Genomic DNA, 144,179 nt, shown 5'->3' with positions numbered 1-144,179 from the left:
TATATATATATATATATCAGGGATATATTGATATTTAATATTTTTCGGCGCTCCCTTCGGGCGCATTAAATTAATATATCAGAGATATATGTCAGAAATGTCTTGATGTCTGTAAATTGAAAGTCTGTTTTACAAAGTGTACTAATCATTATGAAATCTGCAGTTCATATGAAAAGCATGACAAGTTCCTGACTCCTTTCTGTTTCCTCTATGAGCATTCAGTATTTGAAAGCAACATGCACTAATATTTCACAATCACATTTTTCTTACAACTGTTCTGGACATTTGGTTATGCATAAAAAGAGTGTACATTCACAGCTCATTCAAAATACAGTGTTCAAACTTTAGAATTGACACTTTTAAGTTCCTATCTTACAACTGACACAACAACAATTTCATTGAAACAGAGAATGACTGAATGTTTAAAATATACCCCAAAATTATATACATATATATATATATATATATATATATATATATATATATATATATATATATATATATATATATATATATATATATATATATATATATATATATATATATATATATATATATATATATATATGAATTATTCAATTTGTATTCCACTTTATGCTTTACCTTTGTCGCACGCAAGGGGGTCACCCTGTTTTTGAAAGTTCGAAACATCGCTGCATTAAAAAAATTCTTTGAAGGAATATTGCAAAAAAAAATTGCCAGGATTCACAAGGGGAAAAAATACATCCAGTGGAACATGTGGAAAAAAAAATGCCCCCCCCCCAAATCTTCCAGACACTCCCCCCCCAGGATATCAAATGGTCCACCCCTTACCTCTATCCATGCTCGTAAATTACGTCAATGCTCTACCGATTGGTAAACAGCGACGTCGGCATCAATCATTCATTTTGAAGGACTTCAAAATTACCAGAACAAAAGCTTGTCGACAACCACGGTCCCTCCACAAAAATATTTTAGATTTTCCCCTAGTCTAATCGCGAAAGATGGGTGCATACAACTTCAATGTAGATTGAGTATCATTTTGTGCTGAATTTATAAAATCTATCTTCTTAGTCGCAAGGCACTACATGTACCTTGTGTCAGAGCCAAGTCCGATATTTGTTCTCAGCTGCGGTTCGCTGTCATGTTAGTGTTTACGTCACAGAGCACAGGTAGGCCTAATTACATGTAGCTGCATGGCCTAGGTGAGACGATACAGTCCCTCTCAACACACTCTTCAATTTCGCTTCAGTTTCTTGGGAAAACCGTGTCAGAGCATAATTATAAACCTGGCAAATACTCGCAATATGTCAACAGGATTAGTAGAGGCGGCAAACGGTTACGATAAATTGTATAATAACGTTAGGGCAAATTAAACATTGTAAATAACCCAGTGTGTGCCTGAGAACTCACTAATGCGAGAATCCGGGATTGAAAATTGCGTCTCCTTAAAGTAGTTCGCGCCTCGAAGTGAAAGACAATCTTTTGCTCAAACTTTCCTTGGGGAATCTTTAAACCATTCTCTTTCAAAATCAAGAATAAAAATCGGGGTTCACCGTGCAAATCTTTGTACTAGGGAAACAAAAAACTCGAGATTTGCCGATACTTAAAATTCAAAATGGCCGCCATCCCTGGAGGAAAATCAAATTTTCGAATTTCGAAAAACTAAGCCGGAGGAAAGTTTTCTTACACCAAGAGCTTTAAAATAAACCCCCACAAGTGGTATATCAGAAAAGTTTGAGAGTCCAAATTAGTGTCCCCGAGGCGCGTTCTACCTTAAACTCTCCTCCAGGACACTTGAAACCTTATTATAACGAAATAAAGAATAAAAATCAGGGGTCACCGTGGAAAAATTGGTACAAGAGAAATAAATTACTCAATATTTTTATCAACCTTGAAATTATAAGTGCCGCCATCCACGCGGGGAAATTTAAATTTTCGATTTTCATTAGTAGATCGATGAATATTTATTGACTTCATGAGCTTCAAAATGAGAGTGGTAGACTAAAAATGTATTGCTTAAGAGTAAAAAATCCGTCCAGAGGCGCATTCTAGACTTATCGAAATTGTAAAACCACCAGGTAATTTGTAAATTTTGCCGTAAGATACAGGGATCAGATGTTATGACGTCCGGTACAATTTGAATTCAAATGTTGTTGCAAAATCTCGCTTGCGTACACGTCTTCACAATCAATGATCATTTGAGCAGGGTGTTAAACACTGAGCAGCATAGCTACTACTCCAAATATATTGAATGTATCGAATACAAGGTCTTCGCTACTGGCTGCAAAGTTCTTGTCGGCGTCGGGAAGTGAACAAGACAGCAAATCATAAAATAGACACCATCTGTCTATTAGCTTTAAATTCTCAGTAAATTTTCTATGGCAAAAAAAGTTATCTTACTAATGACCAATTGCCAGAAGAAGAATTTTATCCACCATTTTATCCGCTATCCATGTGTCCGAGATCTAGGATTGAGTGACAGTGACGGAAGGTTGAGCAACTTCCATTGCTCAGAATTGGAATGAGGAAAGGATTATCATCTTTGAAGCCAGCATAAATTCTGCTTCGGAAATTCCAAAAGATAGGACTTATATCAAAAGATGAATTCTTATGGGAGACTATAAATAAACGAGAACTTTACCTTCTCAGAGTAATTCACGCTCTGTATCTTCAACAGCACCGTAAGTCACTTATTGTCCCGATTTGTCCCGAAATAGTCTGTATTTATAGATTTCATTGACTCTGAGTTCACACGTACAATGATATTTTCATTAGATTGCATTACGCAAAGCGTTAATATTCATTGTCCGACGTAATAACAAATCTTCGACTCATCCTCCGCTAACTGACACATTTTTACGGAGAAGCTTTGTGCTCGTAATTGTCTTTTTCCTTGGTGGTAGAGAATATCTCCGGGCCAGCTCACTGTCATCCGGTCCTCGTACCACAAGGGACGAAGAAGGAACTCGATTTGGACCGCGAGACAAACAAAAAAAAACTCGTGTCTTCCGGTGCGTGCAATTATTCATAATATAGGCCTAATTCCCGCTGACACATTAGCATCTTCAACATTCGTTTTCCACAGAAGAACATGGTAGCCAGAGTGACTCTTGCACGTGTGCCTGTCGCAGGAAAACATTCGCACAAAGTTATATCACTTACTAAGCTTCAAGAGATGCATCCGGAGCTTTCTTGCGCAGAAAAAGTGTTAGAATATATAGTGATCGCTAGCTCTACTCTGATTGGCCACACAAGAAAGTTTCGAGAGAAATTTTACATACTCCTTTAATCTACGTAATCAAGTGAATCAGGCATTTGACAAGAATATACAAAAATTACGTAAGAAAACAAAATAAAGTAATAGGAAAATGAAATAATGTATCAACAATTTAAGCATTGAAGAGATGGAACCAGACTCCATAACCTAATAGCTATTTTCTGGGTCCAAAATTGTCATTTTTGTACTTTTTTCATTTATGTAATTAACGCTAATAAAGAATCAAAGAACATAAATGGATAATTTTAACGTTGACAGGCGTCACCCAAAACCTCCTTATGAGCTTTGCCTTTACTTAATACTACAATTGCACAAGTCCTGGTAAGTTCTCTGACGACATATCAACCTCCTGCTTTATTTCCTCCTTTAGTCTTTCAAAGGAGTGGGCGTCAAGATATCTAATTAAGTGCTGTCATATATGTGGGTGTGCCGGTAAAGTTTGAAAATAAACCTTCGCGCCACTATCGGCCTGTGCGTTATGTGAACGCGAACTTGAATCTCGATCGACGACCGCATATTTCAAGGCTTTACGAATTGCCCATCGTGAACTAATGTAAAAGACCGTTCAACATTACACTTTTTGCGTTGCACAGGCAAAATGGGGAAAGATGTGGTGCCTTGTACTTCTTTTTCACTGGTTTATACCATGCGAAGGCGGATATTATAATGGTTATCTTAAGAATGTCTATGCATGATGATTAAGATTCCAAGACAAGAAATTGACCTTTTTAAGCCAACAATTTTCTAGTGGTTAATAAGCTCAGAACCCCCGTAAATTATATATTTTCGGAAAGCCTAGATATAGGGAAACATTTTGGTTACAATAGTGTGACCATTGTTTACATAACTATCACGTGACAGGTAATTTGCATAACCTTCAAAAATCAGTTTTCCCTATGTTCTGTTTCAATGCTTTGAGATATTTGGCTAAAATTTGTGTGAGTGCAAGCTGTTTTAAAGATCTTCCAAAGTTTGTCTCAGAATTTTTTTAAACCTTCTTAAACAATTTTTATGCCTGAAAAAATTCCAACCCTAGTCGATTTCTTTAAAATTGTGCTCAAATAAAAACTAAGCAAGAGACAGGTTTTTAAAGAGCGTTATGACAGCTTGCACTCCAGTAAGTTTGAGTCAGATATTTTGAAGTATTGAGACAAAACATAGGGAAAACCGATTTTTGAAAGGTTATGCAAATTACCTGTCACGTGATAGTTATGTAAACAATGGTGCCACTGTGATTACCAAAATCTTCCCCTATATCTAGGCTTTCAGAAAATGTATCATGTACGGGGATGCTGAGCTTATTAACCACCAGAGAATTGTTAGAATAAAGAGGTCCATTTCTTGTCTTGGAACCTGAAATGCTAATGCGCTGCAGAGGATTCAAAAGACCGGTCTTTCAACGGCGTTTGTGAGCACAAAGCAAAATGTATCTTTCTCATTCAGGCAGTAAAGCGTTTTTTTTTTCATAATGCTAGTATTTTCCCGTTTTTACCGAACAATATTTGACTACCTACTACGGCGCGCCAAATGTTTCAAAAATATTTATCGTCATAGAGTAAAAATAAACTGTCAAATTTTCTTTCTAAAAAAAGTCTTAAACGTGTATGAATAATAAAGAAAAAAGTTCTTTCGTCCATATCATTGCATTTTATTAATGTACCTTTTCATAAAAATAGATTCATTTGAAAATACGTGTCATTTATTTGAATGTGTCTGTGCAGATAAAGATGACGTGCAACCGTCTTTCTTGATTGAAATAAAAATTCGATGGAATTTCGGAAGAAAATAAACGAGAAAAGTATTATTGCAAAAAAGGGCAGAATATTATGTAATGCTTAATTGTAAAATATTCTTTAAACCGTAATGAGAAGATAAACTTTTCAAAAATTTGGAAATACCACATTCCCATACTTATTGACGTACACATACACGTGTATTTGAAATAACGGTGCAATGAATGCTGATTACAAGGGAAAAAAAGAAAAAAAAATCAAGCACACACACAAAAAATATTGAAATGATTAAAAACAAAACCACAAATAGTACTTGCACTATTACCAAAAAACAAAACGAACCACCATCAGGTCTGACAAAAAAAAGAAAGAGAATCACAATTGAAAAGTCGACCTAGATCGCGCCGGCGTTGAGGCTGTAAAGAAACCAAAACGAGGTCAGCTTGGAAAAAAAACCAAAGCGAGGTTACAAAAAAAAAAAAGAGGTTACAAAAAAAAAAAAAAAAGATAAAAAAAAAAAAAAAAAAAAAAAAAAAAAAAACTCAGTAGAAAAAAAAGAGGCCCGTTCGAGAAAAGAAAACAGAGTGGGACACCCCGCAGAAAAAGCCCAACATGAAAATTGAATAATTGTCAACGTCATGATTGTTACAGTTTAATGCCAGAGGGTTTTGGATTATCACACTCGGATGTTGGACAATATATTTGGGGTATTTCAGCGATAACTCTCATCTTCTAGTCTTCAATATCATCTCATGGACGTCCAAGTTACCGACACGTCCCATTCTATATTAAACAGTTACCAGTTTTGGTTAAAAGTGGACAAAACACTCGTGGTGGTTCGTCGGCTGCCAGCGGTCCTCTCGCTCCAATGTACACTCGAGATGGTAAGCCAGCGGCCGGCGGTCCCGTCGCTAGTACAGTAGGCCTACACGCAGGCAACCAGCGATCCCCTCGCTGTAAAGTGTAGGGCCGCCTCTCCCAAACCATAGACAGTCTGTGCCATAACCCCAACAAAACGATGGCTAGCCGCTAGCCCACGGTTACGTGTGGTTCGATACACAGCGGCCGCCGTGTGGGTATGCATAGTAAAATTGCATACAACGCAGCGCGCAGCGGCCTAGTTCTGCATGGCAGGGCTTTGTGTTACCGGCGTGACATGTCGACACGGCCTCCCGTATAACGCCGGTAACACACAGCCCTGCCATGCAGAGCTAGCAGCGGCCGCTATATATCGAACCACACACGTATCCCGTGGGTTTATCCTCTAAACGGAGTGTGGCAAAGGCAAAAATACTCGGGCTGAAACACTCCGTTTAAATTCGAGGCAACGTTTTCACTAGTACATGTAGAACGCGAACGCGCCCGACTTGACAAACACTGATAAAGCAGCCGCTATTTCTCTGTATACTGTAGCTCTGGGTGGCAGGGCTAGGCTGTGAGTTACCGGCGTTATACGGCCAGGCCGTATAACGCCGGTAACTCACAGCCCAGCCACCCAGAGCTATGTATAGGCTACTGCACAAATATTGTAGCTCCACATATTGGACTGTGTGGATATAAAGATTTCTGCAATGGGGATCGACATGTCGTGTATATGTGCCGGTCTAGCCCTGCGAGTATAGTGAGAGTGTCTGGCGTTGCGAAGGCCGGACACTCGCGCCATACTCGTAGTGTAAGGCTTGTACAGTTGCGTTGCTCGTCTTGTCGAACACGGAAAACGATGGACGTTCTCTCAACACGCGGCAGATTTCTTCAAAACTATTCAATTTATCATGATTTGGGTGATCTTTCAGGATAGACGAGGAATTACCAAACAACGAGGTGGTTTATTATCATGGTATTTGAACGCGATGTATCGAACCACACGTATAAAACTGTGTAGAAATGTAGGCCAAACGGCGATGACAGTGTGGCTCGGTGGAAGGCCTGCAGTGGGCTCCCATGCCATACCGCGCCTAAGGCATCGATATGTTCGCAGTGTTGCTATGAAGGGTCATGAGTTGTACGTCTCGCTCGTGATCTGACCTGTGGACTGCCTGAAATTGGCTCAGTTAACTTGACTCTCTGGAACTATTCACTGTTAACTTGGACGTTCTTTAGGTGATATTGCCCACTTCATTTCATCAAGTATGGTTTCAAGTAGAGCAGGGCCCAGCCAAACAGAGCTAGGTTTCAAGATGTCACGTTATCACTGAAATGCTCAATTAATATTTCGTCAAACATTGGAGTATGTGGTGATCGGATTCCCAGCTGTTGGGGATTCATCGATCGAAGGAAACGTGAGCCATGAGTTTTTGAATAAAATAATTGTAATTGCGGGCTTGTCGTTTTTTTTTCTGTGGCGAGTGCTCGTTTTTTTTCTTTTTTTCTTTTTTTTTTCTTTTTTTCTTTTTTCTTTTTTTCTTTTTGCTGTGGCGAGTCCTCATTTGTTTTTTCTTTCCACAGGCCCACGCGTTTTTTTATTGTATTTTGTTCATGGCGTTTTTTATTTTTTTCGTTTTTATTTTATTTTATTTTATTTTTTTGTAGATGAGATCCACTTTTGTCTAGAGCCATCACTGCCGAATTTTTTCTCCGATTTTCTCTCTTTACTGTCAAAGCGGCTGGTGATTCATATTATATTTTGATTATCTATAATACGTTTATTATGAGACGTAGTGCTTTTTAATTTTCTTAAGTACATAAATAATTTTATGTATGCATGACTTTTTTTGTCTGATTCTTTTATAATGATTTTCTGTATGTAGTTCACATTTTTATTTTTTGTACTATTTTTTCCGAGTGGTAGTAGTGATTTTTAGTGATTTTCTTGTGAATTTTGTGGACGTACCACTGTAAAACATATTTTTTTTTGTAAAATCAGCACTCATTGCACCTTTTACGCGAACTATTATACGTGTATGTATGTCGATAAGTATGGATATTTGACTTTTTCAAATCGTTGAAAATTGTTTATTTCCTAATTACGCTTAAAAGATTTTTTCTCAAGTTAAAATAAATGACATTTCTGTCTTTTGTTTTTTAATTATACTTTTCTTACTTATTTCCTTCCTAATGAGACCGAATTGACAGTTTATTTTTGCACTGAATCGATAAATATTTTTGAAACATTTGGCGCGCCGTAGTACGGCGCGCCAAATGTTTCAAAAATATTTATCGTCATAGAGTAAAAATAAACTGTCAAATTTTCTTTCTAAAAACAAGTCTTAAACGTGTATGAATAATAAAGAAAAAAGTTCTTTCGTCCATATCATTGCATTTTATTAATGTACCTTTTCATAAAAATAGCATTCATTTGAAAATACGTGTCATTAAATATTTGAATGTGCCTGTACAGATAAAGATGACGTGCAACCGTCTTTCTTGATTGAAATAAAAATTCGATGGAATTACGGAAGAAAATAAACGAGAAAAGTATTATTGCAAAAAAAGGGCAGAATGTTATGTAATGCTTAATTGTAAAATATTCTTTAAACCGTAATGAGAAGATAAACTTTTCAAAAATTTGGAAATACCACACTCCCATACTTATTGACGTACACATACACGTGTATTTGATATAAAGGTGCAATGAATGCTGATTATAAGGGAAAAAAGAAAAAAAATCAAGCACACACAAAAAATATTGAAATGATTAAAAACAAAACCACCAATAGTACTTGCACTACTACAATAAACAAAACGAACCACCATCAGGTCTGACTAAAAAAAGAAAGAGAATCACAATTGAAAAGTCGACCGAGATCGCGCCGGCGTTGAGGCTGTAAAGAAACCAAAACGAGGTCAGCTTGGGAAAAAAACCAAAGCGAGGTTACAAAAAAAAAAAAAAAAAAAAAAGAGGTTACCAAAAAAAAAAAAAAAAAAAACTCGGTAGAAAAAAAAGAGGCCCGTTCGAGAAAAGAAAACAGTGTGGGACACCCCGCAGAAAAAGCCCAATATGAAAATTGAATAATTGTCAACGTCATGATTGTTACAGTTTAATGCCAGAGGGTTTGGGATCATCACACTCGGATGTTGGACATGATATTTGGGGTATTTCAGCGATAACTCTGAGCTTCTAGTCTTCAATATCATCTCATGGACGTCCAAGTTACCGACACGTCCCATTCTATATTAAACAGTTACCAGTTTTGGTTAAAAGTGGACAAAACACTCATGGTGGTTCGTCGGCTGCCAGCGGTCCCCTCGCTCCAATGTACACTCGAGGTGGTAAGCCAGCGGCCGGCGGACCGCCCGTCGCTAGTACAGTAGGCCTACACGCCGGCAACCAGCGATCCCCTCGCTGTAAAGTGTAGGGCCGCCTCTCCCAAACCATAGACAGTCTGTGCCCAAACCCCAACAAAACGATGGCTTGCCGCTAGCCCACGGTTAAGTGTGGTTCGATACACAGCGGCCGCTGTGTGGGTATGCATAGTAAAATTGCATACCACGCAGCACGCTGCGGCCTAGTTCTGCATGGCAGGGCTGTGTGTTACCGGCGTGACACGGCCTCCTGTATAACGCCGGTAACACGTACACAGCCCTGCCATGCAAAGCTAGCAGCGGCCGCTATGTATCGAACCATGCACACGTATCACGTGGGTTTAGCCTCTAAACGGAGTGTGGCAAAGGCAAAAATACTCGGGCTGAAACACTCTGTTTAAATTCGAGGCAACGTTTTCACTAGTACCTGTAGAACGTGAACGCGCCCGACTTGACAAACACTGATCAAGCAGCCGCTATTTCTCTGTATACTGTAGCTCAACACAACCAGCAAAGGGAGAGGTAGGGCTACGGAACCGCAGCAAGGCCGGGCTGTGAGTTACCGGATACGGCCAGGCCGTATAACACCGGCGTTATACGGCCAGGCCGTATAACGCCGGTAACTCATAGCCCTGCCCTGCCACCAAGAGCTATGTATAGGCTACTGCACAAATATCGTAGCTCCATATATTGGACTGTGTGGATATAAAGATTTCTGCAATGGGGATCGACATGTCGTGTTTGTGCCTGTCTAGCCCTGCGAGTATAGTGAGAGTGTCTGGCGTTGCGAAGGCCGGACACTCTCGCCATACTCGTAGTCGTAAGGTAAGGCTTGTACAGTTGCGTCGCTTGTCTTGTCGAACACAGAAAGCGATGGACGTTCTCTCAACACGCGGCAGATTTCTTCAAAACTATTCATTTTATCATGATTTGGGTGATCTTTGAGGATAGACGAGGAATTAGCAAACAACGAGGTGGTTTATTATCATGGTATTTGAACCCGATGTATCGAACCATATGTATAAAACTATGTAGAAATCATGTCGGCCAAACGACGATGACAGTGCGGCTTGGTGGAAGGCCTGCAGTGGGCTCCCAGCCATACCGCGCCTAAGGCATCGATATGTTCGCAGTGTTGCTATGAAGGGTCATGGGTTGTACGTCTCGCTCGTGATCTGACCTGTGGACTGCCTGAAATTGGCTCAGTTAACTTGACTCTCTGGAACTATTCACTGTTAACTTGGACGTTCTTTAGGTGATATTGCCCACTTCATTTCATCAAGTATGGTTTCAAGTAGAGCAGGGCCCAGCCAAACAGAGCTAGGTTTCAAGATGTCACGTTATCACTGAAATGCTCGATTAATATTTCGTCAAACATTGGAGTATGTGGTGATCGGATTCCCCGCTGTTGGGGATTCATCGATCGAAGGAACCGTGAACCATGAGTTTTTTGAATAAAATAATTGTAATTTCGGGCTTGTTTTTTTTCTGTGGCGAGTGCTTGTTTTTTTCTTGTTTTTTCTTTTTTCTTTTTTTTTTTGCTGTGGCGAGTCCTCATTTATTTTTTTCTTTCCACAGGCCTACGCGGATTTTTTTTTGTATCTCTGTTCATGCAATTTTTTTATTTTTTCCGTTTTTATTTTATTTTATTTTATTTTTTTGTAGATGAGATCCACTTTTGTCTAGAGCCATCACTGCCGAATTTTTTCTCTGATTTTTTCTCTTTACTGTCAAAGCGGCTGGTGATTCATATTATATTTTTGATTATCTATAATACGTTTATTATGAGACGTAGTGCTTTTTAATTTTCTGAAGTACATAAATAATTTTATGTGTGCATGGCTTTTTTGTCTGATTCTTTTACAATTATTTTCTGTATGTGGTTCACGTTTTTATTTTTGTACTATTTTTCCGAGTGGTAGTAGTGGTTTTTAGTGATTTTCTTGTGAATTTTTTGGACGTATCACTGTATAACATATTTTTCTTTTTTCTTTTTGTAAAATCAGCACTCATTGCACCTTTTTCGCGAACTATTTTACGTGTATTTATGTCGATAAGTATGGATGTATGACTTTTTCAAATCGTTGAAAATTGTTTATTTCCTAATTACGCTTAAAAGATTTTTTCTCAAGTTAAAATGAAGTATTAAATGGCATTTCTGTCTTTTATTTTTTAATTATACTTTTCTTACTTATTTCCTTCCTAATGAGACCGAATTTTTATTTCAATTGAGAAAAACAGTTTATTTTTGCACTGAATCGATAAATATTTTTGAAACATTTGGCGCGCCGTAGTGAGCCAGTACCATTGAGTAAATTGAAACCACATTTACAGATTGATTGCAATGTACTGTAGTTTTTTCCTTCCGATATGGATTGTTACACATTAAATTATTAACGCTTACGGTCGTAGTATATATGAATCTCAAAGTTTACCCATGGGAACAGTACGCTCACGAGATGAGTATATTTTATTTTATCTTATTTAATCTCGAACCAACAGGTTGCCCCAATAAACGTCAAAAAAAACGTCGATTCAGCCGCACGCAGGAGATTGTGTTGATCATGAAAATCGTTTTTCCTGTGTTAACTTTTCCTGCTTAGTGACTCCCATTGCCCTAAGCATAGCATAGAGATTTACATTTTACACCCTGGTATACATCAAAAGGGACATAATAAACAGAGCTTCTTTCATCGCTATTCTCGGAGAGCCTGTCCTTTTAAGTATGGTGATTTAATTTGACGCTTGCCTAGATCACCTTTTGTTCTGTACACATATTATTCATCACGCACTGTCATAACGTACAAAAATGTTTTGTAAAATATAGATTGCATGTCTGTCAGAATCAGAATGCGTTAAGATCGATGCTTGACAAAAATTACACGTTGAAAAGTTTAATATATGTAATCCACGTCGAGCTGCAAAAAAGAACAAACACAAGCGGTGGACCACACTATTTTAAAGTTCTTGAGAGTCAGAATATCTCTCCCCGGTGCGCATTCTATGGATAAAACCTGCGTGAGGTCGGTAACCTTCAAGCAACAACTAATTTAAGATGGAAAAAAGTTGTCGATGTGGAAAACCATATTGTATCTTCTTTTTCATTTGAATCTCAAAATCTTACCCTCTTACACTCTGAGCGACATTGTTACTGTCACTATCTTCTACGCCAGGATTATTATTCGATTTGCCTCATCATTTCAAAATTGTGACTAAATCCTGTTTAGCCCCGGCATCCTTTTCCGCCATCGATCGCCTAAACTTCCTCATTTGATAGGCACTATATTCTCTTCTACCTTTTGCGCATGCGCCTCTTCCTCCGAGTTAACTTTTTATAAAACATTAATGCAGCTGACATTTTAATGTATCAAAGGTACTATAGATACACTTTAATGCTGACAGCTCTTCATCTTGGTATTTAAATCCTACCAGGTCGTTCATCATTTACTTTTTTCTATTGTAGTTTGTACGGTTTTCAATTTCCGATTCCATATGGATAGGTGTCAGCGGTACCTATTTATAGTAACACGTATTGTTGATCGCTGATTAACGAAGAGTGCGATAAACAATCACCAGGGTGAATGAAAACTTTTAGGTGCAAAAAAAAGACGTGGTTGTAGTGTACCTTTGATTGTATGTATGTATGTATGTATGTATGTATGTATGTATGTATGTATGTATGTATGATGTATGTATGTATGTATGTATGTATGTATGTATGTATGTATGTATGTATGTATGTATGCATGTATGTATGCATGTATGCATGTAATTTCAAGACTTTACTCCTGATACACAAGGCTCTGAACGGTTCTGCGTCTGAATACCTGACTTCACTCATCAAACGCAATAACTTTCTCCGTTCAGGAGATGGATTACCTCTCAAATTCCAGGGACAAGGCTCACGTTCTATGGTGATCGTTCATTTTCATACGCTGCCGCTACACTGTGGAATGAGTTGCCAAGTCACATTCATTCTACATCAACTACTGAGGTATCCAAATCATAACTAAACACCAACCTTTTGGAGAGAGCGTACCAATTTGGCATTGTGTAAAGCGCCAATGAACATTTAAATGGATAGCAGGCGTTATATATAAATTTTACATCGTATCGTATCGGTATCCTATCTTATGTACATCTGCCAATATCAAAAACTTGAAAACCGCAGCACTAGTATTATGGTCAAGTGCTCCTAACGGTGCATATGTAAATAAGGTAAACAAGGTAAACTCAGTCAAAATGGTGAAATTCGGGAATCTTATTTATAAGAGCTATAAAATATTGCTGTTTTTTTATCAAGCACGTTAATTTATTTCAAAAAAAGAGATTTCCATTTGCCAATGTTTCACTTACGAACCCAGAATTTATAAGTGATAATAATGGTACCAAGCGGCGATAAATATGTCTCAATTACAGAGTGCGCTCAAGGAACTACTGCAATGAAACAACTTCAATAAATTACAACAATTTGATGAGCTATCTGAGTTGATCCCCGAATGTCGAAACGGGAAAACTTGTTCTGGTCTCTTAAAATTCCCTGTATTGCTGCCGATTACCAATCGTACAGTGCCCTACGAAGTGACTGCTGACAGAGATCCGTACTCCAAACTATAAGAATTTACCAGAAAAGACGAAAACAAATAAAAACTGTCCGTGTCAATCGCGTGAATGCGTGAAAGAACTTGAGTAGCAGACATCCCATAAAACTTTATGTAAATCTGCACAAACATTGATTCCGAAACAAAGCATCTGCATATAGCGTATATACCTTAAGTATGTATGTATGTATGTATGTATGTATGTATGTATGTATGTATGTATGTATGTATTGTATGTCCATACGTACGTTTGTTTGTTCGGGTCTACGAATATAGAAGACACACACACACACACACACACACACACACACACACACACACACAGCACAACACACACACACACCATGAATAATAGAATGAACCTGCTCACGAGAATGTGTCAACTACAAATTCTGAAAAGCGTCATTACAAAAAAAAAAAGCAAGCAAATTAAAATTAAATAATAAACTTTATCCATGTGTTCTGGGTTTTTTATTCGATAATCTATCGTTATTTGGGGGGGGGTGAGAATTTTTGAACACGTTGATTGCAAATACTTCCTGAGGGACTAAACCTGCAGAGGTCTACAAACACTTCATGTGGGTCCGAACTGGAAGTGCTCGCTCCTGAGAAGAAGTCAACTTTTTTGTAACAACAATGAACTCACCATGAACTCCAAAAGTGCCAAACAAAAACTTTGATAATGTGACCGTATGCAAGACAGTGGTAGATTGAAACCCGAATAAGCAGATTTTTCCAAGCGCAAACTGCAGCAAGGTATATCGTGTTCTCATCGTCTGTCATGATGAAGAAATAGTTTGCCAAGCTTCAAATTTTATCCTTCCAGTTACAGCTTCTTGTAATGTGCTTCTCAAGTGAATTCTTTCATTTTCCCGGTTACTTCACAAGGAACCAGAAGAGTTTATTATCTATCAGAGCATGGACTTAAAATAAATCTGAGGTCCATCCATGGTTGGCATAACCGCTATCGGAGTTTCATCCTATATCACTCCTCTTTACCAATTTGTAGAGAAGCTTCTCTGACGTATTTTATATTCAAAACCTTGATCTCGTTTTTCTTCCAAATTTTTACTTGTAAACAACCGCTAACAACCTGGTAATAACGAGCACACGAAAACATCTTTGTTGCACGGTCTCTATATTACTTCTTTGCTTCATTCTACCTTGAGATTTTGTATTCCTGAAATACTACACTGTTCAATGCTTTGTGCTGCGAAGTACAAGTCTATGTAGTTAAATGTGCATGCAACATTGTGTCGTTATACTGGCTGAGGTACCAACACATTGCTGATAACATGACCTTTTAACACAACATTAAAAAATAAAATTAAAAGAGCCGCTATAGATTGTTGCTGATCTGAATATAACACGTCAAACGATTTTGCGATATGTCCGAGCAAGGAACAACAAAACTGGTTGGCAAAAAGATACCTACGCTCGTAAATATGGGGAAAGTAGAACTCCAATTAAGTTGAAACAATCATAGAAGGAAAAGAAACATGGAATTTGTAGGTTGAGGAAATTCACGTATACGTGATCTTGCTAGTGACTTTTTGGGAATGCCTCTTAAAATGCACTGTGAAGAAAAGTCGACCCAGATAGTGTTGCGAATTAGCCATCAGTAGCCTAGGGGGTCGTTAGAGATAGAGATCACTTGGAACTAAACACCCTAGCCCTCCCTAGAAAGCCCTCTGAGTCTTAATCTAGCTAGATCAGAAGCACTACGGACCTATATCATCGGTCACTTACAGTGGGTAATCGGCAGCGATACAGTGAATTTTATGGAACAAGGGCATTTTGTTCCCGTTTCGACATCGGAGATAACTCTTAAAGCTCTAAAAGTTGTCATATTTTTATTTACAATTTTTTTTCATCACACTTGTTCCATGAACGCACCAGCACGATTGGAACTAATTACGAATAATTGGATGGTGACGTTATATCTGTTTAATCTATACAATTGTTTTTCTGAGTAATTTGTAATATTACAACACTCAGCTATATTGCACCTAACATTTTTGAGAAATCCACTTATCCCAAATTAGTTCTAATGGCGTTTCACTGTAATTGAGACCTATGTATCCTTTGGGTCATTATCATGACTTGTCAATTCTGGGTTCGTAGAAAACATAGGTAAAGGAAATCTGTTTGAGAAAATGTAATTGAGTGCTTGATAAAAAAACCAGAGCGCTTTACAAACAGAACTAATATTTCATAGATTTTATAAATAATGCCTATTCTATCATTGATCATAAAAGCTGGTGCCGATTCCATAAGTAATAGCTGTACCGAATTTCAAGGTTCTTGGTCAAGCAGTTCTGCAGTTTATTTTTGACCGAAAATGATAAAAATATTCTTGAAAAACGAAAATGTTATTCCACCAAATGATTAAATTGGCATAGAGTTGGCACAAGATATCAACGACAAAACTTTTGGCCAAATCTGTGCAACAATTCTAGAGTTTCAATTTTGATTAAATTTGCATTTTTCATACTTTATTTGGATACCAACATATTTAAGGTAATATGCGCCTCGAAAGTGAAAGACTTTATCTTTTGCTCAACCTTTCCTCAATAACCCTTTCAACTATTCGTTTTCAAAATCAAAAATAAGAATCGGAGGTCACTTTGCGAATATTGGTAAGTAGAGAAACAAATAACCCAAGATTTTCCGATATTTGAAATTCAAAATGGCCGCCATCCCCGTGGTAACTCTATGCAGAAAAGTAAAATTTTCTATTTAGAAAGACTGAGACAGTGAAAAGTTGTTCTTACACTAGCCTATGAGCCCCACAAGCGGTAGCTCAGAAAAGCATCGTGAAAGTCTAACAAAGCTTCCGCTAGGATTTTCAAACCTGCGTAAGGCTGTGAGCAAATGGTTTTTTTTATGCGTAAAATGTATCAAAAACGCGTACAACTACATACCTATACATTAGCTATAAATCCTCTGTCGACGGTATTCACTTCTTTACTTTTCAAGTCTACTACTTCCGACGATGTTTTTGCTTCCTGAACTCTATCATCGCTGCTATGAAGTCAAATTTGCCAAATCTTGGCCCTTCCATTGTTATCACCATCAGATCATTTATGATATCTTCAATCAGACAATTACGTTTCAATGCTTTAATCCTGTTTTGGATACTGAACGTTCACATTGGACAGATAAGACTGGAATCACTGCTGCAATTATAGCTAATTTTGTCGCGATACATGGGAACTCGCTGCTAATCGATGGCTGGCTACCGTCGATGGTTTGCTTGCTTGACATCTTTTCTTCTTCCACTTCTTTTGATGGGGCAAAGAAAATGTCGATGGTCTTACGTTTTGACATACTTTGGAAGTACTGACTAAACCGTAAACAACAATTGGTAAAAACTATCGGACCACTCTGATCAAAAGTGACATTCGTACGCATCGGGCGCAACAGGAAAAGGACATTTTTTGAAATAACGACAAAATTTATTGAACACCCTTGAAGGAAATAATTGACGCGACGTAATTGACACGATGTAGGACAAAATGTTGCAAAATCATGAACGTTTTTTGTCAGCAAACATTTCATTTTTAGTCCTGGATAAACTACGCTCCAGGGAAACCACGTGTGCTCGTGTCTTTGTTACGGAGACTGCGTGTTTTTCAATGCGTATCGCATTACGCAGGCGTCCATTTACTTTGCGTACTTCAGAGTAATTATGCGTGAAATACGCAGAATTTTGCGTTAACAGAACCTCTGGTCTAAGAGTCTGAATTGCGGTCACCCAGGCACATTCTACCTGAAGAAACTCACTTAAAGAAACTCACTTCTCCACCCTTTGGTGCAACTGAACACTAAATATTTGAATCATAGGTGCTGTCGTCTTAAAGTTTTTGATGTGGACAGACAGACAGACAATCATAACATACATACATGCTACATACATACATATAAACGACTTACATTTAGTTTAAATTTTTATCATAAGTGAACTCACACATACATATATTGGATCAAAACCTGTAATTCATTTCCCCAAGGCACCACAGTAGTGTTAAGCTAAAGTGTACTTCTTTAAAACATTTAGTGGCACAAATGCTGTTTACTGGCGTTAGATAAGCATCACCGTGAGTACTGTTGTGTTGATAACTCCATTGAAACTTCAAGCTTGTGATGAAAATGAATAGCGCCCCCAGCGGTGTTTTTGCTGAAATTCATGATCATAGTTATGATTTTCATGGGCCTTAAAACTCCCTATATAAGGCCAAGAAAAATAAAGTTTGTTTCTCATCCCCACACACGTCAATTCAGACCCGCCGCGTCAACCTTTTTTTTCTGCTGAGGAAATAAAAAAGATAAATGCAAAAGTATGCAGCAATTCTTCATAACACAGTGTTGTACAGAACAGAACTGTAAACAAAATAACTGACACTAACATTCCATTCAGAACAGTACACATATGTCACCGTTACATGTACATTAAGCTGTCAAAACTGTGCATTGCTGCACTAAAAGTCAAACCACGGAACTGTTGCTATAAAAAATACTACAGCCATACTGCTGTGCATTTATCTCTGCGTGCATTCCTATGTTGTTTTCATTTTTTTCCACGTTGTTGATTGAAGAATAAAAAAAATTGAGAGTAAAAAAACTGCATCACCGCATCATTTTTTGAAATATTTTTTATTTTTCTTGGCCTAACTACAGAATATCACAGCCATTTTTCGCAACAGTCTGCATTTTGCTTCAAACAGATGATCTTTGCAGTATGGCTATCAAAACTCAACAGTCAGCACTTTTTTAGAACCCAAGCTATCTCCATGGCAGTGAATTACTATTGCGATACCTCATTCTATACGTGTATTCTATTCACTTGCTGGTAGCATGCTCCAAAACACCCTTCTCCCATCTTATGGATCGAGAGAGATCATTGATAGCAACACACATTTGGACTTTCATGTTTGAAAAACATATTTATTTACTTCGCGTTCTAATATGTTTGTTAGAGGAACACTCAACTCTTTCCTCTTATGAACATTGATAAATAAACATTAATTTCACAAATATGAAGTTAACATACTCATACTAAGTCAGGGCTTCCATGATTAATTTGATGAAGCTGTTCTGAGTACACAGTTTCTAATTCCTTCATGTCAATATCATCACTGCTAACATCATCATGAACTCTTCTATCGCAACCTGATCTCATGTGCTTGTGCTTCATTTCCCGACTGGCGTCTCTCTTAATCTGCTCTCGTTGTGGCCCATCCATGGCATTACCTTGCTCCTTGACCACTTTTTTCCTTTTTCTTTCCTTAATTTTTGAAGAGTGTACAACATTACGATCATTTTTTTTTCTCTCTTTAACTTTAGAAGAGTTGTTCACATTTCTGTCAAAGTCACGCTCTTTTTCCTCCAACTTTCTAAGCTGACTGGTGTAGACTGTCTGAATGCTCTCAAAGTCACTATCAGAGCTACAGAGATCTTCTGGAAGATCTGCTGAAGATGAATTCCCCGGTGATGTTTCAGTCCTTAGCTTTTTCACATTTTTGCTGCCAGGGTTGGAAGATTCTGACCTCCTTTTCAAGTCCTTGCTTCTCACCTTACTGGCCGGCAATTTCTTCTCTAAGCTGATTGTCTTTTTCTCCCTATTACTGGCTTGACTTGCATTGTCACACAATTGAGAAGAAATCTGTCTGTCCATATCCTTTGTGAGATATGCGGTGAGACTCTTGGTTGGTGATTGAGAAGAGCTGGCTGGATTTCTTTGCAGGTTTGACATGTCCTGGTTTCTGTCTGTAGAACTACCTGCTTTGGAAGCTTGAGGAGATTCAATTTCCTTGTCTTCCTCGTCAGAGATAATTATACACTGAGTCTCTCCGGGGCTTGTTTCTTCACGAGATAACCTCCGACGCACATCTGACCCTGGTGAATCTCTCATCTGGACTAATTTCTTCTTCAAAGACTGATCTAAGCCTTCCCTTTCTTTCTTTTTTCTCACAACTTGACTACTTTCAGAAGCCGCCGAATGGGCAATCTCTTTGTGTTTCCCACTTCCTACAGTCTTGATTCTGCTCACATTGAGCTGGGGAAGTTCTGACACTTTCTGACTTTTCGATGGAAGGCATACTTCGACCCGCTTACCCATGGCGGTGATGAGTTTTTCCTTGCTACCTGGCACAATGTAGCTGATTGTGGAGTAAGGTGTGAAGTGAAAGTCCTGCCTCAGATAACACTCAAGTAACAGATGAGTCACAATCATTTCATACTTTTCCTCTGACATAGGTGGCAATTTCAGATCTGCAAAAAACAAAGAATGTCAAATTTTTAGTTTTACAGATGCCGACTTGAGTTATTAATACCTTTGTACAGTTTAGATAATTAGTTTATGTTTCTCTGTCTGACATGCATGGAGTGGCTGTGGTGTGTTGTGTAACTGAGAGTATGTAGCTGATTAAAGATGTACACAACACCACATAAAGCCCTACTGTGTGAATGTTGTAAAAATTGCTAAGAGACGTCGATTAAAAGACCTTGGCCAATTGAGTTTTGCAGCTTGATCGAATTTGAGTGTTATTATTTCAAGACAACCACGAAAACTGTGATGGGACATCGAGATGTCGACAGCAGGAAGGAAACTATGAGCCTACATTAAAACCTATGGAAAGCAAAGTGGCTGTAAACCTCAGATACCAGAATTGTACATAGACATAAGTAGCAAACACGCTATACAATATCACAGTCACAGTCCTATAGAGGGACTGATTCATGGTGTACTCTCAAATCACATGGAACTCCTTGTTTGTTTGTTTGTTTCTATTTGTTGGCTTGTGATTTGAACAATATAGAATCCATAAAATCTGTGTCAGCGATCACATGGTTAAATGGCCACTTGGAAGCAATCCCAACATAGGTAAACATGTCGTCCCTGTACAGAGCACACCCTTAATTGTCACCCATGTGTTCAATTTACACGTTGTATTGTCACCAGACCAACAGAATGACACTCAACTTGACAATTTGTCAGAGGGGGCTAGAAAACAGCCCGCTGAAACCATGCACAGGTGCTATTCTGGTTAAACCTGTTCAAACATCTTTCATTACCAAGACTATTCATGAAACTTTCACTGCACAACCATGGGTTGGGAACAAAGTACATGGTACAATCATGGTACCTCCATGGTACAAGAAAGTAAATAAAACGTTTGGAGTGACCCTGATCTAATACACAATTTCTAAAAGCGTCCATACTTTCTCTTTCACAGTGCAACGATACCCATTACGTTGAGAGCTACAACAATGTATGTCTTATATATCAAGACAAGATGATAACATTCCAAGACAGAAGCTACAAATTGTGCAGCAACATGGCTTGTCTAGATTGGGCACGTATATCTTCACAAATTTTGACTTCGTTTCCCCTGAACAATATTGCATTGACTCATTCACATACTTATTGTTAAAAACCATAATTATTACACAATTCTGACACAAGGCAATGTTATTTCTTGTTGACAAACTAATTAACTATTTCGTTATTTCTTTATCAAAAAGAAAATGTGGATTGCACGACCACTTCTGTTAGCCATGGTGTGGAAATAGTTGCAACATGTGGGCGGAGAGGCCAATGAGTTCTAAAAAGAAAGACTGATAGGTGGAAGGAAAGTGTGTGGGACGCTATCATGCACCAGCTGTTTGCGTGTGGCAAAGTCTAAACAAAATACAACGATATACTGTAATGATTACACTTGTCTTTGGGCATGAATATCGTGATGCTATCCAAATGTATGAATAAATAAGAGTTTTTCTTTTCAAATCATTTTGTTAGTTCTTCCGTTTTTGTCTATACTAATTATGAAAAATATTGCCTGTTCACATGTTAGTTTCGGATACTACAAATTCAATATGTGTGGTGACGCCAATGTATGCCAAGTCTTCCAAAATATATCATACATTTTTGTCATATGTCATTTTTCTCTAATTTCTCAAGTATACTATTTGTAAGGGTGCATTTACTAGGCTAAAAATATGAAGCTGACCCCTGCTGCACATGAAAGAAATAAGCAAATTTCATTTAGGGCAGTTTACTCGGCCATTTTATCCTCATGTGAAGTGCAGGCAAAATCAACAACTTCTCCTCTATGTCAGTAGGTAGATTTTTCTTGATTTTTTTTCCTCTAAAGCCGTTTCACAAAATATTTCAAAGGTTTGATATTTTTTGCCTCACGAGGCAAATTCCTCACCCTGTGCGTCAGAGAAAGTGATTTTCCGCACTTCTTTTTCACTAAAACGCAGTCACTGTTGGTTCAATATATGGCAAAGGCTGCTGTACGCAGAGAAAGATAGGCCAATCTATCTTTTCTGCCATGTATTTTGACGCAAGCGACTGTGTTTTCATGAATGCTACGGACCAGGCTACATATCAGTTACGGGCAAAATCACTACTTCCTCTTTGGACCAATTATTACCACGTCTGGCTGCATAGGAAACGTCTTATGGTTAAACTCAACAACCTACGCCTTTAGTAAAAGGCCATAGATTACCTCGATAATATGCCCAGAAGTCGCAACACGGGGGCACTGTTTGACATCGGTAATTTTCACACGTGCAACGAACACATCAGGGGTATTGCTTGGCCGGCAAAAACATTACAGTGAGAACCCTCTATAAACCGTATTATTTATCTATACAAGATGAATAGATAAGTAATGTTTACACGTACAAATTAGAAGATAATGACTCATACCAATAATGCTAATTCATGGTTCAGTATTCACAATATCCAATATATTACACAGAACAGCCACGCCTTAAAAATTACAGATTTGTTCTCATACTACGATTTACAAAAACATGCACTGACATGGTTTTTGATTTCATTATGTAGTCTTTTTTGAGCTAAGAAGATCCAAATACAGATACATGTATCAAAGCAAAATAAGACACACAAATCCGTAAAGTGTGTACCAGATCCTTACAGATATGAACATTTTCTGCAATGTGAAGTTCACTGTCATTTTATTCAAGTGAACAATTCAACATGATAACAGTCTGACACTGCTTACTTGTATAGATCAATGCGGGCTAGGACGAGAAACAAAAGCTTGTCACTTTTGGTCTTTACATACCTTTAACTTGTAGGCTTGATGTGCCTCCCTTTTTCATAAGGACATCTGTCAGTTTATTGGCCGTAATCTTCTTGTCCGAGCGAGAAGTCTTCTCTAGGATGCTGTATATTGCTTTGCATTGACTGGTAACATCTCTGACTTGGCAACTTTCACCATCTGAAAAATGATTTTCATCGTTTTACTGTTAGCAAAGAGATTAGTATTGATTACATTTCAAACCAGACAGACATGACGACTAACCTCTCTATCCCCTTTCCCTGTAAACAGGTTCACTCTCACAATTGATAACAATGGGTTTTGGGCCAAACCATGGTGGTGAAAGGGTTACAGACCTCTAGATTTACGTCAATAGACGTTTAACTATCAGTACTTCTACTGCCTACTTGCAGTCTCAGAATGCAAGGAAAAGTTCTTTTTGGTGAGATTTTGCATGCAGGGCCTATGATTGGGAGACTATTAGTTGTGAGGGATGTGCCAACATCTCATTCTTACAATGGATGACAAAACCACTTAGATGAAGGCAACCAATAACAGATGATAAAGTAGCATAGCTTGGGAATTCCTGTGACAGAACAGCAAAGAAAACTGGACCTTTTCAAGATTCTGCTAGGAAATGATCCATAGCAGATTTGAACGATGATTGTGAAGAAATGTTCCTATTTATGTTTGTACCAAAACACTTAAAGGCCCGAAGTCGCTCTTTTGTAGCCTTTTTCATGTGGTTAGTTTGAAATATTAATTGGCGGTGCCATTCATATAGATATAGATAGCAGCTCCACCACCTTGCATTTGTTTGTCATATGAAAGCAAGTTGGAAGAGGAAAACTCCATTTTATCAAGAGGTCACAAACAAAATCATATGATTGCATTCAGCAAATGACAATCGTCAAATTGTACACTGTGTGACCTTATGCAAGTATTCTATGTTTTCTTGATATCATAAAAAGGTAACAAAAAGAGCGACTTTGTCCCTTTAACCCTTTGAGTGCTGTAATTGTTCCCACCTAAATTTTAGTGCAACATTTTTACCAATTTTTATGAATTTTTCTGTAATTGTTTTATAATTTTGGACCAAATGGACATCACATTTCATTGGCTGCAGTTTGTAATCAAAATTTTGAAAAAAATCTGAAAAAATTGACTGGAGTATATTTTCTGAAGGTGACAAAAGTTGACTTTGGGCGCTCAAAGGGTTAAGATGACGAAAAAACTAATATATATGGATCTCCTGGTTCCATCATCTAATACAAACTCCTCTAACACACACATGAAAGAAACTTTTTAAAATCTAAATCTTTGCAAGAATTGTGCAATATCTTTGTCGGGATATTGATATTTCAAAGAATGCAATCAGAGTTGGGAAACAGATTTTATGATTATTGTGGACATTTGACGTTTTCTCTCACCTTCAGTGGCAGAGCAGTGGTCACACATTCTGTCACACTTTGTGAAGTCTCGGCTTTCACCAAAGTGCCTGGCAATAAGACTTCTTCTGCATCTGCAATAATTTTACAAAAAAAAAAGGAAAGAGTGATGAGACGATGGTCTAAAAATAATACATCATGACAAATTCACAAATTCATGGAGTAACTGAACTTTTTACCAGCTCATTTTTGTGAAAATTGAAAATTTAATTTCCCCCTATAGAATGAACACAAGGAGGGCGGCCATTTTTGAATTCCAAATATCCTGAAATTTAGGTAACTTGTATCCTAGTACCAAGCTTTGCACGGTGACCCCTGATTTTCACGATTTATTTCAAAAGAGAATGGTTGAAAGTTTCCCTGCGGAAAGTTTGAGCAAAAGTTTTAGGCTTTCAATTTTGAGGTGCATACTACATGTACCTTAACCCTCTGAACCCTGATCCATACGACCTATAGTGACCTATGACATGAAGAGGGTTAACAGTTAAAAATATACATCACCAAATACTATACATGTACCTGTGGATAATTCCTGAATTGAATTTTTTAGAATTGTAAAAACATACAACCTACCATATTGAGACACTTCCCTTTCTGAAATAGAAGAAACTTTGCTTTGTGTAACATTCTTGAGAATACTTCAATGTGGCAGATTTCAGTTGACACTGCTGTTCTATTGAAAGTTTTGACAAGACTGACACAAAGTACTAACAACACATGAATAATGTAAAGTACTTTATTATCATTACATTATCATTATCATTAAAGTGAAGTACTTTTATCATCACTTTTATGCTGGAAGTCATTGAAATTATGTTAGAACTGACCGCAAACTGCAGTATTATGCACAACCACAAAACTAATTTGTTCAAATTTATTTTTCTGTCTGCAGTACCAACTGTCTGACGTGCCGTTCTACATTTAGTAACAAACCTTACAAAGATTATTGAGGCTATTATTGGTAACTCACTTCTGTTGATCTGTGCAGTACCGGACCATGTTGTACAGGTTTTCAAGAGCGACCTGAGTTTCAGTGAAGACCATAGTGCTAAGTCTGAATATATCAGAGAAGCCGTAGTACAGAATGCAGTAGGCTGGTTTGCCATCACGTCCTGTGAAAAGCAGACAAAATTCATGATAGCATTGCCCATATAATTACAGTTCAATTGACTATTGATAGGTAACATGAAAATATATACTGTACATAAAACACTGCACAATCAGACAGGAAGAGGTATCTTTATTGTGAATTAAAACAGAGCCATGAATGAGTGATTTTTCTCTTCATGTGATAAGGTTTTTGACTGTACTGAACAACTCATAAACCTGTTTGTAAATTTTAAACTTTGAAACCATTTCTGCCATAATTGCATCGATATATTCATACTGTGTGGAAATCTGGTAACGGAACAAGGAAGCTTTGACACTGTACTGTAATACTCACCACTGCTGGTGACAAAGACCTTGACCCTTTGAGTGCAGTAATTTTTCCCATAAAAATTTCATGTGTAACATTTTACCAATTTTTATGAATTTTTCTGTATTTTTGTTTAGTTTTGGATCAAACTGCCTTAACTTTTCATTGGCTAAAATTTTCGACCAAAGTTTTCGTGAAAATCTGAAAAAAAATTATCTACATCTCAAAAACGTTGTTGGCAATACATTCTATCATAGACCCTCGAGAAAAACGGGACAGGCAACTGCGATAGAGAACAAAGGGTCTATGGGATTAGCAGCTTGCGATCTATCTTTGAATAATTAAGAGGTGTTAATGGGTCGGGGACTGCACAAGGTCCGGTTCATAGACACGTGCATGCGGGTATACGGTAATAATGTTTTCGGATTACAAGTTATTTCGGATTACCCGCAAGTCCATTTTTAGAAATAAAAGTGTTACAACTACTTTGAGAAGAATTCGTCAAAATGGTTTTAAAGTACTTTTTACATATTGGTAGCGAGATTCGACGCAACTAGAAGTCTGCAGGGAGTCAGTATATTGCTGTAAAGTGACAAAGTTTCGAATAGAAATCCGAAACACATACCGCTGCAGTTCCAGACTTGACAGCAGTTGACATCACAGAGTTGTTTACATTCCGCAATCGTCCGTGTATCTTCGAATTTTCCCTCGTTTTTGCAGTTTTTTAACCGTCGGAATATTTTCTGTGCGAGGAGTGCTCCATGATTCGGTAAAGTATGTATGTTTACTACTGAAATGTTGTTGTTTGAAAACTGTGAACGGCCAAATTTACGAGGACAGCGTTCAGCTTTGTGTAAATGCATGTCTACCTTACTGCTTCTGAATCCATCAACCGATGGATAGTCCCGATTTATCACGAAGTTTCTCCTGACAGCGAAAGTCAGTGTTACAAATGTATTTTCTAGTACTTTGCGGATGTAAACATGTGTAGCTTATCCGAACTTTGGTGTTTGTTTAGGCTAAAACAGTACCAAAATGTTAGAGGTCGTGTATTTGAGCTCCGATGGAGTAGCAGTAGTCATTTTTTGTGTTCCCTGATTTTCGTCAAATGTTGCGTGACAGATGAAATAAAGGTTAGATTTTCGTTTCGCAGGACTGGGGAAGTGTAAACCTGTCTAACTTGTAAATGTTTCTTGTTATCGGTGATTTTTATGGTAGGGAATGTAAACTTATATTGTAGATATCTAGCAAGAGTTTTCTGTAGCGTCTATGGCTAAATATACACAGTTTTTATCGTCTAGTTTTTTCCCGTTGGCTTCGGCTTGAATCCAAAATGTGATCTTCATCGTTAACAGAACATTCACCATGACTAGTATCAAAAAACCCTCAAAATTCTCTGTGTCATTACTCGGAACGTGCCATGCAAGAGCAAAGTGTACATATTCAGAACGTCAGTTTGATCGTTAATGAGATTCAGTGTTAAGTACGAAGTATTGTTGTCAGGGACCGCTTGGCAAATAAACTTTAATGTATTCAAAGATAGATCGCACAAAGAAACCTCAGCAGTTGCCTGTCCCGTTTTTCTCGAGGGTCTATGATTCTATGAAGGCAATAAAAGTTTACTTTGGCTCTCAAAGGGTTCAGTGATGGATCCCAAACACTCACCTGCCCTTCCACTTTCTTGGTAGTAGTTTTCCATGGATTTACTCATAGTATGGTGGATCACAAACCTGACATTCGGTTTATCTATACCCATGCCGAAGGCAACTGTCGCTACTACAGCCTAAAATAACAAAGAACAAGGAGTGTTTGTCAGATTTGAAAATCTGAAACGCATATTAAACTGGTACAGAAATGAAATTGTTTCCACTAAGTCCTGGTAAGCCGTCACTGCTACCAATCCACAATAAGAGAGAACATGTTACAAATTCTGCTCTTTGGCACGGACCAGCTGTACCTATCACGTGTATTGGAATGTGGCTGGAGCACTCTGAGACACCAGATTCAATTCAAAGAGTTGAGAAACGATAAGCCTTGATTATTTCAGATCTCAAATTCTACTAAACTTTTGCTGCTTGTTTGATTTGAAGTTTGGGACGTAAGTGAAGTTTTCACCATCAATTTTTGTGGACATTGAAAGTTCAAAACCCTTCCTCATGAAAATAACACGGAGTGGAGTAGTGAAACAGTTTGGTTTATTTTAGTAATTTTGAGATATTTTTTCCGCTAAGAGTGCAATTACTTTTTTGAGGTGATGTACAGGTCTCGGACCAATTTACATATACTACTTGTCTTGTATTTTCCTCACTTTCTCCAAATACTCCAGCTATGTTTACCTTCCGTTTGGTTTGTTCCTTTCCAGACTTTTCAGCCAGGCCTAACCCTAGGCCAACTTGTGATAAGTAATCATTTTCTTTCAGTTATTTGCTTCACGAATATCAAACTTTGTTCAGGATACCTCATTATAGGAAAGTCTTAGCAATTCCTTGAGGATCGTTTGAGCAAAAGTTTAGACTTTCCTGTTTAGAGGCACTTTTTACCCGAACAAGTCTTCCATTACACTAGGTACACAAGATAACACTCACTTGTATGCTACCGGTAGTCCACTGTCGATGAACGTAACTCCTTGATTTATGATCTAAGTCTGCGTGATATGGTAATGCTCTGATTCCTCGCTGTTTCAGATCTTCCGCAACTTTCTCCGCTTCTTTTTTGGAGAAACAGTACACGATACCTAGTGGATAGCAACAACACAGAAGAGAAAATGTTGAAGCTTCCTCACAAATTCAAAAACCATACATACATATACATGTAAACCTACCAATGTGGTCCACTCATTGTGAAAGTAGCCACAAGAAGTCACTTTATCTAAATCAATTGCATATAGCACAGATAGAGTACTTATTCTATTTGATGATGTGGTATAAGAGGTCTGATGAAATGCTAGGACATACCTGATTGACCTTTGAACTTGCCTTTCAAGAGGTTACTGACCTCTTCCAGAAATTGTTCATGTTTTCTTGGTTTCCGTCTCACCTACAACATTGGAACAGTGCGGAGTAAATCATCACAGCACTACAATGAAACAGTGCGGGGGTTAATTCTTAATTGCACATCATTGAAATGGTGCATAGTAAATCTTCGCTGCTCAACAATGAAACTGTGAGGAGTACATCTTCATTGCAAACATTGAGAGACTGCAAAGTAAATTTTCATTCTGCAACATTGAAACAAAGTGGAGTAAATCTTCATAGCAAAACACTGAAATAATTCAAAGTTAATCTTCATTGCACAACATTGACACAGACAGGAATACATTTTCATTGCACAAAATACCCTCTCAATGGAAAGTGAGGGCAGCTACTGTTTTTTAAATATTGAAGCCCTCCAACAAAACCCCAGTATTTCATCATATCAAAAGATGTAAAAAATACTGCTGAAATCGATGCAAGGATTAATTGCAATAGTCGTGTTAGGTTGACTGACTTGTAAAGCTTGCAATACAGTTGCACATGCAAAAATTCAACTTACATTTGTACACTTTTGAACATAATCACAGCAACATTTGACAAACTTTCTGTGTAAACACAAAGCGAAAACTCTGTAAATTAACAGTGGTTGTTTCAACAGTCACGTATCGGTATTTGTGAAAAGTGAAAGTTTAATTTTTCCAATTAGAGTTCACATTGGAACAGGGATCATTCTGAACAACAAATATCGATAAATTTTCAGTATATCACCCTCCTATACCAAAATTTGTATGGTCACCCAAACTATTATTCCATTATTATGAAAGAGAAAGCTTGAAAGTTTTCTTGTATATATTTTTGAGCAAGGCACTAAAATTTTTGATTTCAAGACAATAACATGTACTACATTTTCAACTATTGTCCTGAATAAACATCAGATACCATGTCAAAAACACCAGTGTTTTTGCTAAGGTTGGGGTATATTGGTAAATGATTTGGGAACCCCGGTAACATTGCTGCTGTCCCACTAACTCTTTGCATTGATGTACCAAGGGGAACCAAGGTAATATGACTGGGGAACCCCGGTAACATTTACCTGCTTACCGCCCTTAACAAAAACACTGAATGTGTACACTCTCACCTCATAGTAAAGGTTAGGTCGGTCATAGGATGCTCTTAGAACTGTACAGTATGGCACGTTCAGTAAATTCTTCACATCCTCCAGGATATGCTGAGTGGCAGTGGCCGTCAAGCCAAGTAGTGGCACTTCAGGGAACTGACGTTTTAAAATACCTAGTATCTTGTAGTCTGCAGAGCAAAATAGAAATTGGCTGTCATAGAGCTCTATTTGTGTAATTTTGTTGATTAAAGAGAATTTTACATCTTGGACTAACTTATATGGAAATTTTAAAGGGCCAGTAATGCTAACTTTCCACGATTTTTTCATTATTTTTATTTGATATATCAATTGCAACTTCTTATTCGACTCCCCGAAGAATTTTGAAACACCCACTATTTAGCTTGTCAACTTAACGTTTATATGTGTAATTGTTATTGTTAACAATTTAATTCTAGTCTAATGCACTTTACACACGTACAATGTATAGGCTGAATTGACACGCTGAATACTGTGTATATCAACATGCTTTGGGGAGTAGAACAATGAATTATGGTTCTCATTCAACACTGAAGACCTTCCAAGTGTGTACATAGTAATGTGTATACCATAGCTTAAGGACATTTTCAACTGGCTAGAAACTGAATATTTTGATATTCAGAAATAATTATCCCTTTAAGTTGTGGATCGATTGATTGAAAACAAACCTGGTCTGAAGTCATGACCCCACTGACTGCAACAATGAACTTCATCAATGACAATCCTTGATAACTGTCCTGCTTTGTGCGTCTTCTCCAGTTTAGACATGAACATCTTGCTCTTGGAGATCTTTTCTGGAGTGACATAGAGAATCTTGAGATCGGACTTGGCATCCAGCATGGCTGCGTGGACGGAGTTCTTCTCCTCTTTACTGCTGCTGGCATTCAGCGTGGTGCTGTTTATGCCAAACGCTTCGAGTGCCATCAGCTGGTCTTCCATCAGTGAGATGAGTGGTGACACTACCAGTGTTATTCCTTTACAAAATATCAATTATAATATATCTGATTCTGTGAATCCATCATGCCAATGCATCTTTCTGATTGGATCAGAGGTGACTACAGCTATGGTAAAAACACACACACACAATGTTTCAGCCAGCTTTTGATAGCATGGGGACACGGTGACCCATAATGGGTTGAAATGCGGGACATTTTAAATTTTTGAGACCATACTGTTTTTCAATAAAATAAACAGTACAGTGTCATTGTGAGTCATCATGACGTTGTTACTATATTTGGTGTTCAATACTGTAAGCAGAGTCAGGTGAGTACCCGGTACATAAAGGTAAGTACATAATAACCCACTGGTATTGTGCCAAATGCAATTGAGAACTGACACACACTTCAAGTGTGTGTCAGTTCTCAGTGTGTGACACATACAGACACAACTGACCAACCATATAAGCTCTCTTCGGAATATCTACCGGTACATAAATCGAATGTGAGGTGAAAAAATGTTCTACTCATGATAAAATGGACCCCTCAACTAGCATAGTACAGAGACAGGGAGCATTCATATAGCAGGCATAATTGGCATTAAAATGAGATATGATTAAATACATTGAGATAATTTGGGGGATGTTTGGTGGACTCCTATATTTCCTTGTACAGAGTACATAGGTTCAACCTGACCTTGGAAGAAATTGTGGGAATTATCTCAGGAGGCGAGACAGCTGCCAAGCGAAGACCCTGATCAAAGTATAAAGGTAGAACGCGCCTCGGGGACATATATTTGGACTCTCGATTTTTAAAATTCTTTACTGATCTACCACTTGTGGGGCACTCATTTTCAAGCCCTTTCAGTAAGAAAAATTTACTTTGTCTTAGTTTTTTGATAATTGAAAATTTTGTTTTGAACCATAGAGTTAACACAGGAGTGGCCGCCATTTTGAATTTCAAATTCCTAAATGTTTTGTAATTTGGTTATATAGTACCAAAATCTGCACAATTATTTTTATTCTTGATTTGATAAGAGAATGGCTGAAAGTTTCATCGAGGAAAGTTTGAGCCAAAGTTGAGGGCTTTCACTTTCGAGGCACGCACTACGTTAATAGGTCTACATAATGATATGCTGGCAAACTGGATACCACATAAACAAACATGTAGGTCAAATCTATTTACTGAAAAACAATGGGGTTAAATCAGAGAACACTGTGTATTCAAACCTCTATACATGGTATACACTAAGAAATTCTGATCAAAGCTCTCAAAAAAGATCACCGCTTTGCAATGAAAAGGAAACTGCAGACAGCACCGTAAAACGTCACTTCAAGGTACAGGCAATGTACAGCTGCTCGAAAGGTCATAGCTGATTGGTAGTTTGTAAATGTTAATCATTTTCCTGCCAGACAGTAATAACTGTATCACTTCCCCATCAGCCAAGTCAGTAAAAAGCAGTATTGAGCCAAAACATGACGTATTTTCACCCACTTGGCTTGGTATGTTATAGCATCTTTTGTCCAAAAAAAATCATTTTTACAGTATTATGTTTTCAACAGCCTTCAAATGTACAGTATTATGTTAAAATACATCATATGGAATACGTTGTGTTTCATTAATTTTAACCATCTTGACCTGGTGGTGAAATATGGACTTGGCAGGTAAATGTTAATGGCAACTTCAGGAGTCTTGAACTAGATCTATTGTGTAGCTGACTGGCTGGCTGGAAAGGAATCAGTAAATCCAACCAATCAGCTACAAGCTTCCGAGTTGCTGCACAAGGCCAGGAAGGTATTATCTACGTGGAATACAAGCCTACCTTTTGAGACCAAGGCTGGCAACTGAAAGCACAGAGACTTGCCTCCACCAGTGGGCATTATCAAGATTACATCTCTACCTGATAAAGTGGCATTTATGGTCTCCAACTGATGAGGTCTGAAGTCTGGCATTTTGAAGACACTCTCTCTAAGCTCTGTCAACTTTTTAGACCATGGAAAATCTGAAAATACACATCATATATGTTACTGAATGGCCTGCCACAAAATGGAATGAATGTCCCTGTTATTCTTGAGTGTAAATATGGACTTGGCAATGTTGTCATTGAGACAAGCTGAAGAAATTGTATCACATGCACTGTGCAAATGGCTGGTAAATGAATACAATCTTGTTTTAGTTCCATTTACCAAACATGTAGGCTACATGTACATGTTATAACGCCTTCTGACATGCCACATAGGGTGTAAGCATAGAGGAAAAGAAGATTTTTAAAATGAATGGGAAAATTGAGATGGGAATAAAAAATACAATGTACACAAGAAGACAAGAAGATACCACTACGCAGATGCTAAGATAGAATTAAAGATAGAATGAGCCGCATGGACAGATATTCAGAATCTTAAACTTTTACAAAACTTTTTTCGGTACACTGCAGGTGTGTGGGCTCATTTGGAAGCTCATGGAGTAAATAGTCTTCACCAGTTTATTTTTGTGAAAATCCAAAATTTAATGTTTCCCTGTGGAATTAATTCAGGGATGGTGGCCATTTTGAATTTCAAGTGTTGGCAAAGCATTTATTTGGTAATTTGTTTCTGTAGTACCGCATTTAGCCTGGTTACTGTACATCCGATTTTTTATTCTTCATTTTGGAAGAGAATGGTTTAGAGTTCTCAAAAGGAACGTTTGAGCAAAAGGTTAAGTCTTTTAATTTCAGAGAGCATACAAAAATGAACAGACTTTGTCACACAATATACCTGATAAATGTAGGCACACAGCTACACATTCACATGACAAAAATACATATGCTCCCTGAGTAACAGAAATACAATGTTTTATCACTTCAGTTGCTTACCTTTCCTGCTGAAGTTGCTGCCCGTAGACGTTGAGCCACCTTTCTGAATTTTGGCAATTTCTCTCTCCAGATGACGTTTCTTTGTGTGCAACTGTTGTTGTTTATCTAGGAGTTCCTCAATCTGAGACTCCACTGCTTTCAGCTGGTCTTCCACGCCGTTCAACTGACTGAAATAACCTGACAATTAATAAAGAGTAGTGAGTTGGACATGTTAATGAAACACGATATAAATGTATGACTTACGAATGCGCAACATTAATCAAAATATCATTTGCATAGGATGAAATCATATGTAGGAGGTACAGGTGAGTGTTATCAGAGTAAATGTTTTGACCAAAAGTGTGAAAACTGACCAAAACATTTTTTGTACATGTCCAAATCAGTTCATCCCTACATGCACATGTACAAACCTACAAGTACAAACATACCAAATTACATCTTGGCAACATTTACTGACAACATGACATTGTGCCTGAAAAGGAGAAAATTGACCCTAAAAATTTATATATACAGTATGCTGTGATTCACTATCATATGAACAAATTTTGATGGAGTACACATAATATCTTGAAATTGCAAACCAAATTTGAAAGCCATCGGACAAGGCTGCAGTTTCAAAGAACACATTTTAGACAAAAATGAGTAAAGCTTCCGGAATAACAAACATGCAAATTTCATGATCATTCCACCAAAACTGAATACGTACATGTAAGATTATCCCCAGCAAGCTACAAATCATGTATGAAGGCCGTCAGTTAAGCAGTTCCAAAAACGAATTTTCAAGAAAATGAAAAACAATCCTCAAAAGTTTCAATTGGCAAATTTTACATGTACACCAATTCAGACCATGAGAATTAAGGCATCCCCTGGAATATTTGTACGTAATTTAAATTTGTAAAACCAACTGGACAAGCAATTTGTTGACGCTGTAAACTGTTGAATGTCTTTGGAGTTTCAAAAGTAGTTCACATTGTCACACAGGAATAAAAAAAGACATGCTTTGTTCTTCAGACTCAGTACACCCAAGAGATCATGTGATGGCAGTAAAAACCAACTCAGGCATACAAACATGTATGGCAATACACATACATGTACTTCTATTTCACGTTTGTGCATGTGCTTTTGTTTTTACTATGGCCCATTCAAATTCTCGGTTTGACCCATTGAGGCATATTAAGGGACAACAGCAATATTGCCTGGGTACCTGAATACCGGGTACATCAGTGAGGCCCCTTAGCCACAGCCAAAAAATGTGTATGGTAGGTACATGTAGTAGTAATTGTACCAGCATCTTCCCTATGGATACATAAATTGGAAGCAGCTACTTAGTAGTTTTATCAAACTTGGATGAACATTTTATTCCAAAATGCTGTGCAGAAAATACATAAATTGTTTATACATTATAACAAATAATTAAAATGGGTAATGTTATAGAAAATGAACAGATTAAATTGTCTGTTTATCCACCTACAGACTTCAAAGGTTTTTCAAGCAACGTTTAAAGGGGCAAAGCTTTTAAACAATGCCGCCATATACCACTGACAATTGCTATCCTGGCCTCAGTAGCAGCATTTAAACTGTGTCAATGGATGTTTCGGTGCAATCAAGCGCATCATAGCACCTGTTGTCTTAACAATATTGGTAGTTATTCATCTAGAATATTCATACCCGGTACCACTACCAGTGTATGTTCCACCATAGACAGAAGAGGGGGGACTCTACAGTCTATGGTTCCACACACACTGACATGTGTCCAGAGGCAGAATAAGAATTAGAGTGTTACACTGTGCTCATAACCACTTATTAAGCTGTTAACCCCAATGCTCTACCAACAGGTCCATAATTACCATTGATAACAATGAGTTTGGGCCAAACCATTATGTATAAAGGGTTAAAAGGTCAGGCGGGCGATAAAAAGGGGAAAGATGGCAGTGACTATGCAAGATGCCTCTGATGCCTCTATATGTGTAAAATGCACTGTCATGTACTCTCTATCATATAAGTGAATTACGGACCTGAATTCACTTGTCAGCAATAACAAGAGAGTGTACACAATGTACAGGTTGTGTTGAAAAGCTGAGTAATTGGTATCTCAATGTGTTTTCGGGAGAAGAAACGGTTGTTGACATTAAAACCAACAATTCTGAAAAAAAACCTCCACAGTTACAGTTGTTGGCCCTGTAAGGTACAAGGAAAGTTGATATGATATGTTTGAAGTCAGAGGGAGGGCCAACAGGTGCAAATTACATGTTATAAGTGTATCTCTCAGACTTTACAAGTCTGAAATATGGAAAATACTTTACCTTTTAGTTCAGCTGTTACACTCATCTTTTCACCTCCAGTAGACTTTCTTGCCGATGATTTTGATGGCTTGTTTATTCTTAATGACAGTCTCTCTACCAAACTGTGTGTCACAAGTCGGACAGACACCCCTAATTTTGGTGAAATCTTCCACTGTCCTCTCAAAGAAGCTCTTCACCAGACCACCAGAACCTCTCTTGCGGTATGTAAGCAACAGTGTCTGGCACTTTACACAGAATATTTTGATCAATCTTGCAGAGGCCGGTGTTTTCCAGTGGATCATTTCTCACTCACTAATTGGTGCTATCAGTCTTTGATCTGAAAACATAAAACGTCACAAGGGAGAGCATTTTATACCATGCATTGCCACTCTAACTATGATATTCACACTTTAGCAATAAGTGGCACTTACTGACCTGTAGCACAGGTGCCTGGAGTTGCTGTGTAGTACTAGTATACATAGAAAGAAGGGCCCCTCTCTCTATGTATACTACACGGCAACTCAAGGCACCTGTGTCCCGCAGTGTCTGGCCACAGACACACGTATCACTTGGACACTTCCCACTTACTAGTAGGGGCTCTGGTAGCTGTGATGTCACAGCGGTAGGCTTCTATCGAACACGCTTGGGTCAAGGGTCATTGTCACTATGGCAATGACCCTTGACCCAAGCGTGTTCGATAGATGCCAGAGCACCGCAGCGATATCACAGTTAGGGCTCCGGTTAAGGACAAGGTTTATTTTACAGTACCCAGGACTGCCATCATGGTTCTTGAAATGTGGCTCAATTGTTGAATAGTCTCGTTTTCAAGACCTCGTTCGGTTCACACATGCTATTTACTAAAGAGATACAACTGATATTACACTGTAGGGGGATTTTCTGCCGATTGGGAGACAATCTCCAGATCGGGAAAAAATTGACCTCTTGATCAGGAGAATTTCTCCCAATACAGAGACTTCTTTTGATAGAATAGTTCTGTGCAATTTAATAGACATCTGTGCATTTATGAAAGTGTACCAGTATGTTCATTGTCAAAATTGGGGGTGGGTTTACCATTGTTCTAAAAAAGTTCACCGTTGCTTTCTTTGCATATTTTCACATTTAATAAATAATAGTGATCATACCCCCTGTAGAAAAGGTATACAGCAAATTTTCACTTATATGAAAAGTGTATTTCCGCAGTGTGGATCAACTCCATTTTACTGGTTTACACAAAGTTCACACCACAAATACCCGAAAAAGAAGACTATGTGAACAAAAATACATTGTAGAAATTGACACACTCACACCCAAGGGCATTAACCAAAGAGAAGGATAAAGCTACTTTCCCGCATTTCAACTCTTCCCCTTTTCCAACCACTTAGGGGACCCCTTAGTTCAGACTATTTTTTTCCGTCTGAGGAGTCCCTTCACCATGAACTTGCTCATTCCGATCCTCCACTTCAGCTGGTATTGTTGCACTCTCCGCACCCAGGTCAGTTTCATTCCATTGTACCTTTGTTTCAACCACCCTTCTTGTTTCAAAAGGCTTATTGATCTTTAATTTTTAGTCATAGCGCTTTTCACTGTTTTTTATCACCACTGGTTTTTTTAATTTAGTTCCCTACTATAGTTGTGGTTTTTTCACTCACTGTAATTCCAGTTTTCATAAGTATTGTAATCCTCATTTTATTTCGTTTTTACTCTCAATTTACTTTTCACTAGCCCGATTTTTACTTCTGTTTGTGCTCATTTTTATTTGTCAGCTTTTGCCCTGAAGAAGGCAACTTGTGTGTTGCCGAAACGTCGGTACTTTTTAAACAAGCGACCTAGCGGCCGATATAGCTCCGCTGTGTTTATGTAGAGAATAACTATTTTTGACACATGTTGATGAAGAAGGAGGAAATCTTTGATAGCTCAATGCAGTGGCCAGAAAAAAGTGGCTAAAATAAGCTGCAAAAATACACAATTGAAGATTTCATCATACTTTGAATATATCACATCGGATCATCCCTAGGAACATGTCAACCAAAGCTATCTGATGAGTAGTGTTTTGAGAATAAAATTTTCTGACCAAAAATGGCAACAATTGCCCCCCAAAATAAAAATTGCAGATTTCATCATAATTTCAAAAGATCAAATTGAGTTCATCTATAGAAACCTGTATACCAAATTTCAAAGCTGTTAGACCAGTACTTTTTGAGAAACACATATTTTGACCAAAAATGGGAAAAATTGCCACAAAATTCAAAATTGCATATTTCATCATTATTTCAATAAATATCATGTAGTTCATCTATGGAAACCTGTATACCAAATTTCAAAGCTATCAGATGAGCAGTTGTTGAAATACACATTTTTGACCTAAAATTGCAAAAATTGCCCCAAAAATACAAAATTACAGATTTCAGGAGAAATTAAATATATATTACTTAGCTCATCTGTAGGAACCTGTATACCAAATTTCAAAGCTATCAGACCAGTACTTTTTGAGAAACACGTTTTTTGACCAAAAATAGCAAAAATTGCCCCAAAATTACAAAATCGCAGATTTCATCATAATTTCTACAAATATCATTAAGGTGATCTGTAGGAACCTGTATACTAAATTGCAAAGCTATCAGATGAGTACTTTTGGAAATACACATTTTTTGACCAAAAATGGCAAAAATTGCCCCAAAAATACAAAATTGCAGATTTCATCATAATTTCAATACATATCATTTAGTTCATGTGTAGGAACCTCTATACCAAATTTCAAAGCTATCAGATGAGTAGTTTTGGCAATACACATTTTTTGACCAAAAATGGCAAAAATTGCCCAAAAATACAAAATTACAGATTTCATCAGAAATTCAATATATATTACTAAGTGCATCTATAGAAACCTGTATACCAAATTTCAAAACTATCAGACCAGTACTTTTGAGAAATACATTTTTTGACCAAAAATGGCAAAAATTGCCTTAAAAATGCAAATTTGCATATTTCTTCACAATTTGAACAAATCTTAAATAGATCATCCCTAGGGACATATGTACCAAATTTCAAAGCTATCTGACCGGTAGTTTTGAAGAAGAAGATTTTTAAAGATTTTTTTACCAAAAATGACAAAAATTGCCTTAAAAATACAAATATGCAAATTTCACCACGATTTGAAGAAATCTGACTGAAGTCACCATAAGTAAACTGCATATTAAATTTCAAAGCAATCGGACAAGCGGTTGAGAAAAGAAGATTTTTTTACCAAAAACACCAAAAAATGCCCCAAAAATACAAATATGCAAATTTCACCACGATTTGAACAAACTTAAGTGAGGTCACCCCAAGTGAACCGCATATAAAATTTCAAAGCAATTGGACTTGCGGTTTCAGAGGAGAAGGCAATTGTTGACGGACGACGACGACGACGACGACGACGGACGACGGACGACGGACGACGACGGACGACGACGGAAAATCAACCTATTTGATAAGCTCCGCGTCGCTGACAGCGGAGCTAATAAATATCATTAGAAGACAAGGAGTACTGGTTGAACTGCCTTCCTTATTAATTTATCTAATCCAATTGTACTTTTTAATGTCAAACTGAGAGATTTAATGGCCCGCTTCCACACCCCATGAACAATCACAAATCCTACGACTGAACTATTTTTTCCCAAGTAAAAGTGTGATTTCAGTTGTGTGAGACTGGCAATGTCCATAAGACGAACAATGGTCGTCGATATCACACGATGAATTATTCAGTCCCCTTCTGAAAACACCACAGCTATGGACCCACAGCTACAGTAGTAGGGACAATTCAGCTCCAGGTTTGGATGGGGTAAAGGTTTGGATGTTTGCCGTCCAACACAACAACCCTGGCCTAGGCAAAACCTCAAGCTAAGGTACCGCAGCATGGGATTTGGAGTGCCAGGATGCAGGCTGGCTATAGTATAGCTGGAGTACTGTATAGCTCGAGGTTTTGCCTTGGTTTTTGGTGGGTCTGTCGGTCGGTCTGGTTTTGCCGCCCAACCAAAATACAGGCATAACCTCGAGCTACTGGCCATGGCTGTTCTGCAGCTAGCTACAGTTTAGCTCTGCTTGGCAGGGCTGTGTGAACTCATACAATCTATTCGAGCATCGCTTTGATTTAACATTCGTAAAATGTAGTTTTATGTTTGGATCTCAAGTTTGCTGGCAATTCATAAATTCTTAGATGACCACTGTGTATCGGCCCGGGGGTACTGGCCTTGGCTACCAAAGCTCGCCATGCAATGTACCGTATGTACTGTACTTGACTGTATAGCGCTGCGGGCTGCGTTGCCATCTCTGAGTGGCAGCGTTGTATCAAGCACTGTCGAAGTGAGTTTCGTTGCACAATTATAAAGAACTGCAACACAACAACTCTTAGTGTTTTTAATGCCGCTCAGTGATATAGGACATTAGATCACCAATAATAGCGAGCGCAGCGAGAGCGGCCGAAGGCCGCTCGCAAAGCGAGCATTAAGACTAACGTGTGTACAAGAAATTTAGAATGGAATCTCTATATACCTACGAGTTTGAAAAGAGAGCACTTCCATGGAGGCGGCCATTTTGAATACTTTTACCACGGATTGCGTGAAATTAAAGAGATCATCTACCACAAAAACTGCTCGACAATGTGTATTGCCGACATAAGAATCTCTCTGTTCCAAAGAAAGTGTGAAATTTGTTTCAAAATGACTATTTTCGATCACTTTTGAAGGCCCGGATCGGTCATCGCTAGGCGCCGCCATTTTGAAACAAGCCTATTCTCGCGAGAACGAACGGTCAACTCACGCGAGAATCAAAAATTGTGTGCTGAGAGCTAGCTACCGACGGGAATATCAAGTACGTGTTTTACATTTGACTGCCTCTGTTCCCCTGTTTATAATAAAGCAGTGTTTTCTCTGCATGTTCACTGAAGGGGGCAATTTCTGCTCCATTCATGAAAATTTGGGGCAGACTTGACATTGTAGGGGCAGAAACAACAGGAAATTCACAGGTCACTACACTATGCGCTTTGGTCACCATCGTACGGGCGTATTTGCCTGCTGTGTTTTTTTGCGCGATTTTCGCGCTGGCAGTATCTGTTAAAGGGCGGAAAATGGCTCGAAATGCGCAATTTGCGCAAATGCGCAGTCGAGAGAAAACACTGATAAAGTGATCGGAATCATTGATTAACCAGTTTTAAATAATTTTCGTTAGTGAACTTGGCATTTCCGAGTTAAATTGCTATAAATATTATTAGAAAACAATTGACAACAATTCAACCTAAACGAGTCAATGGCTAAGTTATGCATCATGCATCAAACACAGAAATGTGGGGTCCTACTAATTACTGCCCGTGACTGCCCGTAGCTGCCCGAGGACCAAGTAGGCCAAATTTCGCCCATTTTAACACTAGGCCAATAGGTTCAGTTTAAAAACTATCTACTGTTGATTGACCAATCAGAGTGCTCAATTCAGGGTGTTTTATTTACTCATAAAGCCTTGGTCACCAAATTCCAGAAACGAATGACAGCGCGGTAGTAAAGTACTGTCCAATCAAAAGTGAACATGTCATATTCTGTAGACATCTGGTACGTTTTAATATTCAAATTTGGTAACACAGCGGAAACCAGCTGCAACACAAAATCTGCTGTGCCCTAGGGCATTTATATAATGTGCCCTAGGGCATTTATAGGATGTTCCATTACATTGGAAGGCTATTTCACAAATAAAAGCTTTAATTTATATCCTAAACATGTTACATTGACAAAGGGGACGGTTGACGTAAACACACTGAAAACGAAAATATATCAGTTAGGGGCGATAGTTTTTAAGTCGGATAAAACCCTCGTACTCGGGCTCTTCTGGTATATAAAGTCCAACCCTACGATAAAATGTCTCGGCCTGCGGCCTCGACATTTTATCGTTGGGTTGGACTTTATATGCCAGAAGAGCCCTAGTACTCGGGCTTTATCCTACACTTATATCATGCCAAGCCAACCAAAAATATCATTGATTTGGCGTTTTCTGTAGCGGTTTTAGAACCCGAAAGACGCCAGGCTTTCAACGAGAAAGACGTCGCGTCTGCAATTTGATTGAGAGATCATACCATTCAGTACAAGGGGGGTAGGCTGTCCGGCTGTACGCGCTCGGCGAGGTTATTGTGCCACCTCTCGGACTGAATGGTATGATCTCACTATCAAGCTGGCGACGTCCTAAAGACCGACGTCTTCCGTGTTCCTAAACTGCCGTAGAAAACATCAGGTTAACGCCAAATCAATGATATTTTTGGTTGGCTGGGCATGATATAAACTGAACCTATTAGCCTAGTGTTAAAATGGGCGAAATTTGGCCCACTTTTTCCTCGGGCAGTGCTCGGGCAGTTCTCGGGCAGTCCTCAGGCAGCTACGGGCAGTCACGGGCAGTAATTAGTAGGACCGGAAATAATAATAATAATAATATTTTATTGCTTGCTTGTAAATATAGGATTTACATCACATTTGTGGCAATAAAAGTGTGATACAAAAATAAGTTAAAATTTTCTTCAATAAAGATAAAGTATTACAGTATAATAATAGTAGCTAATAATAAATATAACTAGGTATTTCTTTGTTTATATAAAGTAAAAATATAATCAGCAAGTTGTTCATTAAAAGATAACTCTTGTTTTGTTAGTAGAGAAATAAGCTGATTTTCAGTATCGTCGTTTGGGAAATTGATTTTACTGAAAAAGTACTTTCTTTGGACTTTGTATTTCTGACAGACTAATAAAAAGTGTGTTTCATCTTCAATACTGTTGGTGTTACACTGATTGCAGTATCTTTCAGTAATTGGGGTTTTTGGAACAGTGTGTCTCCCTTTTTCAATTGCTAGATCATGATTGCTAATGCGAAGTTTGGTGAGCAATTTTCTTTTCTCACCTTGCAACTGTGTTAAGTAGGGTTCTAATTACGTTTTATTTTGGCATACATTCTTAGTTTACTATTTTCATCAGTGATCAACTTTTTCCAAAAGACTTCATAATTGTTTGTTAAATTTGTTTTCATTAAACCAGTTATAACTTTGTGGTGTTTAAGTGATGGAGCTTTATCAAGGAGAAAGTCCATTCCATTGTCTTTAATTAAAGCACTTAAACAGTTAAACCATGATCTATTGTTAGTGTTGTTTACCATTTGCTCCAGAAAAGCTTCTTTAGCAAGATTACAAAAATTGAGCATTGAAATTTTGAAATTTTTTTTGATTTTTTTTTGAAATTTTTCATTTGAAATTGAGCATGCTATTGCCTGAAAACATCAATGACGATATACTACGCTGCGCTCGCTCTCAGGTCAGACCTGTTACATATTATGTGAAATGATTAATAATCCCTATCTCTATCATTGGATCTAATTGACTTGGGTCCCATCGGCGAGGGGTCCAATTGACCAGGTCCCCAACCGTTTACAAAGGGAGGGCTACGGATCCGCAGCAAACGGCCTCCCACCGTATAAACGCCGGTAACACACAGCCCTGCCACGCAGAGCTAGCTACAGTAGTGCAGCAAGGAGCTACTAGTACTAGGACGTGACATTGATGCAATCACTGGTGATTGGATACTGGCAAGACATTGTTGGTTAAACAGAAATTGTTAATTGAAGTTTTTTGCCATACCGTATCGTTGTCTCCCATGCGCGCCGCCATTTTGAAGATTATGTGCATCATGGGTAACAATATGTTAGGGTCTGGTCAGTTTCTTCGGCGGGGGGTGGTGGATTGATGGGGGGTCACCTTGTTTTTTACTTTGGTGATGGGGGGGGGGTCACCATGTTTTTGAAATGCCCAATAGGTGGGGGGGTAGTGTGTTTTTGAATTTCGACACAGGCTCATCATTGCCTAAAATGTATCATGTCAGCCACAAATCTCATCCAGTTGCATTTTTCGGCGCGCCCTTCGGGCGTGTAACTTTCATATGTAGCCTAATGAGACATATTTTTCAGCACGCCCAACTTTAACATATCATATATGTCATATAACATATGTCAGAGATATCTGTATGTTTAATATTTTTCAGCGTGCTCTTCGAGCGCATTACTTTAATATAGGCCTATCAGACATTTTTCAGCAGGCCCTTCAGGTGCATGACTTAATATACAAGACATATATATCAGAGATACCAGGATGTTTCATATTTTTCTCCGCACCCTTCGGGCGCCATACTTTAATAAATCAGAGATATATGCCAGAGATATCTTGATGTTTGTTAAGTGAAAGTGTACCATTATGAAATCTGTATTTCATATGAAAAGCATGACAAATTCCTGATACTTTTCTGTTCTCTCTATGAGAATTCAGTATGAGAAAGCAACATGCACAAATATTTCACAATAGGCCTGTATTTGATACAGTGACTTATTTTAGAGATAGAAAAATGACAAGATATCTTTCGTTCTCATTGATGCAACTGTATTCCTTTGTGTCTCAGGTTTTCTGTAGAATAATGTTTTTTTTATGTTCAAAATAACAGTTAAAAAGGCAGTCTTTGTCATTATTAGCTGTGCTTTTATGGTTTCAATGTTACAAGAAAAGGTCCTCTCAGACACTGCACACATCAGATTTGGCTAAAATGCCTCTCTATGCTCCTCAGGAGATTTAATTGGATGGCTGGCAAAGTCTTAACACCCATCAAATTTTTAGATTTACTACTTTTTCCTGTTTGATATTAATGATTGACATCCATTTCTGTACAACAGTTCAGGACATCTGGTTAAGCATAGATAGTGTGAAATACATTCACAGCTCATTCAAAATGTAGGCTACTGTATTCAAACTATAAGATTGACGCTTTGAAATTCCTGTCTTACAACTGACATGTCAACAATTTCATTAAAACACAGAATGACTGTTAAAATATAAATGTATGTAAAATATAATATATATATATATATATATATATATATATATATATATATATATATACCTATATATATATATATAGGCATATATATATATATATATATATATATATATATATATATATATATATATATATATATATATATATATATATATATATATATATATATATATAATTTATGTCCACCTTTTGTTTTGCAGTTGTCGCGTGAGGGGGTCACCCTGTTTTCGAAATTTGGAATAGGGGGGACACCCTGTTTTCAAAATTTGGAATGGGGGGGTCAGCCACTTTTTGACGTCGGCAAAAAACAACCCCCCCCCCCCCCCCCCCCCGGCCGAAGAAATTGACCAGTCCCTTAAGGTAGAATGTACCTCGAAAGTGAAAGACTTAAACTTTTGCTCAAATTTCCCAACTGAATCTTTCGACCATTCTCTTACCAAAGCAAAAATAAAAATCAGAGGTCAACATGCAAACTTTGGATTTCCGCATATTTCAAATTCAAAATGGCCGTGGTGGAACCCTGTGTTAACTCTATTGGCAAAAATAAAATTTTTCAATTTTCGGAAAAAAATAACTTGAAGATGGTGGAACGTTTTCTTACACCTACAGCTTTAAAATGAGCCACTACAAGGGGTAGATCAGAGTCCGAATATCTGTCCCCGAGGCTATACCTTGATCATGAATAAGATTTCAGGTGATCAGTGATGATCGATGCCTGCATGCCTGGCCCACACACATTCGACTCAATGCAAGCAAACCGCCACTGATACAACCGCTTGGCTTACATTGAGACGAATATTTGATGCAGCCCGAAGCCTGTGTTCAACTACTATACGTACGTGTTCAAAAATCCCACGTTAGCCTATAGGCCTATTTGGAGGCAGAATTATTCTGAGTAAATACATATGTTTGGATTTTTCTCTAAATTACTCTAGAAACTTCAAAGCACAATATACGTTTGACTTTATTGTAAATACGAGAAAAAAATTGACTCAGTACGTTTTGACATGGCTTTTTATTTGGCGCAGTCCAGGGTTTAGATGATTGTCCCTCGCACACCTCGGCTGCCCCCAAAATTATGGTAAGCTTACAGCCCGCGGGTTTTTCACTTGCAAGATACTTGACTAAGTATGTAGATGTTTTCTCCACCAAGAAAACAGAGAGCAGAAACAAAATTTCAGGAGGGGGTCGTCGCAACTATACTCAAAGGTTGCCAGGGATCCCTACGATCGGTGTAAACACTGTATATAGGGTACATTGGCGAGTGATGAAAGTTAAAACATGAATATCGTAAACGTTGCAGCTATGTTGATGTGATGCATCTAGATATCATGCATGAAATACGAGCATTGTTGACAAGGATATGATACAAACGACAAAAAGTGATATTATGTAAACGTCAGTATGCTGGTATGGCAATTGAGCACAAGCGATTCGTTTACACTTCTGTCTTTAATTATCTCCACAGTGTAAGAGAAAAACTGTCGAAAAAGCAAATTAATGTTGCTTTAACATTATTGTAAGTTCAATAAGTTACAAGCTCATATACTTTAACCACTTCCACCGCTTCCTACCGCAATTCTGAGTGGATGCAAAGCATTTGGCCTTAGCAAAATTCCAAACAACCAGTTCCACTTTATTTACATAACACCAAACCCTTTATCCAGTTGAAAATAGTAAAACGCCTGGTCTTTAGCAAATAAAGCTTTCAGCCACAGGGTATAGTGTTGTCTTGTCGGTCGCGCTATCTTTTCGGACTGCGAACAGATCATCGTGCGAGACAAGCTCAAACGCCTGGCGACGAGAACCATGTCTGAAATGAAAAGTATCTAGCATACAACGCTCTGGCATGGAACGAATTCATTCGACTGTCGGACGAGAGGCAAGCCATCATGAACTGGGTTGGCTCAAATTTGTTGGAGTGTACAGAGCATATTTTGGTAAAACCACTAAATGTTCTCAGTTTCGGAGGCGGTACAGGTACTTTCTCATTTTTTGTGTTTACACACACTCGGTCTGCCAAGTTTGTTAATCTTCAATTTTTCATTTTATTTAAGACTGAGCACTGAACCTGTTACAAGAATGAGTGTTGCGAGATATACAAATAAAACCAGATATGAACTGTAAATGCTCACGTGTTTCATTATATATTGCAGTTATGTGTAAATTTGAACCTTTGCCACATGTTTGCAACTTCATTGAAAGTATTATGATCAACATAATGAACAATATTCACCACAGATTAAATCTATAGGTCATTAAGTATTCAAATACGCAATTAGCTGAAATAGAAATAATTAATTTATTTGACTGCTGTCATTGTATCACCTCTTTATATAGCAAGTGTAATTGCCTCTTGTCAAATCCTTAAAACTATAGATTCCAAACTTTGAAAGCTCATTAGATATGCAAACTATAAATTAGCTGACATAAAAACTTAAGTGCGAAATGACTTTCAATATTGGTATAACCTGGTATAATCATCAATGTACATAGCATGTTATGCCAACTTTGATCAAATCAAATCAATCCAATATATACCCTAATTAGGAAAGCTCATTAAATACACAAATTAGGAATTGGCTGAAGCAAAAATACTTAATGCCTTTCAATAATGTTAGCCTACATAATGGTATCTTTAATGTACATAGCAAGTTTCATCAATTTTGGTCATGTAAATTCAAATATATATCCCTAATTTCAAAAATTCATTAAATATGCAAATTAGGAGCTGCATGAAGTAAAAATGCTTAATGACTTTCAATAACGTCGTATCATAGTATCTTTAATGTACATAGCAAGTTTCGTCCACTTTGGTCAAGTCAATACAGATAAATATCCCTGATTATGAAAGTTCATTAAATATGCAAATAAGGAATTGGCTAAAGTTCAAATGCTTATTGACTTTCAATAATGTTCTTTCATAGTATCTTTAATATACATAGCCAGTTTCGTCAACTTTGGTCTCATCAATTCAGATAAATACCTCCAATTAGGAAAGTTCATAAAATATGCAAATTAGGAATTGGCTGAAGTAAAAAATGTTTAATGACATTTAATAATGTTCTATCGTAGTATCTTTAATGTACATAGCAAGTTTCATCAATTTTGATTATGTAAATTCAAATATATATCCTTAATTTCGAAAGGTCATTAAATATGCAAATTACGATTTGGATGAAGTAAAAATGCTTAATGACTTTCAATAATGTTAAATCATAGTATCTTCAATATGGATACCAAGTTTCGTCAATTTTGATTGAGTAAATTCAGATATATACCCCTAATTAGGAAATTTCATTAAATATGCAAATTAGTAATTATCTTTCACGTCACCCCTTAATAACTTTCACAGTTGATATATCTTGATGTGATCAATATTTGTAGGAAATCTCATCAAATTGTGTGCAGTCGTTCTCAATATATATCTCTTTTTTCTAAAATCATTAATTATGCAAATGAGCAAAAAGTAAGCAAGCCACATCCACCAAAAACTAATCAGTTCTTGCCATTTGCAAACTGAATCTATGTACCAGATTTGATTCTGATCTGATCAGCCGGTTTTTAGATATTGAGCACACAGACAGACAGACAGACAGACAGACAGACAGACAGACAGACAGACAGACAGACGGACAGACAGACAGACACACAGACACACAGACAGACAGACATCGCTGCGACATATGCTCACGTGTGTGAACACGTGAGCAAAAAATCACATCATATAAACCTGCGAGGGAAAAAACCCGACAAAGTTAAACACCTACGCGTAAATCGTTGGTACGTGGAAGAGCCATCGCCAAGTAATAATTTTCAAGTCACATTATATTGCAACCATGCAAGATACTGTAAAAAGCAACCATTCAAATTTCACATGGTGTCATTACCTTCAGTGTTGCGTTTGTGTTTCGGTATGTTGATAAAATAAAAAGTGGCGCGCCTGAGGCGAATCTTTATGAGAAATTATGTTGTCCTATACTGCGAGCATTGTCGCACAGCGGACTCATGACCTGCATATGATACCCTGTGGGCTCGAGATTCTGAAAAGGGTGTCAGACTCGCCATCGAAGGATGGGGAGTGCGAGACTGGAATGTGGTGTTGTACCATATGAACTCTGCATTGCTTCAAGGTAGGGGAGTCGATCCCAAGGATAGAGTTTTTTTCTGGTGTCTGTAGAGGATTATGAAGGTGTCATAGCCTTTTGTTTTCCTTTGAAATTGTAATCTAGTAAGTACATTTCCAGTAGCAAGACAATCTTACGCCTGTTAACCATGCCTTTAAGTAAGTAACATACTTTACAACACCTCATATGGGCTTTCCATATGTGCAATGATGGAATAAAGAAAGTTCAATATATCGCCGTGTGAATCCTGTGCACAGTGAGACATACAAACCAACTTAAAAATTTAAAGCAAAAATGAATGGAATATAATTAAAATCTGGAAGGAATATTATTCATAATGATTACATTTATGTCAATTCATGAAAATTTTGTACATCTTGATCATGAACGTCAAGTCCAGCAACTCACAGCCAACGGAATATCACTGAGCATCCATTTTATTTAAAACATTATGTCCCGCCAAGTTAAAATCATGCTCATATTTCCTTCATAGAAGAGATGATACATGTACCAGCATATCTCACAACGCCCGAATCAAAATAGGAAAATGTTTATTTTTTGGTAAAGTAACTCGATCAAGGAAAATGTAGGTGGTTATTGATAGTTTACCGGAGTGAAAGCTGAAAAGCCACACGGTGTCATCATCATACGATCCGTTTGTTTCCATCTATAGAAATCTGTAACAGATTAGTATAGAAAAACGCAACCACAGGAAGGTCTGAGATACGTAGAGTGGGAACAGTCCAAATATACCTTTGCAGTGGTGTAACTTTTGCGAGGACTCCTCCGGATGATCTAACACACTTGATCTACCGACTCAAGCACGCTGTACGACATAAAGGCATCTACCCGATACCGCCGAAGTATGCGCTTACACCGAACCGAACCGGCCTTTTAACTATTAGGCCTATAATTATTATACTGGCAAGAGATATTGAATAAATCCTTAACCGAATGTAAAGTTTCCAGAAAGCTGTGAAAAACGAAATATTATGGCCTGCTATGCAATGTCTGTCAACGTTGGTTTCATTCGAGCTGTGAGCATCTTATTATGCGGAATACGACGAAATTTGGACACGTGGATCTTGTTCATTGCTTATACTAGTATTTCATGACACAATATTTGGATTAGTGACGTTGCATTTTGGTTGAAACCAAATCCGCTGAGAATCTACAATATTCGAGATCACTGAATTTACATAACATTTCATCATCACGCATATAGCGGCATAAATCACCGATAACAGGGGTTTCATTAAACCGAGGTGCGGGGGATAAAAGACCCCTAACTCATCGAAAATTCATAATGGCGCTTGAGTGACAACTGGCAACAGCAAGGTAGACCGCTCCGTGAAAATCGGTCGAAGCGATTCTCAAACAAACATTATTTGCATACCATAAACATAGACTGTTCCATAAACACGTAGGCCATACAGGTATCCGCAAGTTTCACAAAGCCTTTTAAATTACGACGATTAGGCGAATTGACCGGTTACTTCATACGATTTCGCCGGATACTTTTTCGGAAATTTGAACTCTTTCATAGCTAAAATATTGTTTACCTTCTGAAATGATACGCACAGGTTTCACAAGCTGTGTAATCAAACTTTTCAACGGCTTTTATGTGAAACAAAATTTAGAAGACGAGCGACTACTATGATCGGCTTGTACTATGATGGAGCACGGTCTTGCGTATACTGCCGCAATAAAAATCGGAATTGTAACGGACGATTCTATTGGTTACCTGAATTGCTGATTTCTATGTGGTGACCTTTATATACGCCAATGAAAACGGGCATACTACACCTGTCGGCCGTCGTTAGCTCGACTCAAAATGGTCGATGAACAAATGAAGATGGAAGCAATCGCAAGGCCAGGCTTCGCTGTACAATCCTCGGTTTTGAAGTGGACCAAGAAACAAGAGAAGGATAATTACGTGGATTTAAATTGTTTTCGAAGGCAATGACCTTATTTTTTTCTCACGAAAAATCTTCCCGATTACAGTTTGAATTTTAGTAAGCCGACGTGCGTTGCACTGCGGTAGGCTTGAATGTGAAGGTATATAACCAGCTGGACGTATGATATGTACTGCTTTTCGGTCTATCGAAGCCAATAAGAATGTCGCCCAGAGTGGTTAAAATACGATCAAACCTCTAAATTCACTTCAAAAACGGTCGTCAGGTTAAATCAAAATGTGAGTTTCTGAGCGTACAAATTTTCATATCCTATATCAAGGTTCTTTGCATACCCATTGAGTCAAATAACCTTTAGTGTCTTTGATTCTATTTGCAAAATATGGCAATGATTGTCAGTTATTACCTCCCCTGTGGTATAAAAGTTCTTCATCTGCAGATTTTCATACCAAACATCATGGTTCTTAATTTTAAGCATAACATTGTACATTATTGAAATGTTTCTCATTTACTGTGCTTAAAATGTGAGTGTTACATCCAGCATGGCATCAACAAGGGGGATTTTCCCCCTTTACCAGAAAATTTCGGGGGCATTTCACTAGTTCATGTGTTCTACTTGTACCTCTAAGGTGTGACTGGCACCATTTCATTGGGGGGAGTGGTCCCCCTTGACAAATAAATTGGGGGTGCCAACATTTCAACAGAGGGGGAATCCCCTATCGCCATGTCTAGATGTAACACAGTATAATATCATCTACATATCAAATTTATATCATTAAAGCCCCAACTCCCGTATAAAAGCGCGAGAACCTACGAGAGTGGTCATAATGGTGGGATATTCAAACGTACTCGGTACGCTCTGGACGTCGTCGATAAAAACCGTTAATTTAGAAATCTACCGATTAATTTTTTCTTGGAAATTGAGGGATATGTGTATAAGTATTTGGAGCACAATATACTTGGTTTCTGACGAAATTAAATTTGAAATGACGTCTGGAACCAGAAAAAGGATAAAATATTTGCCGGTAATATCGCCGGTATAACGTTCGATGTTCAGTTTGAATCTGCATGATTGACATGATATGCAAATGAGTCATTAGCGATACGTTGTTTACTTTTTACGTACGTATACGTGGCGTTGATCGTTCAACGCGGGGAAAAACACCAAATACTCGGAGCGTACCGAAAGATACAAACGCACACACACTGTGTATAACAAATACATGCAAACACATTTGATTCGGTAGTTCTCTTTTTGGAAAATTTGTTTGTCCTGAAAAGGACAGTTTTCATTCATGTTGGCCTACCTGAGCCGTACATTTTACAGACAGGAAGGCCTAGGCTATACTGTCATTCATGCCCGACATAAAGTACGTCTGGTATGTTCGGGTGAGACCACGGACAAGTACCAGCACAAATTCTGGCATGATCTCTCACTTTGTCTACACTGTCTGTATATCTTCTGTCTTCTTTTCAAATTTCAAGTTTTACCCTCTAGTCAACGTACTGTTGAAAGCGCAATCATCGCAATGCGATATGCGTAACTATCGCTTAGCTGTTTCCAAAAGTGATAAACATTTTCTTTCCCGATCTAAAGCCGTGCATTCCTATGTAACACAAAGCGAATAAAGTCAAAATTAAAAAAACTAGTAGTCTCCAGAATCCAATGTGCTGACAAAACGGGACGCCTGCTATCGCCTTCGGCATATTCGGTCGTCACTGCTGGGTCACTTATGCTGATCAGACGTCGAGTTGACAAACGTCGCCGGCGGCAGCTGAGGTCACCGTACTAATCAGTCCCATAAGTTGCACTCAAATGTCCGCGCTCGATCCCCATCACAGCTAGCTCCAATTCATTCCTGGCAAAGAAAATTCCCGAGGCTACCTCCTGCTCATCAGTGACCGCTATCTTCATAAAGCCAGTTGACATAGTGTGATTAGCAGTCTGACTCTGACTACCACGCGTTTGTAATGAACTAGTATCGCGACTGCGTGGAGAGTGTAGAAGTGCAAGTGCACTCGATTTTGGCGGGATCGTTCAAAGTAGCGAAATACTAGAACTCACCATTTTATAAGGAGGGATGAACATTGAAACGAATGCTCCGAGAATTCATGCGATCACTTTATTCTGATTTTATGTTTGGTGATTAAATATTAACAGGTTTGATTTCTAAAATAAGTATTTTTCAGAAGCTTGTTGAAATAATCATAAAACAACAAATCGACACCACATTTCATTTCGGTCACCATATAACTTGTAATCGAAGCCGGGGGGATAGTCGTCGGTACCCTCCCATCCGAGAGCGCCGAGTTCATGAGACAACGAAATTTTGAAAAGGAAACTATCATCCAAGAACTGTGGAAAACTACGTTTTATAATGAAGACACAGCCCTGCCTCGCTGAACTAAGGTCGAATGAGGAAAGGATTGTTTGTAAGACAAAAGCTCTACAAAATTTGGTAGACGACTTGGCCGTTGAGCATTGTGGTAAATGTCCAACGTCGTCCATTGAAATAACCACACTCGATAAATTTGGACATCTAGTACTAGGCGAATTTGCTGTTCTTTCAGAACTGTTTTGATTTTTTCCCGTTCTTTCCTGAAATGCGGCATTTCTAGGACGGCATTTGAACAAAACGGTGCTTCATTATCAAGGCAAATACGACTCTGCATGAATCAAGACTCCCTGCAAGAGTGATGTAATTTATATACCATGACTGAGCCGAGGAAAACCCATAGATCCCGTGGCAGAAAAAACTACTCGTTGGATTTCTGCATCGTTTACCCGTATACAAAGATGCGGATAGCTATTGCCGCTGTCATGATATGCATTATGTTGAATCATTCAAAAACGCGCTGAATACAATGACAAACGCTTCGTTTTCGGACGAGAAACGTATACCATGACGCAGGAGAACTAAAGAGTGTCGATCGATCGCCTGGCAACGTCATCACTGTTTGAACAAATCCGAGGCGACGCCGCGCCGAAACTCTGCTCCAGTAAGACTTCCAAAAAGTCTATGTTCAAGATAGCCCTGCGTACGATGCTGTGTGTTCCGCTACAGCTAATCGCCCCGCTCGGAACACACAGCATCGTACGCAGGGCTATGTTCAAGACAAACCTATGGAGGAAATGAGTGGATGTATCGTATGGAAAGTAAACCGTAAAATTGGGTGAAAATAGTATACGTAAAGTCACCGTGCAGTCAATGTTTACATTATGTGGCGTTCACGTTCTATTTTTGGAGGTGTTCAACCAGCTGTTTGAATTTGCTACTTTCAGTTCACAAAGAAACCATATTAGTTATGTTTTGCTCCGCCCATTTTTATCGATTTTTCTCGGTAGGGCCCTACCGAGAGTTACCGGTTTAATAATAGTGAATTATTATAGTTTACCTCCTAAAAGCATAGAGGCTCTAAAGACTTCAGTTTTCTTTGTTCAATATATCGTCAACATTACCACATTTTATCATTTTTAATTATGAATTGTCATATTTAGGCCTAATCTCCAAGGAAAATGGCTTTTATGATATGAACACAAATTGCCCTGGAACACTGCTGACAATTCTCCTGAAAATACTAGAAATTCAAGTGACTGTGAGCTCTAAAAAGTGAATTTTAGCTCATTTTTCAGAGTTTCCGGCATTCGGCCGAGAGGGGGAACACCCCCCTCCCGGACCCTCCCCCAACGACGACCGCTTTTTGGTCATGGCAGCTGCAAGCCGCCTACTTTTCCATTCTGGCCCCCTACTTCAAAACTTAATGAAACCCCTGGATAAGGAGCTTGTCTGTGCCTAAATGTAACATATGTGAGACCATCATGTCAGGTGGAATTAATACTTCATATTCAATCCCATAATTGTTCAACTCATTGTAATACGCTGGCAGCAAATATTGCCAGAACATAGTGAGAAGTGGACACTTTCTCCATTTTTTGCGAAAATGCTGCGAGATTTCATCATTCCCGTGAATTTATTTTCTCCCCATGAATCTGCAAGAAACAAAATTCTTGCAATCAAAAAGCGAGAATTTGTTAGTCTCCATGTTAATCCGCGAGAAAGAAAAGTCACGCAAATACAAATTCTCACTGATTGATTGCGAGAATTTTGTTTCTCGGAGATTCATGGCGAGAAAATAATTTCTCGCCCATTGAGTGCAAGAAAACAATGAAATCTCGCAGCTTTCTCGCAAAAAAGCTAGAAAGTGTCGATGTCCTTTTCTAGCTATTTTCTCGCAATATTTTCTACTACTGATACTAACCGTGCCGGACTCGGCAGAGAGTTTTTCAACGCATGATGTTTCCTGTGTATACCTTGTTTTGCACGCGATTTGCACTTCCAAACTCCGGTGATTCATACTTCACTGATCATATCACCCATGATAATCCTTTCGATAGTCTCTCTACTGATATTGATGACGACTATATGTCAGTGAACTCTTCGCAAAATATTGGAACATGAAAATTAATGCTCAAACGACCAAACACTTGAAATAACCACCATAATGGTGGTTATTTGTCCCAACAGATACGTACATAATGAGCATGCAAATACAATCAAGACTCCGTGGTTTGCTTCTGAATGCTCAAAGCATACTTAATATTAAAAAAACTGCTGAACTACGTACCATACTTGAAACTGATGAACCGGGCCTCCTATTTGTGACCGAGGCGCATTAGCAACTCACGAAATATTTCCACCAAATTACAACGTTTTCCGGCAAGATAGAAACCGACACGATGGTGGCGTTCTGCTGGCAACCAAGAACAATTTAGCCGTTATCCATCGACCGGACTCAGAAACGAACTGTGAAATCACTTGATGTGAACGTATAGGAAATAAATAAAACAAGTAATATAACATATCCTTATTGGAACTTTCTATCGCCCGTCAAGCTATGACACAGGCATCTTAGAACAATTCAGTCGATCATTGCGGTAAGCATTGGGATTAAATGGACGTAAACTCCATCGAGTCTTGCTAACGGGTGATTTCAATATGCCAGATATACAATGTGTGGATGGTATTGCATCTTCCAGTAACACAATGATTTACCTACATGTCCATGTCTCCTATCCAACCCGTGTACACATCGCTCCGCAAACATTGTCAAATGGCTAATCGGCTGTCCGTATATCAGCGGGTTAATTGATTAAGTCAACACCACAGCTGTCCCACACGAAGTAAAATTATTTTACTGCGTAGGGGACAGTTGTGGTAGCGCATTGCACTGTAAAAACAATTGAAGAAATTCTACAACTTTGTGAAGCAGTACAATTCGGAATGGTTTGGAATAACATCACTAAAACACAAAAATAAAGTTTCTGCGATGACGAAGAGAAAGCAGATGTTCTGAATAATCAGATTCAATCTGTTTTCACAAAAGACTCTGATCGAATAAACTCACCAGCTGCGCATAGGAATGCCCAGATATCAGTAATGGAGCAAATTCAACGTACAATCCCTGAAGTAGAAAAACTACTGTCTCCTGCTAACCAAAACAAAGCCGGTGGCCCGGATGAAGTGACTACAAAGATGTTGAAAGAAATGGCACACGAAGTAGTTGTAACCTCCACAAATGTAATAATCTCCACAAATGTAATATCAACCACAATTGTAATAAAATCAACCACAAATGTAATAAAATAGTCAACCATAAATGTAACAACCCGCAACCACAAATGTAATAAACAAATTAACCATAAATGTAATAAAACTCAACCATAAATGTATAAAACTTGAACTTGCATATGTGATCATTTGTTTATCAATGCCCTGAGTAAATAATAACTTTAATAAGACTAGTGTAATGTTATTGCATACTTTCCTGAAACTAGGTTTCCTTTCCGAAACACAGAACAGAATACTTTGAGAACACTGTCAGAAAATGGCGAGGTACTGATCAAACCGTTAGATAATGGAAGTGGAACAGCAGTTCTAGACACTGATAATTACATAATAAGGAAGCGTCAAAATAACTCGTCAACCAGTGATACCACACAAAGTTTATGACAGATGACTCAGAACAAATAACAGAGAAATATAAAACCTTATAACAGAAACTTACGACACAAAACATGTTGACGAGAACATATATTTCAATCTAGTAAAAAACAATACGAACACTACCTTGAACACAGTAGAACAAAATAAGACATCCTGGCATCCCTAGTGAAGGAACAAACTTCAAGTGGGACAACATAGAAATACAGACAATCTATCGATTATTCCACAAAATTTATCCCCTGAAGACGACTTTGAGGCAATTGATTAAGAAAGCACGGCAATTTTCGAAAAAACGGCGTTAAAGGATCGTAGTGTTACACAGTCTTCCCCACTCTGGAGTAGAGACTGCACTGACATTCATATTACAGCTGTGTTTCGCCGCGGCCAATCAGTTCTATACACAAAACAGTGAAACGTAAAATACACTTTCAAATATACTTACAAACATACTAAACGCAAACAATCAAGATATGAATAATGTGTGGAGTTGCATTCCTTATTACATAGATCAATATTTAAGGGCTAATTCCTGAATTGCAACGACAAAATAGATTTATTACATTTATGGTTGATAAGTATTACATTTATGGGTGTTTTTTTATTACATTTATGGTTACCGTTTATTACATTTGTGGTTGGTGTTTTTATTACATTTATGGTTGATTTTTGTTACATTTATGGGCGATATTACATTTATGGGCGCATTTTATTACAATTGTGGTTGATATTACATTTGTGGAGATTATTACATTTGTGGAGGTTACAGTAGTCCCCTTCCTGATCACTTAACTATTCAATGTTACTTTAAAGTTATACTGTCACCTTTTCCAATTTTGCAACAGTTACCAAGGAAAGAGAAAATCTAACCAATCACAGATTTTTGAAGCGGGTGGCCATTTTTTTTAAAAAGAGCGCCCCACATGGGTATTTTGAATACCAAGGAATGCCCCTATGACCATATATGGGCATATTTAGATTACAGGTGACTGTATACCTTTAATGACTGGTAAACTGTCTAGAGATTGGACCTTAGCTAACGTTACTCCTTTGCACAAAAAGGTACAAAGGACAATCCGACGAATTACAGACCTATTTCTTTAACATCTGTCATTTATAAAATATGTGAAAGGATCGTTTCTGACCGGATTATGAAACACTTCTCAGAAAATAACACTTGCAGGGAAGATATATATTGAATCGTTGACAGTTTTCTATATTTAACATGTAAAAGTTCATTATTATCATCTGTGGCTAGTTTCAACAACGGAGAGAACTTAGGTTAAGGGAGCGTTGTATATTGGTGTCTTTTCAATATTATTACAGTTCAAAGGTTTTCATTTCCATCATGATGTAGCTATTGCACGAATTTTAGGTCCGCCAAAAACGTAAACGAATTGAATATTTCCACTACTGCCCTTTCACCTTCTTTGAAGGAAGTGGCACGTTTTCTTCAGCAGTGCCGCCACATTGTAAAATTTGCAGATGACTCGGCTCTCCTCTCGCTTCTGGTAGGGCCTGATGAAAAACATGGTCCCGTCCTAGACGAATTTGTTAATTGGTGTGACAATTCATACCTTAATCTGAACGTAGTCAAAACCAAGGAAATTGTTTTTGACTTCAGGAGACAAAAACACAAACTTGTGGAGAGCATTATTCATGATCAGGAAGTTGACATTGTTCATATTTACACATATCTTGGCTCGATTTTTGACGACAAATTGAGGTGGGATGCAAATTCTGAAGCGATTTAAAAAAAGGGGAAACAACGAATGTATTTTTTACGGAAATTGGAATCCTTTTCAGTGAACAAGACAATTTTATCTCTCTTTTACAAGTCTTTTATAGAAAGCATCATAACTTTATCATTTATCTGCTGTTTCCAGAATTTAAGTTTTAAACACAAGAATTCCATAGAAAATATTGTCACTTTGCATATTGTTCAAAGATTATTGGCGCACCACAGAGGAGCATTTTCAAGCAACAGTGTCTGAGGAAAGCACGTTCCATTTTAAATTTATCAGAGCATATTTTAAATTCAGAATTTCAACTGCTTCCTTCGGGAAGACGTTTTAAGTGTCCAGTTTGCAAGACAAACCGGCTCAAGAATTCCTTTATTCCTACCGCTGTGCGGTTTTTAATGAAGTATCTTAACGGTCGTTGTGTGTTGTCACTTTTTTTAATTTTAGTCTTGTTTTGTTGTTTATTGTGATATTTTATGTGTTGTCCGTCAATCTGAATTGCCCTTAAGGGATGAATAAAGTTGAATTGATGATTGATTGATTGATTGATTGATTGATTGATTGATTGATTGATTGATTGATAGCAATGCCGTAGGGAACGGAAGACTAAATTACATCTTGATGATATCGCTCATCGATATAAAATGTGCTGGTTTGAAATCTTAGCCATAAAGTCAGTGTTTGGCCTGTAATTTTTATTACGTAAAGCAGCCAATAAACCATTGTTTAACATAAAATATTGATCGTCCAATTTCAGGTGAAGTTGATGTCAAAATATTGGAGACACTTCTGACAAAATACGATCAAGTCTGCAATGTTGCTGTTGAGCCATGTCAGGAGGACATGGACAAGTACAAGGCGGCGGTGAACAAGAGTAAGAAGATCGACGGCGTACGTTTCCGCTGGGTCCTGCAAACAGCAGACCAATACAGAGCAAGTAAAAACTATTTCATCTTGGCATTTTGTCGGTTTTTGAAATGTTGAAATTGAAAGACTGGAACTTTTGTTCGGGCTTTCCGTGAGGGAAATGTAAGCCATTTCTTTTTGAAAGACAGTATGAATCAGTGATCACCGTGCGAAATTCGAATCTAGAAAACCAATTGCAAAATGGCCAAATATTTACCGACACCGTAAATACAAAATAACCATGGTCACTAACCGGTACTAACTCTGTATAGAAATACTACACTTTTGATATCATGAAAATGAGCTGGTGAACGTTTTATACACACCATGATCTTTAAACTGAGCCCCCATCAGTGGTAGGCTCAACAATAATGTGTGTAAAAGTTTGAGAGTCCGAATATGTGTATCCGAGGCGCATTCCATCCTTAAACCCCGAGAGAGAGAGAGAGAGAGAGAGAGAGAGAGAGAGAGAGAGAGAGAGAGAGAGAGTGTGTGTGTGTGTGTGTGTGTGTGTGTGTGTTGCAAGATTAAGTTGAAGATGAAGCCGTCGCTTGAGGGCGTCCCTCTATTAACGTCTGTCAACGAAGTGTCTGTAAGCAACTTGACTTTCTCAGGTCTGCGGATAGCACCGGGTCAAAAGGGGTAGAGCGGTCAGGAGGAAAATACGCTGCATGTTTTGACCCCTTGCAGCCGCAGTTCGCATCATTACAGCCAGTTCGTATACCAGTGTACAAAATACATATCCGCGTAATTGCTCTTCTTTTGTCCCGATAAATTTAACTGAATGTATAGATGGCTACCCTCTCTTATACTCACTCACCCACTCATGCTCACACACTCACTAACTCTCTCACTCCCTAACTCACCAACTCGCCTATACCTATACTGAGTCTTACTTTTTACTTTCTAGTTCCCTAACTTACTCAAACCCTCACCCTCTTGCTACTAATACTTAGTTACTTTCCTTCTCACTAACTTACTCAAACCCTCACCCTCTTGCTACTAATACTTAGTTACTTTCCTTCTCACCCACTCACTCACTAAGTACTCACTTACCTGCTCAACAAATAAATCTACTTACTTACTTTATACCTTTTTACTTTCTAACTTACTCGCTCACTTATCACTTACCTATTAACGAATTCGCTTACCTACGCACTGACTTGAACATCAATAACTCACGCGTAGTCTAATTTCTAACTCACATAATCGCAGTATATCCAATTGTCTCCATGATCACATCTACTCTGATGACTCGTAAATTAAAGAAACAACTGAAAGTGTGAGCTTAGCAGCGTACTGTGATATTTTGGAAATCAGACAACATGAATTGTACACCGAGCTGTATGACAAAAGGGACGATTTCAATTTTGAAGTCATAACCTGTCCGACCTTTTCGATTGATCACCATCTTCTCCGGATAATGGTGTATACATTTCGCAACTCCTTAGATATTGCTGGACTTGTAACCGATAAATGCCACTCTACTCAGCAACATTATCATTTGTTACTGTTATTTCTATTTGTTCCTCGGACCGGCTAAATTCTCTTTTTACTCTAAATGATGTTGATTACTTGACCTGTTTTTGATCGTTTGTTGCACGCTGACTCACCGTCAACTTTTCTCACTGAATTACTCACAACACTCCTCTCTTGGAAGCACCCGTCGGCATTTATCATCAGCAAAACAAAGTCTTCATCAACTGAGGTCAAGATACTTTAGCAAGTAAAACGGTAACATATCGGATATCTGTCTATTCTCTACAGGAATCCGTAAAGAATGAGGGCGCTAAGTTTGACATCATCCATCTTATTCAGATGATATACTATGTCGACGACATAGAAACCTTGATCAAGGATTTATACCAGCGATTTTTAGAGAAGGACGGCATTATAGTCATCGTCATGGTCGCTGGTAAGGTGAAAACCTACACAATTAGCATACAATTAGCATATACTAGTTTTCTACTTTTCAAGTTAACAAACTGTCCTAGGATGATTGTGATTATTTTAATTTTTGAACATCAGTACAATATCGAACATTTATGCATAGATTTATGTTAAATTAATATGAAAAGCATCTTTATTGGCGTTTATTCAAACCAATGTGATTTCATGCCGTGACGCGGAAGCGGTTGTAATCACAAGAGTGCAGGTGGACGAGGATGATAATGATACAGTGCGTAATATGAACCAAAGGTGAAAATCCACTGTTAGGCCAAGAAAAATAAAAAGTACGTTTGTTTCTCATCCTCGCGCGCGTCAATTCAGACCCGCCGCGTGAACCTTTTTTCTGCTCATGAGGAAATAAAAAAACGCTTAATTTTACCGCAAAAATACGTGACGATAGTGCATAACACAGTGCTGTATAAAACAGAACTTAAAACAAAATAACTGACACTAACATTCCATTCAGAATTGTACACATATGTCACTGTTATATTAAGCAGTCAAAACTGTGCATCGCTGCACTAGAAGTCAAACACGGAACTGTCGCGATACAAAAATACTAAAGCAACACTGCTGTACATTAATCCCTGCGTTCATTCCTGTGTTTTCATATTTTTGCGCGTTCTTGTTGGTTGAAGAATAAAAAAACGAGAAGAAAAAACCCCGCGTCGCCGCATCATTTTTGCAATATGTTCAGGATGGGAAACCAACTTTTTATTTGTCTTGGCCTTAGGCTGATTTTCTTGACTAGACAATAACATTTTTAATATTTAACAACCAATGAATTTTCTCAGAAAATTTATGACCTTCAATACCTCATTACTACATTTTATACCGTCATGGTGAAATAGAAAACAAACTTGAAACTTATTCACCGACTAACAAAACGGCAGTAATCATTTCATTTGCTGATCAGAAAACTTTCCTAGTGCAAGTACTTCCAACTGTCTTTGGGGTATTTAAAAATTAAAAATATTTAAAGAATTGACGTGACAATTCCAAGAATTATCTGTTATTACTAAGGTTGATAGTAAAATGGAATATAATCCTACCTCTCCTACCATTATAACATTCCCTGGTAACGGTGGACAAGAAATTCGTGACCTGATTGCCGGCAATAGAACATCTCAAGTAAGATTGGCGACATTGTGTGTAAACCTCGCATGAATGTTGCGATCATTTTAGTGAACCACACACATACATCAATTCAGTTGTATTGTTGTACAGAGAGAGAGAGAGAGAGAGAGAGAGAGAGAGAGAGAGAGAGAGAGAGAGAGAGAGAGAGAGAGAGAGAGAGATGCATACGATGTACACATACGTATATCTAATTGCGTGATTTCCGGAATTAGTCTAGTATTGTTTGCATTTTAAGAATTGTGATTACTCAAAGACCTATATAATCGTTACCATATACTGCTTTCTTACAGCTCAGCCAACAATATAAAGTACATCATTTTGGTGCTATCTTTTCACAGACACCTGGTTTTCTTTCAACCAGACTTTTCGAATGCTACCGGTGTATCGCCACACCTTCGCTAGTGCCGAAGACGTCATCGAAATCTTGAAGAGACTCGGCTTCAGCTATTCAGTGACGAAGATTCCGTCTTTACTGATGATTCAAGACGGCCTGGAGAAGACGAGGAGCGGCAAACTTGTCCTGGACACTATAAGGGAATGCGGGGGTTTCCTAGAAACCGCTTCCGATGAGCTGATTGATAAGACACTCGATTTCCTTCGCAGTGAGCGGGCGTCCGTCACCAGGGACGGACAGCTGATGTTTAAGAATGATTTGCAAGCCATTGTTATCAGAAAGAAATGAATTCAACGTATGTCGTACGACAACAAATATTTGACAGATGTTGATTGTATCATACGGTCTTTTAGCAGCTAATATTTTGCCTTTTTGCTCACTTATCATGGTACTGAAATAAATTATAGTACTCCAAGACATCAACACAGGTTTTGTTTATTGTCTTTCGTTGAAAGTACTGAAAGAGGTATGGGTTGTTGCTACCTTTGTGATTTGCGGACTTTGAATATATTTACTATTTTCTCGTATAGTATTAGAATTTTATGCATAGAATGAAAGATAGCTTTTTGCTGCATTGTATGCATGTTCACTTTTTGAAAGGACGGGCATGCGCGGGTAAATTGAACAGTGTACATTTTATGGTAACTTCAGCAAACTTCCCGCCATTAACAACATACTGTCATACTGTCATCGAACAAGTTCTAGGTATAATTTTAGTTTGACAGCAAAATTTTAAAACATCGTAAAAAGAAGCAAACGAGGGACAGAGTTACGGCGACTCTCTTTTCCTAAGGGACCGTCTCAGATTGTCGCAGAAGTTCAAGAAACGAAATTCCTTCGTTTAGATCAAAACCCCCTCCCCCTCCCCCTAAACGAAACTTCAAAAGTGCGAAATGTTCATGTCTGCCTAAGAGTACAAATGTTGCATTTACTAAAGATCCGACGTATTCCCCTTGCCACATTACAATTAAAGTAATCGATCAGATTTGAGTACTAACAGGGCATTTTACCGCATAAAAGTTTCATTTTATTTTACTTTCCCTTTTTGCATCTCTTGTGCTGTTCTTTGTCTTTGTGAACACGCAATTTGTACTTGGTAGGGGCGGTAAGTAAGCGAGAAACTTTGACAAGGGGGCCCAGGCATGTTCAATCACATTAAAACGACTATGACCAGGTGCATAACAAGTGAGAATAAAGACATCTAGTGGTTAGAGCAGACGCTTATAAATAGCATATTTTAAAAAATGATACTTTTGTCTTTGTATAATTTGATGAATGAAAGATTTAGAACTTGATACAATGTTACTATCGGTAAATTGTGTTTGTGGCACAAACGAGATGGAAACAGTTACAAATTTGTTGGCACGAGTGTGCAATTTTTCTTTAATTTAAAATAAACACATGAAAACCTTTGATCACAAAATAAAAGTGCGAAAGTGAAGTCCACTAATTGAATGGAGGTCAAACCCCCTCCCCCCCCCCTTAAACGAATGAATTTCGCTTTTTGAACTTCTGCGACAATCTGAGACGGTCCCTAAACGTCACTGCTACAGCTACGCTGGACTGCTGCAACTACAATAACTAGTCACGGTGAAAACCGCCACCGTCCGACCGTCCCCATCCATGCACAGTGAGCGCATGCGACAATCAGTCATGAGTCTATGAGCAATGCACTCTGAGCGTACACACCTCAAAGTTGAAAGTCTTCAACTTTTGTTCAGACTTTCCGATTAATTGAAAGTCGGGGGTCACCTTGCAAAAGTTTGGACCAGAGCAACACAGCGACCCAATTTCAAGTTTACCTACACTTGAAATTCTAATGGCCGCCATCTCCACGTTAAATCTATGGAAAAAACTAACGTCTTCAATTTCTATAAAACTAATCCGGTAGACCTTTTTCTTCAATGAGTTTCAAAATGATCTCCTACAAGATGAAGACCAAAATACATTGTAAAAGTCTGAGAGTCCGAATAGATCTCTCATATCATCAGAAGTATTCTATCTTGAGTTGTCCTTATATCATAGAGATCAACTTAGGTTGTAATATAGACGGTTTTGGAAGGTATGTATAAAGGGGAACTTGATTTTGATTGGCTGAAGATAAATGGCAGGGAAATAATGGCGTAGCCGGAGAGCACAGGGCCAAATATCTATGCCGTAAACATTTTGTTTTCTTATGGGTTCTCCCATACTTGCCAAAAGTAGGATGTAGATGGATTATGCTCATTTTAAAATCGTTCATAAGAGTCAGGTATTCTCTATAGCCGAAAGAATTAGAACAATGTGTAAGCACTAATGTCAGGAACGAACCCACAAGATAACAATCTGACATTCTTGTCAAGGCATTGAGAGGTATCTACTTTTGCATATTATTTCTCAACGGTAACTGTTAAACATATCATTCATAACCGTTCTCTGGCCGTGCGCTCACATAAAACATTCAGAACTACACTCCCATACACCTTGTTGGATCACAAACTTTACCATCTTCTCGAAAATCACGCCGATGAACGTGATACTCGCATTTTCTTGAAGAAATCGGCCTCGTTTTGATTTAGGTTGCAGTGGCGGGCAGATCGAGTACGGGATCGATAGATCGAGCAGTTAAAGGTATACAGTCAACTGTATTCTAAATACGCCCATATATGGTCAAAGGGGCATTCCTTGGTGTTCAAAACGCCCATGTGAGGGCGCTGTTTTTAAATAGCGGCCACCCACTTAAAATCTGTGATTGGTTAGATTTTCTCTTTCCATGGTAACTGTGGCAAAATTGGAACAGGTGACAGTATACCTTTTAAATCGATCGATCATGCAGACTATACCCAGTCCACTGTCGCCTTTGAGGCCATCACAGTGTATTGAACAACAGGCGAGTTTTCAAAACCACCTTTGGAAGGCGCGGAAGAATTGGAGGGTACTCAAAAAATTTACTCTACGCTGGGTTGAGAACTTGAAAACATTGTGAGACTGAAATGGGGACTTGAAAACAAATAATGCTGCCAGACAGCCGATTGGAAGTATCTTAATGGAGCGACATGGAAAAAAGTCACACAGAAATACAGTTTAACAAAAACATCAGCAAAAACTCATACACACTAAAGCACGTACTTGCTAACATCCACAAATCACGTCAAGAGAAACGTAGTGCAAAAACAGGTATCCAGTTCAGAATCAGGTTGTTTAAGAATTTATGCTTAGGCCTACAGTCTACACATAATAATTTGCAGTGCAGCCAGGGGGCTAAGAAAATATTACAGGATAAAGAAGTTAATGCATACTTGAGGTTCCGCTCAATACTAGTTATTGCTCACTGACGTGTTTTCTTCACTGTAAAAGAAAGAAACTTTCAGTCAGACGACACAGATACGAACGAAGGCTGTGCAAATTTGGTCATTGTGGTTGATTTGCAGACCATCTCTTTATCTAGTACATGTTGTATGTATGCAAAGTATCTTCGTTACTTTTCACGCAAACTCAAAATCATATATCTATTGAATTCTGTGTAAAATAATCGCAATCATACCTATCCGTAATCCATACCACTAGGTCAAAGTTCGTAATAAGCCTACGGTGAAATTGAGGACATCGAAAGTGAGAGTGATACACAGCGAAATGACTAAATTCAAATTTACAACTGCACGAATTTGAAACAAACTTTGTACGGTCTGGTCTTGTCGATCAGAAAAGTTACATTTGTCTAGATATGAAGTCGCTAAATGACAAAAGTACAACATAAGCTATTATATGAGTATGCATAAACTAACTTCGAGAAGTACGTTTGATCTATACGATGTTCGTTACGCACTTACCTGTCAACCGATAGAGGGCGTGTGCACATGAAAAGGTTATGGGCGATGCAGGACAAGGCGTAATCCCTCTCACAAGTTGAGAAGCCCCATTGATGACACAAACCGGGAAAAGAAACAAGGAGGAGACAACAGAGCTTGATGGGGAAAACGAAACCGGCAGAATACAGACCAAATAATAAATAAATAAATAAATAAATAAATAAATAAATAAATAAATAAATAAATCGACAAACTGACGCTTTGAATTACAGTTTGAAAAATTTAATCACCGACAACTGCTGCTGCTATGATACAAAGAATACATACTGAAAATAGGCTAGTTCACCTGGTTTATACCGCCAACCTTTAATTTCGCGATTTCAAAAAGGAAATGTGAAAAAAAATAACACTATTATTATTATTTAACCTACATGAGCACTCCTAACTTCCTGGATCAGTGCGGATTCGGTTGGGGGCGTTCGAAAAAATGTTGTCCATAAACCTAACCTATACGCGCCGCCTCTATGCCATTGCTCCGCATATGACACAACGGGCTATGACGTTTCACCTCTATCATGCCAGGCAGAGATGGAACCTTTGATCAAGTATGACGTCATGGCGAGCAAACTTTGAGAGCGCAAAAAACCGGCATTTTTTAAAACAATCGTCGAATATTCAGTGTTTGAAGGACGACTCACAATTTAAAACGATTGTTCACGCCTTCTGACAAGTGCTTTTTAGAAAAATCTCTTCTCTGAACGGGCCATATTTCGTTAAAAAGGCTGAAATATCCCTCGGGGACACAAAATGGAACAGCCTGTATTCATGTGACCAATCAATCAAGTTGCAATGGTGTACCTATCAACTGAAAATGGCGACCTGATCGTTGAGAAACCAACCCTTTCAACGGGACTTTAGCCGAGATATTCTATTTCTCACTCTGCTACTTCGGATTTTCTGTTTCTCAAGCAGCAACGATGGACGTCTTAAACGAGAACGAGGCACTCACTGCTGTGTTCGGTATGTAGAACTTTACGAACCCATGCAAACTTTCCGTGTCACATATCCAATATGGCTTCCTCCGTATACATATTGCGTGTATGTATGCGTTGGGTCTTCCGCAATCCACAATCCACCGAAACTCCGCACCGTAACATTGATACATGCCAACACTCCAGCGGACAGACTGTTCTTTTGATACCTCAGCGATTTTCGGTTTTTATACAGTCAGCTTTGCCTTTATTAAACACTGTCACGTTACTTTTGCAAGCTGGAAACTGGGAAGTCCAGCGTTACGGTGGAAAATGGATGCGAAGTCCTTGTGTAAACAGTTTTATTCTCCGCCCGTGTTTTCAAAGCGAAAACGGAAGGTACTAATTAACATGGGAAACTTAATCACGGTGAAGGTGTCTATAAATCTCCATGTTTGCATACAGGAAAGTTGTCCCTTTCTTTCTGATTATATCACGTTTTACACATGCCCCGTGTTGAGTTCTATAGCCATAACTTCTACATGTTCCCCAACGATAGCCAGCAGTATGTGTGGCCCAACATTACAACTTGTTGCGCCTGAATCGTATACAGGCTCGCCTTCTCGGATTTTTCTTCTAAAACTTACGTTTGATTATGACTGTAAGTGTGAAATCACACCAAATATGCAATTCTTCCAAACCGCCGAGCCGAGGTTTGTCAACAATGTGTGCTCCACCCACTTTCCAGCTTTAGCATGTAAATCCTCCCTTTTGAATTAATATAACGGGGCTGGCGCATTGTTATGAAATGGCGGGTCTATTAATAGTAACCGTACAGGCGAGCGCAAATTGATATATAATTGGCAACTAAGGAATTCGTATTGTCCATACGCTTTTACTGTAATAAAGCGGGTACCTCCTGTGTCATCTGTTGGTAATTACACTTTTGGAAAGATAGCCATGCAAGCTAGTTAATTGTAACTGCCATACAAATGTTCTCTAAAAAACTACAATTATGTTTACAATTAAAAAAGTAAGGTCAAGGATATGATGATGATAATCATGATAATACAATAATAATGGTGATTGTAACAACAATAATAACAACAACAACAACAACAACAATTTATATTTTGTTGTTATATTTTGTATAATATGTTGGCTTGCATTACAAACTGACATTAAAATGCTAATACAATTGGCAATCACTTGTTTCGTAAACTCACTAATTTATGATGAAAATGCAGAAACGTTAAATTTGTTGAGATAAAAATATCTGGAAAGATGTGACTCATTCTTTCATGTATAATAATTTTAGTGTAATAAAAAAATAAGTAAACCGTTGTTACATGTAAATATTTTTTTTAATGATGATATGGTTTAGTGCTAGAGAACAAACCAAAATTTGACAGTTGCTCTTTTTTAGTGCATGTATTTTGCAGATAATCTCAGAAGGAAAACAGATGTGTGTGTCAATGGTGTAGTAGAGTATATCTTTAATGGAAGTATTTTAGCTACTCTTTGATGAGCTTTTATGATGGAAGGACTACTCAATGTAACTTTGGTAATTTTTGTCAGTGTTTTTGAACCTGAAAATCAATGTCCACCTTCCTGTTAGCAAACTATCATGCATGGGTGAAGCATCCATTCCAAGTACTGATGGTGTCAGATTGGAATTATTCAAGACTCTGCAATATAATGAATATTGTGGAAATTTACAAGATTGTTGTGGTAATTCACACAAATGTTAAGATTCACGCATCAGTGATAATGATGTTGCTGCACGTAAGACATTGACTTGTCCACACACAGCATCTACAGCTTCCCCACATTGCAGGATATAGAACAGGAAATTTTTAGAGTTGTACACTCCTCAAAATAAAGAAAATTAAACTTAATTTTGCTGAAACTTCCTGACGAGAAAATTCAAACCATTCGCTTTCAAAATCAAGAACATAAACCCCGCCTTCAAAATCAAGTATAAAAACCAGGGGTTAACTCGCAAAATTTGTTACGGGAGAAATAAATATAAAATACACAGTATTTCCCAACACTTGAAATTCAAAATGGCCACCAACCCTGTGTTAACTCTAGGGAGGGGGGGGAATGAATTTCTCCATATCTGTCCCCAGTGCGCATTCCACCTTAAAAAATATATAATCTGAAAAATGGTACAAAAGAAATGCTGATAGAGTTCCTTTACTCTTGAATTCTTTGCCAGCTACACCAAAGAACACTATCATGTAGTACCATCCTTTGGCCAGGAAGGGATATAGTATTCAAAGAACAGGGACAGAGTTGATCAAGAACAATTAGACTAATCTCCTGTTTAAGTTACCTTCAGTGATACAGTCGCTGGAACTGCGCTCAAAGATTGTATGGGACCTCTGTGACCAATGTAAACACTGTATCCAAGGTACAATGGTGATTGATGAAAGTTAGAACATGTTACTCATAATAATCTACATCATATAATTTAAATGTTGCAGCTATGATGATGAGGTGCATCTAGATATCGTGCATGAAATACATTGTTTGTAAACAAGAAACTCGCACAGGTGCAGTTCCGACGTCAGTTTCCCTTTGAGACATGTTCCCACCTGTGTTTGATCTCACATGAGAAACCGTTCAATAAGAAGTTGTGCATAGTTTATAAATAGTGCAATTTTTAAATATCTTGCGACATACTTTTGCCATTTATGAACTGAGAGAAAAACTATTTGCTGTGCATATACTGTAATTTATAGCTGCAGGTAGCTTTTTATTTAGCAATTCTGTATGGAACCACCTCCTAAAAATGTAATTATTAATTCTCCGTTCTATGACAAATTGAACAGCCGAAATGCTGAACAAATAGTAGAGATGCCCAGCTTTGTGTCAGTGCTGTACAACAGATAATGATATTGGTTTTTGTCAAATTTCAAAAATATTAGATACAATGAAAGCAATATTAATTAACCCCTTTTTTGCCATGGTTGAACGTAAAATCCTTGTATTCTGTAGTGAGTGTAGATCTATACACTGTTGAAGAGGTACGTAGCAAACATGTTGATTGTTGTCTCTAAAACTTTCCCCCCATGCCCGATGTCCTTGTCTATGGGTACGGGTCAAAAAAAAATATTCAAATCAGCAAGGTTAAACCATGGGCTCTACATCAAGAAGGATTCGCCAGGATGTATTAGAAACTAAACTGTTATCAACCTTGTACAACTGATCCCATCTTTTCCTTTGCTACAGCTCATACAGACTTTAAATACTGCTGGACACACCATATAGCAGCCAGCAATATAAACTATTACACGTTTATTCATATCTTGGGAAACGATAGGTTTGTCCAAAGACAAAGTATAGTGACACTGTGTACACACACTAAATCAAATTTCTATACTTATACCACTTTCCCTGCGTCACACAGTCCTTCAACATTTCAGTATGGCATGTCATGTACAAGTAACATTTCAGTGAGATCAATCTATGCTTTTGAAGAAGGTATGGAATTTTAGCAATAGTAAATATGATAAAAACCTGAGGATTCTAACCAAAAGTGTTTCCAGGGAGCTTGATGCTACAGTATTTACTCCTTCTATTGCCATGAGGTCAAAGGTCATTGAGGTCACATGACATTTTGTCAAAATATCCGAGATATCTCCTTAACCTGTTGGTTACTTGTGATTAAAGGGCCTGTGGCTGTAATTTTGAATGACTTTTACACAGTTTTTGTTTTATTTTACATGTCAATTGTAAGTTTTCGTTCAAGTCCCCTGTGCAATTTGAAACACCCATTGTTTAGCTCTTCAACACAGTGATCATACCTGTATAATGCAATGTTATTGTTGTCATTTGAATTCTAATCCACACCAGAATTCACTTGTCAACAATAACAATGCAGTCTGCACATGTACAGGTTGAGTTTGCAAGCTGAGTGTTGTGTATCTCAACATGCTTTTTGGAGTAGGACAAGAAAGTGTAGCTGATATTAAAGCGCCAATAACTGAAAATGTGTAATAAAACAATCTCAAAATATCCTGAGTTTTCCAAGATTTTCTTTGAATAAGACCCATTTAAGACTGAAAAAGTGTATAACGCTGTCATAAGTGGCATGTAAATTCAAACATTTTGACATCGTTTAGATTTCCCGCCATTTTCAAAAACTAATCATGTGACAGAGAAACTAAAGATTACAACAACAAAATGTTGGCAATAGTGTGTTGTACATTAAAGTAAATGGCATCATGCTTGTTTCTTTTATGATCATGATGTGTATGTGCAGGAAATACTGTATTTTTGGTACTTTTCCATGGGGGTGCCATTTTATGAGTGCGGTAACCCTTTTATTTATTATTTTACCTGTTAAAACGATAGGCATGGTCCAAGTACAGTGAGCAGAGATACTACACATGCCCTTCAGTTAGCACATTTACATGGGCCAACTTAGGTTTGAAAGTAAAATCATGAAAATAAAATACGCAGCTATTGGGGCTTTAAAAGAGAAAAAAAAAATACAGAAAAACAGCTACTGGCCCTCTGAGAGCAGCAGGCTTCTACACGGGACACTTTTAAGTTCTACATCGGTATTCCTAGAAACACAGTCAATGTTACGTTGTGCAAAATGAAACAATCACTTTCATCTCCAGGGATTGGTCGATAGCATGTTACAAACTTGATTACTAATTCTTTCACTTTCCCCCTTTCAGGTAATCTTGATCCAAGCGACTTGAATTTTGAACAATTGGAAGATTTCATCATCAATGATGAAGAGGTGTAAGTACCAATAATGTTATCAAGAAACTAATAAGAAAATTATATTTACTGCATTTTGTGTTTAAACATCTGGGAGTGTTCAAGATGTTTAAACAAAACAGCGGTAAATGTTATTTTCTTAATTTATGAAAAATTCATAGATTTAGAGAATTACTTTCAGGCACTTCTGTCTGATGCATGCATAATATTGTATCATTCTCAATACATGAAACATCAATGTTTGATGTCATGCCCAACCACAAAATATGACAGAGCATGTCTGGTGGAATTGTTCAAACTTTCTGAGCTAGGGAAGACAAAAGCTGAAGGTTATGATGACCAGTTTCTGTTTTGTATTGCCCAATATTTGTTAGAATACAAACAACTGGCGCCGTTCACAGTGCAGTGTTAATTATGTGATGTTTTCATCGATGAGAAATGAATTCTAGCCCAGATCATGAAAGAATCATTTGTCAACGTAACAGTGGACGAATCATTTGTCAACGGAGCAGTAGACAGTGCATGCACGCATCTAAGATATGGGTACAAGGTGAAAACTTGCAATTTCACCATTATTTGGGAGCAGAACAGACAGAATTCAGTGACAGACATGCACCAAAATTTACAGCTGATTGAACAGTGTAGCACTGTGGGATACAGGTGTGTTAGAATAATGATAAACTCTTTATCTACATTTGAAAATTATTCCCGGAGTAGAAGACAGAAAATCAAAGAAGACAGTAACTTAAGGCGCACATGATGAAAATATCAATTATGAAAGAGAACAACTGCTTCTGGTGTGACTTAACATAATCTAACCAGTCTCTGTGCTCTCAATGAAAATTTACATATGGAAAAGACAACTGTTTCAGATGTAATTTTGCATAGTTTGCAAACCAGTCTCCTTGACGAAAATTATGTTCGGAAACATTGCTTATAGAGAATTCAACACTAAGACATGTCAACTGGTCAGGTTCATGGTGTATGAGAGACAGGAAGCTTGCTGACCTTTGACCCCACTTTGTTAGTCATAGGAGGGGAGTTTACCCTTTGGTGTCCCGTGAGAGAAACATCGCAAAAAAAGTCAACGTATGAAAAGAAATACGCCTGAAAAGATAAAATGGTGCGATTTTGTAATTTGTGAGTGATTCAGGAGAATAATTTCAAAGTATTGCAATGCAGTGGTATAGAGTATCACGGTTTGTCCACTGTATGTAAAATGATAGCGGTGTTTTTTTGTCTGGCAATGTTGGGGGGTGGTGAATTTGTCGGAAAAAGAAGAGTTGTTATGCAGTGTTTGTGTGAGGAGGGGGGGGGGAATTCTAGGAAAACAAGAGTTGTTTTGTTGGTTGCTCGTGTTAGGAGGGAGAAGTGAATTTGAAGATACGTACAAAATTATATCATCTAACAGGGCTGTCAATGTTTTTCAGAATAGAAGGGTACAAGTGAAAGAACAGGAGGGTACAGCCTTGTGCGGAGCGAAGCGGAGCAAGGCGTGCGCGCAAGCGCACGCGGGGGGAGGCCAGGAGGGGGGTGTCCCCCCTCCTGAAGCTGAAGCTTTTCTAATTATTCATCTTCAATTGGTGGCCTGTGGTGGCACTTTTGAGGGCAATTTACTGTCAAGTTTATTATAACTGAAGTATAAAAAGTAACATGAAATTGAATCTTGTGAAATAAATTATGGAAGACAAACAGAAGTATTACAGAGTTTATATGTTTATTGATACACCAGGTTATTATTATTATTTGCCTACAAATTGTGTTGAATTACAACCTGCTTAATAAAGATCATAATCTGAACCATAATCAGAATCACTGGAGTACTCATCTAAGCCCAAGGCTTGTATCGGTATAGCAGTACCAGCTGACAATACCTCAATATTGTGTGATTCTCAGGCTGATGAAACAGTAGCTTCAGCAGAAACCACATCTGCAAAACTATTTCTTCAGATCACGGTCCCTCCACAAAAGACCGTGTTCAGATGTAGCTTTAGAAACTACACCTGCAGAAACTATTTCTTAAGAAACAACATCTGCAGAAAGTAATTCAATAATTGTAATACGTTCCCATTCAAAAACAGCTAATCGTATTAAAATCTAAAAAAATCTTGTCCCCACTGTAAAACTGATGTCATAACGTCACGACAAAAAATTCCGATCTGTGTCTGGTTGATACTGCTGTAATTTTATTTTGTCTGTTTCAAGACCTCTCCTCAGAGTGTGAAAATTTACAAATGTAATGGGGTAAATACGAGACCATTACCAGAGACAATTTGAGTAGACGCTACGTCATACAAACAATTACAATACTCAAGTTTACATCCACTAATGAAATTGCGTGCCTTCGTTGTCCGTCGGCCTCTCAGTTGACAAGATTGAGAGTATGTTGATTTATTTACGTAGTAAATCCTTGCGCGTGAAAGTTAACGATCAAATATTTTCTCCTGATGACTATCATAGTATCTATTCTGATATCCCTCACAATAGTCAGAGTTTTGTCGAAACCCACGCCTGCCAAGTGGGTAGGCTCACTACATGCATGTTATATCCATATCCAAAACATGGTTTACCGCCGCGCCGCACGTACGTGCAAGATACCGCGAAAGTATATAGTCAAGCCTAGCTAAATTTTGTGATTGCCCTAAACATTAAAAAATGTTGGTCTTGGTAAATGATTTTGAAGGATCGGAATACCGATATTTGCTTTTGAGGAAAGATTTCGGATGTCGGAAAATATTTATCAAACTTCAATACTCGGGCCTTCGAAACAATCACAGTACACAGCATGTACTACCGTATGAATACATTTCATAGAACGGCGGCTTGGTGCAAACAAATTCAGTGGTAGTCAAAACTCACTAAAATTATGTCAATCCCCACAAAGTTTGTTTTGCGTTGAGTAAACGATTCTTACTCATTGTAAAGAGCGTTCACGATCTGCAAACGGGAAAACAAATCAAAAATTCCAGTCGCTAAATACACGTAATGCTATGGCATTTTGCTCAGACGCGGCGTGAAATCTGCATTGCATGCTATACCATTGATGGATTGAAACCCCGATCACTGAAATTCCTCAGGAAAATAAAATGATTTACAAATATTGACATTACTTTTATATCCAGAGCTAGTGTGAGCCTCTCGGGGGTCTTTTTGGACCCATAAATCCAACGAGGCTGTCGACTTTCGTAGCCATATCGATCGTGTACGTCCGAAAACCAATCAGAACACGTAAAGCTTTTTGACAGTACCGATTAAAACCAATCAGAAATCGGCTACCAACGAGCCTTAGGGGCTGCGCCTCTGTAGCACAGCGCAGCCAACGGTAGAATTTGGACAGGAAAGAATTCATAACGTGTGTAAAGATCATTATTGCAGGCCTTGAATAGGGAAAACAGGCGGCGGCAAGACCTGTGTCAGACGGCGATTTGCCGCCGGTGACCGGCTTATAATTGACAGCCCTGCCGTCTATCACAATTGTCCATTACGGGAAAGCTCCATTAACTTAGGAAACCCGACTTTCCCTATAGGATCAATTTCACAGACCTGCCTTTCCTACAATGGCACTACAATGGCATTAGCTGGATTAGATAAACATAACAATGGAACATTCACACCTGGGGATTAAAAGTCTTCTGTTTGTCACCCGAGTTGGTCAGGCAAGACTCGGGTTTGAGGTACCATGTAAGTTAATGCAGCCTTCCCCAATGTTAATGACTCTTGTTTTGCAAATGTCACACATTGGCAATGATGAGAAATTTCTCAGATGTTATTGTCTAGCATTAACTCAAGAGACAATTAATGCGTGCAATTATTATTGGGTGTTTTGAATTTTTGAAGTGTAGCAAAAATAACCATTGATACATGTAAAATTGAGCCACACCTAAAAATATGATTTATGATGGCAGGAAAAGAGATAACCTGACCAAAGACATATTGTTGGGTGTAAATTAATAATCAATGTTTGGATTCAGTGTAATTTACAACCATACACATCTCAATGCAAACAGTTGGTTATTGAACCAGAAGGCCAAGGCCAGAATATGTGTTTCTAAGATACAAAGCTATTTGTTAGGACATCCTGTTGGCTTATTATGGGTTCAAATAGCGCAGTAGAATCGGATTTTCTTGAATTATGGGAAAAAAAACAAAGAGATGTACAAAGCTGAGGAATGTGAGGCGTATTCCGCCATGCAATCTAACAATGCAAAACCTTCAAATGCACATATTGGCATGATATATCATTTGCTATTTCCACGGTAACCAACATACAAATATGGCGCAAATGATTTACGTTTTGGGAACAGTGAAGTTCATATTGTTTCCTTCTTTCCAGAGGTTTTGTTGGGATCTTGTTGTGAAATATTTTCAAGATAACTCACTGTGTTACATTTCCAAATTGCAATGCCAGTATTTTTCACCAAGTTAAATTTTTGTCACTGTCCTTCTGCCCAGGAGATCCTGAAAAATGTTAGAATTTTATGATTTTCAGAAAATTTTTAAATTAATATAAGATAAATATAATGAAAAAAGTTACAGGTGCTGGCTCTTGAATGGTTGGCTACTACAAAGACTAATAAGTAGAGCTAACTTTTGAAGAATTTTTTTTCAGTTTTCATTGTGTCTTTCATTGTCAACTACATTTTCTTGTTCTATTACCCAAAGCATACCATGATACACAGTATTCAGCTTGTCAGCCCATCCTGTACATGTGTAGACTGCATTGCTATTGTTGACGAGTGAATTCTTGTCTGGACTAAAATTCAAATGTTAAAAAAATAACGATGCATCTTACTTTTGTAGACGATGTTGACAAGCTGAATAGTGGGTGTTTTAACGTTCTTTGAGGAGTAGATCAAGAAAACGTTAAAAAGTAAAAAAATCATTAAAAGTTATAACTCACTGTGGAGAAATAGCTTTGCTCCTACTTCTAAAGCCAAGATTTAACCAGCTCAATACTTGCACAGTTCGTGTTCCTTTCTAATCTTTTTATCTTTATTTGGCAGTACAGTCGTTCAAACCTTAACACAGCTTTAGAAATTCCAAATGATTGACTTTGCCAGCATGCGATGTTGAGTTTGTCATCAATTCCCACTATTGTTGGTTGTAATATACCTGTGTTATACAGCCACATAGAATGGTCAGATCTGACAGTTGGTCTGTGTGTGGCTATCAGCCACGTCATGGCCAAGGGCATTGCTGTTAAACTGCTAGAAAAAGTTTGCAAGATCTTGATCTTTGAAGCAGCTGGCCAAGATTTGAACAGTATCGACCACTGATCCTTTGTTTGTGGTGGAAACAACGAGTTATTAAAGATACATTGTCAGTACTGACAGCGAGACATATTTTTCTACCACAAGTGGCTCACGAACAAGTAACTTACACTGAGAGAGGATCTCTTAAACAACAATTTACTTGGCTGTTATGTACGATTGCATATGTTTCTTGTGTGTAACAGGACGTGTGTTTTGTACATATTTTCTGATCTTTATGTTCTTTGTAGAGAGCAGGGCTCGACATAAGCGCTAGCCCACTAGCCTGAGGCTAGTAAATTTTCAAGAGGACTAGTAAAAATGTCTTCAGAGGTAGTCCTGCGGACTAGTGCAATTTTTCCGTCCAGGAAAGTTTATCGCTACAAAACTAATGGGACCCGGGCCACTCATTCGATAAGAATGAACCAAGCCTCGATCATTTTATATAAAAATAAACTAACTTTTACCAAACAAATTGGACAGTGAAACAGTGAAGCAAACTTTATTGATCACCAACTTAAAATGAAACAGTTTACCTGCTACGGAGAATCAAATTGTACTGTACACGCCATAGTAACATGGCCCCGGGAAACATGGCTCAACGCTGAGCATCAAACGGAATTGTCTGCACGTCGTGTATTTTGGTTTGCTTGAAGCTCATCACTTCGCCTAAAAACATGAGCAACCCCACAATTTCGTTCAAACACTGTATCCTTGCCTTTCAAAGAAGATTTTTCTCAAGATTTCTTCAGGGCATTCCCAAACAACACCTCCGATAGTTCGTAGCCAGCTTGACCCTGCTTTAGAATGCCTCCACATGCTGACCTCCATATATAGTCAAGACCCCCTAGCTTGATTGAAGCTGATCATAAAAAGAGCATCTAGCTTGCCAAAACAGTGCTATGGCAAGTTGCTACTGCTGTACAGGTGAGGGAATTCCTCACCGATAATAACTTGGTTGCTAGCAACTTATTGTTTTGCCATTTTAGTGGAAAAGTGTAAATTATTTGGGGCAATAATAGTGAAGTGAACCTAAAACAGTAGTGAAAAAACAACGTATGAAATGGGTGTATCAGACTGTTGTATCCAATCACTTTGGGAGTCATTGGTTATTTTTGTGCTAATCACATTTTGTTACCAGTAACTGGCAAAAACTCAAAGAGACACAAGCACATGAATGGTAAAATGCAACATTTTTAGCTCCCATAGCCATATGTATATATGGCAATGGAAGCTATTCTTATAGGCTAGAAAATGTCTGTATGTATGTATGTCGTATGTCTGTATGTCTGTAGTCTGTATGTCTGTATGTCTGTATGTCTGTATGTCTGTCCGTCAACATCAAAAACTCCAAAACCGCTGCACATTTCATCTTGATATTTGGTGTGTACATGGATGATGGGCTGTAGATGAGAATTTGTTCAAATGAAGTTGTCATTGCCAAAAATATGCAAATTAGTGCCAAAAAAGGCGTTTTTGGTAAAAAATCTCCTTCTTCATAACCGCTGGTCAGACAGCTTTGATATTTGGTATACAGGTCCCTAGGATAACCCAACTTGGATTTGTTCAAATTGTGATGAAATAAGCAAATCTGTATTTTTAAGGAATTTTTTTGTCATTTTTGGTCAAAAATTATTTCATCAAAACCGCTTGTCTGACAGCTTTGATATTTGGTATACAGGTCCCTAGGGATAGCCCAACTTGGATTTGTTCAAATTGTAATGAAATAAGCCAATCTGTATTTTTAAGGAATTTTTTGTCATTTTTGGTCAAAAATTTATTTCATCAAAACCGCTTGTCTGACAGCTTTGATATTTGGTATACAGGTCCCTAGGGATAGCCCAACTTGGATTTGTTCAAATTGTGATGAAATAAGCAAATCTGTATTTTTAAGGAATTTTTTTGTCATTTTTGGTCAAAAATTTATTTCATCAAAACCGCTCGTCTGACAGCTTTGATATTTGGTATACAGGTTCCTACAGATAAACTAAATATGATATACAGAATATATGATGAAATCTGCAATTTTGTATTTTTGGTGCAATTTTTGCCATTTTTGGTCAAAAATGTGTTTCTCAAAAACTACTTGTCTGATGCCTTTGATATTTGGTATACAGGTTCCTGGGGGTTCTCTTAGTGTGATATAGTGAAATTTGATGAAATCTTCAATTTTTGTATTTTTGGGTCAGTTTTTGCCGTTTTTGGTCAAAATATTTGTTTCTCAAAAGTTACTCATGTGATAGCTTTGATATTTGGTATACATTTTATACATAATTATGATGAAATCATCAATTTTGTATTTTTGCAGCTAATTTTGCCATTTTAGGTCAGGCCATCCTGAAATGAGCTATCAAAGATCTCAACCTTCTTCATCAATACATATGTCACAAAACGTTGCTCTCTTCATAACACAGCAGAGCTCTGTCGACCATTGGGTCGTTTGTTAGCTCCCATAGCCATATGTATATATGTTTACAAGTTTACATTTTATTGAAAATCTCAATAGCCACTGAGCAGATTAGATGAAAAATTAGCATGTAAGTACTTTGGGCTGACCTGAAATGATTGTGCACATCTTGGGTCAGTATCTTGGACTTGCTATTTTTCATGAATTTTTTTGTAATTTTCTCCCATTTTGGTCAAAAAATCTTCTTCTCTGAAACCACAAGTCTGATTGATTTGAAACTTGGTATGGAAGTGCATAGGAGTGACCTTTCTCAAATCTGGGCAAATCGTGGTGAAATTTGCATATTTGCATTTTTTGGCTATTTTTTTCATTTTTGATCAAAAATTTTTTTTAACTCTGAACCACACGTCCGATTGAGTTGAAACTTAGTGTAGAGGTTTTTACGGGTGACGTCAGTAAGATTTGATCAAATTCTGGTGAAATTGTATAATTTTTTTTTATTGGGGGAATTGTTTCTATTTGTGATAAAAAAATCTTTTAGCTTGATTTTAGCTTGTTTTGATAACTATATGGGAGCGACCAGTGACATTGTCACTATTTTTACTATTAAAACAAATATTTTTCACAAACCTTATTACAAATGAAGGTCCTCCCCACAAGCTGGTCAATTTTAAAATGTGATATATGTCAAAAATATGAAGGCACTCCACAGGAACATTTGTGAATGGCTGTATGAATTTCAGTTCTGGAGAAACAAATCTGTCCCCATTATGAACAAACATGTTCTTTGCAAATTAATGGCGCACTACCTGAGCTATGAAGAATTTTCCAACAAATTCATTCCTACGTCTGATTTATTCTTGATGGTAATAGGCTATTTCATGACCTCTCCTCCTACACAGGACATTTCATTCAGGTTATTTTTTGTGGTTTATATATGATTCAAAGTTAAACATTTTGCAGTAAGCAAATGTGCTAGTCTTGCATGAAAGTTAGTTATGGGTTTAAAAACCTTTGCGACAAAAAATATGAGAATGGTCATATACACCTCTTTAAAACATGAGAGCAACATTTGGCTTTGCTTTAGCAGGACTAGTAGATTTCATTTAGGCGCTACTAAAATGAACTGCTACTAGTCCTTCGGGCTAGTGGATGATTTGACCTTGCGTCGAGCCCTGGAGAGTGATTCAGAAGAAATAATTTTCAGACTCACTAGCATGATACAGTGGCCAAAAGAGATCGCTAGCCCAGCCTCAGTGTCTGCCAGCTAACAAACCAACAGTGACCAGCTGAATAGTTTATAAATCAGTGTTTCATCCGGGATGGCATCAACAGGGAGGATTTCCCCCTTTACCAGAAAATTTAGGGGGGATTTCACCAGTTCATGTGTTCTACTTGTATCACTAAGCTGTGACTTTCACCATTTCATGGGGGAGTGGGTCCCCCTTGACAAATTACTAGGAGGGGTGCCAACATGTCAACAGAAGGGGAATTCCAAATTCTAGATGAGACACTGATCTGTATGATCGGCTGGTAGAAAACACTACCAGCCCAGTCATAAAATTTCAGAAAATTGTCAATCAGATTCAAACCCAAGATACATGCAGCAACTTTTCAACTGGCAAAGACACAAGCAGTCAAAACCACTCGGCTAAATCCCCCGCCCGTTAAAAAGAATGGTTCATACCAAGCTAAGTCATTTCAATTTTTCAGATAATCCATGAGCTTGGGCCAAGGATTTGTTTACCCCCACGTGCCAACACCCCCCCCATATTTTTGAATGGTTTTTGCAGATAAACCATCTTGACAAGCTGTTGCTGTGAAAGGGTTGGAATGCTTGTCATCTCATAGCATTAGACAATTGTCCTAAACTTACACAAAGGTCACCATGAGGTCATGGCTTAGAGATTGTATCCATGTAGTTGTTACCTTCAAGGAACACAAGAGAGGTAAACAATGATATGATAGCAACCCATTTCCTCTGTTCAGGCAAAGATAAGAGTAACACAAAGTGCTCGCCTTTCAACTTTTATGTTAAATTTCAGAGCGGCTGAAATAATGTTTGTTCCTATAATATTCCAATTTATTGTTTGCACAAGTTGTGTAATATAATATCTATTGAAAACTGAACAAATTGTTATCATTTACATGTGAATTGTAGTCTGAACCAGAATTCACCTATCAACAATAACAGTGTAGTCTACACGTGTACAGATTGAGTTTACAAGCTGAATACTGAGTATTTCAACAGTATGCTTTGGGGAGTAGAACTATAAACTGTAGTTGACATTGAAAACAAACGTAGTGAAAAAAATTATTAAATGTTACAGAAACTGGCCCTTTAAAATAAATAGCATTAACCCTTTCCTGCCAGACAGTAATAACTGTATCACTTCCCCATCAGCCAAGTCAGTAAAAAAGCGGTATTGAGCCAAAACATGACTTATTTTCACCCACTTGGCTTGGTATGTTACAGCATCTTTTGTCTAAAAAAAATCAACTTTGCAGTATTATGTTTTCAACAGCCTTCAAATGTACAGTATTATGTTAAAATACATCATATGGAATACGTTGTGTTTCATTAATTTTAACCATCTTGACCTGGTGATGAAATATGGACTTGGCAGGAAAAGGGTTAAAGAAATAGCAGGAAAAGTGAAAATCACAGTCCACATGAGTGTATCTGCAGTAGATTAGCATATAGAACGATGATAATTTACTGGTATATAGATACCATTTGTAATGAATGGGTGAGCTATAGAAAACAAGAGGCAGATAGAAAATAATAGTCATGGGTATAGCTGAGCATGACTGGATATTATTGAAAAGGCGTACACTGACACAGACACATATACAGACAGATACACATATACATGTACCGTAGATCACACACTCACTGTTTCAAAGGTATGGATTAATAAAAGCTTCATTCCCGCCCCCCCCCCCCCCCCCATTGTATTATGACAATATTTACCATGAGAGATGATCTTACAAATTGAAACCAGTTTGATTGACGGTTTTTGCACAGTTCAATGAACTTGATGTTCCAGCAACAATGGTCAAATCAGTTTCTCTGAAATCAACACATGTTGCATAAGTTTACCACCATACCAGTATGCAGAAGTAGAGGAAAGTGGTGACCTACATGTATACAGCAGCAGGTCATCGGAACTCATTGTGTTAACAGGCTTTCTGCACTTTTGTTTAATCCTAATCCTGCCAGGCACTGGCAGTATAACTTCCCATTTGCAGAGTCAGTTAAAAACTGCTTTGAGCCAAAACCAAAACCATAACTGGAGGGGGTGAAATATGCAAGATAAGAGTGGGTTAGATATCATACACGTTTTCTCAGTGCCTTTTCACTGATGCGACAGGATCCAGAAAATCATAGATGTTGCCAGTCACTTGGTGAATACAGGCAGTGACTGGTCACTGGCATTTATATAATACCATGTAATTTAGTTGATATGAACAACGGAATGTCAAAATTCACGGATTCCTAGATTGAATTCCAAGGAGAATTCAACACTTTTATTTCCTCTTTCCCTTAAAAAGATGGAGCGTCCTGCTAGATCTTGTCTCCCCAACTGTGTATTAAATTAGATTGACCACATCTGCCGAAACTGAAACAAACCAACGTAATCGATCACAAATTTGTAAAAGATGAAACTTTAATTGGACAAAAAGCGCAGTCATGAAAGAGTTGCGATTGTAGAATTTTCAAAGGCAGGTTTAAAGTTGGTATTCAAATCTGTTAGTGTAAGAATTTGAACCTGAATAAAGTTCAGAAACTTTAGAGATGCAGTGTGTTCCAAGCTCACACATATCGGGGTATGCTGTTCATGAAATGTTGTGCAGCAATGAAACTGAAGTTGATGTTTTTGTAAAGTGTGATAGATCGATGAATTGGTGCAGTTCATTTGGACTTGGGAATCGTGCTATGGCTTGACTGAAGACGCATGATTCTTTGATAGAGAGTAATGCCTCACTGTGTGTGAACCAACGATGATATAATATACCGGTACATGTATAAGTCTTGCTATGGTTGTTCACACTCAGTACAATTATACCAGTATCGTTTCCGCACATCAACGTTGTTGTAGGTTTTCCAGGAAAAATGACAGGATATGCCGGAAACATGCATTCATGAAACCATTCTTACATTCCAGATCCCAGCTATCAGCTTTGTTTTACCAGCTCTGTATTCAAACACTCGTGACTAAATACCAGCATTGAAATTCAATATGGCTACGTGGGTTTTTTTGTTCTCCATGTGTTTTCTATCGGTTTTTCATAGGAAGGGGTCAGTGGGTCATTATTCTTAACGGTGACCTCTGGTGAGAAACACAAACACTTTGTCAATCAGACTGTTCCTGATTTGTCACTTTTTAGCTAAATGGCAAAATTTAACATATGGATGTGTACTTGTGGTAATTAATAAGGCCAACTTTGGCGTGCCCCACTCCCTTTGGCACTAGACTGTAGTTAAACACTGTTGAAATGTATGTTAGTACTGTTTCCTGGCAGTTACAGCCGCTGTTCATAGGTTACTGCAATACTTTTCATTACAGCTAGTACTGTATGTGCATCGAAACTGGAAACTGAAAATCTCATTAAATTTTCCTCAAACTTTTACGGAAGGAAACTTTCAACCATTCTCTTAGCAATTCAGGAATAAATATCGTGGGTCACTGTGCTAATTTTGGTACTGGCAAAACAAATTACCCAATGTTTTACCATATTTCAATATTCTCCCCGGTGTTCACTCTACCAGGGAAATGAAATTTCAGATTTTCACAAAACTATCACAATGAAAACTTTTTAGCTGAAATGGCAACATTTCGAATATGGATGTGTCCTGGGTAATTATTAAGGCTAACTTTACCATGTCCCTCTGCCTGTTCGCTCACGCTTTCATGACACACTGTTGAAAAGTACCGGTATGTCAGTACACAGTTAGGCTGTATTACCAGTTCCAGCCGCTGCACGGTAGGATCCACAAATTGAACTTTCAGTTTTCACAAAAGTATCACAATGAAAACATTTCTAACCCCAAGAGTTTCAAAAAAGGAGCCCCCTACAAATGGTACACCAGAAAAGTACTGTGACAAGTTTTAGTCCGAATACAGTGTATCTGTCCCCTAGGCGACATTAAACAACTGTCCTGTACATGCTTAGCTAAGTGCACAGCCATTAAGATAATTAGCCCTACCATGACAAAGGGCTGAAGACAAAGACGATATAAACATGTCAAGTGTAGGAACTAATTGTTGCAATTCTCAATCAGGATAATCATGTTATCTGATGTAAAACAATTCTTTAAATGTTGATAGGCTGTATGAGATGACCGTATTCCTGTATACAGTTACTGTAGTTTCCCTTTGCCTATTTCAAGAAGTGAATGTATTTTTTGAAGAAACTAAACTAATCCTGGCACATTGATATGTTGAATAATCAGGGGAAACAGTGCATAGTCCTCACAAAGATACTAGCCACATAAATTCTACTTTACATGAGAAACTACATGTACATTTATTATATTCTCATCTCACCATGCTTTAATTTGCAGTGTTGTTTAAGATACCTTATTGGTGTATCCTGCATACATTATAAATTAAATTATTGTTGTTGTACCAGCATATATAAACTTACGATAGGCGTTACCTGCAGCAAGTTCTTTCCATTTTAGTGTGTGTTTTCCAAGCCTCAGCTTCGTGTCATCATTTCCATTTCAACAACAGTCTATTTTCCCAATCATTTTGCTAGATATTCTATATTATTTTGGTTATTTTTGTCACATTTGAACTGAGCAAATGGTTACAACGTGCAAGCTGCTCAATGCTTTGCACCGAGAGCCCTTGTTGATTAAAGGGAGGCGATCATCGGAACTGTGTATGTGTGACTTTCGTGTTTACAAACAGTGTATTTCATGCAATATATATTCCAGTAGATGCATCATGTAACATAGCTGCAATATTTAAATTTTACGATGTACACGATGACAACATGTTTTAACTTTCAATCAATCATCAAATATGAATGTACCTTTGGATAAGTAGTTACATTGGTCGTAGGGGTACCGAGCGACCTTTGAGTGCAGTTCTGACGACCTCCTCCCTTTAACCCTTTCACTACCATGGTGGGACCAAACCCATAGTTTTCACTTGTGTGTATAGACCTGTCTTCAGGGAAATGCGGCAAATAGGTTCAAAGGCAGGTACAACACAAAGTTCCCAAAGTTGTGACTTTGTTTATGCTGGTAATGATGTCCTAATTGGACTATTGACAAGTGAACATTTCTTCATAAATTTTAAATTTTAGTCCGCAAAGAAAGTTGCTTTTTCAATCAAAACTACAGTGACTGTTGTAAATTTGTTGACGAAGATACTTCTCAACAACAAGATGGGAGTAATGGTAGAAAGCTGCACTGATAATCAATGGTCATTTGTGATTTTACATGTGTAAGTTTTCAAATTCCTCATAAGGTATGATTTCAGACTTCCAGTTATCATTTAGCCCCACTTCATTCTTGCCCTGGTACAGAATTGATTTCACCAGCCAAGCCTGATCTGTAATGCAAGTTACGTTGGCAAAGTGGATTATCCAGAGTGACGCAGCAATAAAAGCTTACCACTCTGTCAGGGAACTGTTGTCATGTTTGGAGACATCGCCATGCCGACCGTAAGCCGTCTATAGTCACGTCATCATCTTCAAGGTTTTGAGCACTTCTGTATAATGAGTATTCATTTGTAGGCCAGTCATTGTGTTTGACAGTTAATCTTATTTTGGTTTCTGGATGAAAAAGCAGTTAGCTAAAATACATTGATGTAAAGGAAAAAAAAAAGTTCTGTGAGGTAGAATGTGCCTCGGGGACTGCTATTCCGACTCTCAAACTTTTACAATATATTTTTGGTCTGCCACTTGTTGGGGCTCATTTTGAAACTTGTGGAGTAAACCAATTTTTCACCGGCTTATTTTCGTAAACATCGAAAAATTTCATGTAGAATTGACACAGGGATGGCAGCCATTTTGAATTTCAAATATCGGTAAAAAATAAGTAATTTATTTTTATCATACTAAATTTTGCATGGTTACCCCAATTTTCATTCTTGATTTTGAAAGGGAAAGATTTAAAGTTCTGTAAAATGGTAATATTTTTGTCAACCAGGGCTAGGGTCATTCACTACAGCTAGGGTCATTCACTTGTCGTACTTCAATAAAGACTTAAGTCAAATCATGAAGTAAAAGTGTAGAAAAGGTGTAGAACTGTGAGCTCAATCTACAAATATGATCTCATTCTCCCCTACTCTATTGTATCATAATTCAGACTTTGTTCATATGTGACTACTCCTCTGTTACGTCTACAAATGACCAGTAACTCATATCCCATCACACTGTGCATTCCAAGCCTCAGTCCAAAACCGGAATATGGTTCTGTTTGGATTCCATACCTTGGCATGGCATCATGGGAGTTGAGAGAAATTGTGAAATGTCTGTAGCCGTCCTCAGGATAGTTGATAACGAGGTAATGGAAAGACATCCCTGCCTGCTGTGATAGTAATTGTTTGCATTATTAAATGATGTGTATAGATAACTGTACAGATAACCAGAAGGCGCAATGTCAATAATTTGAAATCAATGATTGACTAATCTGTTTAATGTGTAAGCAAACAAGGTCAAACCTGTTACACAAGACTACAAAAATGTCAAAAGATAGATGTCTTTGCCACTTGTTGACTTTCTCACCCCCCATAAATCACATGGTATGGTCTAAAACTGACTGGAAAATCATTGAGGATATTATACATGGGGATTTAAGTAGAGATGGCTGGGTTGAAGCTGGGTCAAAGGGGATGGTGTGTCTGTTCTGCCTATTTGCTGATGGTGTTAAGCTGCTTATACAAAGAGTGTTTTCAGAAAGCTTAGTCACACCGGAATGTATAACCCAGTAATTTTAGCAACAATTATTAAAGGCATGACAGGTGATATCTTTTGTATAGGCTGAAAAACTTTTGAAAATAGTAAATTGTCAAACAAAGAAAGGCATTGAAACTGAATGCAAAATATACAGGATGCTTATTGACAATATTCTATGTTAGGCCAAAAGACAATAAATGATTGTGTTTCCTGTAGCCTGACCTTGTCTATTTAAATCCAGGTTTGACCGTAAATTGCTTACAGCAATTTTTAAAAATCATGCATGATTTCCCTAGATATTGCTGCATTTTAGATCAGTCACACCCAACTAATTAAAAGACTATTACTGGTGAATTTTCATATTGCCTGAAGGCACGTAACAACAGAACACCCATTTTCTTTATCCTATTATTGTTTGCTTCAATTGATGAGGCCAAACTGTCAGATGAATTGATGAAATTTGAAAAATAAATGAAGAAAATGCAAACAGTACTGGAGATTGCTATCAATTAACTTGTCGTATTATTTTCAAACATCACAGGTGTTAGGATTTTTTTATGTGGTTCTCTCTAAGGGCGTAGTGTATATTATATCAAGCAGGATTTTGAACAGTTGGACCTTGACATACTGAAATTTTGTTAAATTTCCCAAGATAATCTTATATAACTTCATTTCATAGTCCAGAAATGTAGGAATAATTTTCTTTTTGTCTCAGTTGTGAGGTACTGTGATGAACTTGAAAGGGAAATTTAACACACAAAATTGTATTTTAAGAATTATAACCCTTATCCTGCCATTACTTCATCTGTCACCAGAAGGTAAAGTTGGTTAAAAGTGCACATGGACAAAGCCTAGGCTATCAAATATGGATTGTAACAAAGACTTGAACATTTGTAGGCCCCGGAAAACGTAAATATTGTAGAGTGGTATGTTATTGACCTCAGTGACCAGCCATAATATGCCATAAATATTTGTGTCAGTTTTAGCTCACTCCTGCTTTTTACCAACTTGTTAGATGAGAGTCCTGGTGGAAAAAAAACCGTTCAGAGTTGTATTAAAACTAGTGTAGTTCTGCTTCAGAAATATTTGTATATTGTACCCACTTTTCTTTTCCGCGTGGAACACATTAAGTACCTGTATGTCAGCACGTACGGGATAAACACCAGAGACACTTTCCTTTGTTTGATTCTGGTGCACTGTCCTCTGCTTATGTGCTAGCCTTGTACTTCTTCCTAAATCAAACATGGGTGTATTAACACCATGCTTTAATGTGAAGCAGAGAGCACTGCAATTTCCTGTGTGTATATTCTTTGTCAGATTTTTTTTTCACCATTCTACCAATCTATGCCATGCTCATTGGTAAACCAATGTTAATATGCATGTTTTACAATACTGACATACTACATGGTGCCTGGAAATCAATTCATCAAGTTTGAATATTGATTGTAAAAACTCCAAGAATCCCAAAATTAACAGAAAAATGGCTCTTTCCTTGAAAAAATATTTCAGGCGTTATTTGTCCATGCAAAATCTTTTCAATTAATAGTATTTCCAGACACTTCCAGGGGTGTGGAAAATTTTGGTTACAGGTGGCAAAAATAAAAGTACTGGCGGTTACAAGTAGTGTACCGGTATGTTCACATAAAGTTTGTGCAAAATGTCGTGCAAATTTTAGCTGACAGCTGGTTGTTTTTGCCGGATGCCAGCTTTTTTCTACATCCCTGTTTTTTCTCCCATAATTCTTCTTCCATAGCAAGTCTTTTCAGATTTTTACAATGATACGTTTCTCTATGTGTCCCAACAGATATTTCCCCGATATCACCCAGCAGACACCAGTGCAGTATAGCAATCCACCGCCTCCACCACTACCTCCCATGGAGACAAGTTCACCCATCAACATTGTTTCCAAGCAGCAATTGATAAACCAGCCACACACAGTCAGCTTGAAGCAAAACGTGGACAACAATTTTCACAAAAATTTGAACGTCTCAGTACCTGAGAATAAAGAGTTCCTTACGTTTCAACCAGGGTAAGTAAATTTTGTGGTATGCATGGTGTGTGTGTGTGTGTGTGTGTGTGTGTGTGTGTACAGGACAGTTAGTTTGTCTGTCTGTCATAATATAGAAATGCAGGTTATCTAGTAGCTGGCCAACCATATCTCAAGAAATTTTAACCAATGGTGTTTTGACATGTTAATGTACTATTTCCTATGCATTGTGTAAAATGTTTGGGGAAATAGCAGCTTAAGGTAAAACTTTTACAGCTGCCCTCATTCTCCTGGTCCATCGAAAGTCCCCTTTTCCCTCTGTCTTTGGAAAAGTGCCCCATTGCCTTCCCCCTTGAAGACCACAGTCAACCAAATCCTAACCCCTCCTGCTCTCTGAACTTTTCCGCTTGTCATTCACTGTGTAAAAGAAGAAATGTCCTATGACTATAACATATTACTTACCATGAAATTCTTGTGTGCATCTTTCTACTGGTGACTATCTGTAGGTTCATCAGCCATGACGGTCTCTCATTCACATGTACTGGTACTCATGCAAGCATGCGTATAGACAAAATGCATGATGACGCTTCAAATTGAGAACTACAAGAGCAAAAAAGCATCTGGATCTAGTTTAATGTTATTTTGCTCATACCCCTCTGTACTTTCATTGGTGTTGGAGTAACCAGTGTTGTAGTTAAGGCTGCCAGGTACCTAGGTAAATTTTACCAGGGTTCCCCCAGTTATATCTAATTAAATGTAATCCTACTTGGGGACAATTGAACTGATACGGCACATCATATCTAATCGTCCCTAACCCTGACAAAACACATGTAACAGTTCCAAACCAAAGTGGTTACGACAGTGAGATAACAAAATTTCGTCTGAATGATATTGCTAGATGTCAAGATGGAGAAAGAGGTCTTTGGTTTCAGGTTCCAAATATGGGCAAAATAAGCTAACACCAAGGTCAAAAAGGTCAAAACGTCGAAAGTTTCAGATGCTGTGTTGAATGACAAAATTGATGGCTGGACTTGAAAATGCATCTGTGCTAAATTCTTGTCAAATTCCTGTTTGTTCACCCGGGTCAATGCAGTGTGGCAGAACGCAGTAGCCAGAAAATGGTCGTGGAAAATTATTCTACAACCTCTGTATACTTTTGTTGTAAATGTGTGAAAAAGTGAAAGTATATATGACTCAGGAGAAATATTATACATTCATGCTTGTGTAACTTTCAATGGTAAATCTCTCAGGCAGTATGAGCCTCAAAGTTAAACTTTAACTTTTGCTCAAAGGTTTTCCTCATAAAGCTTTCAACCATCCTCTTGACAGTAGCAAGGATTAAATTCAGAGGTCACCGTGCAAGTTTTGGTATTAGAGAAACAAATTACCTAATATTGATGGATATTTGAAATTAACTCTGTGGGAAAAATTAAATTTTTGATTTTTCACAAAACTAATACTATACGTACTCCAAGCGTTTTAAAATGACCCTCACGAGCAGTAGACCAGAATAGAATTGTAAAAATGTGAGAGTTAGAAAATCTGTCCAGAAGGAGCTTTCCACCTAAGGTCCTTACAGGGGAACATCTCACTGAAATAATCATGACATCATAGTTTTGCTGGGAGATGCTGTGACCTCTGACATTGAATGACATCATTTCCTGTCTACTTCTTTCATTAGGTATGACACTCAGTAACACCATGTCCATTCAAAGATAGCCATTATTTTAGCATGAACTTCCTTGTAAGGCCAGCAACATTAACTCTTGAATATCTTAAACTTGTGTATTATGAATAATCTTGATTGTGTAATGTTATGTGAGAATGGAGACCCACCTCAATAGTGCAAGCAAATTGGCACAAATGCTACCAGATAGAGTTCAAGATTTTTGCTCTTTCTACTGTTGAAATTATTTCACATTCTTATTATCATATTGTTGACAATAATTAATATTGTTTTCTGATATAAAGTCAGTACAGATCTTTTGTTAAAGATATTCAAGTTCAAAGTAATCTGATCTTTGTAGTGCGCAACAAAACAGTTGTTGTTGTTTAGAGAGATGCATAACAAGCTAAATAAAAGAAACTAGCAGTTGTTGATTTTGTTAGTATGTAGTTCAGTCCATGTGGCAGTCGTGGAAATAGTAATTTTGAATGAGGAGACAGGTCAAGGGTTAGCTACATCCTGGTACAATACAGAGCCAACCTTCACAATTTTTACCACAACATCTATCAATTCCTTTGTGTTTTGAAAACAATTTTAATTCAGTCTTATCATCTTGGGTAGAAAGGAGTCACGAGGTTCCACAACTTGTTGGACAATGTTTTGTGAGTTTTGCATAACATTTATGAAATGGTATCTTGGCGTACCATTACTGCCTAACACAAGATATTTCCCCATGTTGTCATGAATTGGTTGCACCATGCTGTCTTGACACCACTTATCACAGCAGTGAGGAAATTGTTGGGTGATATTTGAGCAACGTTAATACTTTCATTCTTTCACAACGACTGTCACATGCAGTTTATCTCTACTGATATTTGATGTCATTTTATGTAGTCTTAACATTGCTCAACATACCCGCAGAATTAAATATTTCTCATTCAGTCCCTCTACTTATCTACCCTCTTTCCTGCCTCCCCTGCCCTCCTCTTTTGTTCCTTAGTCTCTCCCATTACTTGTCCTCCCTCCCTCCCAATCTGTCTCACCTTCTCCCCTCTACCCTTCTCCCGCCATGATTCTCTGCTTTTCCATCCATCTTTGACCAGTCCGGGTTATGTCCATAGAGAGGATATTACGATTGACCAATCAGCGAACCTGCCGCCGCCAACGTCATAAATACTTAACGATGCAAACCTTGGCTCGTACATTGCAACGAGTTTGGAACTTTTCGGCTTGATTTCGCCCTTTATTTTTAGCACTGGGTAGTTTTTAGTTGTAGACGTTACGCACAATGTTCAGTGCGGCCGAGATGGTGAGCGACACAAGTGGTTAGTACATTGAAAATTACTTATTTGGATGAATTTCCTGGCCGGGTACGTCTCCTAGAAATCAGCGTTTGACCCTTGTAAATCTACAGTAAGTTATTTGTCGCCAAATATCGCCTATTTTTGGTCAAATTTCAATTTAACCTTGCCATCTGCAGTATGCAGAATTTTTCAAGCTTTACAAAGATGGGTCAACTGTTTTAGTCGGTCATCGGAGCGCGATGGAGCACGATTTTTTCGATCACCATGCGTTTCCCGGTACGATTGACCCTTCGCTCAGAAAAACGCGCGCCGGATCAATCGCCGAGAAGTTAACCAAAAGCTGGAAAAGAGAACGAAAACGTCCAATAATTCTTTGTTGAATATGGTCAGGGGTAAAGAAACTCAGAAAACTATTCCTGAGAAATCTTACAATTTTTAACACGGTAGAATGTCGCCAATCGACTGGAGCTAAGATACTTCCGGGTAGGCAACAGTCTCACTCGATCGGTGGATCTGTCAGGTCATATCGCGATCTGAACAAAGTGAACCAACGTAACCTTTGACCCTTGTTACATATACAGTACGTGATTGGTTCTTGCCTTAATTTCATTACATATACGGTACGCCATTGGCTCTTCCCTACTATCCTCTATATGGACATAACCCGGACTGTTGACTGCCTCGTCATTCTGTGCCTCCTCCTCTTTAACTATACATTCCTTCCTGATCTCCTATCAACACTGCAATGTCGTATATCCCCTCCTGATTTACGACCACATCGAGCTAGCTGTCAGGTCACTGCTGTGTACTTGACCCAGTACCCCACACGGCCACCAAAGTCATGAAATACAACCAGCTCCATGGGTTTCTTCCATGGCTGCTCCTAATGACTAGATCTATGGCCTTGCGAATCAGACTGAGCCCTCAGTGTAATTTGAACTTTCAAGCTGCGTTTCGCTGTGATTTTTTCCATTCTGATTTGTGAAAACACTACAACCCTCTGCTGTAACATTTAGACTTTACATGAACTTCAGACCCAGTGAAGGGTTACAGTGTCATAACACTGACAAGCAACCAACCAAGCCTCGACGTGAAGACACAATAATATGTGTTTGTGTATTTACAGATATATATATACACTGTATATATATATATATATATATATATATATATATATATATATATATATATATATATATATATATATATATATAATATATATATATATATATATATATATATATATATATATATATATACATACTACAATAACCCGGTGTAGGCGTTGTGTGTGTCTGTGTGTATATATATATATATATATATATATATATATATATATATATATATATATATATATATATATATATATATATATATATATATATATATATACTTATATATATATATATATATATATATACCGTAAAATTCCCAATTGAAGCCGCGGCTTGTATTAGAAACATTTTTGAGGGACCCCTGGGACCACGCACTGAAGTCATGGTGCGGCTTCAATTACGTACATTTCCTGTGTTTCGATATTTTTCTCAATGCTCACCAAGCATTGCAGGGACAATCGCTATTGTTATGCAAATTAGTACCAATGAATTCTGCGTGAATAAATTACCCGCATAAAAAGTCCCTACCTAGTGTAACTCCAATAAGAAACGTTAGGAGAGTGTATTTGGTCGTTAAACTTGGTAAAATTCCTTTTAGATAATAAGGAAACTATTAAAAGATGTTAAAACAATAGGAAACTGGAGTTCCCTTGACAGCATCGTAAGGAAATGACACGTTTTTCCCAGTACTTTCTTGATTCTCTGATCCTGATCACCCCCATCCTCTAAATAGAATAGTCTCACTAAGGTCGGCCATGTTGATCAGCAGCGGGCATGATGTCTTTGTTTCAAGTGTTTCAAGGGGTTTTTGGACGCTGAAATTTCACAAAAATGTCACTTCTGTATTCAGACATTGTACAATCAATTTCTTTGGACGTGTAAGTCGATTTTGAAAGCGATAGAAGATCAAATGGTGTTGAAAAAAAATCGTGCATAAAATTAGCATAAATTAAGCGTCCACTGCAGATGGGTCCCCTTGATTTACAGCGTCTTGTGTTGCCGAACCGGTGGCTCGTACTCGAATAGTGCAATAAAGGCAAGTGAATGACCTTTGGTAACTTTACTGCCATGTTTTTGTGAACTATTTTGCGGTCAAATTTTATTTTCTCATGATCAAAAACGGAACGTGTACAAGCTTATACGCACCCACCATGGTCATTTCAACAGCCACAGTACAGTATAGGCATGGCAGTTCATTAGGGGTGGACCATTTGATATCCTGGGGGGGCTTGGAAGATTTGGGAAAAAAAAAGATGCCAGGTGGAGTTGCTCGAAAAAAAAAATCTGGCTTTAAGTGGCTGATGGAAAAAAAATTATGGACCATTGCGACTCGGAAAAAAAAATCTTGGCAATTGTTCGATGCACACTGCAGCATCAATAAAAATCAAGCAGTAGCTCTGGAGTTTTATAAAGCATAAACCATTTCAAGCTTGAGGAACAATAACTGATTATGAACAATTGTACAGTATACATGACCTTCTGATTAGAGGAAGTATGCTGAAATTGAAATTGCTCACCAGTGTTTTCCAGAAATGTGTAAATCTGAATGTAAGGATTTTGTCAAAATACCACAAGAAGAGAGACAGCCTGCAAACATTTTACTATTATCGTTTGCGTATAGAAAACTCATAACAATGAAAAATGCGTAGAGACTCAATCCAATGTGTAATATTATTACGCATTGGATCGACTCTCTACACATTTTTTCATTGTTATGAGAATTCTATATACGCTTGTTTTATTCGTAAATGCGAACACTGTTATAGTGAATTATCTTACCAATGTTTTGCTTAACAAAAGCGAATGTGTTTGATTAGAATTGAATGAGTTTGATGGTTTTGGGGAAACTACTATGTGGTAATGAAGAATGGGAAATGGGCAATGAAATGAGCAGACAGCAGGTGATTTAAGATTAAATGTTACATCTTCACTGCAAATAAAACCATAAGTGTGTCATAAATAATACAAACAAAACAAAATCATGTTTGTTTGTTTTGTTGTATGTGAGCCACGTCTAAGACACACAACAAAAGTACTGTTTCAGTCAGTAAATGTCACCTCAGATGCCACCAGAGAAAACCATTTCCACTCCAAAATTTCATTTTTCGCCTTGCGAGAGGGGGGACACCCCCCTCTCGCGCTCTCCCCCCCCCTCGTTCGCTACGCTCACTCGCCACTCAGTCGCTTCGCTCCCTCGCAGTCCACCCGTCTACTTTCTTAAATTACCGGCTACTTACAATGTAAGGACAACACTGACAAGTAAATGCCATAAATGTACAAGATTTTACAAATATGTTTTTGTAAAGTGAATCAAAAATGTACATGTATTTACATAACTTCATTTAGTTTCTTGAATATAGTCTGTGTGCGATAGAACAGCATCTTGTTACTGGTGTGAAAAACCAAGCAAACAAACATTGCACCGAAATTTGGTAAAAAAAAATATATCTCGAAGAAGGAAAGTGAAAAAAAAAGTTGCCAGCATATGCCCTGTAGAAAAAAAATAATTCATGGTGAAGCACGTGGGAAAAAAAATAATGGCTCTCCACCAATCTTCCAAGCCCCCCCCCCCCCAGGATATCAAATGGTCCACCCCTTATGGCAATATGATGCAGGTGGTGGTGTTGTACGTCAGGCATCGGTAAGGGTACGTGGGTATTGAATGAAAACTACGTATTTGAAACATGGTATCTCAATCTCTCAACTATTTTAACTTGTACACAAACACCGTTGCTTCAAAATTGTTGCATCAGGTATTGACTATGGCGGTGTTTACCACACTGACAAAAACTTCGGCCGTGTTCAAACATACACACAAACGTACGGATACATTGGGCACTGTTTGTACTTTTGTTACTATCAATGACAAAATGCACAATGGTAGAAGTGTTAAAAAGGAACTTTTTATTGTGTATTTTTTCTGTAAGAAAGACACCTGTCAATCATTAGCACAAGTCAATGACGCATTGCAAGCCAGCTGGTGTGAATTTCAGCATGCATTGTTTCATGATGGGCTCAGAGAAGGGGTGCGGCTTCTATTATGGTACAATTCAAAAACCCCAAATGGGCAAACAATGAGCCAAGACAATGTTTCAAAGTCAGGGTGCGGCTTCAATTAGAGGTGCGGCCTCAATTGGGAATTTTACGGTATATATATTTATACACACACACGTACATGTACCATATATACTATATGCACACATACACAAACACATATATACACACACACACACACAATCTAAGAATAAGTACATTTATACATATTTATATGTGCGTACATGTATGTGTTTATATGTACAATAGAATATACACGATATACATCTGTGTGTGTGTTTGTGTGTATACAGTCATAGATAGACAGGTAATATTAAAATTATACAGGAGCATACCTACACTATGTAACAGTTGTTATAAACTTCAGGGGTCAAATTGCAAACACAGTGTACCTGCTGTAGCTATGGATATCTTAAAACAAAAGTAATAAACATGAAGGTACTCGTATGCACCCAAAGTGTTTATAGTATTTGGTTTAATATTTAATGCTATCACCCGTACTGCTGAAAGCATTCTCTGCTCAGTGTATTTTGTGTTCTTGATCTTTTGTCCAGTAATATCAATGTATATCAATGTTGTGTTCGTCTGTTGTTGCTTTTTGTTTTCATGCATTTCTAAATCTAGGCTTGTGCAGTGCAATGTATGGACAACTATGTATGTACTACCAGTGTATGTACTATATCCCATATAAACCTGATACGCAGCCAAAGCCACCGCTCTCAGCTTCATCATATATCATGCGATATAAAAAAACAGTTGAACCCATCTGTGTCCAAACTTATTTATGGAAATTAAATTGCCAAAATGATTTGCTCTAACATGCTAAGCGTCTTTCAGGTTGACCGACTGACCGTTGTGACATTTGTGATTATCAACAGTAAGGCTGACAGGTGCCGGTAGCCATTTAGAAACATACAGTACAAGCATTTGTGGTGTTTGTCAATATTCAGGGGTCGAAATGATGTCAGCTGGTGCAATACAAGCTTTGCAAAGTTTTTCCCCTGCCAGTATTTTAGTGTACTCACAAATATACACCACAAGTTATTTAGTACTGCAAGTCTTAACAGGCTATGTACCATTCTCAGTGATGTACCAAGAATTACTACTGTAGGTGTGGCAGCGGTTCTTGTATGTTGTTTTCATTGCATATACACATGCAATAAAGACTGATATTTTTCTATCCATGGCAACAGACTGTCCGTGTGAAATTTATGTACGTCCATGGCAGCATGCACCTATTTTCTCTCTGATTGCGTACGGGGTATGTTGTTATGTGACTTGTAACAGTGCAAAAAATTTACATCGAGATACCAATGATATGGGATTTGGTCAATCACTGCAAAGTTAACGGCATAGTTGAATTTTGAATGACAGTGTTTGATAAGAATTATGACATTTGCCAGTGTTCATGATGAAGGATGATGCAGTGTGTGTGACTATCATAACTGCATTGTTGTGGAGCAAGTCTGGCTGTATACAATGTATATGTTCCTGTAACTACACTTCTGGTAACATTTTTTGAGAGTTGTTTCCTCAACCAGAGTGCCAGGGGCTGTTTCACATCAACTCATGCAAAACAAGAATATGAGATCAGCATTATTTAATCCCCCTTGTGTATATGGTGGTGTTAATCTGCTTTGAAATTTTGGGTGGTTTTTGACCACCCATGGCTGGATAGAATCACCCTGTAGACATCATATTTCATCAGACAATGTTTTTTTCCTGAGAGCAAAGTGCAAAAAGTAATCTGTCTCAACTGTATACATGTATGTACTGTATAAGGAAGGAATTTTCAGAGAAATATTATTGCATAGGCTTTCAGTGAGTGTGACAACAACACCGAAGGTAAGTGAAGGCACTGTGGTCTGTCTGACCACTGGCTGATCAGATCTAGAATATTGGCTGTTCTATCTTACTCTCATCAACCCCCTGCTCAGTGTGTGATCTGGAAAATGGGCACAGGTGCTGTGTCATGATTACCAGGACAATGAATACTCATTCTTGATATTAGCATTGGGCTTTTAATCAACAGGACTACTGAGACATGTCCTCACTGGTTTGACACCCCACCCCCCCCCCCTATTTCAAATCTGTGGTATGGTATAATCTTGCTGTTTTCACCTTTGATTTGGACCACATACTACATTTGGAAATAGGGTTAAAGGAAGACTGCATGATGTCAGTTGACATTGCATGCATACGGTATACCGGTATTATGGCTGATTGTGTTCAGAATTGCAAAGAATTTTCATTTTCAGTATGTCCTGTTGTGACATTGAACTTCATAGCTACTTCTGCAACATCTCTTTACCTGTACATATTCCAATAATTAAGTGGTACCTACTTTGACACAATTCAAGTATAAATTTTTTCCCTCAAATCAACAAATAGTCAATTGTTCTCTGCTGTTCAAAGCAAGTCAAACACTTGGCATGGCGTTGTATAATTGAACTTGTTTCTACAGCAGGATGCATAGGCACTGCATTACAAATTTTGGAAGAGAAATTTGAGTCGCGCTTATCAATTTAATTTACAAATTGTGTTTATCCGGTGATGTTAGATTTACATAAACACTGAAATATTAAACCAAAATGAAATGGGAGTGTTTGACATTATGTCAAATGTCTTATGTCTATTTCTATTGAAAAACTGAGGGGAAAGTTTGAAAAGAATAGAACTTAAAAACTGTATGCCAGATTACAAACAAGGCCCACAAAAGGAAAGATTTTGTTTGTCATGCTTGCTACAGATCACCGCATCAGCCTTTTTTCACATTCACTCAAAAAATAAAATATAAAAAAAATGACCGTGAGAAATGTGCATGTTACTTTTTTGAAGAATCACATTTGTACATTTTGAAAATGAACATTGCTGTATGTCACAGTCACCACAGCATATAAACATTACTTTTTTATAGTTTTAATCATGGTAGTTCAATCTTTTGAGCTCCAAAAAATAAAAATAAAAAAATATTGTTACTGCACAATTTTTTGTAACAGACCTGGGATAATAAACAAAAAGCATTCTTTTTTTTGCCAAGCATATTGACACAGTACACAACAGTAAAATTTCAAAAAGACTAAGAATGCAATTGAGCAGAGACCTACAAAATGACAAATTTCGGTCGACATTTTCCTGTGCAACAGAAAGTATCAATGTCTTAGCATGACTTTCAAATGATGAACTGGTCTTTTTACCGTTAAAAATAATCCACGAGCTAGAAATACTGCCATAAACGAGTTGCTTAGCAACAGACAGCTTCGCCAGTAACAGTTTAAACATAGCTGTCAAGAAATCTTTTTCTGAAATGAAATTGATGGCAGAATTTCTGTCAGAGGTCTCTCAGTTCAGAAATACAATTTCAATAAAATTGAATTTTTTTTAACCACCCATACTCATTCACGTCAATACGTCTGATAGGTATGTATGTGCTCAAATTTAACCTTTTTCACCCAATACCATGGAACAGTCCTACCATTCTCAACAGGGTAGATGGACCTTCATTGTGTCATGAGGGGGACATGGCAGTGAAAGTGTTAATGAATGGTTTCTCCTGTACTAAAACAAAATTGTTTATACCATACTTCAAGCTTACAGTGCTCTGATTGGTATCTCTCATTTTGTTGTGGATCAAAAAACTTCATTGCATCGAGGGAAGTAAAGAACATAATTCTTTCAATCAGCTGATCACGTCTACGTGATTGCATAAGGTATACATTTAAAACACCCTAGAGCATTACATAATTGTTCCTCAGCTTTTCAACTTTTCATTTTTTTTTTTCAAAAAGGTTACATCAGCTGTAAATGCTTTATTGTAGCAGTTTCTCTGTCAGTGTAATCCTATATCATATGTTGTTTTCACATGTACCAAGTGAATATATATATTCATCGCAAAAATAGATACTGTAACAGTTTCTTTCTGTTCCATTGTTTACACTCGCAGTGACTGTGAATTGAATGTCATATAGTTGTAGGAGATATTGAACAGTTGATAAAAAATTGTTGCCATATCCTCTGTTGTCCTGCCAAAATAATCTGAGTAATAATAGTTTTCCTTTTGTCAAGTGTGAACTGCTAAAAAGAAGAAGTCCATTGCTTCCATATACCCTCTAAAACATGCAAAATGTTGAAGTTTATGAGAACTTCCAGCTTATACCTGATCAGTTGCATGATTAGAAGTATCTATACTGAAACTGTAAGGTTGTAATGTTGTGTGAGGAAGTCCGTTGGCCTCCCATCCACTTGAGTTCCCATATATTCAACAGTGGTGACGTTCTCCAGATTGAACAGCGCCACCAAGTGGTCACCTTCTCATAACCTTTTGAATACTGTGTGTGAAATTCAAGTTGTTTTTTTGTCAACTGTTTAAGAGCAGTAAATCATATCTTGATTGCAGTTTTATATCATGGTATTTGCTTGTTGTAAATGTCACTGTTAGGAGATTTTATATGACAAACTACTTGTAATTCTTGTTTTGTTCCTTGAACTAGTTTTTACAGTGTATGAGTGTCTGCTGTACTTTTTACAACATTTTTGAAGCAAAGATTTTAGGTAGATAGTAGGTATATCAGCTGTGATCACTAGGTTTTTGTGAAGCGACGAATGGATTTATTTATTAACCACTGTCCTTTGGACTCTCTACAGGACTTTACCAGAGTCCCCTCCTGATTCCAGCTCAGAGCCCTACTCACCCCCAGAAGTGAAGCCTGAGCTGACGAATGGACCAGTCCATGTGTCCCAATCACAGCCACAGGTACAGCCACCGCAGCCGTCACCCCAAGCAACAATGGCTGCCCCACCGCCCGGTGCCCCGATCCTGTACACGCAACAGGCGACACAGGTGCAGACACTCGTGCCCAGGCCGGTGCCGCCACAGATGCAGCCACAGATGCAGGTGCCGTCTTCGCTGTCGAGCTACATCACTCCCAACCCGCCGCAGTTATCACATCTACCGACCACAGAAGCTCAACAGGGAATGCTCGATGGGTAAGTTTGGGCAGAACTTCCTTTTAATGTAACATTGTCATAATGACATCACTCTCTTCAACTGCCTCGACCGTCAGACTGTTGTGACGGGGGTATGTGTCTCCCACAAGTGATGATAGGTTCTTTGTCAACAGAGAAGACTAATAAAAACAAGATAAATATGACACTTTATAGCCACAGTTTATTTCAGGCCTGCTTTGTCAATTTTTAACCAACTTGCATGTACACATCACGGCTTTCGATGTGTGGCAGTACACACAGTGTTGTACCATAATACTCAGAACAACAAAGAGACACTTTCATATCGAATGTGATTGTACTGGAAGATATAGTGGCATTCTTACTGCTGAAGGAAACAGGGTTTCGATTACGTTTAAGATGAAAAAGAAAAAAATTTTGTCATTCATGTTTTCAGAAGCTACCCTCTACGGCACACACAGCATCAACTAACTGATGTTGTCATTTCAGTGATTTCAAAGTAGGCCATGTGTCATAGACTGGATGAACACTACTGTGTAGGTTTCACGAAATGTTGGAGAGAATCTGGATTTTGTCAGAATTCAGGAACTGTATGCAGATGCCAGGCTTCCATGATTTTTAATATGTAATTATTTGATAGATGGCAATCCAGATAAACTGGTTAACGTGTTGAGTATAATTAAAAAGCAGTCATATATTTAATGCTTTATGCAACTATAAGCTTACAAATTGGATGATGGATGCCTTGTTGATTGTATACACACGCCAGACATTGTGGTTATTGGCACCGTACGATTGCTTTAAGAATTACCACAGACTAGCTATGCAGCGGACAAAAAAAAAACATGAATGGGTAAGAATTATTGGTACAAACCATGTTGTATTTTTCTCCGCAGTCAAATTTTATCACAGTTGGGTTACCTTTGCACCGGGCACAGGTAGTACCAGTCTAGTCGGGTTTAATTGGTAACTTACAAGTGACGTAGGCGTCGTAAATGAATAATGAAAGGTGGCCATACTTTGACACAGTTCTGGTTTCATGCCATGTTGACAATGTCGCTGGTAAATATTCCTGTTCAGAAACAAAGCTATCAAACAGGAGAAACACACTGCAGTTTATTAATTTGTTGAAAACCAGCCGTAATTAAGAGATCATTAATCAATATTTTCTCATATTTGGGAGATTCATATGATTGATTTTCTGAATGAAAGCAGCAACTTTACAGATATCTAATTTGCGTTTGACAATTTAGCCAGGGCAATAACGTCATAAACTTTGTATTGTGCTTCTACTTTGACCAAACAATATAATTTTATTAGCACTAAATTTCATTCTAGGGAATATTTTATGCATTCATGTACCCCAATCAACAGGTTACATGACCCAAATCTACAATAAAGACTTTGGAAAATGCTTCCCTCTGATTCAAGATAGTACATGCCTTAAAACTAAAAAACTCTCCTTAAAATAAAATTCGAAGGCACTCTCGTTCAAAGTTAAGAATCAAAATGAGGGGTATCGGGGCAAATTTTTTGAGTGTAGAGAAAGAAATGACCCAAAATTTTCCGATGTTTGAAAATTCAAAATGGCCGCCATCCCTGTGTTGACTCAGTAGAGAAAAATCAAACCGTCCGTTTGACAGTGAAAACTATATTTATTCCATGAGGTTAGAAATGAGTGGACACAAACGGTAGACCAGATTAGTGTCATAGAAATTGAGAGGCTGAATATCTGTCCGAGTTGCACATCTTCATTTCACCCAATAGAATCTTATAGATCTGTTCACGACATCTGTAAAAATATTACAAATTCAATTAACTTCAAAACAAGTACTGATAAATAGTTTTATTTCAATACTTGTAAACTGACACGCCCATATTCTGGCCATGGGTGTCTGCGAAAGGGATGATTTTTATGAAACCAAATTAATGGAAATAGTGGCCTATTGTTTAGACTGCAAGTTCTTCAGTAAGTTGGTGTTTTGTCAAGTATGGGTAAATATAAGCCAGAAATGTTCAGCTGTTCTAAGTTGGGGAGGAGAGGATCATATGTTGTACAGCTAATTTGTAATGATTTTGACACATTTATTACACATGTTAGTCATGAAAGGCTACAGAATAATCATACACCACTTCAAACACAAATGTCAATAGACAATAATTTTCTATCATATTATATATAATTACAGAGGTATATGCACATACACAACTTCAGAGCAAACAGTAAATGGAGTGTGACGCAATTTTGTTATTGCTTCTGTAGTTTCTCCTAGTTACAGGTGGGGAGAGATATTCTTCGATAAGATGGTGTGATTTTTGTTTTCACCTGCAAATTTTTGTGAACATTCAGTATCAGTCGAGTTTGCAACATGAAAATTTCAGCCAAGTCTAAAACAGATTGCCCACCCAGTACACCTATAGACACACTCATTCAGTAACAGTTTTCCTATATGAAGTATTTTTATTCTTGACATGTGCTGGAAATTGCACTTGTGCTGTTTGAAAGAAAGAACATTATAGAACTACAACGAAAATGCACATTGATGCCTTAATACTGATATTGTAATAATTTTAAAATGTCTACCGGATGAATTGATAAAATGGGGTAATATAATATTAAAGATGTCAACTTCTTATTTACGCTTTTGGATGGGGTGAATATTTGTCATCAATAATTGATTTTTGTATTAAGAAATTTGCCACCAAAATCCCTCCCGATAATTTTAAAAATTGTATAGCAAATATTCTGTCCCATATTCTCTGCATTCCAATAGAACGATGTTACAGAATAGAATAGATATAATTATGTACATATATAGGGATGTTAAAGGTCCAGTTGGTGTAATTTGTGATGATCTTATTCACTATTTCACTGTTTTTTGTTGTTAATGTCAACTATCATTTCTTGTTCCGCTTCCCAAAGCATGTTGATATACACAGTATTCAGCTGGTCAACTCAGCCTGTGTAAACTGCATTGTTATTGTCGTAAAGCAAATTCTGGTTGAGCACTAGAATTCAATTGATGCTATGTTGACAAGCTAAATACCGGTATGAGGTGTTTTAACACTTTCACCACCATGGTTTGTCCCAAATCCATTGTTTTCTATGGTAAAGTGGGACCTGTATACAGGCAACTGGGGTGAAAGGGTTAAGAGAAAAGGGACTTGTAATAGAGAGCCAAAACAAAAATTAATAAAAAACATCAGAAGATTAATACGCCTTCTGGCCCTTTAAAAGTCTTTTGTGAATTGTGGTGTTTTCTGTCCAATCTAGTAACAAACCTATGAATTTCTCCAGACATTAAATTGTACTTCTTTGTGCCTCACTCTGTATTCAGAGACATGTCCATAATTATCTACCATGTTTTTTGTTTCTGAAAAGAAACTTCAGCCTCTTTTGTCCCAATCAGTTTAAAAGTGCTGTTTATTTTTTATCGTGGACAAAAATTATGCCACATTTCCGTATGCAACGATGACTTTACGCAGTGTTCAGATTGAAGTAAAAGAATAACATTTCTTGGTCAGTGACTCTTGGAAGTAAACTGGTCATTCGAAGGGCAGACTATATGGTAATTTAAGGGAGTAGGTCAGGGGGGGGAAGGGGCACTGTTTTTCATTCTGACAGGTTTTGTCACCTGCCACGCCAGCCATATCCCTGGGAGTCTCTGATTCCTTTTCAACAGGTGTAACCTGAAACCGTTACACCAATCCAACTGCAGGTTTTGATAAATGATTGTGTTTTGGCCCGATTGTACACCTAATGGTTTAGTGCCAGGAAGACCCAGCTCCACCGGCACAGACATTGTTATCCGTGCACAGGTCCGGCATTAAAGTCACGTGCGGGCAAAATGAAACAACTTTTCTTCCCCAACTCATCTGACTTTCCGGGAAGTGCTGCTTTTAGGAGTTTCTAGAGATACCCACCAATTCTGTACCAAATGTGAACTTCAATGCCGTTCAAAGTTGCTTTGTTGTGTCTTCAAAATTTCATTGGATTTCACCCAAAATAACCCGTGAACTTCTCTGGGCCCGTCTTGAGGATATTGTACTTGTCGTGGCTCTAGCAATATTGTCTTGTTATACTGGTGCTCCAGGTGGAAGTCTTCAAAGCAGGAAAGGACAAGGAAAGTGCTGAACAGCGGTGAAAACCGTGATCCTTGGAATATTGTCAACTGTGTGAACAGTTAATCTCTAAAAACCTCAAGGCATATACTGGAGTGCTCGTGTACAAGTTCAACATTCTGAAATTTTGAAGATTTTGTAACAAAGTCCTAATTTACCACTTGCAGACCAGGACATTCACATTTTAATGACTTGTAGCATTTGTGTTACCAATATCAGACTTGATCCATGTACAGCTCCAGTGTGGCCTTCTGTATCCACAGGTTCACAGTTTGTGAATCCCCTTGAAAAAATGGCAAAGTTCATTAATATTTAAAAGTCTATCAGTGTTACCCGTTTGCTCTACCTAGCAGTCAGACTTGATGGTTGGCCTTCATGTTCCAGATTTTTACTGTGATTTAAATGATAGTCCTGGTCAATCAGGATTGAACATTATGTGAAGTTTCAAGTGGATATATCTTCCAACTTTCTTATTCCCATTGGGATCTGCCAAGACCTCATAGAGCATTAGAAACAGCCATGTACCCAGCATACCCATATACAAATCATACGTATGACTACGTGAACTTCTATAACAACAACAATTTCAGGTATGCTTGGTGAAAAAGTGTAATTTCTGTATTGTGTGATGGTCTCTTCAAAGTCACCGCATCATTCAAATGCAATTTTAATGAGGTTTGATTTACATCTCAGTAGTTCTGCGTATGAAAATGAAATTAGTAGTAGTTTTATTTTTAAGTGAAGAGGTGTTTCATTATTTTACTTTCTGCTATTGGCCAATAAGGGTAATGATAGATGGTTTGTGATTATTTGAGTTTTGGCTGTTTGTCAAAGATCAGAATAGTTTATGTTGCCTTGAAAAAATTTTCAGCTGCATACTGAAATCCAAACTGCAGCGTGACTGCACATAATCAGTTGTAAAATATTATATTGTGTATGCTGCCATAGGTATCTGTGTGGTTAATATGGGACAACAATTAAGAGTACTGTGTAATGTGCATGTAGAAAAATCATTCATGATTCATTTGAGAGAAACATCACAGAATTCAAAACAGAATTCATTTACACTCTGGCTTGTATGTACCAGTAGGTTGGTAATGCGCTGGTGTTGATGTCAGCAAGTTTCAATTCTTTGCTGCTTGTTTATAGAGACATTTCACCCACAGTAACAACTCTATGAAAAGAAAAAGCCTCTTTACTTTGTACATGGTAAATGCATTGCGAAACAATTTTAGGTAGGGAAGTCAGTTTGGTACATGACTATTTGTCACATGTTTTTTGTTTGTTTTTTTTAAGGAATTTAAACTGGGAGAGTGAGATCCTAGACAAACAGAGAAAACAAATTCATGAATTGTGAAATGTTTAGGTCGAATTCAAAACTGGTGTTTTACTTTGGTGTGCTTGTTTAATTTTTATAAACTTTTTTAATAGTTTATCAAGATGTTTGGTAGTCAGGGGTAGGGTTAACTCATTCAAAAATAAATAAATGAAATACGAACACTCTCATACAATACAACAACTGCTTTTTCTTTTAATTTAGTGTACTTTCTATGCGAGTATTGAAAAAGTAGTAAAAACAGTCTGTGATTGTGTGAAAGTTATGTGCCTTCATTATGTCTGTTCAAGTCTCATTGAATTCATATTTCAAGTTTCAGTGAATTTTCTGTCTCACTGAATTTACCAATAAATGAGTTTTGTGTGTTTTTCTTGTTTTGCAGCAACCTTGGTCATCAACACAAGAAGAGGAAACACTCCGACTCTCCAAACAACACAGTGACAGCCAACACCATAGCACCCGGCATGATAAACTTGGTGCAAATCAAACAAGAACCGGGTAAGATAGATCTGTGTTCCATCACTGCACCCGCGGAATTTATCAACATTTCACAGCTTGTCAGAGGGGAGTGATTTCATCCAGCCGAGTTTAGTTCCCATTGCTTTTCATAAATCTGTACAAATTCAATCTGTGAACAGTCTTAACAACATGTGTGCAAAGTGCTATTAGATTTTCATGCTACTTTCTTCAAATTGACACCAAAGTAACCAAAAGCAGGTTTGTGTAAGACGATAAGAGCATTTTCTCCTAATCTGTTTGAACACCCTATTTTCAGTCTGACATGTATAAACAATCATTAGTTCTGTGTTTCAGTTTTTAACTAATTAACTGGCATGATTGGGGATATTAGTTAAAAAAAGGGAGTTTAGACATATATATGTACCTTGGATGTCATCCACGCTTGTGTTGAAGTTCGTCAGTGGTGTGAATGTTATTAACCCTTTGAGCGCCAAAGTCAATTTTTGTCGCCTTTACAGAATATACCTCAGTCAAATTTTTTTTTCAGAGTTTTGCCCAAATTTTGATATAGATAAAGATAAAGAACTGTAGCCAAGGAAATGTGATTTCCATTTAGTCAAAAATTATCAAAAAAAAATACAGAAAAATTCATAAAATTTGATAAAATGTTGCAGTTAAGTCTGGTGGGAAAAATTGCAGCACTACAAGGGTTAATCATGTCAGGGTAGGGCAAAATACTGTATGTTGAAGTGTGACATTGACGGGAAAGGGAAAAAGATATTGAAGGGAGTCAGGGAGGAAGAGGGGAATGGTAACAATAAAAAGAAGCATTGTTATTTTGAAAGAGAAAGAGCGAGACAAGGGGGAGTTGAATTGGAGAGGGTGAAGACACATGAATCAGAGGGGCAGAAATCAAATCTTGCATGATATTATCTGTTATTTCTTATCACCCATCGCATGTCTTGCACTTGATTGTTTCCCATGAATGTCCTCCATTGCTCAGTATTACGCTCAATGACATGTAATGAAGATGATAGCTCATTATCGCTAAATATCAGTCAGATATCGGAATAGGAATACCCATTTTGTGGGTGTATTTTAAATAAGCTGGCATGCCATGGAGAAGGCTGCATAATTCAACATATTGTGTGTGAAAATTCATCTTGAGCAGGACCTGTTTTGTCTGATGGGTATATTTTGACATTGACTTTCTGTTCATCCACAGACACTGGTAGTCGTGATTCTGATCTAGAGGCACTAGATGGTACATACCATTCCATATTTTATCACCCTTCATGTTTTCAAACTTCTCCTTTTGATTTCCCACGGACTTTTGCATCCTCATTCTTCTCTGTTTTCTGTATTTTGTTTTAAAAAAAAAAGAACAAGCACACTACAATCTGGTGTCGGTTCCTGAGTTGTCAGAGCTTTACAGGCTCACTTGATCAGTCAGTCCCATGATGCACTTCTCCAGGAGCCATATTGACCCCATGACCTTGCTCAGACTCATGAAAATATTTCTGTTGTGAAAAATTTTTCTTTGCTTCCCTCTTATTTTTGAGCATATGTGACCACTTTTCGGTGTTTCATTTTTTCAAATTTTTGGGCAATGTCTCATAAGAAAAGAACATGTACAAGGAGAAGAAACAACACCAAAACTGAAAATGTTTGTGATCACTTTTCTAGCAGAATATTAAATTTTATTTCAAGAGTACCATGTTCATCACTAAAAGTTCTGCCAGAACAAATACTGAGAACTTTCAAAGGTTTTGCTCAAAACTGTTTTCTATAAATTTTCAAATTTACCAAACAATTAAGGTCAGGATTGTGAATTTGAACCATCAAGTTTTCAAATTTATAAGCTCACTACTGAAAGGTCATAGGTCACAAAATGAAAGGTCAGGTCAATGTATTTCGTTAATCACAACTCATGGACAGACCACAAATGTCACCGCATGGCTGCTGCTTGCACAATGCATCTAACATATTTTCAAAAGTGTGTTCCAAGCTCAATAGGTTGTAGTTATTATGTTTAAGAACTGCTGTGGTGTGGCACACTACTAACCATTGCATTGCTGCCATCAAAGAATTGATGCTTCTGTAAAAGGAGCCAGCGCAACTTCCATTGGGCCTACCATTTTGTTACTCACACCCTGCACACCCCTGTGACCTGTTTGTAAAGTGGTATCACCCATACAATTTGAATATTGAGTCAGGAATGGTTGAACGCGCCACTTGTTGAATTTGAGAGTCATAAATATTTCACCCTCTGTGTTTTTTTTTCCCTGTCATGTATTTCAGAGTGTCTTTGATTTATAACTGTAGGAAAGGTCGGGAAGAAAATCGGACAATGCTATGCAAAAATGTGAAAGAGAATCCATTTTAGACAGAAAATGACCAATTTCAGAGCAAATATAGGCCAGATATTTTACTCTAAAGAACTCATTATCATTTTCTAAATGGCAATTAAATATTTCAAAATGTATAATCTGTATTCTGTAAAAGGCGTAGTATTTTCCAGGTACTATTATTTCTTGATTTCTGAACAGCTTGGCTGATTCAAATTATGTGATTGAAATCCTGTGATTTCAATCATTTTCAACAAAAGAGCAATTTAAAAACAATAGCCATACACTGTTTCATTTATAGTCTCCTAATAAATCAAAAGTTAGATACACAAGCAAAGTTTAGAGTCCAATTGCTCCAACCTGACATGACATACTGTGTTTATTTATATTTACAACCACTCGCAGAATGCTATTCTTAGTCAGAATCTCTGATATGTTGACAAATGCTGTATTGAAATATGTGGATCTTGTCCTGGCCAATCAGGATACCTGTTTCATAGGCCATGAGTGCAGACACCTTATCACCCAAGCAAAAAGCTGTAAAATTTGTGTCAAGCTTTTTGAACTGTTTTTCACCTGGCAGAACAAGGGCACTTAATTTATGATATGAAATTTACTGGTTTATTATGTAGCCCTGCTCTTGCCCAATGAAAATGACTTTTTAAACGTAGGGTAAAGCTGTCCTTCATTCGTAGTAGATCATAGCTCCCTGCAATACTGGTAATTCACAGCAAATTCTGACCTCATTGTCGAGATATTGGACATAAATTGGCAATAATTCTTGTCATACTCAGCACAGTGAAAGGCTCATCGTTTTGCACACTCCGACACGTATGGTATAAGTTTCACTTTTGTAAAAGTGCAGAATGGAAAGATGAAAAAAACTTCAATGAATCCACACCAGCGACAGACTAGTATTGTGAAAGTTTCCATGTCAGAAAATGTCCGCAAGATTCATTCTACCTTTAATGGAACAGAGTACCGGTAGTTAGATATGGAGAACATCAAATCTTATGTACATGTAGATGCCTTTAGAGAAATGCCAATATTTGTAAAGTGTATACCCTAAATGAGAGATGTGTGGACTATATTAGATTTAATATGACATTTTGATAATCTATATTCGTGCCAGGAATATTTTATTTAGATGAATACCAACAGAACTGCACTTATTTTCTGTATTTGAATTTGAAAAGTTATAACGGAGTGTAGTACCCTTAATCCACAATGTCCATCTTAATTTGTGTCTGTATCATCACCCAGGTGTAATACATTTCTGGCTCAGCCAGAACACATGAGTGACTTAATCTGTAGGGAGCTTTCAGGTATCGTCCAACTAGCTGACTGTACATGCACCTATTATTGAAATGTCTCTAGATCTGTCTGTGTGGTCTGCGGCAGAACCAATTCAACAAAATTCTGCCCAGGCCATTATAGATAAGTTGGGTTGCAAAATGTATCTATCCTCCATTTCATAATATGTCAGTGTTTTCCCAACAGGCAGTGTACATAAATGCTGTCCTTTTGTCTATTTCATTAGCCCTGTTGCTTTCATTTATTCCCTTTGCAAAATGAAAATAAATTGACGACTTGCGTCAGTCAGTCATTGCTTTCTTGTTTTCATAAAAATACTAATCTCATGCAGAGATCATAGAGGGTTCTTGTCCCGACAGGCCTTGCTGTACTGACTGACGTAATCCTTGCACCCCCATCGACAAAAAATGGGACCAAACACACATTTTAAATGGGTCCAACCACAGATGGTAAAGGGGTCCAACCACACAAGGTTTTTACTAAAGGCTAGCAGTGGTATGAGTAAAATGTAATGTAATGAGAAAGAGGTATAGTTAAGGTACAATAATGATAAAGTAAAATGTACATCAATAATAAGCAGTGAATTGTTTTGTAATCAGCATGATGAAATTTTACGAAATAATGGTTTTCTCTGCTTTCAGGTGTGTTTAATGACTGTGGTGACTATGACTACGGTAATGACCCACGGGCGTACATGGAAAACAGTTTTCAGTGTATAAAGTGGCAGCCATTCAAGCCGAACAAGTGGCATACATTGGTGGATGCTGCAGGAAAGGATTTGTAAGTTTTGTTTTTCATTGTAATATTTTGTCCGTGTTTCCTCCAGAGGGCAGCCTTGCAAACTAGTGGATGTGAGTCGCTGGGACACGCTAAGATTTCAGTTCCTGAAATTTGGGGCAGTCCCGCGACTACAGACTGCCAAAGTTGGTTTTTAGCTACTAAATTACTATAATTATAACTCATCATGTCCCACCTTTTCAAATACTGACAAAGGAGCACTGATTTTTGTTTAATTTCTGATAAAATGACATGAGTTTTGCTTTACCCCCTTCTGCAATTGTAGAACTCAGTCTGTCTCTCTGCATTAACCCTTTCACCACCATGGTTTGTCCCAAATCTATTGTTTTCTATGGTAAAGTTGGACCTGTACACAGGGAACTGGGGGTGAAAGGGTTAAGGCTGATTCAAAAATTGATATTCAAACTAGGTAAATTTTTGTCTAGCATGTTTGACAAGACCTGCAGAAAGTACATACAGTATAAAAGATTGGTAATAATAGTACTTCACCGCCACATACAGTATATTGTATTTCATCATAAAGTGATGTCCACAATCTGCAGCAAGAAGAAACAGGTGCAAAACTGCCAACATTTGTCCCCATTTCTGTCAGCCGCTGCCAAAGTTATGTACCGTATTTGGTGCTATATTTAGTAGCTCACCAAAGGTCGCAATATTAGTGCTTGGAAAGAAAGATAACAAGGTGACACTCTGTGTTTGAACTGGCATCCCACACCTTTTAAACATGGCAGCTTGGAAATATAGCAGAACTGGTACTAATTGCGCCGTGTTTATGTGACAGTATATATCACTTTAATATTAAAAGCAGCTCGCTGTAAGGTCAGGTAGATATTATGTAGGTTTACACCACTGTGGACAGAATAGGTGTCGATGAATCATCAAAAAGAAAAGCTTTATTGGTAATTTAGTAAATGCAAATGTATGAATAACAATTACGCAGACAGTGTAGACACATGTAGGTGTGACTTTGCGAATATTTCTGTCGTTAGGTAGAATACGCCTAAGGGACATATATTTGTTCTCTCATACTTATTAGTCTGCCACTTGTTATGGTTCTTTTTGAAGCTTTTGAAGTATATTTATTAATGAAAGTTTTCACTTGCTTATTTTTTGTGAAAATCAAAAATGTCATTGGTTGTATAAAGTTACCACAGGGATAGCGGACAATTTTAATTACATGTGTTGGTAAATATTGGGTGATTTAATTTGTTTCTGTAGTACCAAGTTCTGCAGGAGGACCCATGAATTTTTTTTTGGAAAGTTTGAGTGAAAGTTTAAGTCTTTCGATGTTGAGGAAGAGAACTACATGTACATATTTTTATGTCTGTAGTCTAGGTATGTGCGCAAAAATGTGCAGCGTAGTGACATCACGTATTGTTCACCAACTTTTGGTCATTGAACTCTAGTCAACCATTAGCTAGGTTACTATTACATTGTATATCCACCGTGCTTCGAATAAGGAAGTGGGGATTTGATTAAGCTGCTGTTTTCCACAGGGTCAGAGTTCATGATGGCTAGGCTCAATTTAGTTGAAATATGCTCATTTCCTGTGAATTTACGTGTCAATCTCATCAATGGAAATTTTCATGTGATATGCTATCATTATCCATAACTTATAACAAATCTAAGTATGAATGTTTATTTTTGGAATACACTGTCACTTTGGTGTCTTTATTGTATTAAAATGGAATTTCTAACATAATGTATTTTGAGATGTCATGGATGCGAAAGGCATTGTTGAAAAATTCAACCAGTTATGAACAAGGAATAAAATGACCTGGTATACCATTTTCATGGAATGTCCAAATATCATCACGGTCTTTTTCTACCAGAGTGACATAAAGTCATGAACTCCCTAGAGGACTCTGGCCATGGAAATATTTTTAATTTTTTTTTCCAAATGGGCAGAAAAGGGCTGAAGAAAAAGCAACACTGTTTATCATAGAAATACACAAACAATGCTACTACTTTGTGTATTTCCTGTGACATCTGTTTCACCTCACATGGTTGCGTTTGAGCCACTGACTCAAAAAACTTTCATTGATCCAAAACAGTTTAAACCTTTCTTCACCACCATGGTTTGACCCCAGCCTATTGTTTTCAATGGCTATTGTTGATCTATCTACAGGGAATTTAAGTAAATAGGTATCATATTACATGTGCTCAGTGTACGGACTATGGAAAGAAATTCTCAGAAATTCCCAGCACTATAGGAAAAAATTCAGAGACTGAAGCGAAGAAGGTGACGCTTTCTCACAATTGGTGAGAATCTCTTGTCATTCTCACAGCTACCAGTGAGAATTCAAAAATTCTCACCGGTGAGCAGTGAGAAATGCTCTCCGTGGTGAGATTCTATTATCTCACCAAGGAGTGCATTTCTCACTGCTCACTGATGAGAATTCAAAACTTGTCAATGGTAGCAGCGAGAATATCAAGAGATTCTCACCAACTGCGAGAAAGCATTCACTTTCTCGCTCCAGTCTCGCAATTTAAATGGATCACACTTTAACAAGCAGGGTTAAAAATATTTACCCTTGGTATGTCAGTTCCGACTGAATGCTCTGCTCACCAGATTCTCTGTCAAAAAATACAAACAATTGGCATATTGTTATGTGTTTGTGTGACATTTGGTGACCAGAGCTGGCACTCACCCACAATGGCTTCATTTTAATATTCTAACCCACAGACCAGCGCCCTCATACAGAGTGGAGGCAGACAAGGGTTTCAACTTCTCAATACCGGACGATGCCTTCGTATGCCAGAAGAAGAACCACTTCCAAGTCACAGTTCACATCGGGTTGGCTGGCCATCCCAAATATGTCAAAATGGAAGATGGTTTAAAAGTTATAGAAAGCTATTACTTGCATTTATACGGTGTCAAGGTGAGTTACTGTAATATCTTACATTTGCATGTTGTCAGTGAAGGAATGTGAGACGTCCAAAGTTTGGAATCAGTGAGAAGACCACAGATTTATTCCAAAAGATAAAACAATGTTTCAATAGTTGCTGACAGGAACGGTATATGATCATACATTATGTATGACCACACTGCCAAAATAGTTCAAGGGATCCTATTATCCCACAGCTTTAGACTTTTCACATCATTATTCAACAAGTCTCACACATCAAAACCATTAATGCCACAAATGGATATACGAAGACATGCCAAATAAGGTGGTCTAAACGAAAATGCAAATTCTCATAGGAATTTTACTGTTCGAATTTACAAAATTTTCAGCTGTCATCATATCTTTTGTTGTTGTTCTGCTATTGCCAGCTTACATGTACCGGTATATCAGTTTAATTGAAAGTTTGAAACATTTCTCTGCTACCAGGATATGATCATAGCTTTCATAAACCTAGGATTGCAAATGAGAATAACACAGAAACTCTGAGTAATGTTGACCAGCCGTGCTTCTTAATGAAAGATTTGTTATTGAAGGCATACATGAGACAGTAGTATCACTGCAGAATTCCCTCCCTGTTGTCACGTTTAATTTGTAAAAACTAAAATGCTTTGAATCATACTGCTGTCCTCCTCATCTATCTTTCTGGAGTTCGTTTTGTAATATTTAATACTTTCTCACAGAAGAGGGGACGGCCAAAAGTTTGTAAATATAACAATGTATTAAGTGGCTGTTGTAGCATATCCTTATCGTCTATTGTCATTTATTTCTCTCAGGTGGAATCAGTGGACACAGCGATAAAAATTGAGCAGTCTCAATCAGACAGGAGTAAAAAACCTTTCCATCCAGTTGTGTAAGTATTATGGTCGTATCGTACTGTCATTCTGGGATGGCCATGGCAAGTTCAAGTTTCAGGCATAGTGCATGACCTTGTGCTTGAGGCTTAACCACGATTTGCATCACTATGTAGTGGGTTGATTATCCAGTAAATGAACCTTCAGCAGTTGGAAGATGGAGTAGCAGTACACATGAAAAATAATTAAAAAAATGGCTTTGTTTTTCTTGAAATCACAGAAGGACTTACCGGTTAGTTTTTATCTTGACATTTTCTTAACAGGGTGGATCTTCCCCTGGACCAGGTTACCAAGGTAACAGTGGGAAGGCTACATTTCAGTGAAACCACATCCAATAACATGAGGAAGAAAGGGAAACCCAACCCGGACCAACGATACTTCATGCTTGTCGTCGGGCTTCACGTGCACAGTGGTGGCGAGTCGTACCAGATAGGGGCCAGTATGTCAGAAAGGATTATTGTCAGGGTAAGATGATTTTTACTAAATTTGTTTTTGATCGTAATGATTTTGCAATTTGCAAATCGATCAGTGATGGAAAATGCCACCAGATTGTAAATTACCATTATTTTTATTTAGCCAGCAGTTGTAAATTTTGATTGTATTTTCCCAGTATTTTTGTTCTTAATGTGAACCGCAGTTTCTTTTTCTACTCACCAAAGCATGTTGAGATACACAGTATTCAGTTTGTCAACTCAGCCTGTACGTGTACAGACTGCATTGTTATTGGTGACAAGTCAACTGTAAACAATAACAGTCCAGTTTATGCATACAGATGGAGTGTTGACAAGCTAAATAGCAGGTGTTGTCATAGCCTGAGAGAGTAGAAAAAGAACTTGCAATTGACGTACAAAACAGAAATAGTGAAAAGTCATCAATGTTGAAGCTACTTGCCCTTTAGTTAATTCCAGCTTTGATAAAGGGTACAATGAAATGCTATACTCAGATTGTGAACATCATTGTTGCAAGAGAAACATACATGATGCCCTCTTTGAAATTCTATTTCTTGCATTTTTGGAAATCACAAGTATCAGAAAGTAGTGTTGAAGAAAGTACAATGTGTTAACAAAGGATTGAATTTACTTTGCAGGCATCAAATCCGGGTCAGTTTGAGAATGATGTTGATATGCTGTGGCAGAAAGGACAGACACCAGACTCTGTGTACCATGTAGTAAGTACATCAGTGTTGTTATCTTTTGGAATCTAATCTTAGCCTGATCCTCCTACTTCCGCAAACTTTGCAGCTGCTGTTTCTAGCCCACTGAATGGTACATACATGCAAACATTGGAAAATCTATCATGTTTTGAAGTTCGAGGTTTTTTTCCCATCAGCCCAAGAAAATAACTGTTTTTATAAGGTCAGCAGTCCATAGTCAGTTTGTTGAACTAAGTGTTGAATGCTTTGACCCCAGTTTCGTAGTGGAGAAGTCCAATTTTGCTGATGAAAACAATGTAAATATGGGATCAAACCATGCCATGATGAAAGGTACATAGCTCTAATAGTGCAGACTATAAAATGTCTGGATGCCATTTCATACTAAAAATAAATACAGATAAACATGGACAAAATTTAGAAGAAAGAAAAAACACATACTGAGCTGCCTGGGAGTCTGTTTGATATTACCTGTCATATTCCTTTGATGGCTGTTTTCTTTGAAAGTCTCCTGTCAGTTTTTTACACAAAAAACCACTGAAGTAAAGCCTGGAGATTTCAATATCACCATTCCGCATCGTTCCAACAAGTTTTCTATAACCGCTTTCAGGGCCGTGTTGGTATAAACACAGACAGACCAGAGGAACAGTTGACAGTACATGGGGATGTCAGAGTGGCTGGTAATATTCTACAACCATCTGATATCAGGGTAAAGGAAAACATTGAGGAGGTAAGTTTGTATAGTTTTATAACTATCACTTGTGTTCTTGCATTCTGAAAGGCTGTTACTATCTCTGGAAGACCAGTCTTTTTCATTGCATCTAACAAATTTCTTATAAATTAGAAACGTCAATTTTTTGCATGTAGTTGAAAACTAATTACATGAACTTGAAAGGATTTTCTTGTCCAATTACCAAAAATTATTAATAGGCCACTTTCATGACCCCTGAATGACCTTACATCCTGGCATTTTTGAAGGTATGACATTATATAACATTGACCTTTCATCCCATTTATAACAAAGAAAATTTAACTTTTTGTTTTAATATCAATTTGAGTGCATAAATCAAAAGATATGGTTGACCATTGCACAGTTTGAACCCACGATGGCAGACTCATACCAACAAAAATGCCAGGATGTAAGGGTCACACAGGGGTCATGAAAGTGGCGTATTCCCCCTCCATGTGTATGAGATGTCACTAGCGTGGACTATAATCGGTTTGGATTCACCATCTCTTTCAGACGGACTCCAAAGAGCAGCTCAGGAGAGTTGCAAAACTACGCCTTGTACAGTACAACTACAAACCGGAGTATGCTGCGTACGTCGGCATGATGGACCCCGACCGGAAAGACACAGGAGTACTTGCCCAGGATGTCAAGGATATTCTTCCGGAGGCTGTCAAGGAAACTGGAGATCTCCTACTGCCAAATGGACACAAGGTTGATAACTTCCTTATTGTAAATAAGGTAAGTACAGGTTTGTAGAGAAGGATTCTGGGAACAGTGGCAAGTATATGCTTATATTCAAGGGCAGGTAGATGAAGCTTTGAAGATTTTTTTCACAAATTTCTTTTAATGTCAGCTACTGTTTCTTACTGTACACCTCATAGCATGTTGACATTCGCAGTATCATAGCTTGTCAACTCAGCCTGTACATGTGTAAACTACATTGTTATCGTTGACACTGAGTTCTGGTCAGGACTAGAATTTGAATGTAAACAATAATAGTGCATTCTTACATGTATACGGACTTTGTTGACAAACTAAATAGTGTTTCAATATGCTTTGGGGAGTAGCACAAGAATTTATAGTTAACATTAAAACAAAAATATTGGAAAAAAATCACCAATGTTACAGCTACTGGTGCTTTGATATGAAATGCTAGCAATGATTGTGATTCACATTGTATATTCAGACTTCGTAATTGTCACTTCACCAGTAGAGCTCCGCTACAACTAGCCTTTTGTGTTCTACAGCTGTACTAATGCCATGATATTTTTTGAACTCATCGCTATGTGCACACCAGAGTATATCTTGATTGTTGCATCTGTCAATGGTTCAATTGACATGTATTTTTCATGAAAGTTCTTATGCTGTTTGATTGAAAAGTTGCTTGTGTCAACTGGTATTAGTAATCTTAAACGCACAAAAACAGAGAAAAAAATACTTCAAATCATGATATGACTCTTGTAATTTCTTTGGCCTCCAGGATCGTATTTTCATGGAAAACATTGGCGCAGTCAAGGAATTGTGCAAGCTTACAGACAATCTAGAGAACAGGATAGATGAACTGGAGAAGATGAACTCCAAACTTTCAAAACTGAAGCGACTTGACAGTGTGAAGTCGACATCAAGTGGTGGAACAATTAGGTTAGACAATTTATGTCACTAGAGGGCGTTGTCTCAACTCTCCATGCAACTTGGATGAAGCCATTGTTAGTCCCCACGGACACCGTCCGGGGGGACTTATAGGTTTGGTCATGTCCGTGCGTGCGTCCGTCCGTGCGTGTGTGCGTCCGTCCGTCCGTTCACACAGATATCTCAGAGATGCAAGAAGCGATTTCATTCAAACTTGGTACAAGGATTACTTCATATGTCATACAGATGCATGTCGATTTGTTTTTGGATACGATCCAATATGGCCGCCAGGCGGCCATTTATTACGATTTTTTCATGTACAGAGCCATAACTCAGACATGTTTCAACCAATTTTATTCAAAGTTGGTACAAGGACATTGACCAATGTCATAGATATGCACGTCAATTTTTTTTGTGATACGATCCAATATGGCCGCCAGGCGGCCATTTTATTACGATTTTTTCATGTACAGAGCCATAACTCAGACATGTTTCAACCAATTTTATTCAAAGTTGGTACAAGGACATTGACCAATGTCATAGATATGCACGTCAATTTGTTTTGTGATACGATCCAATATGGCCGCCAGGCGGCCATTTTATTACGATTTTTTCATGTACAGAGCCACAACTCAGACATGTTTCAACCGATTTTATTTAACGTTGGTACAAGGACATTGACCAATTTCATAGATATGCACGTCGATTTGTTTTGTGATACGATCCAATATGGCTGCTGTGTGGCCATTTTGTTACGAGTTTTTCATATACAGAGGCATAACTCAGGCATATCTCAACCAATTTTATTCAAAGTTGGTACAAGGACATTGACCTATGTCATACATATGTACGTCGATTTTTCATGTGATACGATCCAATATGGTCGCTAGGCAGCCATTTTATTACGATGTTTTCATGTACAGAGCCATAACTCAGACATATTTCCACCAGTATCATTCAAAGTTGACATTGACCTATTTCATACATATGCTCGTCAATTTGTTTCACGTCATGTAGCAGTAACATGTCAATTATTGAAGTTTCGTAAGTAGACTGATATGTCAAGAAATATGTACTGCATCAAATTCATGAAACTTTATACTTTATAATTTTAATTAATTTGTAATTGCATAAGTAATGAACTTTCTTAATTAGGGTGATATAGCCACAAATTAATACAGCGTCAAATGTGATGAAACGTGATACAGATGTTGATCTCATAGTGTTGTAAATACTACATCAAACTTTATGAAATATGGTACCAGTGATAATCTGTTAAGTGTTAGAATTGTATGCAAAAATGTTTTGCAACATCCTGTTGATTAATTCCTAGTTGACTCATTTTATGAACTTTAGGATGGTGGCCTACATTGGTTTTATGTTTTCATCACCATGGAACTCATTCTTGGCCATTGAGCGCCATCTGTAGCAAAGTATTTTTATCACAGACCTAATTAATGAAGAGGACTCTATCCTCTCTGAGGACATGTAATCAAAGTACCCATTATTAACAAGTGGGGACTGTGTCATCAACGATGACTTGTTTTCAATATTATGGTAACCATACCATGCCAATATTATACACAGGTGGTTTGAACAATTAATGCCAGTTCCCCCATCAACAAAACAAATTTAAAACGTCTCTCCATAAAAAATGAAATCTACTCCAAAATATCCTGTTTTCAGTTCATTTGACAGTTTTACCTTTCTTTCTCTTTGTAACAGTCGTAGTGGAGGCAGTAACCCACCAAGTATTAGGCGGAGAGACCAGAGGTCATCGTCATGCCGACGACACCATGAGAGACACCACCATTCAGAAGATACAGGCTGTCTGTCACAGAAGTTTATGCAAGGTGTAATTATTGCTCTCATACTTATCATGTTATTTTGGTAAGTGAATTATTCTTATTTTTTAGTCTCTCTTAAAAAATTCTTGTCTGCGGCTATAATTTTTGTCACATTTGACAATGTATTGATACTTCTTTGCAAGTGCTGATGTATATATATAATGTTTTTGATTTCATTAAGTGCAAGCTTTGATATTACTTAGATATTACTACACCTTAATATTTTCATGTTTGACAACATTTTGACAACTGCAGCCAAACTAACTTTAGCCCAAGCCACATTCAGGTAAAAAATTTTGACCCGTTTTTAAAGTTTTTTGTCGTGACCAAGGAAAGCATGAAAATTGTACGGAAATATAGTAAAACTGGGCTGACAAGTCCCCAGTCAACATTATTATATATAGTACCAAGTGGGAAAACTGACTGTTTGTTGTCTCCCATTATTCTCTCCTCCAGTGTGGCTGCCATGGCAACTTTGTATGCCTTAGAACTTGAGAGCAACAAACAGACAGGTGAAAATGGCGCCGTAGGAGGTGAACTGTAAGTGAATGTTTTGATGTCTTTACCAAGCTACCCAAAGACATTTTAATTGTTTGATTAAAAGAACCGTCGGCTTTCAATTTTTATTTCTTTTGTATTATTTTGTTTCTATGTGAGAGGTATCGTTTCTTGTTCAACCAACTCATGTCGACCCAATATTCGACTTTTAACATGGCCTGTATGTGTGTAATCCAATGCTATTGTTAACTTGACAATTAATGTTCAGACCTCCCAAGCCAGAATTTATTCGATAAAAATAACATTGCATAATGTCAGAGTGTGTTGTATTGGTATGGCAATGCATTGTATTTCATCAAACTTACTGGACCCAGTAACTGTAACTTCGAAGATTTTTTGGGGGTATATTTGTTATTTATATCAATAAATCTTCCTCGTTCAACTCCCCCCTGCATGTTGAGATACCGTGTTGAGTGCGTCAACTAAGTCTATACATGTACAGACTGCATATTGTTGATAAGTGAATTCTGGTCTGCATTTTACATGTATAGACATTGTGTTAACAAGTTAAATAATCAGTGTTTCAACATGCTCGGGGATAGAAGAACTCACAATTGACACGCAAAGCAAAAAAAAGGTGAAAAAATCTTCAAAAGATACAGCTACTATCCCTTTATGGAATCAGGAAAAAGGAAATAATATACATGTAGTCACTCAGTTTAAACCCTCTCACCCCCACTTCTCAGTGTAGAGGTCCAACATACCATAGAGAACAATGGGATATGGCCAAACCAAGGTGGTGAAATTATTAAAATTTGTTGGCTTTCATCAAGTTACGTACGTCATAATCAGTTTAACCCTTTCACCACCATGGTTTGGCCCAAACTCATTGTTATCTATGGTGGTTGTGGACCTGTTTACAGGGAATTGGGGGTGAGCAGGTTAAGGTTTGACGTCTCATTTCCATCAACACTAGAGTTTGAAGTATGGTGATCAACAGATTTAGTCGGTAATTTATCAATGAACTTCTCCTGTAACTGCCAAGAAAGGCTTCTAGACATAACAGCAGTTAAGAATCAAATTTAATTTTTGTTTTCATAATTTTTTGCCCAAGTCATTAACTGGATAATAATAATTTTAACTTTGTTTATTTTTTTCATAACAGTCCCCTACAAGGTCAGAATCTGACGTCAACATTTTCACCATTTACACCTCTCAGCATTACTCCTCATAAAGGTAGGTGTCATTCCTACATGAATCTTCATTTCATAAATTGTTTTGTGTTCTGTTGCTGGTAGCTTAATAGAACAGGAAAACAGTTGTTGACTTTAATGATGAAAAAAATTAGTGAAAAAAAATCATTGACAGTTACAGCTACATATACTGGGCATTTTATGTACACACAAAGTTACTGAAGGCTGTCTTAGGTTTCATGAAAAAGCTCAGTACCAATTTTGGTGTTAATTCGGATCTAATGTGGTTTTTGCTCGCTGTGTTTTATATATTCACATAGGTCCATTCCCTCCAAATGCAAGTCTGCCCTCCGTGTCACCTACTACCATGTCTACCACTCCACACTGTGTTGGCTGCAAGAAGTACTGTTGCGTACCACTGTCGTCGACAGTTTTGCCTGTGACCCGAGCACCGACGCCAGGCGAGCCGGACGATTTGCCGTTCATTTCCACACGTGTTGAATCCGAGCAAGGTCTAGACTTTGAAGAAATGGTGCCAGTCTTAGGTGAGTATCTTTGGCACACAGTCCATGTAGCCGACAATGAGATGCAAATGATATGCAGTAAAGGTCTCCTCGACTAACTTTCAGCTGGTTGCTCACTTTCTACTATTTTTATAGTATTTTATACAAAGGCACAGACTTATTCTACCTTCAACTTAAAACTGATAGTGATTTTGTAGCTCATTCTTTACTATTTTTCATAGTTTTTGGTAGCCGGTAACAGACACTTCGTGTTCGTGTCGGCTACATGGACGATCTGCCGTATCTTTATTGTCAAGGTCACTTACAACTCATCTTTTCAACAAAAACAGCACTTTTGAACAAGTGCTACAAGTACACAGCAGCTTTTGTAATTCTTCGTTGTTGTCATTTTTCTTTGATACAATTCATGAACATAAATACAGATATTGTAAATAATTACAGTCGTCAAAGGGAAGCAGTCATCAGAACTGTGCCTGTGCGAGCTTCTTGTTTACAAGTAACGTATTTCATGAACGATATCAAGATGCACCTCATTATCATAGCTGCAACATTTAAATAATACGATGTAGATTACGACAGACATGTTTTAACTTTCATCAATCACCATTGTACCGCGGATACAGTGTTTACAAAGGTCGTATGGGTGCCATGCGACCTTCGAGCACAGTTCACTGCATCCCTTTAAATACAGTATGCACCTTGTAAGTGGAAAACTTAAACATTTGCTTGAACTTCCCTTAAGAGAGACAAATTCCCTGAGATTTTCCGATATTTGTAATTCAAAGTGACCGCCATCCCTGTGTTAACTCTTTGGGAAAAATGACATTTTTGATTTTTGAAATACTAACAGATAGAAAACCACATTTTCTTACACCAAGAGCTTTAAATTGAACCCCCACGAGTGGTAGATCAGAATAGAAATGATAAAATTTGAAAGCCTGAATTATTGGCCACAAGACGTGTTCTACCTTAACAGGCCATCCAGATCAGACGAAAAACACAATCAGGAACATTGCTGGGTTAAAAATTGACAGTTTGCTCTGTGAAAACTCGACCCATGAGGTTTGAAATGAGTCCCTATGAATGTTAGACCAAAATAGCATTGTGAAACTTTGACAGTTGAAATGTCAGTTCCCTTGGGCATTGTACTTTAATAGATTGGTTTGTTTTGTAATGAAGCTGATACACAATTGCAAGCTGGGCCTTTTTGGGTATTTGTTGACACAGCATAACCATATCAAATGTGTCTTTTCACATGCAGATATGGTTCCTTCTCCAACTTCCCTTGGAAACAGTGAGTTTATTGCTGATCAGGATTTCAGCGACAGAGAGATCGACACCATCAACATCACCGATGAGCAGGCCAACGTCGTCCATGGTGAAGAAGAGTTACAACAGGGAGCAGTCATCTACAAGGAACCACCCTCTGGATCCTCTGGGAACAGGAAAAAGCGAGCTGGTGCCACACCCAAACCAGGTATGCTCCCACATCTGTACATGTCGTGGTCGTCCACATTTCATATTCACGTGTACTTTTCATATGTATATATAAATTTTCTGACTTAGAGAATATACATATGTATGTGCACATGTATGTCCATTTACAGTAAGCTACATGTATGCATCATACTGTTGTTGTATGCCATTTAGTTATTATCAGCCACAGTTTTCAATTTTACCGGTGACTGAACCAAAACTTTGAACGTATACGGTTAATGTGCATCTCTGTTCACCTTTATGCTCCATTGCTAGAACTTTTGAAACCCTCTACCATTTCTCTAGCCGTGCAATTCATTTCTTCTGATGTGGACGGTTTACCAAATTTCTTTATATTCAAGTTTTGCTGTTTAATGTACATAATAAGAGTCAAAATCATTTTTGATGGACAATAATCTATTTCATGGCGAGTGGAGCTCATGAACTTCCAATAATGTCAAGCCAATTGTGATCGAGACTTTGATCATCATACACGGTGATAGAAAGGCCGCCTATATATGTAGCACTAGGTTGGTTAGTACTCATGTCATGCTAGGCCACATTACAAGCCAATATCATCCTCCAGGATGTGTGTGTGTTTTCCCACAGTAGATTGGTTTCGTCACAAGAAATTATGTGTACCAGGTATGTCTAGTGGCAGGGTAGTGTGTATGCATATCCGCATTAATGCACAACCTTTTAAAGTTCAAGAAGATAAGTACATGTGCTGTTACACTAGGTGGGATTTTTACCCACTGTTCTACATGTGATTTGGAACAGTTGTGTTTTAATATAATAGCCGCAGTAAAAATCTCTGATAATGTGTCCTCCATTTGACGTTTTTTTCTGCAGAAACACCTCTAGTGGTTACAAGCATTCGTATTACGGATGGTGATTACCCTATTAACCAGGACCATTGTGATTTTCAGCAGTGTGGGTAAGTTTGGTCCTTGGTTTCCAACTTAAAGATCCCCTTCTCAGTCCCTGGTTCTGGCAATAGTGGATGTGTGAAGTACGAGGGGAACATCTCCCCTCCCCTAGAATCAAAAGACACACATTCCGCTTGTTAGCTCTGATGGTTTTGAGCTGCTGCGATTGCTAACAATCTGTCAAGACAACACTTTTAATTGCAGCTTCTTAATCAAAATATTAATTGAAATATGGAAAATTAATATAAAATTGAAATTTTGCGTTATAATTGTTACAATAATATCCATTCTCTTTGTACTTCCAGGAATGGTAATTATTCCTACACTATATCAGTTCCGGCGTATTTTCCATTGAAGTCAACAAACCTTGAAATCAAGTAAGTAGAATAGAACAAGAGGTACAGAAATTTAACGCCTTTACTGTTGGATATTTTCATTACTGCTGTCGTGAGAAACGCTGCACTGTCTTTGCTGAAGGTAAAAAGAAATAATCGCCGGAAATTGTATCAAATTGATGCTTAATGAAATTCAAGCCTTGAAATGAAAAGACTTAAGCTTTCACATAAACTTTCTGTAAGAGAACTTTCAATCATTCCCTTTCAACATCAAAAGTGGAATCAGGGGGTCACTGTACAAAGTTTGGTCACTGGAAATCAAATTATCCCATGTTTAGCGACACATGTGAGCCAAAATGGCTGCCATCTCTGTGTTAACTCTATGGGGAAAATTAAAATTTTCGATTTCACAGAAATAAGCCAGTGAAATTTGCTTCATAAGCTTCAAACTGAGGCCCAACAAGTGGTAGACCAAAATTGTTTTGTAAAATTTGAAAGATATTTGTCCCCAAGGGGAATTCTACCTTAATGTACAGTAAATTGATACTAGTTTTGAGTAAGAGACATGTTGCATAGATGTTCTGTATGAACCAATGACGCACCTGAAGAAAACTTGGTCCTATCTTGATTAGGAAAACAATGGAGGTCTCTTAAGGGGTTGTTAATAGCTTTTTGAAACAACTGGAATCCCTAGGATTGTGGTGATTTGTAAAATATTTCAATGCAGGCACAATCTTGTTCAACCTTGCCGTATCAACTTGATCTTCATTCATTTATTTTTTGACACATCCATAATTGATATCTTTTTTCCCTATCATTCCACAGTACTAGCATAGCCAGTATGTTATGGTTTTGTGAGTACACTCCATCACCACTGTGTCTTGACGTACAAAAACAGCCAGAACCACTTCAGCTACCTGATGGCCATGTAGTAAGTTTTGTCTCACTTTTGAATGTTTCGTTGTTTTTCAATTCCCACCCCAGTGAAATGTACCGAAGATCTTTTGAGAATGGCAGTTTTAAGATTAGTATCTTTCAGTGCTTTGGTGACCATTTTGATAAGATAAGAAAGAGGAAAAGTTGAAATCGAGAGAATTTACTTTCAAATTGATAAAATGTTCCAGTGTATAGGTCAAAATTTCTCTCACGTGTAAATGCTACAGTTAGCATTTCAAGCTGCCAATTCTCAGCAAAATGTTACCCACAGTGAAGTTTAAGAACACTCTACTAGCTTTTAATGATAGAAATCAATGTAACCTAAGGGTGCCTTTTATGGTAATTAGAAACATACAGTACCTCCTAAGATAAAGTTAACTAGTACTAAGGCTCAGCATGAGACCGGAGTTGTTTTTGAGATTATTACCAATTCTTATGGTACAAATCAGTGCTAATCCAAGGGTGCCTTTTACGGTAATTACAAGCATATCCCCCTAAAATAAAGTTAACAAGTACTAAAGTGCAGCTTATACCTTATCATAATATTATTCACCCTTCTTGTCATAGAAATCAGTACAAGTCTAAGGATGCCTTTTCTAGGAAGTACAAACATACCCCCTAGGTTAAAGCTGACTAGTACTACAGCTCAGCATATGATGTTATTTTCCTTCACAGAAAAAGAGTCATCAGCATAGTCTGCCGATTGGGTACTATTTTGAAAGTTCCTACAAGTTCCGAATCACCTATCCCTCACATGTAAGTTAAACTACACCTTTCTTCACACACACAGACATAGACACACAGACACACACACACATATATCACACATTAATGGCTATTAATGGTAAATGAATGTTTAGAATAGTTGATAAATTATACAAGTTGTGGATCAGCTCGAAGTTCTATAAACTTGCAAATCACAGAACCGTTGTGTGTATTAATTTCATTTTTTCGTTCAAATGCCAGATAGTTCTGGACCAGCTTAATATAAGCTTAAAAAAAACTGGAGAACTTTGCATGTATTAATTCCATATTTTCGTTCAAATGCCAGACATCCACGACCTGCGAGAGCACAGATGGCACTTTTCTGGATTACTTCTTTCACTTCAAGAGAAACATGACAGCGTGCTACGACGACAACGGAACCATCAACTGAACGAGTGCGATGGAATGAAGGAGAGAGAAATTCACTTTTGCAAACACAGGACCTGCACTTTGTATCATCTATCATGGAAGACACAAAACTGTTAATGAATCGATGATTAACAAATGTGCATATATGTGTACTTATCAACTCAATCAAACGGGCAAAAACTTGCGAAGAAATCTGTTGATTCTTTAAAATGCTCCGAAACAATTAACGGGCATAGTCTACAAAAATCAATTAAACGGAGACCACAGCGCCGAGTGTGTTTTTGGAATCTCTGTTCGGTGAAGGAGTGATTTTGTTGGTCATTTTGAAATAGCTGTAACTGATGACGAGGAGTTCCTGTGCTTATTTCTTGAAGCAGCACAACTGTACGAGTCTATGTTGGACTCGAGCGACGGCCAAGAGACAACCAGACGTTATTTGACGATAGGGCATGACGATAATGCCGACAGCAATGCAACGGGATAAGTTCCTTGGCCAAGCGCCATACTTCTCTCACTGCTAGAAAGTTGTGAGTGAAAAAATAATTCCACACAGAAAATTCTGCAAAGCCGGGAATTTGCGACACTGAATCAGTTACCGTACTTGACTCTCGATTGTACCTGGTCTGTGTGGGAAGTGGCCAGGGCTTTCCTTGGGTTAACAGGAGAGGACCAGAACGATGGCAACATGGCTCACTGCCTCCACAGAGCCTTGTCCGCTGTAATGTCCTACCACTGCAAAGTAGCATTCTGGGAACTTTAACATCAGTTTTTCATCATGTGAAAAACAGACTAGCTGCTTATACAGCTGTATAGTATGTAGAAGTAGAGTATTTATCAAACCTGCACAATGTATATTTACCTGTCTCAATCATGAACAGACCTTCCATGTTGCTCTTTTTTCTCCTGAACGTGCCATCATTGAAAACCTTTAGTCAGAGGTGACGTAGAGTGTATTTGACCTGTGTCAGACATTTCTGTAAAGTACATGTATACCGCAATGTCTATTATGTTGATGTTTTTTTTTATTTCATTAGATTTCTTTTTTTAACCCTTTCACCACCATGGTTTGTCCTAAACCATTGTTATCAATGGTGAGCTCAGACCTGTTTACAGGGAATAGAGGGGTGGGCAGGTTGACTGTTTTTACCACCAGACCGTGGTATATCTGAATAGTTTTCAACAGAGCAGAAGGACCTCTACACTTGAAAGCAGGGGTGAAAGGGTTTTGTCGTCACACTTTAAGGTGTCGTTTTTATCTCTGTGTGAAATTCACCGAGTAACACGCAACTCTGCAAAATATCCTACTAGCTCCGTAGTTTCTAGGAAAATAGAAGATAAAATTTGCACAACATGACTGTCTCTTTATAGTGTGGTACAAGTCGTACCTCATCGTTTTATTGGCTGTTTGTGATGTCCTGCTATTTCTTACCTCAGAGACCACTCCATATCACAGAGGTAAACAAGAAGTTTTTTAAAAAAACTTAAAAACGAAATTGACAATGATGACTCAGTCTACCTTGTAACATAATAAATAATATTAAAATATAAATATGTATTTTAGATGATACAATACTTAGGATATATATCTCTGGATGTTCACGATACATCCCTTTTTAAAAGATGTTTTATTTTATTCCATGTGATACTGAAGTTGGGTTGCTCACTTGAATTGCAAGTGCAAAGGCAAAGTCTGCATTGTGAAAAAAAATACCTAGGTGAAACAAAGGGATGTGACTTGATTCCCAATGCAGCTATTGATCTATTTCATATTCATTGAAATGTACACCTGGTGTAAATTAATATTCAAATTACAATGCTCAGGCCAATAATTGAGTAAATTACATGGAGACCTGGTAGCTTTTAAATAGTACTTTTTTGTTTGTGTATATAAATATATATATTACCTCCTCCAGGATCAGTAGGTTGGCGCCCTCCTGTGGCCAGTCGTGGTGCTTTGCATGTGCGCAGGAGTTGATAAAGAAAAGTTTTATTGCCAGTTACTATAAAGGTTATATTTTATGTGAATTAATGTACTGGACAATAAATGTGCCACATATACACCAGGTGTAAATTAATATTCAAATCACTTGACTTAATGTTCTGTAGTACAAGTATCAAGGAAGATATTTTTAGACTTTTTCTTTCCTGTTGCATTTCCTTCTTGTTGTTGTACAGTCACTTTACCTACTCTGCACTTCCTGTGCTTTGTTTCTGGTGTCACTGCAAAATTTGCTTCCCCGTCAAAAAAAAAAAAGTTTTGAATAGAATAATGTTACCTTAAGGGGGAGGGGAGGTGGTGTAACAGTTACCCAGAACCCACCTTGAGTTATCTTTATACTCCAATCTTCAACATCCCTGAACTCATTGTAAATAGTTCCAAGATAGCCATTGTGGAAAAGGGATTTGTTGGTAATAGGGCTTGCTCCATGGCTGCAATAATGGGATAGGGAATGTGCATTTGATGGAAGTCATTGGATATTGATTTACAAAGTTTGTCCAGAAGCCTTCAGGACTCCGAGTATTACAAATAGCAAAACAACTGTAATTCATAGGAAAGGGGGGTTGGGGTGGGGGGGGGGGGGGGGGGGGAGGCCAAGCTTTAAAAAAATATGAAATTAGGCTTTTTGTTAAAAGTACAAAGCTTTCAATGTAGCGTAAAGTGCCATAGACCTAATCACAAATACATTTGCATAACTATCATTTCTCGAAAATTTTTCATCAGATTTGTTTTCAACCATTCTGACTCTAAAAATCACTGAATTATCTTTATTTAAAAAGTTATTTGTGAGTATTTTTTTCCCCATCTATTGTTTTAGTCAGGAAAATGCCGCTATACTGTTGAAAGCAAATTATACATGTATATTTACTTTGAATTTAAGTTTCACTTTAGTGTCAATCATGTTTTGTATGCACTTTTATAAAATGCGTCTTAATCGTGTCAAAGTGCAGTGATGGTGAAAAGATCCGTTTCATCAGTCATGTACATTTCTCCCCTTTTTATCATTCAACCCAATTTCAATAAAATATTTCATTTGACGTACAATGTTGTTTGAGTTGTAAAATATCCCATGCCGATCTTGTATCGCTAACGTTGATTTATTTATTCACTGCTTGTGTGATGTTTCTTTCCAGAGAAGCAATCATCACATGGAACAACCACCAAAATATTCTTACTTCGTCTATACATCCTAGAATTTGAATGGATGTAAAAACTTCCGAAGGATGAAGAGTTTCTTCAAATACTGACCATTACAAGTTTTCTTCTAACTGTGAATATTTTATTTAATCTGACTTTGCCTACGAGCTCATATCGGAGCATTCAAAAAAGTTGTTTAAAAGATCTCTACAATTTTCTTTTACCAAAACGAAAAATACATCATCCGCAACATAATGACACCCAAGTTTCACCAGCAAATGTTTCACTAAATGAACGAGGACAAAAAGAGCTTTCATACTGAGGCTCGTCTTTTTCATTATTAAGATTTTAGAAACGTTATTTTGCAATTTTTTTATCGAAACAAAACTCCCTTAACCCTCATCATACCAGGCATATCACTGCCAACATCTGCTAAGTCAGTAGAATCGACTTTTTTGAACGTCTGTACTGCATGCACTCCCTCAACGACAGGACTGCGCAACCCGTTTGTATCGCCTCTCGTAGCCCTGTCGTTGATGGCGTGCAATAAATGAGACTCGCTGCTGCTTAAAGACATAGCTGTGAGGCACAGTTACGAGTGTAGTGATACATAGCGTCCGCTGCGTAGTATTCTTTTATGCATACTACGCGGCGGCCGCTATGTATCACTACACTCGTAACTGTGCTGTGAGGAGAGCCGGAACCGTCCTCAAAATATACCCAGTTCACCGGTTTCAGAGATTTCTCAGGGGAAGTGACAACAATATTTTCAAAGTATGGTAACGGTCAATTCTGTCGCAATGTCACAATTTCTGCAGGTGATAGCCGTTTATGGATATATACTTTAGGCCTATATACTGATATCGGAAATTCAAATACCGGTACAAAATCGAAATTCAACAAAGTTGACGGACGAAGCCTGCACAGAAGACAGTCGACCTTTTAGTTTTCAGAGTAATTTTTTTCACAGGGCAGGGGAAAATCGACAATATTTTTCATCTCAGGATAAGGTAGCTTCATGTCTGCTGGGGAAATGGAATGACAAAATTTTGAGGGGAATTTTTTTGCGGGGCAGGGGAAATCGGCAAGTTTTTTGCCCCAGAGCAGGGGAGCTTCAAAAAGTGACAGTGGGGAGGGGAAACAGGCAAAAATAAGTGGGGAGTGGGTAAAAATGAAGTTTGAGTGGGGAGGGTAAGTCAAAAAATTTTCAGTGGGAGGGTAAATTATGAACAGCTAATCAATTACCCTAATGGCTTAGTCAGTTTACATTACTTGTCATGCACAATATATAATATCACAGTAAAGACCCCTTTAAAAGTGCATTGTTCGTTGGCTGCACCTGACCTGTAGTCAAGAACTTTCTTCATCTGCTTGAGTGGAGCTGAATACTCGTGTTCTCCGCTAGAAAAAAATAACTTCATGTCGGCAATGCAAATGTACAACCCTCACGCGATCAATCGTCGGGCAAAACGTATTCCAGGATCGAAGACAGACAGACGAAGTCTGGAGATCGTTTTTCGTGATTCAATTAAAACCTGAGGAAGCCACCGTTTATACGCTGTGCCCATTCAATCACAATTCTTGCTTGAAGAATGTCCCCATGGACTCACCGTCCAAATGATTACGGCCTTAAGCTTCATGAGTTTTCCGAGTCATGATGATTATTTAGGAGTCTGGTTATTTTGCCGCTATCTATTCCTCTCTCCATTTCTCAGGGTATATGTCAGGGTATATGTCAGGGTATATGTCAGGAAAAACTTGTCAGTTGGCAGTTAAAACAAAATACCACTTTGTTTTAGATTGATCACGGTGTTCCTTCCTTTACTCACTGTCTCCATGCCTCACCCGTAGTTTTCCCCGTCCGCACACGGTCTAGGTGGATTTGACATACAGCTCGGTGATTTCTCAGAGGAGAGTGTATTCTTAGGTCAGCGAGGTCATCGTTGCCGACGTTGGCAAGCGGATTTCATTCCCAGAAGACGTAACGGGGAACGTCGTAAGTTCAGTGTACGATAAACTTTCCCGAACACCCTAACTCTGAAGAAAGTTCATGGCCTCAAAATGAACCCACCACAAGGCTTTGTAAATTATGCAAAGGGTGGCAAGTCCTGGAGATAGGCTGCGTTAAAAGAAAAACGGCAGTGGAGGAATTTCAGGGGGATTCGAAAATTTTGTGGGCAGTGGAGGGAGGGGGACTTGAAGGTTTTGCTCTGCCTATAGGGGAGGGGGACTTGAAAATAGTTTGGTTCCCCTTTACCTTTACATTTTCCAATTCCAAGTTTGTCAGATAATTCAACGAAAAATGAATAACATTTTAATGTCATCCAATTGTTATGATGTTCGTAATAATTACACAAAATCTAGAACCCTTTTGTCACATTTAATGACCCTTATCACCAAAAAATCTAAACATGTATGGCTTTTCATTAAAAAACCCAAACAAGAGGGCCTCGTAATTGGGTAGAAGCTGCAACTGTTGATAATTTTTTTCAATTTTTCTATGCAATATATCAAACACAGTTTCTTGCTGTTTCCCTACAGCATGCTGAAACACACAGTATTCCGTTTGTCGACAAAGTCTGCACATATAAATGTATCGGATGATAATTGAATGTGAGTCCAGACTGAAAGTCATTTGTCAATTAATGCGTATACCTTTTCTGGAGGGTCCATGGTCAATGATACAAATGCACAGGACACATATAGAGTCTTTGTTGGCAAGCTGAATACTGGACAGTTCAGCATGCTGTAGGAGTAGAACAAGAGGACGCTTGTATAAATTGAATGAAAACATTGTCAAATAATGAAAGATAATACAGCTTCTGCCTTGCTACTGCAGTGTCACTGTCATTGTATATCGGTAGTGACAGAGATAGCTCTGACTCTGATATAGTTGAAGAAGAGTTTGGGTCAAATGACATTTATGATATACGTGTACATAAAATTAGACCAGAGAGCAACACATGATATGGAGACCAGGAAACCTAACGTTATTAGGGATTTTTGAATTCTGTCACACGAGAATAATCAAATATTAAAAGAAAACAGATTTGGTTGCTTGATTTTCTAAATTTTCAAATTCTCATCGTAAAGCAACACAGAAGTAAAATTTTAAACAGTAAAGACTCTAAAACATGTGTGATTGAATGGAATTATTTATTTTCTACCAAATTTGCCATTATTACACCCAAAATTTTAAGAGATTACAACGTTTATATTATGGAATATTTTAACCTTCCAGTATTGTCAATTTCGAGCAGCATCTAAGTCATATATGTCTTGTACTTTTGAAAATATATTTTTTGGTAGATCACTGTGCTCAGTTTTTCACAATTTGGCAAAGTGTAGCCAGGACTTCACAATTTGCATACTCTCTCATGATTGTCATTTTGTGTGCTCTTCAGCAGGTGCCAATGACCTGGCCAAAGTTGGATTAACTCAAGTTGGCTTAGGCTGATAAATCCAAAAATTCCACTGAAAGAACTTGCCTTATGAGGAGTATGGCTCTATAACTGCTAATAACAGGTAGTGTTGAAAATCTGCGAGCAGAACTACCAAATAGATACTTATCTGCGTGCATCCCTAGTAAGTATGCAGCTATATGATAATGGGGGAGGGGGGGGGGCTTAAAAAAATTTGATCATATAGACCGGGGGGACTTGAACATTTTAGGGTCCTGATGTATTGTGATAGTTTTCCCATCAAAATGCAGACTGATTTTTTGTGTTGCACCCGATATTTGTATTTTGATAATATTCTAGTATAATTGGTATTTTAACCATCAATCTAGTACGTGTTGTGTATTGTATATGTATTTGCACATCGGCAAACGTGCCGATTTAAAGTTATTTAACAAAGAGTGTTTGCCCTAGACTTAATATACTATCCAAAAGCTCAGATTTTTGCTGGTCTGAGCCTCAAGGTATTTGAGCGAACTTAAACTTTGTAGGGGGACAGGTTAAAGCTACTGGCAACTGCCCTCCCTGAAAATTTCAAACCCTTCCTTATGTACTCGCCTATCGTTTTTCCCCTCTCCCCACTCCAAACATGGAAAATCCCCGTATGTCCAATAATTGGGATTCTATCGGCAATAGTACGTGGTAAGCAAACAACAATCTGCGCAAAGTACGGCTATAACATAAAGATCGTAACCCAGTTTGACAGGTGACAAGCAAGTAACAAAGCTTAATGCTCCTCTATGTATAAGCTACATATATAACTAGTTTTTCTAATATTTTTGTGTTCTGTGTATTAGTATCAATGTGATGGTCAACTCCAAACATTAGGATGAAACGCCAAATGTTTAACTTCCCAACATAGGCAATATATTAGCCAGCAACAGACAGTGTACATAGTGCAAAGTTATGTGGTTGTACTGTTAAAATTCAGCGCCACAACTTGATGGCACATCATGGCTACATTATAATTTTTATTGATCGAATTAGATCAATGATTTTGACCCGGAAGGGGTCACATTGTACATTAATGAAGTGTGAGGGGGTCATATTTTAGAATGAATACTTTTAGGGGCCAACTTTTACATTTCTTACGTTTCTTAAAGTTCAAAGCACCCCCTCCCTGTAAAAAATGAAGGCTTACTCAGGCAGCTTGGAAGAAGAAGAAGCGTGCCGTCACCGATCTCGGCAACAAATGTGAGCAAGCATTTAGCGCGTAAAGAGGTTGGAAGGTTGAAGTTACTTACATCAATATCATTAGTCAATATCATTGAATGACAAAACAAACTGAGAGAGATTTTTCACGGTTCAATCAGAACCGAATAAGCGATAGCCGATGAGGTAAAACTGTTCAATCAGCCTTCAACTTCAACAATGTCCCTAGGGACCCTTCGCCATCGATTACAGACTTTGACAAACAGAGGGGTCGTCACTTGTGAACACAGAACACAACCACTTCAATATTACAGTCATCAAGGAAGCGGTGTGCGCTCATTAGATGCTGCTCTTTCCTGGAAAGATGCCAACAAGCATAAACGTCACAGCAGGCTCTGGCTTCTCAACCCTCCATTCACATCATCTCTGGGTCTCATATAGTCTTTAAGGTGCACATCTCTGTCAAGATGCATTTAACACATACGATCATTGGTTTTCAAAAGTCAAGTAAATGCAAAATATCTGTGTCTAAAGACACGACTCGTGCATAAGTAATTTCTTTTTCGATTGACGTCTGAAATTTCTCCTATCTATCTATCTATCTATCTATCTATCTATCTATCTATCTATCTATCTATCTATCTATCTATCTATCTATCTATCTATCTATCTATCTATCTATCTATCTATCTATCTATGTCTGTCTACACACATACACACACTCATATATATATATATATATATGTATATATGCATACATAATGCACATCGCATAAATTTATGCCACATCACATAATATCATATCATATATCATATCATATCATATCATATCACGTAAAACCCAGAAGAGAGTATTATCCCTTTTTTAATCTAAATAATTTGATTTATCTTGAATGGAGGACTGAGGAGCTGAACATATACTTTATTAATATTTCAACCATTCTGGCATGTAGAATTTGCCAATATTCTTTTCGACTCAAACTGCTGACAATATATGTGTATATATATATATATATATATATATATATATATATATATATATATATATATATATATTTGATCACTTCCTGTGTCTGTCTGCATACCTTGCTGTCTGTCCATGCACAGCAATACCTTGAAAAGCGCTGCTCCTTTTACTTTGATATTTTGTGCGAAAGTAGATGGGAGATTTGGGACAAGTGTTTGTTTCATTTTAATAGTAATGTCCAGAATATGCAAATGAGTAAAACAATATTTTGGTAAAGATCTTCTTCTCCCTAACTGCTTGTCCGGCAGCTTTAATATCTGGTATACAGGTTTGTTTAAACTGTGATTATGTATAGAATTTTTAAGATAAATTTTGTCATTTTTGGTCAAAAATGGTTTAATCATCTTCTTTTTCGGAAAAGCTCAACAGAAAACTTTAATATTTAATACAAATGTCAGTTTTAGGTATTTTAAAATCGTGATGAAATATTAAAATTAAGGCATTTTTTGCTATTTAGAGGCAAAATCGCTTTAAACATTTTAATTCGGAAGAGCTGATCAGAAAGCTTTGGTATTTGGTATACATATCCTAAGCGATCACATTTGTGACATAGTTTATGTAGAAATTCCCATGAAATATGCCAATTTGTAATTTTAAAGCAATTTAAAAATAGGAGTTCTCAGACCAAAAAAAACAAAAACAAAAACAAAAGATTCTTTAGGTCATTTTCCACACCAGTTTAGTTGCTATAGCCTGGATCAGTGGATTCTGGAACCAAACATGACACGTCCGATCAGTGGCGTAACTATTTTACATTTGCATAGACTTACGATAATTCGGCTTTATTTAGGGGGATTTCCTGTTTAAAAACCGATCGCTAACCACTCGCCATACTTCACGCCTACAGTGTACAAGTAGTGACATACACCACGGCTACTTTACAGTAACCGTGTATACATATACATGTAGTTTTAATTCAATATGTAATTAGGTCAGGCAAACATACCCAATACTATTGTCGGGTACACGCGACAGGCCCATTACGTTAAACCTATAGTACAACGTACTTTCCGCACGTACATAGTGGCCCAAGTCTGTCCGCATAAAATAGCAAACCAGAATAAATTAAAGGAATAAACTTAAGCAGACTGTCGCGCATTAGCTGTATCATGGTCGTACCACAGACTTCCATGGTTCTATGCTTCTGCGTAGATCGTGAGGTAAACATGATTGCCAACCTTGTAGGGTTTGGGTTGCTATAAATAATTCACAAGGACGTCAGGCTTATAAATATACATACAGGCAGAGTTTCTCCAGGAGTTTACAAGTTGAGGGACCGTAATACGCTTAACGGAAACATTGAATTACGTAAATAACATTGTTCTTTATTACCTGATTACAACATTTTTTATGTAAAGGAAGTCCAATGCGGCAACTTTGCTACCCTTGTTTTTTCAAACCGTGTAAATTGTCAACTTGATTGAAAGGGACCGAAAACCATGTATGCACGCAACATGGAGACATGGTCCGTGATGTAGGCTTATTTACCACTGTACTCATAGGGGTGGTTGGGGGGAAGAAGTGTCATAGTTTCATTACAGGTTTCTTGTTGTCATTGCTTTTTTCAATACGGTTGGTTATTGTATAAATTGCCAATAAAGATATATACTACCAACCTTTGGTGTCTTCGTCTTATCTTAGCACTGGTTTTGTAAAGATTTATTTTCTCAACATGTGTAATGTATTTCCTTTGGCAATCTTACGCGAAGTTTCATCACTGTGTTGCGTATGTTATCTGATACGTTTGCTTGCCTAATGCGCCAAAGCAATCAGGGGTAAGTTTCTAATCTGTGGACGCTGTTACCAGATAATCACCAGATTAACGTAGGACGAAGTCAACAACACACGCACCAGCAAGGGTATAACATAAGACTATATGACTGTATGGTATGAGTCACAGGTATGTACGGCGAAGGCTGCTGCATGCAGAATCATGAAGGCACAAACCAAGACAAGAAAACATCCCTTATCAAATTTTGAGAACTCTCAGCTGCAATCAAGATTACCTCATAATTTACTAGGACGTGCGATTCAATAATGTTTCTCTGGAATCCAAGCCGACGAAAATGCTGTTAAAGCTGTCCGATCTTGGCCGCTGTCAGCCTCTCATGAAAATACTCACCGTGGAAGTCCGTGCGTGTAACGGGCAAACTGTGGATATCATACTCATGCTGCAATCATAGTTTGGGAAATATAAGTCAAGATGTATTGGTCTAGGGTAGTAATGACACACCAAGATGTTGTAAGTACTAGTTCAGATGTTTATTACAAGGTGGCAAAATCTGATATTGACAGGTCTCAAATCTATCCTATTCTGCGTTCTACAAATCTATATACAACACTATTGGCACTAGTTATATACTTGATCAGAAAAGGGTGGTTACAAATGTATATGTGTACAAGAAAGTTTATTTTGGAATTTCACCAAAAATGTGAATCCACCCGACATGGGAGTCTACGAGAAAACTGTGAACATTTTTTCCGATATAAAAACTAGCAATATTTGTTCATTAAGGCCTATGTCATTTGATAATTAACATAAATGTATTTGATTAGAATAGGGTGGTTACAAGTACATATGCGTACAAGAAAATTTGATTTTAGAATTTCAACAAAAGTGTGGATCCACTATACATGGTAGTCTATGGAGAAAGGTATGAACACTTTTTTCCAATATAACACTAGCAATATCTGTGCATTTATAAAGGTTTGATAATTGACATAAATGTTATCGATTAGAATTGGGTGGTTACAAGTGCATATGTGTACAAGAAATTCGATTTTGGAATGTCACCAAAAATCATATACGGTTGATCCAATATACATTGTAGGCTGTGAGCAAACTTTGAACAATTTCTTTCCGATATAAAACTAGTAATATCTGTGCATTTAAAATCGTTTGATAATTGATATAAATGTACTTGATTAAAATAGGGTGGTTACAAGTGCATATGTGTACAAAAAATTGATTTTGGAATTTGACCAAAATGTTGACTCAATTTACATGGCGGTATTGTTGTGAAATTTCTTTACAAAACTCATTCAGACTTCGCTTTCAATCATAAACTTAGTGAGCCTCCCCTAGACGAAGTTTGTAAAATGTGACCCTCCCCATAGGGCAAGTTTGTAAAACATGACTCCTTCCTCCCCTATTTCTCCGGCCCATTCCCCTCATAAACACTGAAGGCTCCCTAATTTCGGAGAATAGGATATTGTAGTAATGTTGGTTAAATCAGCAAATTTAAGCTCAGACATCTAATTTTTTTTACAATTCACTTGCTTTTTATGGTTAAGTTGTAATAACGCAACTGTCAGCTATAGAGAACCTAACACTTATGGTTAATTTGAACAAATAAAAGAGCCCATTCTTACAAATTAGTTCCAATCATTTTATGCTTTTCTAAACTTTCATAATTATAAAATTAACATCATTATGAAATAGTCATTTCATGCAAATTTCCGTCAGTCTTTGTTTCTTGTGATAAAACTCGATCACGCCAAGGAATATATCATGATTAGAGATGTGGCGCATCATCCTTCTTGTAAGACTGATTCAACCTTCACTCGCCTCATACACGAGAGGGACGCTTCGAGATAAGTTGAAGGCGTTACATATAAAATGTGAATCACATGAAATGACGGGGGGGGGGACACTTGTGTGTAGGATCATTACTTATAGTAGTTAACAGTCAAACATTTCTTCTCTGTTTCCATTTTTAGGTATTCATCAAACCACTCGCTCTGGGCGACTGTGATCTTTCCAATTTCCAATTTGCCCTTTCCGTATGTATGTACCACTACTGTCCCAACTTCCTTCATGCAGAACTGCCCCAATACGAATGTCGACGCGTCTCTTCCTCATGGACTCAACAGTGGAACTTTGAACCACCATGTCTAGGCGTTCTTCGCTCAGGGGTCGTCCCAAGAACTCAGCCACCCTCAATATTTCTGACTTCAAATCGAGTTTCATGTCTTCATAACGCAGATGCAAAACATTGTCTTGGAGGCAGTATCTTTGCCAGGACGACACATGTTGCAACCATGGTCCATACCAAACCTGACCTTTGGCGAACTGCTGCACCCATTCTTCCCAGGTCAGTTCCATTCGGCTGAATTTAACTGACCTCATGAAGTGATAGAACGAAACGCAGACATCTTTAGGATTTCTTGTTATTTAAATTATTTTACACTTTCTGTTGCCCTCCCGCCATGAAGAATGAAAGTGTTGTGGGTGTACGTGACAAGAAAACAGTCGGGGAGACGCCATTTTGGGTATTTTTTCTTGATACTACGGACATGTTCTCCATACAGTCCAGGCACGAATTCATCTGTCTTCTCGTAAACGCAACCAAGGCGCGCGACTTTATCGGTAGGGCTCAAGTACATATTCATGTCCTCATACATAGTTAAGATCACGTTTAACATCCACAGGGTTCCTGACTTTGGGAAAGTGGCCACAACAATGGATGTCCCAAGCATGGTCGATGGCTCGTTCTTTGACGGCTTTGATATCGTGAATGTGTTCGATAAAGTAACACCCATCGTCGAAGAAACCCGGCCAACTTTTTGCCATTCTGCGAATCTCTGGTAATGTATCGGTTTGATATAGACTCCTGAACGATCGCTGTTCCACTTGCGATGGTTGCTGTTTATTGAGGCCAGGCAATGCAGGTGTGGCATAGAGTCTGCTATTTCTGAACTGACGTCAGAGAGGGGCTATATCCACTCCTATCCACAGTACCTTACGGGGAATTTACAAGCAGCGGTACTGCGGCTTATCGATCGCGATCAGACCAGGGGTCATGGTGACAGAAAGGGTGCGACCCAAGCGGTAGGCGTTCTCGATAGTGTATTGATTGTAAAATTTTCGCCACATCTTTCCTTTCAATGCGCTATGCGCCAGAGGGCAAAAGTTCAAATTTGATTGATTGATGATTGACTAACTGACTGATTGTGTTTGTTTGTTTTCTTTGTATTAAGATAACATGCATAGCCTTAAATTGATATGTGATATTCATTTGCAACGTGTATGCAATCCTAATTCCGACTCAAATCCGAGCATTTTTGCAACCAAAAGTGCAAGACTTATTGAGAGTTTATATACCTAACATGGTGATGAAAGTATTTAAAATGTTCTGTTAATCTTATGCGTACCAGGACGCAATGACTCTGCCAGCACAGAGAAGTTAATTGTCCAAGGAAGTCAAAGTGTTGCCGGAGAATCTCAAAGAATTGGGTTACACAAACATTTTCTCGGAAAGTAAGTCACGAAAATAATGTTGTACCCTGTACACTTTGTAGATTCGTTCATGCCTAGACATGTACTCAATCTTGTTACATGTGATGATAGTTTAGTTTGGCCTTTACTAAGCGTTATTACCCGGGCTTTACTCTTTCCCGACGAGTCCGTTTATACCACTCGTAAATTGGAACCCTCAGGAAAGAGGTTTACATGACATCGAAATCCAATCTCGAGTCAAACGCTGTCGTCGAGAATGAAGCTCAACTTTGCTTGTGTATCACTGTAGTCCCAGTCATTTCTTGTAATATCTGAGAATCGTCCAACTGACGTGGAATAGGACCAATACTTTTATAGCCTCTTATTTGTGGCGCCTATGTCTGCAGTGTTTTCAAAACTGAATAAAAAGGTATAACAGCAATGCTACATTTCGTTTGATCAAATAAAGCCATGGACGAGGAATGATAGAATGATTATGGTGGTACACAGTAAAACAGGGGAAAAAGGTGTGGTTTTAGATACAGAGGTAAACACAGTGTTATCAAGTTCTATGATTCATGTCACTGACGTCTTAGGGAGCTGTCATTATTACGACCGGGGGAGGGGGGTTCGGAGGAATTTCATCGGAAAATCCGAAATTTCAAGTAACCCCTTGCCAACTATAATGTATTCGGGTACCCCCGTCTCTAGCACAGAAATTTTGCTACCCCCTGCAACTTATACATTTGTTAAATTTACAAAAATACAGCAATAATGAAGACTTTTCAAATCCTGGTTTACCATCCTAGATAATTTTCAGTTATCTCATGACGGTTGGAATGTGAAACTAACAGAATGAAATTCAAATTAATAATACAAGGGAGTCGATTAAACAAACTATTAACAATTTTCCCGAAAAATCAGATGTGAACTGAATGTGCTCACGTGTTTTGCCAACAGGTTTATTAATAGTAGTACGCTTCAAAGAACATCAGATTTCTGTTATATCATTATATGTAGCAGGTTTCATCAACTTTCGCACAGTACTCTCAGAGTTAAATCACTAATTACAAAGCTTTATGTAATATACAAATGAGCTGTTTATTTACTTTACACTGCTCAATGCTTCATGGGACAATTAGATATCTATCAGATCAACATATGTAACACGTTTCTTCATATTTGGTGTAATATCACTAATTACAAAGTCAATTTAATATGCAAATGAACCCATAATTAACTTGATACTGCAAAATGCTTCTCAGTGCAATTAGATATTTATCAAATAAATATCTGTAGCAGATTTAACCAAATTTTGTGCTGTAATTTTAGAGTTATATACCCAATTACGAAGTTCATTATATATGTAAATGAACCCTTAATTAACTTCACACTACTAAATGCTTTAAAACACTGTCAGATATCTAACTGATCAGTATCTGCAGCAGATTTCATCAAATTTGGTGCGTTTATTTTGGAGTTATA

The 144,179-nt window shown here is 37.8% G+C and overlaps 3 protein-coding genes across 4 annotated transcripts; 2 read left to right on the top strand and 1 right to left on the bottom strand.

Moving 5' to 3' along the window:
• Window positions 1-18,745: 18,745 nt before the first annotated feature.
• LOC139134125 (ATP-dependent DNA helicase Q1-like) lies at window positions 18,746-43,641 on the bottom strand. The gene is made up of 13 exons (XM_070701047.1): window positions 43,609-43,641; window positions 35,992-36,307; window positions 33,689-33,865; window positions 32,660-32,839; window positions 30,571-30,876; window positions 29,888-30,054; window positions 28,732-28,813; window positions 28,363-28,511; window positions 27,443-27,560; window positions 25,331-25,472; window positions 24,343-24,434; window positions 22,937-23,092; window positions 18,746-20,108 (listed from the first exon to the last, which is right to left on the bottom strand). The coding sequence occupies exons 2-13, from the start codon at window positions 36,014-36,016 to the stop codon at window positions 18,889-18,891; spliced, it is 2,814 nt and encodes a 937-aa protein (XP_070557148.1). The 5' UTR covers window positions 36,017-36,307; window positions 43,609-43,641; the 3' UTR covers window positions 18,746-18,888.
• Window positions 43,642-62,526: 18,885 nt separating this feature from the next.
• Window positions 62,527-63,310, top strand: LOC139143777 (histamine N-methyltransferase-like). The gene is made up of 2 exons (XM_070714329.1): window positions 62,527-62,622; window positions 62,990-63,310. The coding sequence occupies exons 1-2, from the start codon at window positions 62,527-62,529 to the stop codon at window positions 63,308-63,310; spliced, it is 417 nt and encodes a 138-aa protein (XP_070570430.1).
• Window positions 63,311-67,394: 4,084 nt separating this feature from the next.
• On the top strand, window positions 67,395-131,746 carry LOC139134113 (myelin regulatory factor-like). Of its 2 annotated transcripts, XM_070701032.1 has the most exons (24): window positions 67,639-67,830; window positions 72,476-72,542; window positions 89,899-90,123; window positions 101,865-102,206; window positions 108,026-108,141; window positions 109,328-109,366; window positions 112,406-112,544; window positions 115,249-115,444; window positions 116,245-116,321; window positions 116,586-116,787; window positions 117,410-117,490; window positions 118,083-118,202; window positions 118,716-118,940; window positions 119,683-119,843; window positions 121,557-121,721; window positions 122,135-122,218; window positions 123,342-123,412; window positions 123,690-123,914; window positions 125,155-125,370; window positions 126,222-126,306; window positions 126,604-126,675; window positions 127,459-127,564; window positions 128,245-128,325; window positions 128,621-131,746. In XM_070701032.1, exons 1-24 carry the CDS (start codon window positions 67,788-67,790, stop codon window positions 128,723-128,725), a joined length of 3,243 nt encoding a protein of 1,080 aa, XP_070557133.1. In that variant the 5' UTR covers window positions 67,639-67,787; the 3' UTR covers window positions 128,726-131,746. The 2 variants fall into 2 exon arrangements, with proteins under 2 accessions (XP_070557141.1, XP_070557133.1); XM_070701040.1 differs by lacking the exon at window positions 109,328-109,366 and having other exon boundaries at window positions 67,395-67,830.
• The last annotated feature ends 12,433 nt before the right edge of the window (window positions 131,747-144,179 follow it).

Source organism: Ptychodera flava, chromosome 1, assembly GCF_041260155.1.
Source record: "Ptychodera flava strain L36383 chromosome 1, AS_Pfla_20210202, whole genome shotgun sequence".
NCBI lineage: Eukaryota > Metazoa > Hemichordata > Enteropneusta > Ptychoderidae > Ptychodera > Ptychodera flava.
The sequence above is the reverse complement of the archived record's forward strand: the minus strand, read 5'-3'. Positions and strand labels throughout refer to the sequence as shown.

Bases quoted from the DNA above. Each gene is read 5' to 3' on its own strand.
- LOC139134125 (XM_070701047.1), bottom strand. From the start codon at position 36,016: ATGAGTGTAACAGCTGAACTAAAAG. The intron at 30,877-32,659 runs GTAGGCTTGTAT...TATTTTGTAAAG, and splicing joins GCCAGCCTTGGTCTCAAAAG to GAATAACACTGGTAGTGTCA. The intron at 20,109-22,936 runs GTATGTAAAGAC...TGTTTTTTGCAG, and splicing joins ATCAAGCCTACAAGTTAAAG to ATCTGAAATTGCCACCTATG.
- LOC139143777 (XM_070714329.1), top strand. From the start codon at position 62,527: ATGGAATATAATCCTACCTCTCCTACCATTATAACATTCCCTGGTAAC. The intron at 62,623-62,989 runs GTAAGATTGGCG...TCTTTCAACCAG, and splicing joins CCGGCAATAGAACATCTCAA to ACTTTTCGAATGCTACCGGT.
- LOC139134113 (XM_070701032.1), top strand. From the start codon at position 67,788: ATGGACGTCTTAAACGAGAACGAGGCACTCACTGCTGTGTTCG. The intron at 116,322-116,585 runs GTAAGTATTATG...TTTTCTTAACAG, and splicing joins AAACCTTTCCATCCAGTTGT to GGTGGATCTTCCCCTGGACC. The intron at 118,203-118,715 runs GTAAGTTTGTAT...CATCTCTTTCAG, and splicing joins TAAAGGAAAACATTGAGGAG to ACGGACTCCAAAGAGCAGCT.